This window comes from Arachis stenosperma, chromosome 5, assembly GCF_014773155.1.
Source record: "Arachis stenosperma cultivar V10309 chromosome 5, arast.V10309.gnm1.PFL2, whole genome shotgun sequence".
Lineage (NCBI taxonomy): Eukaryota > Viridiplantae > Streptophyta > Magnoliopsida > Fabales > Fabaceae > Arachis > Arachis stenosperma.
In genome coordinates this window covers 9,881,723-9,991,057 of record NC_080381.1, presented here as the reverse complement: position 1 = coordinate 9,991,057, position 109,335 = coordinate 9,881,723, and the positions used below count along the sequence as shown (strand labels likewise).

Genomic DNA, 109,335 nt, shown 5'->3' with positions numbered 1-109,335 from the left:
AGGTGTGGCCTATGATATAATAGCACATTGATATGAATATGGGATACAATAGAATACGAAATATACGAATATGTGAATTTAAAATTTTTATAAGACATAAAATACGGTATGTATATAAAATATAAAGTATCTTTTAGATACATTGTAATAGTATTTTAATATTTTACCGATATTAAAATATAAGTTAATTTTTTAATTACCGATATATTTTATAATTAAAATATAAAGTATCTTTTAGTATCTTTTTATAAAGTATCTTTTTAATATTTTTTTATAATATAAAGTATTTAAAATATTTTTTTATTTTAATATTTAATAATATATACTATTTTTAAACTTATTTTAAAAATATATGTTAAGAATACGACTTGATACGCTGAGATGTGATGGTATTTATGTGTGTCTAAGTATGTCTAAATAAAAATTTTTTATTTTTTATTAAGATACGGTTGAACACAAAAAATACACACGTATCAGACAAGTATCGAAAAGTATAGTGTTCGAAATATGTCCGATACACAGGTACGAAAAATAAAAAAAAAGTGTCCGTGCTTAGTATGGTGTGGCCAAATTCTGATGCACATACTAAAATGAAGGTTAAATGAATATATACTACTAGAATCAATTTTGTAAACTTGATTTTGATGAAAAGTAAGTTTGTATTGAAATGATTTATGTTTGGCCATTTTTATATCAAAATGAATTATAGTAAAATAAATATAGTTTGGATTACACTACTCAAAATCACTTTTAGATGAAAAATTACTAAACTAGACATCAACTTAAATAATTTTTTATATTATCCTATCATTTTAATTTAGATATTTGAATAATCTTATTAATTAATTTTATAATAAATTAATATATATTATTTTAAATAAAAATTACATATAAAAATTAGCAAAATAAAATTATATATATTAGAATATTTAATTAAATATGTTACATTTTTTTTAAATTTTTATTAACATAAAAATGTTAATTTAGTATTTTTTTACATCGTATTTTTGGTTTAATATTCTTAATAATTTTATTCTTAATATTATTTTAAAATCTATGTATGATTTTATTAATACCTATTATTAATTTTTATTTAATTTATTTTTTTTAATAAGATCATAATCTATATTATAAAAAAATTACAATAAAAAATTATATATACCAGAATTATAAGTATAAAAAAGAATATTAAAAATAATAAAATTAAATATTTATCTTGACAGTGATGGAAATAAATTTAAAAGTTCTTAATGATGTATTTTATATAGTATATTTTTAGTTCTTTTAGTACTCTTTTGTAATACTTTATAGTTTTTTACTACTACTACTACTACTACTATTATTATTATTATTATTATTATTATTATTATTATTATTATTATTATTATTATTTATGTTTAATTTTTTATTTAATTTACTTTATCTAATAAAATTAATAAATCATATTATAAAAAGATAATAATAAATATAATATACAAAAATCACAATTATAAGAATGTCTAATCTCAAATAAAAATTTAATAAAAAAATAAAAATAATAAATAATAGAAAAAGAGAGCTCATATAGAGAGAAATAATAAGAAAAGAAGGCCAATTCACCTAATAAAAATTCTATAAATAATACAATAACATGTCTATAGAATAAAATTGGTAAAGAAAAAATAGATGTTTAGGGTAAATGGCTAAAAATCCGTTAGTGAAATGCAGAAGCTAGAAATTGTTGCTTCTGATACACGTGATTTTAAATACAAAATTACTTCTGCGTTTGCCAAACTAAAAATTAGCCAAATAAAAAATTGAAGTTTTCAAGAAGTTTAAACGTGCTTTTTCTTCTCAAATGAGTTTGTCAAACACACCCTAAGTTGTACTACTCTAGTAAGTTGGGTTCACAATATATATGTTGAAAAAATATTTTACACAAATATATTTATGATATTTATATTTTAATAGAACATTTATTAAGTATTTTTATTCGCAATATTGAACACAATAAATTAAGCAAAAAAAAATATATATATATATATATATATAAAATAGTAATTAATAACAAAAATATTGTGATACAGTGATGACGGTCAACCATGACACCATGAGTTCCTATAAAATAGCATTGACCAGAGCACGAGGGGGATATGCAGCACCTCACCAGTCACCACTATTACCATGTTTGTTTGTGTTTGTTTGGTGTCACAACAAATTAAAATTGGAAACGCAATTCAAATTCAAATAATGATATATATGGGTAGGATTAGGAATATGCATGATCAAGTGGCCACGCAATAAAAAGGCACACAGTATTCGGGATTCGGCTATGGAGGCTGCATGCAAATTGCCAAAGTCAATTCAATTTCAGCACAATATAATTTTGATCTAAACCGACATAGCAACAGACGAAGAATTCTGCAGTTGAAGCTAATCTTAGTACTTTAGTATCTTGTATTTTATTTCAATTGGATGAAGTGGTGTGCATTTAAACTTTTTTATTATATATATAAATTTAATTTTTATACAATGACAATGTAACAAATTTTACACAATTATTTGTATATTAGTAAAATTAACTAATTTTCAATTTACTATTTAAAAGTCATATTTTTTTTTGGTGTCTATTTAAAAGTCATATAAATATATGAATTTGATCAAATAATTGAATGCATCAAAATTTAATTTAATATAGATGTATTTTTCAATATTTTTAATGTATTTATAAAAAGACTTATTTTTCTACTGATGATAATTATAAAGTATTCCTACGACACTCTTAAACAAAATTCTTTATTAATTAATGCATTAATACCATATAGTACTGATGCTTAGGCTAGCCTAATTAGGGAATGAGAGAATTAAGTTTCTCAATCTTTTATTGATTGGGAAATCAAAGCACTATTAATGTTCATTCATGTTTCTCCTATATTCGAGTTTAAAGAGATGGGTTAAGATTATAAAACAAAATTTTTTTATTAAAAATATAAAAAAATAAATTTTAATATATTTATTTTATATTTGTTAAATAAAAATATTTAAAATTTATTATTAGTGATAATTTTATGGTCGTATGTCCAATCCTAAAAATAAATGTTAACTAAACCCATCCAGAATTTTAGCCACCATGTGCAGCTCTTTACATGCGTTGGCTTTTTGTCTATTGGCTTTTGCTTTTTAAAAATAAAAAGGTTTGGTAACTAAAAAAAATTACTTAAAAATAAGGTTTAATTATTTTGTTAATTTTTATAATTTTGTGAAATTTTTAATTAAATTTTTTTATTTTTTTAATTAAGTCTTTATATTAAATTTTTTTAATTAAATTTTTATATTTTTTTATTTAGGTTTTTACATCAATTTTTTTTTTAGTTGGATCTTTATAAAATTAAGTTAATTATTACTAAAAGAGACTTAATTAAAAAAAATTTTGATATAGGAACGCAATTAAAAGAAAAAAAGTATAAGATCTAATTGAAAATTTTGTAAAATTATAGAGACCAAAATAGTAATTACACCTAAAAATAATCATAACTTATTTTATTTAATTTTTATTTTTTCTATATTTATATCAAATATATTATATATAAATAGATGGACAAGTTACTCGAATAAAATAATTAGAATCCAAAATTATCATATTGTAACTTTTTTAAATTGAAGATACAATTACAATTTTCTCATATCTACACCAATCGCTATTGGTAACAGCAAATTCAAAATTAACATAAACCGCTACTACCAACGCGCTTTACCTGAAGTTATGCAGTAGTAGTTTCTAAAGGAATAATAGAACAAAGCATAAACCGTTATAGACAGTAGTGGCTTTTGTGAAAGGAAAAGTATAAGTAGACAATGAGAATACTAAACAATGTGAGCAATGGATATGTCGGATATTCAATTCAATAGGTATGTAGATGATTATGTTCATTATTTTTAATTGGATGGTTATTTCTTTTTATTCGATTTACTCATGCACAATTAACAATGGGTGGATGTTCAATTCATTAGGTGTGCGGATAGTTATTCTAATATTAGAGTTTAGGGAATAATTTGGGAGTGGAGTGTTTTTTAATTTTATTGGGTTAATTCTAGAGCCATTGTTTACATTGTTCACAAAAGTCATTGTCTATCTAGCAAAATTCTTTTAAAATTTATTCTCTCAACTATCCTTCTTCACCTTCTTACTTTTATACATACACGGTTATTTTCATTTTATTTATCAACTATCTTTCTTCACCTTTCTCGTCTTTTCTGCATGCAAGATCATTTTCATTTTATTTTTCAACTTGTTTAATTTTTGCTAAACCAAACATACACTTACTACCAGACCTTGCTTTGTATAAGAAATCACATGAGAAGGCAGTTTCAGTAGCAACTCGATCTCTGATTGGCTTATTCAGAGAGGTGATTATCCTCTTTGTTCTTTTTTTTTTGGTCCATATCGATAAGTAATGTAAGACCAAAAGCATATGGAGAAATTAGTGCAGATATTTTCAGTGCTGAGTTGTTGCATATTGTACACAATAATTATGATCACAAGAGTGGTGATTCTCATTACTCAATTTTGACAATGACCAGAAAAATGATAAGATGAGTATCAATAATAATGATGAGATAAGTTTTCTAATACCAAGACTGGTAAAAGTGATGAGTGTGGCACATAAATTGCGACTGTCTATGGTAGTTTATGTTTTGTTCTATTATTTTTTCACAAACCGCGCATATAGCGATTTTTGCTTCAGCCTCTCTTCACATAAATCGCAGCTAATAGTAATAACATGTTGATTTTGAATCTGCTGTTATTAGTAGCGGTTTGTATAGATATGAAAAAGTTGTAATTGCGTCTTCAATTTAAAAAAGTTACAATCTAGTCATTTTGTGTTTTAATTATTTTATTTAAATGATTTTTCTTAAATAAAATATTAAATATATACTAAATTTTTTATATATTATATATTAATATATTAAATATATATATATATATATACTTATCTCTTATAATTTATATATACTTATGTTTTTTTTTATTTGTATTTCTCAAGAAGTTATTTTTTTATTAAATTCACAATAATTAATAAAAATTAAATAAAACAAATTTTATTTTTTTCTCTCTCTCCCTAACACACTCTTTTTGAAAATGCTTAGATTGGACAAATAAATGTATGCCTCTTTATCCTTTCGCATAAAATGAATGTCAATTTATATCATTCATTCTTATGAATTAGCATCTCCAATGATGATTAACAGATTAAGTCTATCATCATGTGACTAGTCAATTGCAATTTAGGCTCCTTGTCATCGTATCTACATTTTATTTCGGATGACGGTTGAATCATGACCATCCAATCGAAGCTTCTTCTCTAATGCCTACATTTCTACTATGCTAACATAAGTCTTTAGGTAGCGTTTGGTAAAAAAAATAGAGACTAAAAAACTGAAATTAAGAGATAAAAATTTAAAAGTAGAGATTAAAATAAATTTTAGTATTGTGTTTGGTATAAAATGAAAGACAAAAATTAAAATAAGAATGAAGCTCTAATTTAATTTATACAAAAGATAAAATTAGAATTAATTAATTAAAATGAATATATTTTAGGTATAAAATGTTATTAAAATTTTAGTCTCAATCTCTAAAAATTTTAGTCTCCTATATTCCTACTTTTTGAAAGTACTGAAATATTGAAATACTGAAATTTTGAAGATAAAAACAAAAATTTTAATTTCAATTTCTAAATCAACAAACACAATACTAAATTTCAATCTTCTAACCTCTATCCCAGTACCTTAAAACAAACGTTACCTTATATATATAGATAAATAATAGTTGATAATTGTTGATTTATCAATACTTGAGTGAAGATTGGACTTTAATTATAGAAAACTAATCAAACTTAACTCTAAACACTTGTTTTAACATTATATAACCACGCAACGCAATATGATGATGATCGCTAATTCGCCATTTACTAATGTATTATGGTAAGTTTCGTAATTTGGGCTCAGGTTTTGTTTACTATGGTCAATTGTTATTTTTCTTTTACAATATTTTTAATTAATTGATAAAAAAAATTACAAAACTAACTGCAGCCAACTTAAATAATTTTTTAAAAATTTAATTTTAAAATTAAAAAATTAGAATTAAGTTTAGAAATACGGGCTATAAAACATTCACCCCTAATTTGGCCTTCTACTCTGATTATTTTTCCCCAAAATTACGATTTGCATTGACAATTTTTGTCCCTCCATCGCATTTGGGTCACTTGCCACTGTATCCTCCGTCCTCCCTCACGTCTGCGAGTCGTCTTCACGGCCTCCCATCCAACACATGTGCCACTTGTCCATGCACAATAATAGATCTAAAAAATTTTGACAGTAAAGACAATTTATATAACATAATAATTTTTATAATAAAAATATTATGCATATATAAAAAATCAAGTAGTTATTAAGCATTATATATTTATATATAAACACATGCATTATTCAATTTATTTTTAATGTGTATTTTGTATTTTAATATATATTTTATACAGGTAATTATTTTTTATGTACATATAATATTATTGTTGTTATGATTATATTTTGTTATTGTAAAATACAATTAGCCTTTAAAATATATAATTTACAAATTAAAACACTCAAATAGTAATTTAAATAATAACAAATAATTTAAAATTCTATTTCTTTAAGTTTTATATTTTTAATATATATATATATATATATATATATATATATATATCACTAAATAATTATTTAGAAATTCATTTCCCAATATAATTAGAAGTCAAGTCTTATTGATATTCATAGTTAGGAATTTTTTTTTCAATTAATGTTGTTATTATAGAAAAACTAAAGCTAATTTTAAAAGAAGGCAAATAATACTCTTTTGAATCGATTTTTAAGAAAGAATACTAATCTCGTTTAAACTTGAGAATTGATCATTCTGACAAACATCTAATATGAAGTTCTTAAATTGATTGTTAAGTACCGAAAGTTGAGTAAAAATTATTATCGGGTCAAATTTAATAATTTAATAGAGACAAATAAATATTACTATTATGTACTACTAAAAAAAATTCTAAATTATAGTAGGAGCATTTGCCCCTACAACATTATACTTAGAACTGTCCCTGCTCCTGCGTCCTCTCTTTCCACGGCGTGTTTTAGGCGGCGCTGTTCCATCTTTATCCAACACTATCGCATGCGACAATCCTTGCAACAGGACTTGCAGTGCCGCCGACCATCACCGCAGTGTCCTCCCCCTCACGAATGTATCACCGCCGACCACCGCCACCCTCTATCCCTCGCGAATGCAGCACCGTCAAGCACGTCCATTGTCTTCCCCTCATGAACGCCCAGCCGTTATCCTTCCCTCGTGAACACAGCTTCCTCAATCACCGCCGCAGTCCTACCTTCTCAAACACATCAATTTTCATGGATTATTCTTTTTACTAGTTTTAGATATTTCTTTTTCTTAAGTTTTGACAGATATTTCGTTTTTTTATGTTTTTTATGCTTCTTTTTTTTGGATTTTGGACTTTTTAAATAGTTTTAGATGTTTTTTACTTAATTTTTGGATGTTATTTTTTCAATATTTTTAGATGTTTCGTTTTGTTAGGTTTTGACATTTTTAAAATAATTTTAATTATTTTTTGTTAAATTTTAGATTTTTTGATACAGTTTAGATGTCTTTTTTTTAAATTAAGAATTTTTATAATAATTTTAAAATTTTAAAATAATTTTAAATATTTTTTATTTTAGATATTTTTTATTTAAATTTTGAATTTCTTTCATAATAGTTTAAATTCATATTTTATTCAAAAATAAAAAATAAAAAATAAAAAATGGCTAATTGACTACACCTTAATTGATTACTTAGAGAAATTCGATAATAGATTAGATAGCTCCTAACTTTAGCTATTAACATCACAACACTCGCATCCAACATTAAAAATTTTTCATTCATTGCTAATTTTGACGAGTCTCAAATCCAAATGCACATATTGCAAGACAAAAACCATTAATACTATTTAGGGGTATTTATGGCCGAGTAAAATCGAGTTTGTCCTTACCCAGATTCGACTCTAAATATATATTGGCACATGTGATGGAGTTTGAAACAAAATTTTGGGGAGCAGATAAAAAATAATTGTCAAGATACTTTTGATATGGACCAAATTTAAGATAAGCTCGTCTAACCTCATCTCTTCGACTTATGTGATATTGCTAAATTTAAAGCCGTTTTTTAAGGTCTCGTTCCAAAGAATTAAGGTCAAATTCATTAAATGCAACTCTTTGAACTTTTGAAGGTTTTATCTCACTTTTTTTTTGTGATTCATTAAAGTAAAAAAACTATCTACAGGTATTGATATTGTAAAAGTTATATGTTCTCCTTTTTGAATATTAACATTCCTCTTAAAAATACATCAATTCTTTGATTTTTCATGATTATTTTATATAAAAATTTAAATATATATCCTGTAAAATATGTAAAAAAGAAGTTAGAAAGATAAATATTAAAATTTATAATATTTATTGAATTTTTTTATCAATTTATACAATTACAATAATATTAATACTTATTGAATATCCTAATATTTTTTATTATATAAAAATTAAATTAAATAAACAGTAAAATATAAAATAATATTAAATTACATAAATAAAAAATACCTAATTTTTTATATTTGAACTCAAAGATAGAGAGAGTGTTGTTTATTAAATAGAAAGCAAGAGATGAAGATTGAACTTTAGTATTTTAAGTCATAGTAAAATATTTGAGTCAATTGAACTATTTTTTATTTTCTGAAAAAGTACTACTAATTTTTTTTAACAAAAGTTTGGGGGCTATGGCCCCCTTGTCTTAACTAAGCTCCCCCCTGTATATTGGGTCTAGTTTTTAAACTCTAACTCTGTCATAGACCCGATAAAATCTAAACATTTTCGAGTCACAACTATATCGAGTCCAAACCGAATGAAAACAGGTCTTTAAAATTTTAACAATAATTTATAAAAAAAACTTATTTATGATACACTTATTTATAAAGAAGAAACTTGTTACCGAAAAGTTGATATTGTTATTTGAATTTGAATTTGTCCATAAATTTTAATTTGATATTTTTTTGAATTATTTTCTAATTCAACAAGTATGATTGAAAATAAAATAAGAAACTTATGATAAATATAACATAATATTGAAATTAATTTAAAACATATATATCTTTTTCAGTTTCCTTTGGATGCACATGGGTTGAGTGAAGTTGGGTCCGCCTTGATCCAAATCCGACCCGAAATAATGTCCGGATCTGTTTTTGAGACTCTTACTCGACCCTAGACCTTTGAAATCGGGCCATGAACACCCTACTACTATTACACGTCAAGGCCTTGTGTGCGTTGAATATCTTTTTTTTTTGGGTCTTGAATAGAGAGTGTCCATAGAAACTGCCAATAAGTCCATTGACCCAATAAAAGATTTCAGGCCCAATTCCTCACAAGGGTAACAATGACGGAAAAATTAAAACATGCTGAACAAGCTTAAACCCTAGCTCTTATTAATTCGATTCCACAGGGGAGAGAGAGAGAGAGAGAGAGGGAGAGAGAGAGAGATTCAAACTCGAAATTGCATCAATATTCAATAATGTTTGACAGAGAAGATAGTGATTCCGACGCCCCTGAGGAATTCACAGCTCTGCAGGTCTTTCCTTATTTCACCCTGTTTTTCTCTCCGTTCAATTCATCAAAATTAAAATCCTTTTTTGTTATTGGATAAGTAGTTTGTGCTTAATCGAAGCTTGCGCTTCACAGGGTATACAACAAGACGAGGAGATTCGCAAAATTCAAAAAGAAAGTAAAGCTAGGTATGAAACGCTTTACTGCTTTGTTATTTTCTATGCTTACCTAAATTTCAGTTTCAGTTGTTTCCCTCCCAAGTGAAACTAGAAATTATTTATTTATTTATTTATTTGGTTAAATCCACAAACTATGTTCGGTTGAAATATGCGAGGCTTCAAACGGTTTTATTCAAAAATAAATCTCTTTGTAAATTCTACATATCTGTTATGTTAAGTGTATGCATAAAGTGATAAAACTATGAAGGCATTCGGACTAACATTATTTTTATGATTAGAACTTACAAATTCATGAGATATGATTGTGTGTTATTCAGCTTTGTTCAAGTTACTTTCCAGGATTTATTATTGGATTCATGAAAAATTTGTCAACTTAAGCGGTTGTGAATGTTGTCTAACATGACTTTGCTCAATAGGGTTGCTCGCGAAGGGAAAGAGCGTAGGAGGAAATGGGCTGAGAAATTAACACCTCGACAATCCAAAGAAAGTAAGGACACTGCTCAAGGTGAAGAAGATGATGTATTAGGTTCTGAGCCTCAGCATAATTCAAATCCAGCTTCAGGGTTTCTTCCAGATGACATAGTGAAAATGCTGGCAGCTCGTGAGAAGTATGTGTCACCTCTCTTTCTCTCTTGTGCAATGTTAATGTGCATAATGGTTTAGATATGTATGTAAGAGTGCATAATTCATTTGCAGACAAGTTTTCTTGCCTGACTCTGATGAGGAGAAGGAGAAGGCTAAAACAAAGCTTGCCACTTCAAAGAAGAGGAAATCAAAGAACTCAGGGTGAGGGGGATTTCATCCTTTATTTATTTCTAAGAGCAATTAATGTATTAATCATGTTGCTTGTTCATTTCTAATATTATCTATTCTGATAATGGTTTGCAGTTTGGAACCTGTTATTTTGAGCGAACTAGGCCCTCCTCAATGTGTACAGGGTGCCTTAGAGTTCTTGAAAAAAAGAAAAATGTCAGTCCAGAGATCATCCTCTGCATTGAACAATTCCAACAGAGCATTTCGGCTCCTTTCTAAGTCTGGTGTGATATTACAGAAGTGAGCATTTTTTTCCTTCTTTTCTATTGCCAATAGGTGCAAGCGTTTCGGAATTATTTGCATCTTTGATATTATTGATTTTTGTCCTGGGATAATTGTACTAACATATAGGATATTCAAGATATATTTATAGTTATTTATCGAGAGTGTTTTTTGCTCTAAGGAAAAGGATTCCCAAACCTTGAGATACATTGAGATGAAGGAATAACTATGAAAGAATTTCCCGTTTAGAACACAGCCCAAAGACATTTGAATGCAAAATAATAAAATACAACTTCGGTTTTGCTAATGAAAATCTAGTGCTACAATCTTGGTACTCGACCGCAAATGCAACCTTAACGTTAGCAGCCACAATTAATCAATAATTCACTAGTCTTATGTCTCATATAGGGATGTATAATATACACTTGTTGGTTGGTAGCTTAAGGTCAAGGTGCAGAGAAAGAGTCTTCTTGCTGGAGCCACCTCTGCTCCGTGGCCGTGTTGCCTTCGGAGCTGCTGGTAAAACCTTCAACAGTGCTTTTGATTTTGTTAAGCAGCTTTCGCTGACGGATGCGCTGAAGAACAGCTTGTTTGCTCAGGCTTTGAGATGAGGCCTTGGATGACAAAGATGACTTCAACTGGAGCTCGGATGAGATTTTGTCCACTATTGCAGAGTCCTTGCCCTCTAGGTGTTCTTCAAGACTTGATTTCTCAGTCTCTGAGAAAGTAGATTCACCTCTGGAAATAATGAAAGCCATTTTCTCTCTGTTTTCTGCTCAAGAAGAGTTGAAATGACAGAGCAAGCTCAAATATTTATAGAAAGTAGATCTATGCCATAGATATAAATCCATTTGAGCTCCGCTGTTTTAATTTTACTACTATAGGTTAGCTAGTGGTTTTCGCTTAAGGGGATCGATTATTTATTTCTTCAAGGCCAAAGCCCGTTGTTTTTTCTCAAAAGGGGATGCAGTGCAAACGAAAGTGTGGTGGTAGGGACAAAAGAGTGCGTGGAAACTGGCGAATGCATCGTGATTCAATACATTATCATGAAACCACCAATGAATTCGGTTGGCTGTAGAGTGTGATGTCAAATGATAGAAATTAGAGGGAAAGGAAGGAAACTTTTTTAACTAACTTGAAGAATTTCAAATGTTTTTAGAATATCGATGTTAAAATTAGTTGAATTTCGTTATTATAGGATATTTGAAAAATTTCCTAACAATATACTGCAAACAAAAGAAGATAGTAAACAGGAAATAAAAGAGTGAGCGATGTCAAAAATGTCATTTTTTAAGATATTTTTTAATAATTAAAATTTAACACATATAATTGATTAAATTGTATTATTTTTATTAAAATTAGACTGGATAAATCAGTTTAGCCAAAAAACTAATAAATTAAATTTTAAATTGATCTAAATTAATATTTTTTTATAAAAAATAACTATAATATTCCTATTATAAAAAAGTAACTAAAATATTCCTATTTTATACATATATTAATTTTGAAAATTCTAGTTCTAATTTTATAACGGCAGAGAAGAAAAGAGTTAAAATTTAGGATTATCAAAATTAATATATATAATAGGAGTATTTTAGTTATTTTTTTATAATGGAGGTATTGTAATTATTTTTTATAAAAGATAATATTAATTTAGATTAATTTAAAATTTGATTTATTTTTTTCGATTAAATTAATTTGTATAGTTTAATTTTAATAAAAAAAATAATTTAATTGATTATATATTAAATTTTAATTATTGAAAAAACATATTAAAAAAAATATTTTAGGCGTTTTTATTTGAGTGCTTTTCTATAAAAGAATTTGCGCAATAAGTATAAATTACACTATTTTAAATGTTTAAAAAACTAACGAACAATTCGAAGCCACACAAAGATTGAGTATGCTCTACGAACCTAATCGAAAGACTACTTACTAGAAGAGACTTGCACGTGTTATATATCTTTTAGTAGGTAATTTAATTTTGAAGGGATAGTTGATTACTCTTTCTTTGCACGGAGATGATATAGCTAAATGGAAAAGAAAAAGGAAACAATGGACTATAAGAGTTGTTTCTATATTCCAAGTAAAACCACGAGACCCTCACATCTATATAGGTTGCTCTTTATACAGTATACTTCCTGATTTGAATGTTGCTATAAAGGGATTGATTATAATCTATGTATATTCGATGAGGTTTCCATCTATCAATTTCTCATCATGGCTAGTTCGTTAATATTTTTTTTTCTTTAAATACCTCTCACCTCTTATTCTCTATTTTATTATCTGATAAAAAAGAAGTTGTTACTCTTTTTTTCAAATAAAAATAATTATCTTCATGTAAAGTTAAATAATTAAAAATGATTATAAAATAATTTAATTAAATATATTAAATTATTTAACCATTATCAATTATTAACTTTATTTGTAGATAATGGTATGAGTCTCGATCCTTTAAAAAAACTAAATTAAAAATGGTTATGACTTTTCAATGAATTTGGTATACACAATGTTGTTGGATTTTTCCTTTTTTTCCCCTTCCTTATTCTACGGTCACATGTATTTCTTGTTGCTAAAGTAGTAATCATCAAACTCCTTCGTCACATTTCTAAATTTCTATACAGGCTTTGCCCGTCTTAGAAAAAACATAGTATTAAAACGCTGCAACCTTTCTTGTTGTAGAAAAAAAAGGGGCTAAATTTAGTGAATTGACCAAATCAAAAAAAACTTTTAGAGGGCGACAAGAAAAGTCAGACATCCTTTTTACTGGTCTAGTCTTTTATCTAATTATGGGATTCCACTTATCCATCCACAGAACAATGATGACATGTCATGACCCAATTAGTTATAGACTTACGGTTTACAGAAATGAGCTTAATTAAGGCAAAGAGAAAATGAAGATAGAAGCACTGTTTGGCGGGTAGTTGGCATCATTTACAGAAAGAAGCATAGAATGAGATACAATGTTTACATGTTTGGAATAATAACACATAAATGAGTGTGTCTGAAAGAAGACGAAGAGATGGACGGTTACAACTCCGACGGGAACACTAGGAAACCCCTTATCACCATTGACGCCCCACATTTATTAGAAACTGCTCAAATGGCCGTTGACAATGATTCCTTACTCTCTCCTCTTGCCAAGTCTCCATGGTCCTCTCACATGAACCACAACACCAACATTGGAGGAGATGGCTTCACCAACCCCAACGATGAAGCTCTCGTTGGCTCGCTCGTCCGCGAAGAAGGCCACATATACTCCCTCGCTGCCACCAGGGACCTTCTCTACACCGGCTCCGACAGCAAGAACATTAGGGTTTGGAAGAACCAGAAGGAGTTTGCAGGCTTCAAATCCAACAGTGGCTTGGTCAAATCCATCGTCATCGCCGGTGAAAAGATTATCACCGGCCACCAAGACGGCAGGATTAGGGTTTGGAAGGTGTCTTCGAGAAATGAACAAATACACAGACGCATTGCCACTCTTCCCACGCTCAGAAACTACATCAAGTGCTCCATGAGACCCAGCAACTACATCGAGGTTCGAAAGAACCGCAATGTGCTTTGGATCAAGCACTACGACGCCATCTCCTGCCTTAGTGTCACGGAGGACTATGCCTTCATATACTCAGCTTCTTGGGACAAGACCTTCAAGGTTTGGCGAGCCTCCAACTTCAAGTGCTTGGAGTCTGTGGTGGCGCATGACGACGCCGTTAACTCCTTGGTTGTGGCGCCGGAAGGCTTGGTGTTCTCGGGGTCCGCGGATGGCACTGTCAAAATCTGGCGGCGCGAGATGCAAGCGAAAGGAACGAAACACTTCTTCCAGCAGACATTGCTGAAGCAAGAGTGTGCGGTGACGGCGCTGGTGATAAACGCCGACGGGAATGTTCTGTACGGCGGTTCGTCGGACGGGTTGGTGAACTTCTGGGTGAGGGGGACAAAGTACGAACACATGGGGATACTTCGGGGGCATAAACTGGCGGTGCTGTGTTTGGCGACGGCGGGGAACTTGATATTGAGTGGGTCGGCGGATATGGGGATTTGCGTCTGGAAGAGGACGCTTAGCAACGAGCATGTTTGCCTGACGACGTTAACCGGTCACACTGGACCGGTGAAGTGTCTGGCGGTGGAGAAGGACCCGGAGGCCATGTTGAATGACAAGAAGTGGATTGTGTATAGCGGCAGCTTGGACAAATCCGTCAAGGTTTGGAGAGTTTGCGAGAACGCGCCGCCCTCCCAACACGGCCACCAGCAATCTCGTACTAGTTCTGAGTTCCCCAGGGTCTCTTCTTTGAGGAAAATGGGCTCCAGAAGATACTAATAAATTAGTTAGTTACATTTATGGGAACACATCATGCATGCATGCATGATTTCTCAAGCTCTTGTTTTTCTTTTTTGTAGGGGTATAGTATGTGAATTATTTATATGACTTTTATTTTCTCTAATTTCTCTTTTCCGCAATTTTTATTTATGTGAACTCTTTTAATATGATAATGCTAGGTTGGAAGGTTGATGAATATGGATTATGCATGATGTGTGTCCGCTTTTAGGGTTTATTGGATTGGATCAGTTATGTACGTGTATGATGTGCTTGCATGAATTCTATCTCAATGAGTAAGTTATCTTTGTGGGCTTTTGATCAATCAATGAGTTTCCCTTGGGTTAAACTTCACATACGAAGTAGAGATGAAGAGGGCATTCTCTTGGGTTTAAGGACAATACAAGCCCATTTTTCGGTGACGTTAGTAAATTTGATTTTCGACTCCTAGCCAAAAAAAACGTACATCTATATATGTAAAACAAGAAGCGATGGATTTACCAAACAAAAGAAAAACAAAACAAGAAAGCGATGGTGGAACACGTGCTGCGGTGAGTAAATAATGTCATAATCAACTACAATTCTTTTATCAGAAATTATATTTATTCGATGTTATATATTTTTTATTGTATAACTTTTTTATTTTTATTTTTTATCAATTATTTTAATTAAAATATGCATAAACATTGGGGCAAATAATATGGGTTTATTTTTTTGACCAACAAGAATTGGTAAGTAATCTGAGTTTCGGGATTTTTCAATAATGAGAAGAGGATATATACTTTCACAGGCTTGTTTGGTAAAATTTTTTGAAAAGGTACTTGTGCTTTTTAAAAGCTCAAATTTTTTATTTTGTGTTTGGTAAATAAAAAAGATCATGTGTTTGTATTTACAGTTTTTAAAAAATTGGAGTACTTTTAAAAGCATATAGGACAAAACTTTTTAGAGTTGGCTGGTATTTTTCAAAATTTAAAAGTTTAATATAATTATAACCTCATAATGTTAACTAATTTTTAAATTTAATGCTTGCATTTATGTTTATTATAGTATTTTTAAATTTTAAAAACTATTTTATCAAACACAATTGATGTTATTTATGTTTATTAAAAATTATTTTTGATTTGATTTATCAAACATAAATACTATAACTTTTAAAAAGTCATATTTTAAAAATTAACTTTTATAAGTTACTTTTAAAAAATAAAAACTTTACCAAATTGGTAATTAAAGTGCTCAAGAAAGAAAATAGTGGGAGAAAATATTGAGTGGATGAAACGAAAGAAAGAAAGAACCCAGAAAGGCAATTTCGTTTTGCTGAGGAGCTAGTGGTGATAAAAGACAAGTTATGCTATGCTTGGTGTTCCTGCGGGAACGTGGAATCTGATTCTGCAGCTGCTAAGATTAGTATATTCGCAGCAGCAGATCCTTTCATGATTGGTCATATCATATGACTATAACACAATAGCACGACCATCCTAGTGCTTATTTAATTAGATTACACTGTAACTAAAGCATAGCCAAAACAAAACGAGCTCCTCAACTTGGATTAGGTTAATTAACTAGATTACAGTATGCTATTATACCTTGGGTGACGTGACGTGTACATATATACCTCTCATAGTCTCATTATTGAATACAGTCTGGATCATGAATAGTCTCTCGATCGTATATTCATATTCAATAATACAGTGCTAAATGCTAAATAGAATGTGACCAGATCGATATCATAATCTCAATGTGTAACATTACATTTTTTTTTATTTTCTCTTAAGAGGATTGGATGCTAATAAAAATATGAAAGATATGCAAATTATTATTTAAAAATTTAATTTTTAAATAACAAATTAAATTTTATTTTAATTTGTCTCTAAATTAAAGTTCCTACATATCTTATATGCGAAAAGATGCAATTTTTTTTTATTTTGAAGTAAAAAATTATAGCTATAAGTAATAACAAGTGTAAAAAGATAAAATTACTAAACATACAACTTTATAAGTTTAGAAAAAATAAATTGATAAGATGATAGTTTGGATAAACTAACTTGTAAGTTTTGACTTCATTTAAATTGGATAGACTAATTTAGTTAAGATTTTTTATTTACTCCAAAAATAAGTTATTAGTTAATCATGTGTTGAAAATAAATTATATATAATGATAAAATTAAATTGATATTTATCAATTTAAATTTATGATAATTTAAATATGTAAAACCCGATTAATTAACGGTTTATTAACCCATAAATGAGAATTTATTCTAGAAAGCTAAAAATGTGATTTTTATGGCTTAATATGATAGAGGAGATTGAGACGAGAATTTCGGTACCAATTTTATAGAAATCGGACTAAGATTGGACCAAACGGATCAAACCGGGCCAACCAGACCCAAAGTGGGCCATTGGCCCAACTAAACTAAACCAAAACCCTAGTTTTCAGCACTCTCTCTCCTCAATTGACACACTCACACGCTGAAATTACAATAGAGGGGGAAATAACACTTTCTCAAGTTCTATCTCTCCCTTGATCTTCAAACCACCATAACTTTTGATCTAGAGCTCTGATTTCCGCACCGTTTGCAGCCATGCATTCACTGCGAAGAGCTCTACAAAACCCATACAACCAATCTTGAGGTAAGCCACGCTTTGCTCTTCAAATTTCTAGCTTTGATTTCGAGTTACATTAACAAAAATATTGAGATTTTGGGCTCTTTGATGTTATAGGACCCAACTCTCTTGAAGGAGAAGATTAATCTTGTCTCCTTGGACCTTGGATGTGGTAAGATTCTCAACCCTAGTGTAATTTGTTATTCTATGATGTTTGGATATTGAGATGTTGTGTATAGGTATGATGATTGTGGCTTAGGTTGTGTATATGTGTACATTGGAGTTTGATTGAGACTTTAAAAAGCTTGAAGAGGGTTTTGTATGTAAAAATATGTTCTTGGAGGTATTGAGACCTTGAGAGCTTGAGAAAAAGTGGTTTGGAAGTGCTCCGGTTGAGTTTGGGAAATCGGCTAAGGTATGGTCTCGGTTTCTTGTATTTAATATGTAATGCGGTGGGAAATACTTAGGCTAGAGGTCCTAAGATAGGCATTGAATTATTGATGTTGTTGAATGGTTGAGATATATGATATGGTCATATATATAATGATGATTATTGATGCCTTGATGGTATGATGTATGAGAAATATGCATGTTGTGATATATGCTCGATGATTGATTAAGGTTGAATTGTGGTTGAAACCATGTTGATGGTGAGTATGATATTGATTATGTACAATGATGGTTGGAAATGGTATTATTGAAAATTTGGGATGAGAAAGTATGTATGACATGTTTATGTGTTTGCCTCTTAGCTATTTGATTGAGAAGTGTTTAAATGGTGGGATGATGTTTTGTGAATTATGGTAAAGTGTTAATGTGTGAGTTGAGGAGACTTGATGTTGATTTTGGTATATTTTGATTGATTTCAAAGAAAAGGGATGAAATTGGCATGTTTTGGTTGATTTTGAAAAGAGTTGAAAATTGCTTGTTTTGAAAATGGCACTTTGTGGTTTTGTATGAAAATATGGTTTTTGGGCATACTTTGATGGGATATAACATGGACTCCGGATCCACGTTTTTGTGCCAAACCTGTTTAGAAGTGAAATTGGATCCGGGATGTCCATGCCGTTCGAAGAACGGGCGAAAAACGATTTAAAATGAGAAAGTTATGTCCATCGAAAGATTGGGGGTTGAATATGTAAATTCTGCAGCTTTTAACTTAGAAAATTTTTAGCAGAATGACCCCCTTCTTCAAGAAGGCACCATCCACGCGTGCGCGGTGTGCGCGGGCGCGTCGATGCGCTGCACCAAATGCCCAGCCATTTTTTCGAGAGTTATGCCAGAGTTGTGCCAGTTTTGTGCCTGGGGCGCAAATGTACCAGTGCGTAGGCGTGACTGATGCGTACGCGTCGTTTGGCTGTTTTTCAATCCACGCGTCGATGAGCGTTGTGGCCATCCTCGCGTGCGCGTGGAGTACGCGTACGCGTGACCCTGTTTTCATCTCAAAGTTGATTTTTAAGTTTTAAAAGTCAAATTTCACACTTCTAAGCCTTCGATCTCACCACTTGTGTCTTAAATCATTATGATATGCCTAGCAACGAGAAAAGGAGCTACGGGATGTGGTAACTTGCGAGTGAAGCAAGGGAAAAACGAATGATCAATGAGATTCAAAAATAATTATGTGAGATGCGGAGGATGGCGGGGGAAGTGCTTGTTATGCCATGGGCCGAAGGGCCCTAATTGTTAATGAATTGACTGTTTATGGATTTAACCGTGAGTTGGATGACTAGATTATTGCCGTGTTACGGCGGAGCCATGATTATGGCTAAGAATAAATACATATATGCTGTTGAATAAATCGTGAATGTTTGCACTTCAACTATCGGAGATAAGAGTTTTCCTGGGAGGAAGCAGTGGCTAGCCACCACGTGCTCCAGGTTAAGACTTGAAGCTCTTTTGACCCTATGTCGTCAGGGTGGCCGGGCATTGTGAAAGCCCCGGATGAGCTCACCCCCATAAATATTCACCAGTGAGGGTGATGGATATGGATCATGATTATGATCAAGTTTATATTGAGTATAACTCGAGTTGGGGAGACACGACAGAGGGACAGTCCAATGGTTAGCTACCAGGACTTATCGGGTTGGCTCTATAATCGACAGATGATATCATCAGCCATTAGGGACAGGCATTCATCATATGCATCTATGTGAACTGTTTGAGATTGCCTACTTGACTGCATATTACTTGCTATCTGTCTAAATGTCTTATTATCTGTTCCTACTTGTATATCTCTTATCTGAAATAACTTTGTTTGCCATATTGTACTCCTGCTGGTGGTTGGGAGGTCTGAAGGAATTGGAAAAAGAAGTATTAGTTAGACTGAAGGATCTTTAGTCAGTTGCCACTTATGGTTTAGCTTGTTTATAAGCTTTGATTTTATATGGAGGAAGTTTTAGGATTACCTTCGGCTTTCCTCTATTATTACATGTTATATATGTGGGAACTGTTACCATGCTGAGAACCTCTGATTCTTACCCATGTGAATTTTGTGGTTTTCAGATGCAGGACGCGAGGCTTCTCGTTGAGGCATACTGGAGACTTCTGGATTAGCGAAGATCCTTTGTTCTTGGGGCCCTGTTTTAGTCTTATATGTTTTGCTTAGATACTTTTATCTCCATTGAATAATACAAACTGTGATGACTCCTCTTATAGGAGATTTCGGAGAATAGGTTTTCTGTATTTATGTCCCTTTGGGTTTTCTTGGGGTTTCCTTATTTTATTATATGTATATATTGCTATGCTCGGACCGGTTATCTTCGCAACCGGATTTTGAGTTTTGATATTTCCATTTTTGACACTCTTTTGTATATATATAATCTCACATTGGTTTATCCTTATTCGTCACATTATCGATCGAAGTGTTGCGCTTTCGAGTTACGAATTTTGTTTTACCTTTTTTTCTTGGAAATGCTCCTAGTTATAATCATTTTCCACAATACCATTTGTACTAAATTTTTATTTTAGAGGTCGTAATACTTTGCCATTTCTAAATTATGACTTAAGCATAAAACTCTGTATAGTAGGGTGTTACAAAATAAGTAGTGATTTATTTATTTTTATATCACTACAATTAACAAATTATATATAAATGGTTAAAATATATTCTAATGGATGCCAAATTCTATATATATAGAATTAGTGACTAAAAATATGAGAGAAATTTAATAAGATTTATCTCGTATCTAATATTTTTTTGCATAAATTTTATAATATATAAGTAAATTTTAGGGTAAAAAACGTAAATAAGTTAAGGGAATTGAGAAATTACGTAAATTCGCCAAATTAGAAATTGCTTCACGAATGAGCCAAAGTACATTACTATATAATTCGAACCAGATTGGTTCGAACTACAAAAACACATAATTCGAACTAAGGTAGCTCGAATATTGATGGAACAAGTGATGCATGTAATTCGAACCTAGTTGGTTCGAACTAGGATTGAGAGTAATTCGAACTAGATGAGTTCGAATTACACGTTTGGACGTTTCAGCAAGTAATTCGAACCTAGTTGGTTCGAATTAGTCAAAGTTTGCCTCGAATAGTAATTCGAACGATGCTGTTAAAAAATTAATAATCTATTAAAAAAATTAATAATTTAAAAATTAAAAAATATATATTTTATTCCATACAAAATAATTAAAAAATATATTTTATTCTATACAAAATAATTTTAAAAAATAGCTTAAAAGATGTTATGAGTACTATAAAAGTTTGTAATATTCTATTGATTTAGGTAAATATATGATAAAAATATTTTTTCTTTAATTTCTAAATTATTAGTGACTATGTGGAGTATTTCTTTAATGTCCTAAGTCATTAGAACATTACAAATTTTATAGTACTTCTAACATTTTTAAGCTATTTTTTAAATTATTTTGCATAGAATAAAATATTTTTTGTGGTATAATTTAAATAAATTTATTAAAAAATATTCATGATAATTTTTTAATAAAATTATTTAAATTATATGGTGAGATATTACATGATTCGAATTACGCATGTGGAAGTTCGAATCACTCTTATTCAAATTATACGGTGAGCAATTCGAATTCTATACAATACTCTTCTGCCCATTCTTGATAGCTAATGAATATTTTTTAATAAATTTATTTAAATTATATCACAAAAAATATTTTATTCTATGCAAAATAATTTAAAAAATAGCTTAAAAAATTTTAGACGTACTATATTAGGACAATAAAGAAATACTCTAATTAGTCACTAATAATTTAGAAATTAAAGAAAAAATATTTTTATCATATATTTACCTAAATCACTAGAATATTACAAACTTTTATAGTACTCATAACATCTTTTAAGCCATTTTTTAAAATTATTTTGTATAGAATAAAATATATTTTTAATTATTTTGTATGGAATAAAATATTTTCTTTCATTTCTAAATTATTATTGACTTTGTAGAATATTTTATTTAAAATTTGAGTACATTCATGTATTTACCTAAGTTATTAGAACATTACAAATTTTTATAGTACTCCTAACATTTTCTAAGCTATTTTTTTAAATTATTTTGCATAGGATAAAATATTATTTGTAGTATAATTTGAAAAAATTATTAAAAAATATTCATGAGCTATTAAAAATGGACAAAAAAGTATTGTATGGAATTCGAATTGATAGCTCATTAATATTTTAAAAAAGTTTCGTAATTAAATATTTTGTTAGCTTTTTTTTAACGTATGAAATAAATTATATATTTTTTAATTTTTAAATTATAAATTTTTTAATAAATTTTTTTAATAAATTATTAATTTTTTAGCAGCATAATTCAAATTACTATTCGAGGCAAACTTTGACTAATTCGAACCAACTAGGTTCGAATTACTTGCTGAAGCGTCCAAACGTGTAGTTCGAACTCACCTAGTTCGAATTACTCTCAATCCTAGTTCGAACCAACTAGGTTCGAATTACATGCATCACTTGTTCCATCAATATTCGAGCTACCTTGGTTCGAATTATGTGTTTTTGTAGTTCGAACCAACCTGGTTCGAATTATATAGTAATGTGCTTTGGCTCATTCGTGAAGCAATTTTCAGTTTGGCAGATTTACGTAATTTCTCAGCTCCCTTGGCTTATTTACGTTTTTTACCCTAAATTTTATAGATTTCTTTCTATATTTTAAAAAACTATAATCTTTATCACTTAGTTATTTCTAAAATATTTCTATAAACCTAATACTAAGAAATCGGTTTGATGAATATTTTCTTAGATTCTAAAGAATATATTATAAAGAGAAAACTAATTTTTTAAAACTTATTCTAATGCTTAATAATTTAATTCTATGAGGTTATTTGTTATATATATATATTGTAACTATCATTCTACAATTAAAAAAATATATTATAACATTAACTACATATAGGTGTAAGAGCATTTTATGAAAGAAAATCACAAAAGGCACCAAGCATCATATGATAAGAGTAATTCATAAAAAGAGCCATCCACGTAAGAGAAGTTCATAATGTCATAACCTCACAATATATGCACTATTGTCGAAAAAACAAAAACACGTATAAACAATGGCGTAGTCTATGAAAATACGCCGCTTGTCACATTCTCTTCATTTTAAGTTCTATCCCAAATTGAGTTTAGTACAACACATATTTACAATATGAACAATATATATGAAAAAAAGAACAAAAAATACATGATCACAAAAGACAAACATTAAAGCACATAATACGAAAATTTTACCAAGCTGAAAATATTTACAAATTTTAATTTATAATCATATCATTATATCTTTCAAAGACTTATAATTGCTAGACCAATTAAATAGTCAATGATTTGAAGGTTTAATAATAACAATTTAAAATTTGCGAGACAAAAATTCAAAAAGAAAATTTACGCAAATTATTTACCACAAAAAACACTACTTGATATTTATAGATCAAAGTTTATAAAAGCAAAAGATGAAAACTCGTTCTCTATTAAAGAAAAATATTTTGAAAATCTTAATTAAACTTTTTGAAGGCAAACTATATTCATACTTAAACACATAAATGTTTGATATATTTTTTTAAATTTTTATAAAACATTTTAGAGAATATTATTATTTAAAAAAAAATAAAAATTTGTGGTAAAAATAAAAGAATAATTTTTGAACAATTATTTATTAAAAAAATTCATGAGTCAACGAATCTAAATTGAAAATTTTCATCATTCAATTATTCAAATAATTACTTTAGATCTAAAAAAATTCATTTAGATAGATTACACTTAAATAAAAAAAATTATCAAGCAATTGTTTTAAGAGAAATAATTTTTATATTTTAAAATCAACATTTTCATGATTGAGTTACTATTTCAGGCGCAATAAGTTTAATAATTATTGATTTTGACAATTTGAATTTATTTTGATGTGTTCATCGAAATTTCAAAAATTCGGATGCTCGAGTTTATAAGCTACAAGTTGAGGGTACCAACCACGGGAAGTCTATGAAACCGAATAAAAAATTTAAGAAAAATCATTTCAACATTTAAGAAATGAAAACATCGACTTTGGATCCTAGAATCACAATATGCAAACTTTAATTAAAAAATCTAACTCCAAAACTCATAAATTGAGGTGGTAACCTATGATTAATAGAAGTTATGGTCAGATTTTAGATTTTATAAGAAAAATAAATAAAATAAAAGACTCCACCTTAAAGGATGAGACACTTGGATTGAAATCGAAAATTTGAAAACTCCTTCTCAAAAGAAAGATATACCGAGTTCTAAGAAATTAGTTTGATGATTAAGTATTCTCTTAGACTCCAAACAATATATTATAAAGAGGATACTAACTCTTTATAACTCATTCTAATGTCTAATAACTCAATTTTATGAGGTTAATTATTACATTATAATCATCATTCAATTATTAAAGAAGAATATTATAACATTGACTAAATATAGGCCTAAGAGCATCATATGAAGAGAGATCACAATAAAAGAACAACCCACATAAAAGAAGTTTATAACATCATAACCTCGTAATATATATCCACTATTCCAAATACGTTTACTAAAGTATGATCTCTAACTTAGTTTCTCTTGTGACCTATGCTAACTTGAATGTTGGAGTCCTTGTAAAAACACCCACTACCACCAGGACATTAGAAATTTGGAATAGGAGGATTATGACAACATTGTGTCTCCAACCTACTTTCAACAATTTTGTTCAGATAACTCCTAAATTTGGAAGAGAAAAAATTACTTTATGAACAATGACGCCGTCTGTGGGGACACGTCGCCTGTCACACTTTCTTCTTTTTAAATTCTACCTCGAGACGAGTTTATCAGAGATATGTTCACAAAATGAACAATATAAAAAAAAAGAAAAAAAAATGTATGAAACATGATGAAAACTCATTCTCATGTTAAAAATCTTAATTAAGCTCTTTAAAGCCAAATCACATTTATATTTAGATACATAAAGATATGATTTATTTTATTTAAATTTTTATAAAATATTTTAGAGCATATTATTATTTAAAAATTAATAATATGAAAATTTGTGGTTGAAATAAAAGAATAGTCTTTGAATAATTGTTTATTGAAAAAATTCATGAGTTAACTAATCTAAATAAAAAAATTCATCATTTAATTGTCCAAACAATTACTTTAGATAGGAAAAAGTTTCATTTAAATAGGTTACATTTAAAATAAAAAATTCATTATACAATTATTTAAGAGAAATAATTTCTTTATTTTAAACTCAATATTTTTATGATTAAATTATTATTTCAAGCATAATAAATTTAATAAATATTGATTCTGATAACTTAAATTTATTTTGATATGTCTTTATCAAAATCTCGAAAACTCGGATGCTTGATCAACGTACAAGCTATGAGTTGGAGATATCTATCACGGGAAGTCCATGAAACCAAAAAATAAAAAAAAAATCAAGAAAAAATTATTTTGACATTTACATTGACTCTTAATCTTAGAACCACAATATGCAAACTTTGATTAAAAAATCTAACTCCCAAACTCAAAATTCAAGGTGGAATCTACAATTAATAAAAGTTATGGTTAGAGTTCGAACTTATAAGAAAAGTAAGCAAAATAAAAAGCTCTCGTTAACATATGAGATGGTTGGATTGAGATCTGAAATTCGTAAAATTTTTTTCGAAAAAAAGGCATATTGAGTTTGGAGATTTGTTATGGAATATTTCTATAAGCCTAATACTAAAAAATTGGTTTGATGATTAAATATTTTTTTGGATCTCAAAGAATATATTACAAAGAGGATACTAACTCCTCATAATTTATTCTAATGCCTAATAACTTATTTTTATGAGATTAATTATTATATTATAACTATTATTCTACTATTAAAAAAATATTACAACATTGATTATATATAAGTATAAAAATATTATATAAAAAGAAACCACAAAATACATCAAATATATCTTATAATAAGAATAACTTATGAACAGAATAACTCATATAAGAGAAGCTCATAATGTCATAACCTCACAATATATGTACTATTTCAAATAATGCACTCAAATATAATTTTTAATTTAATTCTTCTTATAACTTAGAGTTTTTTAATTTTGATATGGAGCCAGTGAAGGAGTATCGCAGCGATATGGGGTTTGGGGTGTTTTACCGAGATGTGACGGCGGTGTCGAAGAAATCAGTGGCACCGATTTGGGAACGAAAATCGGTGGGTCCGATTTCAGGACGCGGAAGGTGCACAAATCGGTGGGTCCGATTTGAGACCTCTTGTCCACGCGTCACGCATGCAGCTGGCTTCTTGGTTGGCCCGTGACTCCCTATCCCAAGACCAGTGTTTCACCCCCTCCCAACACTATCTCTTTCACTCTCACTCTCACTCTCGTATCCCTTTCTGCTTACTCCCAACCCCACCACTTTCCCCATCTCACCATTGTTGGACCACAACAATCTGCTGGAAAATTTAAACAAAAATGTCAAGAAAACCAAGAATTAAGAAAGTAAATCAACTAGAGCTTCATATTGTTAATTATCTTGGACATCCAAATTATGTAAGTTTTTATTTTTTAATAATCTGATTTAATAATAATAATAGTGATAATATTAGATTTTATTAGGAATATATATTATAATGGCACTAAGTAGAGATTAAGCATATATGTATGTATGATTTTATTATTAGGTGGTTAGAAATAGAAATTAAAATAGGAATTAACTATATATGTATGTATAAATGATATGGTTAGTAAGTAAATTCTACCGGTGAACTGAACTGGGTTTTTTTTTTATGCATATTAGTTAAAATAAAATGAAAAAAATGAATGAATGTCTCATGTAAAGAATGAATGAATGGAAGAAGAAGGAAAATGAGATATGTACATATTAGATTGGAGTAGGTAGATATTGATATTTTGTTGTTGTTATTATTAGTATTAGTAATTGAATTTAATTAATTATTATGATTACTAATAAAAATTTAATTAATTATTTTATTTATGATTATTAATAATTAAATTTTAATTTAGTAAAATTTAGACAATAAATTAGTAATAACTAAACTTAGATTAGAAAATTAGTATGGTGTGTTATGAATAATAATAATAATAATAATAATAATAATAATAATAATAATAATAAAATTAGTATGTATGCTGTTTTATGAATAATAATAATATAATATTATTATTATTATTATTATTATTATTATTATTATTATTATTATTATTATTATTATTATGGGAATTAGTTATAATGGACATGTTAAGAATAATTGTGTTTTTGATAATATAGTTATATTATACTTGTTCTTATAACAGAAATGTGATATTGTAGAGTTTAAGAATGTTGATGTGTGATCATTTAAAGCCGCCGAATCCATATAACTAAATTGTTGAGTCACAGTTACGCGAGACTGGATTTTATTATGTATCCTAAATTGGAGTTATCAAATGTCAGTCAGCAATAATTAATGCTCTGATTGAGAGATGGCGGCCCAAGACTCACACGTTTTATTTTTCGGTTGGTGAGTGTGCCGTGACCTTGGAAGATGTGACGGTTTAGGGCTTGATTATGAATTTCTATTAGTAGCTTCATGGTGAACTTGTATTTGTATTAGATATTCAATTGCCATTTGTGTAATAGCATCCAACATTTGTTGTGTTTTCATAGGTACGACCACAAGTGAAAAAGATAAAGGTTACAATCTTAGAGCTGATCCTCCACGTTGGAGTGCAAATCGGTATACACCATCCGCTTTTAACAAGATTGTAAAGAAGTGCAGAAAGTTATACAAAGATATGAAGTGGGCACCGAGGAAGTGAAGTTGTAACTATTTAATTATTGAGTATGTTAATTAGGTTGTTACTACTATTTAAGAAATAATTTGTACTATTTAATTATCGAATATGTACATTACGTTGTCATGACTATTTTTCTATCGAGTATGTTAATCAGGTTTGAAATGAATACAAGCACGAGTTGGTAAATTCAAATGTCAATGTCGTACATAAATGTAAATTCAAATAAAATGTAAAAAAAGGTAACTACTACTCTTCGGCTGGACATGCACTTGGTCCACCACTTTGACGACATCTACTGCGACTATGGCCCTCGGCACCCCATTGCTTGCATCGCCTAGGTCGACGCAACATACGAGTGTCCATTTCATTCAAGAAGCGGGTCATCTTCGGCCGACCTTTGGCAACCCGTCTGAGGAACGGGTTTCCAACGAATCGAGGTCCATGATAAGCAGGCCACGTTGCCGGATTTTTCAGTGGTCTAAACCTAGCCCTATATACTCTTCGAACTTGGTCCATCTTGTATACGTCATTAACGTACACTTGCCAATCCAAACCACTGATTTGCACAACAAACAAACACGTGTCGACACAAAATTCGACCAACCTGAAATTCACCACTAGGCATCTCGCGTACTTCAAAGACTTCATTTTCTCTATCAAAACAGCTAACTTGTATGTTACCCGATGCTCGTTGATTTGCATGCAGCTTGGTGGTCACCATCTCAGAGTACACAAGTCCAGCATTAATTCGGGCTTCAGTCTCGGCTCTTTTCCTAGCGAACAACTCATTCAGTCTGTAAAATGTAGCCTTAACAAGTGCAGTGACCGGGAGATTGCGTGCACCATTTAAGACGGAGTTGATGGACTCCATAAGATTGGTGGTCATATGACCCCATCGATATCCACCATCAAATGCCAAAGCATACTGCTCACGAGGGATCCGATCAAGCCAGTTGGTGTAAGCCTCACCCCGTTCTTTTAATCGTTCATAGCGCATTTGGTACTCCCTGATCATCCTCGAGTATCCTATGAAAAACATTCAGTCAACTATGAATACCATTTTATTCGATTGTACTTACAATAAATTCAAAGTTCATTTTATTCAAACTTACCAATGTTGACGATAAGCTTCTGTAAGTAAGGTGCCTTAAACTTCATCAAGAAGTTGGACTCAATATGCCGGATACAAAACATATGGAAAGCTCTAGGAGGAGACCAAGCCCCATTACTTCGTTCAATAGCTGACCTAATCGAATCGTGTCGATCAGAGATAAGTCCCACACCATCACGTGTCACCACATGTTGACGCAAGTTACTCAGAAAAAAGTACCATGCATCAGAAGTCTCTCCCTCCACTATGGCAAATGCAATAGGCACGATGTTGTTATTACCATCTTGTGAGACTGCAACCAATAAACAACCCTTCTATTTTTCATACAAATGAGTCCCGTCCACCTGCACCACTGGCTTGCAGTGTCTCAAGGCCCTTATACAAGGGTAATAACTCCAGAAGACTCTATGTAGTACACGTATATCAGGAACCAAATTATCCCCCTGGTAAGCAGGCATTGTTTCAAAGTGAACCACTGCTGATGACTCTTTGTGGCACATGGCCTCAAATCATATGGGCAAAGCTTCATACGATGCTTCCCAACCTCCGAAAATTGATTCGACCGCCTACTGCTTTTCTAACCAAGCCTTGCGATAACTGATGGTGTAGTTAAACTTTGACTGGACTTCAGCAATTACTGATTTCACCTTTATAGACGGGTCAACCTCTACCAACAACTTAATTGCTTCTGCAACTGTCTTAGAATCCAGTTTCGAATGGTCTTGAGAAATAGTAGACTTGGTACAAGTGTGACTTCCATTGTACCTCCTTATCTCCCAACAGTACTTCTTCTGCATTTTGGTAACCCTGATCAACCAGTCACAACCATTCCCATATTCTGTACATTTGGCATAGAATGTCGTCGGTTCCAACTCATATACCCGATAGTCCACACCTCTCCGGATGGTATAATCTTTCATTGCCTATATTACTACCTCCCTTGAACTGAATTCCATCCCCACTGTGAACTCACCATTCGCCACAACAGGAGGCGCAACATACATCAAAATTAATAAACACACTTTACCATGTAAGATCATTATAGTCTTATTTTTCGCTATTCCATCTACGCAAAGAACAACTAAATATAATTCATAACAAAGAACTATTAATTAATAAAAAAATCAAACGCTATGGTCACAAATGCCTAGTCACATATCACATACATTACTCATCCGACTTATTGATCTGTTACTTCAGAGTTTCACATAGCTACCTAGGTTTACGCACATGCATTCATATATTGCGGAAACTCCGGTGCGTGCATAGCCTTCAAATCCAACGACCATATGAAAGAAGGCTCCTGAAACGGATGCGGGTTTGCTAGTGCATTTGCAACTTCTGCCACATCTGTGTTCATGGTGCCGCTAGCTTCATCTTCGTCTTCACCTGGACCGACGATCTCATAGTTACTTTCAAATTCATCTTCGCTTTCACTATTATAATCTTTCAATTCAATGTTACGGTCCATTTCAGATTGCTCAAACTCAATATATAACTCAATGCACGATATTTGGTGGCGATTTTTCTTGTACATTGAAAACATTTCATGCATACTCGCTTCGTCCGTCACGTACTTGGTTTGAAATTGAACAAACCCACCAAACACAGATAAAGGATACCTGTACAACATACACGATACTCTCCTACATTTTTGAGAATCTATATTCTCACAAATCACACCTTTCAATTCCTCAAATGACAATGTGAACGGAATAACAACATCTAATGGATTTTCACACACAAATTGAACTCCCTCATATGTTTGCAATAAGATCTGCCCGTAATAATAAATCTTCAATACAACTCTATCATCCATAACACTACACGTACTTGACTATTCTCAACCTCACAGAAATTTATTTTACAAAAATGAAAGAGAAGAATCAGAGAAGAGAAGAGAAGAGGAAGAACATTAATTGAGACCAACGATAAAGAAATAGGGATTCTGTGAGCTCTTTTAGGTTTTTGTATGCACTAACGGGCAAATCGGACGGACCGATCGCGTGAACTCCCAAATCGGTGGGTCCGATTGGTTCACCCCGGATTAAAATAAATTTTTTTACCTCCAGTAATCTGTCCCACCGATTACTGCACTCTTCGGATAAAATATTTCACCATCCAGAAATTAGTGCCACCGATTTCATGCTGCTCAACGTCTCTCTCACACAAATCAGTGGGTCTGATTTGTGTTTCTTCCTCTCTACTTGAAATCGATGGGTCCGATTTCTTTTCCCCAAAATTTCAAAAAACAACGCCCATCATAACAGTGTAAATTACCCGCAATAATCATATCCCACTATAACTCACACTCCCAAATCATATAAAAAAAAATCAGCCTATAACTTATGCTAATTTGAGGATCAAAATTTTTACAGAAACAACCCACTACTAAAATGACGAATTTAAGACATTAAAAATTCGAAATAACAAAAAATAGAAATATTGCGTCTCAAATCTACTCTCCACAAAGCAACTCCTAAACTCGAAAAAACAAAAACACGGCATAATTCAGTTCGGTCTATTTTTTCTCTCAAAATTTTGGTTGCGTTACTCTGTTCTGCTAACTTTGCTAACCTAACATTATGTCCTTTTTATTCTTACCCTCTCCTAATCACCAGTGAAGTCACCAATGGCGTTACTGTCATGGCACCCCCGCCGTTGCTGGCCGTCGGTTCTTCTTTGTTCGCCTAATCCGTACGACCACACTTTTTGATTTTAGACATTGGTTGAATAATAAAATAATAAAGAAAAGGGAAAGTTGGTTGCTAGTGTAAAAAGACAAAGTGGTGGGCAACAGGGAGCCCTGCCCACAAAAGTAAAAGAGATTCCGCAATGGCTGTCATTTTCATATCTTCACCCTCCCACAGGCCACAGTAGTAGTCACAACACGCCATTTCTGCTGCATTCACCACCCACTCTTGTTTCTTTCACTCGCACGCACCAGCTACCCATTCTCGCCACCTCCAACCACCATAGCTATACGTGTTCCCTCATTCCCACTATCTCACACTCCTTCCGCTGTAAAATTAGGAATCTTTTTGTCCCTTCACTCTCACATTCCCCTATTCAATGGCCCACCCGTATTCCTATTTTTCTCTCTAACCAAACCTCAAATTTTCCTCTTTCATGGTTTTTCTCTTTAACTATTTCCCTTCCTTTTCCCCATTTTCCATACAGTACCATGTCGCCGGCGCCGCATCACGGAGACCAGTATTCCTTCGCCCTCGAGTACGACGGCCCCCCGCTCCCCTTCGATCTCCCCCGGGCGGTTCCCATCAGCGTCGACGACATTCCGGTAGCTTCCGTCGTCTCTCAAGTACCTCTCTCCGATACTCTCTCTTTACCCGTTGTGCAACCAATCGTGGCGCCCAAAAACCCCACCGTTAAATTCTCTAAGGAGCTCCGGACTCTCGGCTCCGAAGCTAGGGTTTCCAAGGAGGTCGAGTTAGGTTCGGAGAGAACGGTGTCTCCCACCTCTGTCATCGCCTTCGAGGACAGAGTTTCGCAGAGCAACAACGTCTGTGAGCTCTCGGGTGAGTTGAGTAGCTCCGGCGCGTTCGAGTTCTCCAACGTGAACTATGCCTCCGGCGAGTTTTCCGATGAGGGTGGGAGTTCCAGGATGCTGGAGGAATCGAGGGGAGCTGGAAGCTCCGGCACTGTGGAGTTTTGCGAGAGTTTTGATAAGTCAGGGAGAAGCTCGAGTGCGTTGAGGGTTTCGAACGAGTTGCATCAGCACGATTGGGCCTCCACTGAGTCTGTTCTGAGTTTGGAGTACCCTTCCACTCGGGTTTCTTCGCTGAAGGCTGAGGATTGTGGTGATGCTAGGCGCCCCCCTGTTGTTACCTTCGATGTGGATTCTGATGATGCTTTGGATGGGGATTTTGGTGATGAGGAGGAAGCTGTGACTAGACCTCTTAAAAGGGAGCCTCTCACAAAGGGGAAGAAAGGGTCTTGCTATAGATGCTTCAAGGGGAATAGATTCACAGAGAAGGAGGTTTGCCTTGTCTGTGATGCAAAGTATTGTAGTAATTGTGTGCTCCGAGCTATGGGGTCCATGCCGGAGGGTAGGAAATGTGTTGCCTGTATTGGATTCCCCATCGATGAGTCGAAACGAGGGAATTTAGGGAAATGCTCACGGATGCTCAAGCGGTTGCTTAATGAATTGGAGGTTCGGCAGATAATGAAGGCGGAGAAGTTTTGTGAAGTGAATCAGCTTCCACCTGAATATATTTTTGTTAATGGGAAGCCTCTTGCGTATGAGGAGCTGGTTACCTTGCAGAACTGTCCAAACCCTCCAAAGAAGCTGAAGCCTGGAAACTATTGGTATGACAAAGTGTCTGGTCTTTGGGGGAAGGTATTCTTTATTTTATTTTTTCCCCTTTTTTTCTTTGATTTGTATCTTACATGACTTCTAAATTTAGTGCTTTGCTATGGATGCTGATTGGCTTGTAATTTTGTAGGAAGGGCAAAAGCCTTCCAGGATTATCAGTCCCCATCTGAATGTTGGAGGCCCCATCCAGCCTGATGCTAGCAATGGAAACACTCAAGTTTTCATCAATGGTCGGGAAATAACAAAAGTAGAGCTTCGGATGTTGCAGGTTGAAATTTTTTAATATAAAGCAAAAATTCTTTTTAGAGGTCTTAATAACGATTTCTTGTTCGTCGAGGAAGAAAAATTGTTGAAAGAATCCTGTTTTGACAATGCAGTTGGCAGGAGTTCAATGTGCTGGTAACCCACATTTTTGGGTCAATGAGGATGGTTCATACCAAGAAGAGGGACAGAAGAATACACGAGGGTATATATGGGGAAAGGTGATCATTTTCCCATGGGATTTTATTTGTCTCTTATTTCATTCTGCTCTGTCAATTTTTGCTTCTTACTCTTTTATTTCATTTGTTAGGCTGGAACGAAGCTTGTATGTGCTTTCCTGTCCCTTCCAGTACCTTCTAAATCCTCAAATTCTCATGGAGAACAACACTCCAGCCTGTCTAGCAAAGCAGTTCCTGACTACCTTGACCACGCAATAATTCAGAAGCTTCTCTTAGTTGGTTGTAGTGGATCTGGAACAAGTACCATTTTCAAGCAGGTGATTTGTTATTTCATAATTTAATCTAGTCCTTCTTAATAATTAATTCAGTAGTGTCAAAGAATGCATAGCAAGAGTCAACAAATTCATAGAATTTTAAATAATTATGACAGGCCAAGATTCTGTACAACAGTGTCCCCTTCTCAGATGATGAGCGTGAAAATATAAAGTTAACCATCCAGAGCAATGTCTATGCCTATCTTGGCGTACTCCTGGAGGGTCGTGAGCGTTTTGAAGACGAATGTTTGGGGCATTTAAAGAAATGGCAGTCTTCTACTCCTGGTAGCACAGGTATGAGACCATTTTTCTCCTTTCTATACACTTCTCCTGTCACAGTTTGGCTCAGCACCAAAAAATACATGGCCAAGTGTTCAACTGTCCATCAACCGTGCACCTTGTACTTGTGGGTCTAAAATCTAAATGGTTAGCAGCATGCTTAGATGTTTGTTTAAGGTGTCACATGGTTGATAATTCCTTCCAATATTAACACAAAACCCCCCTTATTATTTGGATAGTGATTACTGTATAAGATGATAAGAGGTATGCAGATTTAACATTTAGCTTGCCATTTGTATTGAAAGATTTTGCTTATGGCTCACAACAGGGCCTGGACCAGAATCTGATGAGAAGACGATGTATTCCATTGGTACAAGGCTGAAAGTATTCTCTGATTGGTTGCTGAAAACTATGGTATCGGGCAAACTTGATGCCATCTTTCCAGCTGCTACACGCGAATATGCGCCATTGATTGAGGAGTTGTGGAATGATGCAGCCATTAAGGCCACATATGCAAGAAGAAGTGAACTAGAAATGTTGCCTAGTGTCGCGAATTATTTCTTAGAGCGGGTAAGATAAGTTTTATTTTTCATCAGTATTTTGTGTGCTCTTATAATTTAATTGTATATTGTATATTACTGTTTTACGAATTTAGTTCTCATTCTGCATATGTCTATAACATGGCAATTCTATGTCTAGGCTGTTAAGATATTGAGGACTGATTATGAACCCTCGGATTTGGATATCCTCTATGCTGAGGGAGTTACTTCATCCAATGGTCTGGCTTGTGTGGAGTTTTCATTTCCCCAATCATCTCCTGAGGAAACTGGTGAAACTGCTGATCTACATGATTCATTGATTAGGTACGTCAATATTTGTGCCTGTCTCCTGCCAAACAAATATTGTGGCTTTCTGTCAAAAATAAAAATTGTCCCCCTTTCCCTTTGGTTAATATAGTGTTTAGTTTTTTTTTTCCTCTCTAAATTTTGTGACCAGCATATGCAATATAATGGAGAATAAATATGGTACTTATTGATGTAGTAAGTAGCCTATGAAGCTGAAAAATATTTTTCCACTACACATTATTGGAATGCTTATATGAAAATTTCTTTGTCTGTCCCTGCTGTCATGATATTTGACGAATGCAGTAGGGTTTAGTGCATGCAGAAGAAACATAAGAACTTCATACGTCTATAGAGACAATTCTTTCCACTTAACAATATGACGAGTAGGATATTGATGGTTTATAATTAGTAAGGAGAGAGATGGTCCAGAACTCCAAGGACTCATGAATTTTGTGGGCAAAAACTTTTAGCTTTTTAGTTATATGATATGTAAATATTGCGGGATTTATTTGAAGTTGCTGAAATTTTCTTGTATGTAAGTTTGGCTCAAATAAGGAAATGTTAAATTGATTTGCTCCCCTCTTCAAATGCCTGTCTACATGTTACCCTCTTTCAGAAAGGAAAAAGGAATATTACATTAGGGGCGAAGTCATTATTACGATGTTTCTGATGCATCTTTTTGTTTTGGATGGCTAGCAGGTATCAACTTATTAGGGTGCATGCAAGGGGGCTAGGAGAAAATTGCAAGTGGTTGGAGATGTTTGAGGATGTTGGAATGGTCATTTTCTGTGTTTCCTTGAGTGACTATGATCAGTTTACCGTTGATGGAAATGGTTGTTCCACTAATAAGATGGTATTAAGTAGGAAGTTTTTCGAAGCCATTGTCACTCACCCAACTTTTGAGCATATGGACTTCTTATTGATATTAAACAAAGTTGATCAGTTTGAGGAGAAGATTGAACAAGTTCCGTTGACCAAGTGTGATTGGTTCTCTGATTTTCATCCAACAATTAGCCGACCTCGGCCCAATAGCAACAGTAACAGCATCAATCACAACCCCTCCCTTGGTCAGCTGGGTTCTCATTACATAGCGGTTAAGTTCAAGAGGCTTTATTCATCTCTTACAGGGAGAAAGTTATACGTGTCTGTGGTGAAGGGCTTGGAGCCTGGTAGTGTTGATGCAGCACTTAAATATGCAAAGGAAATTTTGAAGTGGAGCGAGGAGAGACCAAACTTTAGCTCCAGTGAGTACTCAATGTATAGCATGGAAGCGAGTTCCTTCTCTCATTGATTTCTAATTTAGACAAGATTTTTGGGTCATACCTGTTTGTGACTTGAATTCTGTCGATGTACATATATACCTAACTAGGAGTAACAAGGAGCATATTCCTTCCTCAAGCTTGCACTAGTCCTAGGATTCAGGCTTTAGGGTTTGTTTATGTCATGGCTTGAGCACATATCACACAGATCAAGGTGTAATTGTCAAATTCTTTCTTCTTCTTTTTCCCTCCCCCCACATGTTAAAGTAGAATCTGGATGTTTGGATTTGTATGTACATCATTGATAATCCTTTCATGATTGAGTTGGAATTGGAATCAAACTTTTGTCTTTTTAAGGAGAAATGGGATGGCAGGTAATGGTTATATGAGGAGCCCATGTGTTATATATATTTTATATTTAGTGAACAGGAGGTGAGAGTAAAGAATTTGATAAACTCATAAAAGTGAACCATTGGTACGGAATCATTTGCAAGAACAACAAAACGCAGCCGCTATCTTATTACAGTTCGGCACCATTAATCAAGTAATCTACAAAATGAAAGCTCTTTTGACTTATAACCTAGACCGTCCTCGTAAAGCATGGCGCCAACGACGTGGCTTCTTTCAAAATTAAACCCAACCCCAACAACGCACCTTCCTCAGACCAGAAAACAGGAACCTTCAAACCCCCCCCAAAGAGATTACCACCCCGCGCCATACGGTTAGGAGAAAAATAGTCATAGGAACAAGAGACCACAGATCTTCAAACTAAATTGGTGGGTTGCGCCAGGCCCTTGCAATAGTGCAACACAAAGGGCGACGCAGAAGAAGCCCAATAGCAAGCTATTGAGGTGGCTTCTCGCCCTCAATAAATTAATTTAATATCGTGTGAGCCATTGGCTCACATATCAGATATTAAACTGATAAGAACAGATACTACACTTGATCTTAGCCAAAAGGCCGAGAAAGGTATGCCTTGACATGTGTTGATATGTTTATTTTATATTGACACCTTAGTTCTCTCTTCTTTGCCTTACCCAATGTGAGACTTCTTTGTGAGTTGTTTTACTTTTACAACATGAGTGAAAGTACAACCATCCTCTACTCTAACAAACATTGTTTCTTGTCAGTTTCTTTTTGGTTGAATCCAACGCCGCTCCGTCAATTCTTTGCTGCAGAAGAAGCATGAACTTTGTAAATGCTTAGCAGCGTGCTTTTACATGTTTGCTTGTTTAAGGTGTCATTTATGTTTTCTTTCGCCAACTTCCACTAGCATCTCAATTTATTTCAACAACTTACAGATTACTTTATTGCAACAGCTTGTAGTTGCTACACCAGTAATGATTAAACAAGTAAAGCATTTAAAGATTGAAAACCTATCACATTCCAAAGGCTCTCAGAATTCATAATTCATAAAGCTTGGGGTGTAGACGTGGTGTTAGGAGAACTTGAAGTGGGGTGGCTTTCAAATTGGTGAGGCCAAAGCTCTCTGTCATGTCTACAGCTTCATCCGAAGGAGAATCGATTTCAAAAGACTGTAACAACCTAGCTAGCGTTAGATGCACGACGCGCAGAGCCAGGGAGGCACCAGGGCAAGCCCTCCTTCCAGAACTGAAAGGCACAAGCTCAAAGTTCTGACCTCTCACATCAACATGCTTGTGTGTTGTCAAGAACCTTTGTGGCTTGAAATCCTGTGGATCTTCCCATACATCACCATCCCTGTGGATCTTCCATGCATTCACCATTAGGTGTGTGCCTGCAGGGATGTGATATCCGCATGAGAAAGTGCAGTCTTCCATGGCTGCACGAAAGGTTATGATGGGACTTGGTGGATATAGTCTTAGAGTTTCTTTCACTACGGCTTGCAAGTACTCTAACTTGCTTATGTCTGATTCTTCTACCTTCCTTTCGTGTCCGATGTGAATGTTGATCTCTTCTTGCACCCTTTTCAGTTCTGTTTTGTTGTTGAGTAGCAGAGATAGCGCCCATGTTAGAGTAACCATGGTAGCATCACTTCCTGCTAGTATCAGATTCTGCAAACAATATTCATAGTTGGAGTATTTAAGTTAAATGCCAAACTGAAAAGATAACATTACCAAAAGGCTTATATTATTCCATTCCTTTACTAAACTAATCTTAGTGTTGAATCAGATTATATGGCATAAAAATAACACAATTCTCTATCTATAATAAACTGTGAGAAGATCAAAATAGACTAACCAAATTCCAAAGATGCATGTTTGATTAGAAAATGGAACAGTTCTTTTTATTACAAATCCTTTTAAACGTAAAATGGTTGATCAAATGAGACATGTTACAGAAGCAAACACAAAAAGCAGTTGGTTAGCTGAATGAATTACTTACTTACCAAACAAGTAGCCTTGATGATGGTATCAGCACTATAACCAAAAATATGAGCATTCTGCAGAGTATTAAGCATGACATCCATGAAATCCTGCTCTTCCTTATTGGAAGCTCTTTTCCTTTTGTGTTCATCAAGCCACCCTTTCACCAGGGTATCCATTTCACTAGCTGTTTTCTTCATAGCCTTCTCATGTCCATTGAAATCTAACCAACCAAGAGATGGAATTGCATCAGACAACACAAACACCCCAAACAAACGCACACACTCTCTCATAGCCTTCTTATACCTCCTTGCTTCTTCACTTTCTTCATAGCCATCACCACTTTCCCCATAGTATGGCCTCCCTCCCACCATTCTCAAAGAAACATTGTGTGTCAAATCGCCAAACCACTCCTTCATATCAACAAAAACCCCTCCTTCTATCTTGTAAAGCTTCCTTATTGCAGAATCCAACTCAGTTTCTCTTGTTTTCTTGAGGAGTTCAAGTCTATGGTTTGAAAGAAGCTGAAGAGTAGTTAGCTTCCTAATCTCACGCCAGTAAGGTCCATAAGGAGTGAAACCAAACATGGCACAGTCATATCCCATTAGCTTTGAGGCTGCAACACAAGGTCTTGTGGAGAATGCTTTGTCATGGATGGTGAAACATTCCTTCACCATCTCACAGCTACTCAACACAAGAACTTTGTATGAACCAAGTTTAATAGTGAAGATTGGTCCATGTTCTTCAGCCATAGCACCAAGTGTTCTGTGTGTGAGTTGATGGCTTCCAAAGAGGTGAAGATGGCCAATAATAGGCCATGCACCCCTTGCTTGAGGGGCACTGCATTGTTTCTTTTTGTTGGTAGTGTGTTTTTTCTTTAAGAAATACAAAATGGAAGCACTAATGAAGAGGAAAAGAATGGTTGAAACGAGAATTTTGATCTCTGAGGTATCCATGATCTTTGATTCTTAACCATGACCTAGTTATGTTCCAATGCTAAAGCACTTATATATACAACTTTGCTTACCTCAGCAATGTATCTAACCGACTTGAGAAAATGGGTGGCAGGTGTGGATAAGGAGATTTTCGGCATGGATAATGTCAGTGGCTCTCAATATAACAAATATATAAATTAAACTTTATATTTGTACAATTTTCATGGTTAAAATATCAACTCTATAATACTATAAATGTGTGTTTTGTAAAATTGACGAGTTACTTGATCAGTTAATTAGTGAATTGCTTGGTTAAAAACTACGTTACATTTGAATTTGACATTTAAATTTCTTTTCAAACGTATTTGGTTGGTACTATCTTTTTAGAAATTATAGTAAATAAAAGGTGGTCCTAAGATAGGAGAGGGTAGGCCAAATCATTAAACCAAGTTGGCATCTGCACCAAGATTTCGAATCTTCTCTATTGAATTTCCTACTTGTTAATATTAATAGTAATATTTCATCATACAGTTATAATGTCACATATTTTGTTTGAACCCCTTTAAAAATTGTATGATGAAAAACTATACTTATCAAAGGGAAAATTTGATTGGAGATGATTCATTCTCACTGAATTTATACAAATGACTCCCAAGGATAACGAAAAGTCATAAAAAAAAATTTTGGTATGTCTCTCTTATATGTCACACTAATTTATTGTAATCAAATCATCCAACAACGATTTGATCCAGAAAAGCTGAGCTTATTTTATTGCTTTATCTCCAAACAGGTACAGGAAATCAGATTTCTGTATGTTTTACTACTTTTCTTGATGACTCAAGATTCTGCCCTTGTTTACACTTTTGTCTTGTTGGTACAAACTTCACATGATTATGTGTCCTAAAGCATGGATTAATTACTTTTTTGTCTTCATTTGGCTTCCAAATGCAACTTGTAATTAGTTGCTTCTGAATATTATATTGGCTCTAATGTGCATTATTTACAGGTAAATAAAATCAGTAGCACTTCCATTTATTTGTTACAAGAAAATTAATACTCTATGCTCTCTTCCATAATAAAAAATGATTAGTTTGTCTACTGTACTCACTAATGAATTGTGCTATAGGTAGTATAAGATACAGTTATGATCTGATAATAAATCAACTTGTTTATCAGAATGGAACTGTCAATCCCTATTTTATTTTTTTGGTTTGCCAAGAATATCAAATCTAATTTCCAAAGCATATCTTCTTTCAGTTAAAGTGTTCTTAGCTCTGTATTTAGAAATCCTCTTGTTTGCTTTTCATGTGTAATCTAAAGGATTTTAGGCCATCTAATGTACCATAGTCCACACCATCACTTATTACTTGGATTTCGAGGATATCAATCTCGGATTAATTGAAAAAAAAATTAGTAAAGTATTTTACAATAACAAATGATGGATAGATTATGTCTTTCTGTCTATAAAAAATGTGAAATGAAACAAAGTTGCCCATATGTTCCATTTATGTGGCGTGTCTCATTACTGTCACATGAGTTCAGGGACGATGACATTTTGGACAATGAAACATTTAATTTGTTATCTTTTAAGTTTTCATATAACTGTCATCAATTACTCTCTATTTACTAGAAATCCTAACGAAAAGTGAAGTTTTGCTCCAAAAGTTATCTTCTTGACAATATTTCATAAATAAATGTCATTAGGGAAAGTATGAGGAGCCAATGAGATTTTTATACAATGTGTACAATGGAGGTTTATAGAGTATTAGAGATATAATTATTAGTGTTACAATTTCCTATCAGTTGAAGCTTTTGTGATGAGTGGTATCATGACATAGTATTAAATCGCTAGATCCCAAAGGTCAAGAGTTCGATTCTTGGTGAACCCAAAAATTAAACTAATTTTTCGAGAAGATGTTTATTATCCCTTGTACTCGGATGGTTATTCTAAATAGTATAGGGGATGTTCATTTCATAAGTCAATAGCCATTGTACACATTGTACAAATAGTCCATTGTCTCCCTAGCGGGATCCATGTCATTATAGTCAATGACACATAAAAGCATCGTCATTAAGTTAACATGGTGAATTGACAAAAGAATATAATATGTCCATAATTTGTTATTGTAGAGGATCTAATTGGTATCTTTTTTCTTTAAGGACTAATTTATTCGAAGTTGAAATTCTCATAGACCTAATTATCACTTTATTCTATTAAATGTGTAACACTCTACCACACAGAGCCTTACGCTTAAGTCGTAAAGCAGAGGTGACGAAATATTTCGACCTTTAAAAATAAAATATGTACATAAATATAGTTGAAAGAGTTCATATCTAGAAACCTGGAGAATAAGCTAAACAAAAGCGAAAACAAAAAATCGTATCACAATCGCATGCATAATCGTAAAACGGATAGGTAAGATCAAAAGAAGGCTAAAAACATAATATACAAATCATAGTTCCAAAACACAAATATCAAGTTTCAGACTTGACCTGCGAAGTTAAGGCCGACCAGAGTATGTAATTATATATATACAATAAAAAACATAACTCAAACTACAGAATAAACACATGTTTCTCCAAATCAACCTTTAAGAGGGACAAAATACAAAATATATATGCAGAGATTCTATATACATATATACATAACCAAAAACAAAATATAACAGCCCAAAAGACAATTCTTCGCTTGTAAAAAGGGTCTCCAGACGCTCAACGAGGTGCCTCTCGATTTGCATATGAAAAATAACAGAAATATGTATGGAATGAGAATCAGGGATTTTCAACATAGTAAAAGTACCCACATAGTAAATATAAAAGGTCTCAGAAAAGTCAAAGGCATTTCTAGAACTTCGACACTTAGATTAATCTTAAAATTTATTCTAAATCAATAATATCGGTAATCTAACTAAAGGATTCCAACCCCAATCTAACTCTACACCTTCTATCAACTCTAAACTTCCAAATCACCGGTGGAACAACCCTCCTTCACTCTTCCGCCAAGAGAGGGTCTCTCAGAAGCATACACATACCATTCAAGTAAGGAAAATATAGATAGAAGTGCAATTACAGCAAGTAGAACAAGTAGCAGATAAGCAGAGTTAAACAATTAAGCAAACCAAAACAATACACGCTCAAGCAAAATATACAAATGTATATGGTGTATGCCTGTCCTATGAACGATGAGTCTCATCTGTTAGTTATAAAGGCAAACCCGACATGTCCGGTAGCTAATTCGATTTGGATTCAAGCCAACCGGTTCAGTCCATTGGTCTGTTTTTGGGTCAAAATCTTTAAAATTAGTGTTAAAACTCATATTTTAATTATTTCAACTTCATTAAACTATAAAATTTAATTTTTTAATTTCTTTAAATAATAATTAATTTATTAGTTAATTATTCGGAATTTACAAAATGTGGATTTTTAGACATACTCAGAAAACATGTCTTAACTTTATGGATAGGCTATGTTCCCCAAATCACATCCTTGTCCCTCCAACTTTAGCATTGTGCACATGAACCTAACCTTGGTTTTACCTTTTACTTTTCTTAGCATTTGACCAATGTTGATTCAGTGTACCTATCCATATGGCAGAAGGATAAATTGGTATACATATTTGATACTTGCTATAGAGTTTTAATATCATTCATTATGCATCATTTGCCGGCCACATATGGAGTTAGAGGGCCCAATGTGCTTGTGGATCAACTTTGAAGAAAATGGAAGTAAAGGATTATGCAAGGTGCACCGCATATGGTGCTAGAATTTGATGAATTTGATGAATTCTGAGAAGTCCTTTTTCTTGATTCTTCTATATATGGTTCTTCAATGATGCTCTATTCATAGCTAAAATTATAAGTGAAGTGAGGTGTGATTAAATTGAATTGTATCATTTCTGCTTTTGACCTCAATAACAGCTGCATCTGTTGTTTTGAAAACTTGATAATTTGATTGTGATAATGAATCACTTAGGAAGCAATGAGTAGACTTGACATGACAAACCTAGCAAGAAGCACTAACAGCCTATAACTAATGCTAAAGAGAGATGTCTGTTAAACATGGCTTCGATTGTACATACCACTCATTTACTATAAGATAAATGGTATATCTACACATTAGTATGATACAACAACAACAACAACAACAACAAAAAAGTCTTATGATCTTATCCACTAGGTAGAGTCGGCTACATACATCAAACAACACCATTGAGTCCTATTATATATCATATCTATAGTAAGACCATTTACACTTAGATCTCCTTTAACCATCTCATACTGGTCTCTTGGGTCTTCTCCTAAATTTCGCCACCTGTCTATCTTTTTATCTGATCCATCCTCCTAATTAAATGTTCTGTCAATTATCTTCCCACACATCTTAGTACGATGATAATAACTATTTTCAAATAATACATCTAAGTACAAAAATAAAAGGCACAACACAAACAGCAGAAAAATAGAGCGCCCTTAGCCTTCCGCATCATAAAACACAGTTGAGGCGTGGAACAAGAAGAACCTCAAGTGGAGTTGCTTTCACATTTGTCAAACCAATGCTCTTTGTCATGTCTACAGGTTCATTGGATGGAGTAGTAATTTCAAAGCTATGCAGCAGTGCAGCCAGAATAAGATGCATAACATTGAGAGATAGTGAAATTCCGGGGCACGAACGCCTTCCAGAGCCAAATGGAAGAAGCTCATAGTGTTGGCCCCTCACATCTATGTCCTTGTGGCTGCTGCACAAGAATCTCTCAGGTTGAAAGCTATACGGATCAGGCCACAAGTTCTCATCATGCATTATTTTCCATATGTTTATCATCAACTTGGTGCTTGCTGGGATGTGATAGCCAGTTGAAAGCGTGCAGTCCTTCATTGCTGCACGAGGAAAAATGACAGCACTCGGAGAACTTAGCCGCAAAGATTCCTTCACAATGGCTTGAAGATACACCAAATCCTTGATGTCGGATTCCTCCACTTGTCTATTCCTCCCAATTTTGTTGTCCAACTCATCTTGAGCCTTCTTCAGTACTTGTGGATTATTAAGCATCAGAGACAAGATCCATGTTATAGCTACCATAATGGAGTCACTTCCTGCCAACAGATTCTGCAGAGACAAAAAATCTACTCAGAACTATTCCAATGCGGTATTAAAAAACAAGTTATGACTTACAAAATACAGACATGATTCCTATGAACTAACACAGTATATCTTGTAGCTAGAATCTTGAAATAACACCAACTTTATAAGTTGTCTCAAACTCGGAGTCAAATGAATAAAATACATTAAAGTTCAAAGCTGTCTCAAGAACTCACCAGGACAGTAGACTTGATAATGGTATCTGTGTCAAAAGAAGCAATAGGGTTTTCTTGTAGGACTCTCAGCATCACATCCATGAAATCTAGCTCTTCCTCTCCATCCTTACCTAATAGTCTTCTCTGCTTGTGTTCCTCTAACCACTCCCCAATTAGTTGGTCAAGTTTTTGAGCCGTCTCCTTCATCTTCTTCTTGTAACCATGTATGTCCCACCACCAAAGAGCTGGAATTGAATCAGAGATCACAGGCACCCCAAATAGGTTAATGAAGTCCCTTATTATGTTCTGGAAATATTGTGCCTTGCCATCTTCTGAGCTTACTCCAAAGTATCTCTTACATGATATCATTCTCAAGATAATGTTAAATGCTAAATCACCAAACCATTGCTTCATTTCAACCAATATTCCATTCTCTGGGCAGCCTTTGCTTGACCATAAGCCATACAGCTCTCTCATTGCCATCTCCACCTCTGAAGCTCGTATGTGCTTAAGCAGGTCAATCCTATGGTTTGATAGAAGATGGATTGTAACAATCTTGCGCATCTCACGCCAGTAAGGACCGTAAGGCGCAAAACCAAACATTGCACCATCATAGCCTAGTAATCTTGAAGCAGTAACTAGGGGTCTGTCTGAGAAAGCTTTATCATGTTCAGTGAAACACTCTTTGGCCATTTCCCAACTGCTCAAAACTAGGACCCTGTTTGAACCCATCTTTATGGTAAAGGCTGGTCCATATTTTTCTGCCATGGTACAAAGTGTTTCAAAGAGCAGTTTCTTTCCACCAAATAGGTGTAGATGGCCGATAATCGGCAACGCCCCGCCTGCTTGTGGTGCAGTACAGGTCTTGCTCTCACTTTTAGTAACTGATCTTCCAAGATAATAAATGAAGATGCAGATCAGCAAGGCAAGTATGTAAATAATCGAGGTTGAGGAAGATTGAAGCAGATCCTCCATCACAGCTGGTATGCCTGAAGCAACCAAGCAACTAAAATTAGTATATACTAAACATATAAGAGAACTGATGAATCCTAATTTTGCATTATCTTATAAAGAACTGGTGCAGGTTGTATGCATCTGTACTAGGTTTTCTTTAAACAAATAGACAAATTTGAACTTCATTGAAACATTATGAACGCCACCATATTTTATTTGTAGGAGGATCACTCCAATATTTTTATTGCTTTAGATATTCATATGGATCAGTATGATTGGAGTTCATTTTGTCTCTTTGGTTGACTTTCTTCAACTTTTAAGTTTAACTAAATGTAGGCGGCTCCTGCAGGAAGTGAGATTAGAGCATTCAGTCAATGCAACACTCAAGTGCGTTATATATAATATATATATTTCTTAGCTTTGTTTCCCCGGCATCTTGTTAAATAAATTCAAATCAAATCATCTAACTTAAGAGAAGAGTTTGGGAAAGGATTTGATAAATTCTGAGAATCACTCCTGTGTACTTAAGCATTGAAGGCGTATAACAATACTACCCTTTTAAAAATAAAATTGAGTCCATGACAAAAGGTTTTTCCATTTCAGCAATGTTCCAAGATTCCTGATTTTCGAAATATTGTTCCTTAGAAATCAGGCATACATATTACATTCCAAAAAAGAAAGAAAGGGAGGGGGGCATCAGGGTTTCTTGAGCCTGGACCTAAGTCTTCCAGCAATGCTGTCTGAGCAAGGCCTGGATGAAGAACCAAGTGGCTTCATGGTAGATGAACACTCAACTTTTTCAACCTGATCTTGTACATCAGAGAAAAGCAACGATCTCTTTGCTGAAACTTCAGCTACATGACTCTCAGTTTCAGCTACGGGCTTCAGTGATTCAACATGAGTCTCTTTGACCTCAAGAGACTCATTGAATGGTACATGATTCAGCAACGATCTTTTTGTCAAAACTTCATCTCCATCGCTCTCAGTATTAGCTAGAGGCTTCATTAATCCAACAGGAGTCTCTTTGACCTCAATAGACTCATTGACCTCTACACCAGAGAAAGGTAGTGACCTTTTTGCTGAAATCGAGTTGGAATCTGCACTTTTCTCCACATCTTTATCAGCGCGCCGGGTTTGGATGAGGTAATGTGCAACTGATTTGTAACCCAATGCTGATATCTAAAATATGGAGAAATTTGAGCTTAGCTCCAACTAAACCTTGGAAAAACAAATTAAAACCAAAATTTGCCTGAGAATTAGGAGCAACCTTTCTATATAGAGAGCCAGTGGGGGCCCATCCTTTTGCTTGACGACATAAGCTACAATTGCAAATTCCACGACAAGCTGGGCATTTCCAATTTGGATTCTGCAATGCTTCAAGTACATGCTCACCATATCTACAAAAAGTATAAGATAAAGCCAGCATCAGGTTAGATTAAAGGTACAGTCTCATATAGGGCATCATAAATTGCTGGGCAGGTCTCGTTCAAATCAAACCAAGCAACAAAACAGATCACGGGGAATGCTTTAACAATATTTAATGCAATAATAATACAGCAAATTTACAAGATATAGAAACTCTCTTGGCCTATATATAAGTAAATTCATATTGATTCCAAAGAATAATCTTAGGATTTGTCAGATAAAGTTCCATCATAATAAACCATGCACCATAAATCCTAAATAGGCAGTTTCATTGTTAATAAACAAGATGACCAACAAAAACAATGTTAGATCAACTAGAAAGCATACCTCATATACAAGCAATCTCCACAAAACTGCCCCTGGACCAAGTTGCATGTGTTACAGCGGGTACGATAACCAAGAGTTTTTTGCCTGCAGAACAGTAATTTCATGTAGCAAGCAAGTTCCATAAGAAAAAAATAGCAACAGAATAGAAATCAGACAAATAGATGGACCAGATAATGAAATTCATGGTAACAATGTTATCATGGACTCATAGCAAAACATGTCAACATGAACCCTGATAACGTATTCATCACTGGATATTCCAGATGAAGCAACAAGCATTACATACCAAAAAAAAAAAAAAAAACGCTAACAAGTGTGCACAACATAAAAGAAAAGGATAACACTATTGACACAATCAATAAACAGCAAAAGCAGCACATCATCATGGCAGAAAATGCACCTTTAAAACCACTGGAAAGTCATTAAACAAATTCATAGAAACAAATTACTCCATTTCAGTTGCATATGGAGAATGAAGTCATGAACTAACCTGCACTGATGGCATGTCTTCCCTTGTACGGAATCATAAATCCGTTTTCCATCTTTCCCAACACCATCCACGAACAGAGTCCAACTCTTATCAGTATTACCCAACAGCTTCTCGTGTTCTTCAGTGTACACCTCAGGCTTCGAACCCTCCTGGATCACAACCTTCGGACGATCCCGAAACTCAGATTTCTTCACAGGCGGCTCAGAGTAACTAACAGGAGTCACATTCTGCAACCTGTAAAACACAATAAGTTACATGCAGGAAAACAAAAAGGACGGATCATATATAAGAAAGATCAGATTTTGATGCCAAAAGGAGATGCAAAAGATCACAAAACTTGAAAGCCATGTTTCAATTCGGGGAAGGAGAACCTGGAGGAACGGCGAACAGGACCAGGTGGGGGTAGAGTAGGAGGGGTTTTGGGGGTGTAGGATCGAGTGCGCTTAGAAGGAAGGTTAGAGGATTTGAGCTTGAGGGAGAGATCCAAGATACCAAGCTTTCCCAATCTTTCTTGGTTTTCTCGGATTCTTTGCTCCCTGCTGAGCTCATACTCCAACATTTGGTGTTGGTGATCATGGCTCGCAGGACTATTGGTGACAGTGGAAGCACGAGACGAATCCCGTTCGCGGTTTCTCTTCCTGAGAGCGGGCATTGCCGAGAGTTGGAACTTGGAAGATGGAAGGGTGTTTCAGAATTTGAGTTTTTTCTAACGTTCGATTTTGGTGAGTTGGCTCTGTTCCTGTAAAACAGGGAAAAGTACCGAGGTTGGAGCCCTTCCTTTTTTTTTTCTAAAGGCTTTTTTTTTTGTGTCTATGAGTCTATCTTCTAGGGCTTTGCTATTGTCTTAGAGGAACTTTTTGAAAATGTTTTTTAGAAATTTTAAATATATAGAATGGCTTGACCAAAAATCAATATATATATATATATATATAGAATAATGGAATCAATGGATTGATAACATGTTAAACAAAAAGTTCATGTACATTTGGAAAATTAATTACCATGTATTTGTAATAAATATATACTATTTAATTTATTTTTAATATATTTTATATAAATAATTAATTTAATAACTAATTTTTCATATATACATATCATAACGTTTTTTATTTTAATAAATAAAATAATTATAATAATTACCGAAATAAATAATTTAAAAAATATTTATCAAAATAAATACTTTTTTCTTATCTCATTTACACTGTAAACAAAATAATTTTGCATGTATCTCGTTTACCATGTAAACGAGATAAGACATGTGAACGCGACACGTATGTAAATGAGATACATGTATTTTAAAAAAAATAGAAAATAATAAAAATATTAATAATATTAATAATCCAAACTTTTAGCATGCTATTAGTACATAAAAAGGTTGGTAGAAGAGATTAAAATGGAAAGATGGGAAGCGTGAAGTTGAGACACTAAAATACTGCCAATCTATTCTTAATATATAAAAGTAGGTACATAGGTTTACCCACATTACTTCTAAGTTATTTCTCTTTTTCTACTAACGCCATGTCAGCACCAATGCTTACTTGGCAAAATTTTAGAATCCACCACTCAAATCTTGCTAAATCAACTTTTATTTTTACATAAAAAATACAAAAAAAAACTAAAAAACACAATAAATACCAACAAATTAACTTTTTCCAAATCAATCATTATTTCTAAAATAACAAAAACACAAATTAACATTCACCCTAACAAAAAGCTCTCAAAACCAAAGAGCTTATTACCTTTCTCAAACCATCACCCTCTTAGCACCTCTCCGTACCAATATCCTATTTCCTCCATCCTCTTCCGGTCTCATCCTATTTCCTCCATCCTCTTCCGATCCCATGAGCCATTGTTTTTTCTTCAAAACAAATTGTACATCGCGATGTCCATCTACGCCGGAGCCGCATTGCATAAATTGCATAAACTAGGACAAACTCCATTCCTCCGGTTTTCTTGTCAGAGCTCGATTCTGGGTCTCAGACCAACATCACCATTCGGCGCCGCCAACGTAGGAAATTTGTCCTAGGTATCTTCCTAAAGATTTTCAACTTTACCGTTTTCTCTTCTCATTGTTCAATATCATTTTCAATAGCCCTATTTATTTGTTATAAATAATAACATTTTAATTGTGAACTCATTGCAAGTAGCACAAGTTTATGTATTCCTCTTTTGTAAACGGTTCTGTCTAACAGTCACAACCAAAATTAATGTGCGTTTAAAATTATTGCTCCCTATATACTATCGATTGCAATATTTCATCATCAAATTATAAATTGTTATTTTATATGTAGAATACTTCTTCCACAATTTACATTCACGTGTTCCTTTTTTTTTTTCAAATTGTTATTCCAGATGTGCAGTATTGCTTCCACAATTTATTTGTAATGGATTATCATTCTTTGACCATATTTTATTCTCTTTGTTGTAGAATGATTTGCAGTAGTAATGACAGACCGGAAGAGTTAATACCCAAAATTGCTAGATAAAAATCAACCAATCACTATTTAGTAAAAATGTTTTAAAAAAATTAAAATAAAAAACTCTTATCTATTATTATTCAATTGAAACATCAAGTACTAATTAAATACAATAAACATACATTAAAAGTGTCATAATAATAATAATTATAAAAAATTTTAGTTACAAATATTCAAATTCTACAACTTATACATATTAAACTCTTACTATTCTTCATTTCTTAACCTCTTATACTAATTGTCAAAAATTTCTTAAATTTAATATAACATTTTATATATTTTTCATTCTCATTCATTTATTTTTTTCATTATTTACAAACAAAAAAACCGCAAGAAAAAATAAAGTGTAGCCATTAATGCAAATCGAAAAAAAAAAAGAAAATACACTTTTGTATAACTCTAATATAAATAACCTAAGTCTTTTTAAAAAATAAATAAATTCAAAATCTATTTATAATATGTTCTCTAAAATATTTTTAATATAATATTTATTAAAATATACTATATAATATAAATAATCTACTTCTCCGCGCATTGCGCGGGTCTCACTCTAGTTGTTAAGAAAGGTTGATGGAGATAGTGGAAACTGGAAAGAGAACTAAAATGGTTATCTCTCACGTTATCGTGGGAGATAACCGTTTCAATTCTCTTTCCATTATTCCTAAACGGTTATCTCATCTTTTTTGTGTTTTATTTATCGTGCATCAACTTCACGCTTTCCATCTTTTAATTTTTAGAAGTGGGCATTCTCATCATGAAACTTTCTTTGAACACATACGAATTTTTTATTTTTCAAATTTAAATCAATCCAATTGGATCATAATTTAATCTAAAATTTTTTATGTATTTTTTTGAGTATTAATTGATCAAACATATCCATTTTAATCTCTTCTACCAATCTTTTTATGTACATGCTAAAAATTTGGATTATTGATATTGTTAATATTTTTATTATTTTCAATTTTTTTTTATAAAATTACATGTATCTCATTTACACTGTAAACAAGATATACACGTGTTGTTTACACCGTAAAAGAGAGAAATATTTATTTCGGTAAATATTTTTTAAATTATTTATTTCGATAATTATTACATTTATTTAATTTATAAAAATAAAAAAGCCCATATCATAGTCATAATCTAAAGAGTTAGAATTTGGTGTTTTTTTTTTTTATTTTAACTCTCTTAATCAATATTTTCAAAACATTCTTCAGTCATATTATTTTTAGATTAGCTAAATATATATAGTTGAAATAAAAAACAAGAGTTTAAAATCTCTAATAGTTTTTTAATATATTTATTAAAGAAAAAAATATAGTTTTTTTTATTACGAATAATCTTGATAAACACTTTTTTTTTGGTCATAATAAAAACATCAAAACTTTGTTTTGGTCATTTTTTGGACGGATATTTGGCCTTTTTTTTTTGTTTTTAAGACAGCATTAGCGGGCAAAGGCCCAAATTCATTGTTGTTATTCATATTTTATAATGTGTGGCTACCAAAAGCAAATTTTCAATGTGTTTTTTACCCAGACTGACAAATAAATGTTGTTGAGTTTTTTACCTATAAAAAAAATGTTCTTTCCAAAAATCTACGTCAAGTTTTACATACGGTTTGACATCATCTATCTAAATTCTAAACTCTTAAGGCAAGAACCACTCATAATAATCTAGTGAGTATAAGGGAAGAAATAAGGGAATATTTAATTATTTCCTCAGCTATTGAAGACAGAGGAATGTTAATTTTACGAGTTCTAGTTCAACAACGAAGTTACAATATAGTATAATATTGTTATATATAATTGGCAAATAGTCAAATAGGCACCCCTTTCTATTTATTTCTCCATGCAAAGGAATTTGGTTATAGTTAAGGTCACCAAACAATACCTAATTAACGGTCTCATCAGCCTCTAAAACATATACGATCCAAGGCTATAACATGCTGAAAAATATGAACTTATTCATATGCTGATGACCTACCACATGACAATCCGAAACTATTCAAATTTGTACTCCTTCACACCATATTTTAAAACTATTCATATACACACACGTAATTGATCAGAGGCCAATTCAAAGTAAAAATGTTTGCAGTTTCTTTTTAATTTAGTGAAGAAATTAGAGAAGAATCTTGATTGCCCTCTTGCAGTTGGTGCTATTTATATATATATATGGTGCTGCTTAATGCGAGTTCATGCAGCATGACGAAAACCATCATGGCTTTGAATTACTATAACACCTTGGCCACTTTATTATTCTTGCTTGTTAGTAGCTATGGAACTTTTGCTGCTCAGAAACAGAGCTTAGGAGCTTCTTTCATCTTTGGAGACTCATTAGTGGATGCTGGAAACAACAACTATCTTTCAACTCTTTCCAGGGCAAACATGACACCAAATGGTATTGATTTTAAGGCTTCCGGTGGAAACCCCACCGGCCGCTTCACCAACGGTAGAACCATCTCAGATATAGTAGGTATGTTTTCAACCATGTGCTGTGACTTTCTAAGTATGCTTAATGATAAATTTTAGAAACTAATTTTAACAAACTATTATGCCTTTTAGGAGAGGAATTGGGACAACCAAACTATGCTGTCCCTTTTCTCGCACCAAATGCTACCGGGAAAGCTATACTCTCTGGAGTGAATTATGCTTCGGGAGGAGGAGGTATTCTGAATGCAACAGGAAATATATTTGTGAGTATAATAATTTAATTTGTAAACTTTAATTTCCATGCATGTTTGTGTATGTCACTCGTTAGTTATTCATAATTAAAACTTTTTTAGGTGAACAGGCTGGGAATGGATATTCAAATAGATTACTTCAACATAACAAGAAAAGAGATAGACAAGTTATTAGGCAAATCGAATGGTAGGGAGTTAATAATGAAGAGATCCATTTTCTCCATCAGCGTTGGGTCCAATGACTTCCTCAACAACTACCTTCTCCCGCTTGTGTCAGTTGGAGCCAGAGTTAATCAAAGTCCAGACGCTTTTGTCGACGAAATGATCAACCACTTTAGGATCCAACTAACTGTACGCACATTAATATATTGATGTGTTATTTCGTACATTTTTAATGCTTTCATGATATGTGTCTAGTTTGTTAATTGGGCTTGGTTGTGTGGCAGAGACTATATGAAATGGATGCGAGAAAGTTTGTGGTGAGTAATGTTGGGCCAATAGGATGCATACCTTACCAAAGGGCCATAAATCAGCTTAATGAGGATGAGTGTTCGGATTTGGCTAACAAGCTTGCAGTCCAATACAATGGTCGATTGAAGGACTTGCTGGCTGAGCTAAACGACAACCTCCCCGGAGCCAAGTTCGTCCTTGCCAATGTTTATGATCTAGTCATGGAACTCATAACAAACTACGCCAAATATGGTAAATATAATAATGTTAATTAATTGAATTAAGTGATCAGTTAGAGAGTAATATAATATATACCAATGGATAATAGGCGATGTAACTAAATAAATGGTTATGGCAATAGGGTTGAGGACAGGAAGCAGTGCATGCTGTGGATTTGGGGGCCAGTCGCAGTTAGCAGGGATAATTCCATGTGGGCCTACATCTAGCTTGTGCTCAGATAGGTACAAGCACGTCTTCTGGGACGCATACCATCCAAGTGAAGCTGCCAACCTAATCCTCGCCAAACAGCTCCTTGATGGAGACAATAGATACGTATCCCCCTTCAATGTTAGACAACTCTCCGCTCTTTAATCTTTCCATTTTCCTTCTATTAATAATGTAACAATATTTCTACTTTGTTACTTCACGCAACCAATTTCTACCTCAAATTATAAACAGTATGTAGTGTGTAGTAGCTCTGGACAAGATGTATGCCTGTGATTTGTTATGTAATTTCAATATATTGATCATGTAACCGCCTTGTTTTAAGTAATTCAATTTGTGTTAGCTTTCTGTTCCATTTGACTCAGCTTTTCAGAGATAGTGATTACTGATTCGTTCCAACTTTCAAGTGGGTTACATATGGGAATGATTTCATTTTCTAGTAGGTTCATGCTCACGATTTTGTCATAAGCAGAAGCATCTTGTTCAACAACTTTTGTGACTTGCTACTTTTAAAAGTCTAACATACACTTATCACTTTGTCATTTCAATTCAATTTGAATATTTATGGATTTTTATTTTAATGGATTAACTACTTTAACACAATATATGTGAAGACTTTTTACATACATATATTTATAAAATAATGATACACTAACATTTCTTCCTTTTTGTGTGAGAATGCATGCATAATTAAATGATTTATAAAAAAAAGCATACTTATGTTAGGAGAAAGATCCATTCACCTATTTTTTATAATAATGATAATATGACAATTAGGATTATAAGCTGATCAAATCAAATCAACCCAGTTGTCACTGGTTCTAAGTTTAGGTTTATTATTTTTCATCCAATTAATTTCTAATCTTGTAAATTTGTATACTTAAGTTAATAGTAATACACTCGCCTTTAAAAAAAAAAAAAACTTCGTTGTTACTATTTGTTTAAGAATTCTTCTATTAACACCGTTAGTAAGTCTATCACAGACAAGTTTATACTATTATTGGTTGTTATGAGAATGAGACAAAAAAACTACTCAAAACATGCAATTTTTTTTAATAAAAAACTTAGTTCAATTAAATAAATTGAACAAACAACCGTATTATATTTATATGAAAAATGAATCATTAAATTAAATATGTTTGGTTTAGTAAGTAATAACTGAGTTTTAGAATGGTTTTATTATTATGAAAAGGTGGCTGGTTTTAAGAAGTAGTGGTGTGAAGATGATTAGATGGAAAAGAAAGACATGGGAGGTGGGAGGAGGGGATGAATGAATAATGATGTTTGTGCAGCTGAAAGAAAAGCGAGAGAGGTGTGAGTGTGAGCATGGAAGAAGGAGGGAATAGTACACCATGGAATTGGCCGGGAGGAAGGAGTGTCAGTGGTCAGTGATCATGGGTGACGGACCCATTTTCACCTAAACCCCACAAAACAACAACGACTGGGTCTTAAAGCACACACCCATTGGGCTCCGTCCGATGAGGATCCAAGGGTGAGGAAGTGATGCGTGTTCTGTTGGGAGCAAACAGTTTGTTTGGTAATGGGTACAGTGTAGCGGTAAATCCGGTGAGAGATTAGAGATGTAGATAGTAAGAGTAGTACGGAGGAGGAATCTGATGCGGACATGACGCGTCCGAAATCAGAGGGTAGACCCAATTATTGCTCCCCACGCTGCCCGACACTCATTATATTGTCTCTACTGTCCCCACCCACTCATTAGACCCGCCCTACCCACCTTCAAATTTTGGCTCTATCTCACCACCATTAACCCATGCACCCACTTTCCTTAGGCGCACGCTTTGGGAAAACAGTCCAAATCGGATCGGATCAATTCCCCCCCCCCCCCCTTCCACTCTCTCTTTTGTGTTTTCTCCACTAATCATTTAAATCAAAGTTAGGTTACTTTTTCATTCTTTAATTATGCAACCAGCTCGCGGTTAGTTACAGTATCCTACTAAATAATAATACTTTACTAGAAGGAATTATTTCATGTGTGCCCTTATACCTACAATGCAATAATCAAATCGTAGGCCTACCTAGCTAGTGGCTAAAGTGCAATTATTATCCTAAATTCTTGATGACAACAAAGGCCAAATTTCTATGCATGCATAAATAGTCCATCGCATTAGAAAACACGACTTAGTTAGGGGCTGTTTTTCAGGGAAGAGACGATTGGATAAGGAAAATGACAGGAGGAGGAGACATGACATTATTATAATATGCGTATAAATTAACCGTATTCATGATTAGCTTGACCATGGGGGGTTTGGTGGTAATTGGAATTGGCAGCACGTACAAGCTACTCTCGTTGGATTTGCTTTTTGTTTCAATTGGCCATAGATTTACATGCCATAATTGCTTCAAAGGGCAAATGCCAAGATGATGCTTCCACCAATTCACTTTACGCACCATGCATAATTGCTAATGATCCAAAACCAAAAAGCTCAACCCCTTTATAAGAAAAGGAATAAAGGGGAAGAAAACAAATTAAAGCCAAGCAAAATTAATGATTTCATTTTGAATAGTAGTAAGAATAAGAAAGAAAGAAACATCCGAGTAACGATATTTATACACACTCTTTTTTGTTTGTACAAGATTGAACGTATAACAACCAAATTCACAATAATAAAAAAAAAAAAAATTGAGGTGAGGAGATAGGTGTGTGCACAGTGCAGGGCTATTAGCCGACCCAAGGAAGCATAAGTCTCTATCTGTAGGCGACTGAAAATGCATGTCGTGCTTCACACAACAACACTGTTAAAGCTGCATTCCACTCTGCCTCATATAACCCTCAGAAATTTTGTCTCTCATTACATTCTTCCAAACCACCCTCATTTCTTTTCTCTCTCTTGTTCCCCATAAAAACCCCCCACCCTTCCCCATATGCCCAACCACACCACTCATTCCATTCTCTTCTACTGTTTCTGACTACATACTATTTCAATTTCAACTACATACTATTTCTACCTTCACCCCATTTCACAACGCCATGCCCTCCTCCGACTCCGGCGAAAGCCGTCGATCAGCCAAGCCTCACAACACTTCCCTAGCCCCACCGCCGGCCGAGCAAGAGCACCTGCCGTGCCCTCGCTGCGACTCTACTAATACCAAGTTCTGCTACTACAACAACTACAACTTCTCCCAGCCTCGCCACTTCTGCAAGTCCTGCCGCCGCTACTGGACCCACGGCGGCACTCTCCGTGACATCCCCGTCGGCGGTGGAAGCCGTAAAAACGCCAAGCGCTCTCGCACCGTTCCTTCAGCCTCCACCGCCACAACCTCCTCCTCCGCGGGTCCGGCCGTCACCTCGGTTTCTTCTGTGACCCCGCTCACCATGGTTCCCGTGGCCGGGAACAACCACCCCGGAGCACCCGTGCAGTTCGGTGGAGTAGTCGTGGATGGTGAAGCAAAGGGTAATAACGTGAGCTTGTGCGGTGGGAGCTTCACTTCGTTGCTGAGCAACACACAGCAGGGTCCTGGTGGGTTTCTGGCTCTGGGTGGGTTTGGGCTTGGTCTTGGGCCTGGCCTCGAAGATGTTGGATTTGGGATGGGGATGGGGAGAGGCGGTTGGGCTTTCCCGGGCGTGGTGGCGGACGGAGGCAGCATTGGCGGCGGTGTTGCGGGCTCCGGTGTTGGGCACACGTGGCAGTTTGAAGGCGGCGATCAAGGTGGCTTTGTTTCTGGAGACTGCTTCCCTTGGCCGGGACTAGCCATTTCCACACCCGGAAATGGTCTCAAATAAAGATAAACAAAAACCTCTTTTTTGGTTTATTTTGTTTTGGTTTGATTCCCTTCAGGTTTAATTCTAGGGTTACGTACTTAATGTTTAAGGGAATCATGGTATATCATCTACTTCCAATTAGAATCACGACTCTACTCTTTCCCCCATCCCCCCAAAAAATCATCTTTTGTATTTAACTCCTCTCCTGTTTCTCTTTATGTTAAACTTATTAGAGATAGTTAAAATGAGGTGTGTGATTGTATTGCTTTGCTTTTGGATGACCTGATCTGTGTGTGTGTATTCCCTTTGGCGTGTGTATTACGCTTTGCTAGTCTTTCTCTTCTCAGTTAATGTCTTTTGCTCTTTCATTTCAACCATTATTTAATTTTTAAGAGATATATGCCTATAATCACTTCTTCGGTTCTTCCTAACAAGTGTATTTTATATTATAAAATATGCGACAAAATGAATTTTCTCTTTTACTAGAGTAGTTAGAAAAAGTAGCTAACCAAAGGCAAATTTAAGTGCTTAATTAAATAGTTAAAGGACCGACCTATCATTTTGGTTGTTTTTACTGTAAAAACATTTTGCGATAATGGGCGATCTCCATGCATTAAAAAGCTTTAGCTAATCTAATTATTGGCAAGCTGCTTCTATAGTAAACTAGTATTCATAATCCATCTAGTCATTATAAAGAGATTATTGTTCATGAGCTTAATTGTTTGTACTAATTATGAAATAAATTTCTGGCACTAGGCAGAATGAGAATGTTGTAGGAAATAAATTTCAGGTGAGTCTCTACCCTCTTCAATATAATTTCAGAGCTGTGTTTTTGTTCCCTATTGGAAAGACACGAATAGTATGTTATGTGACTATGTGAGGAAAGTCGTGGTTCTCTATACATGTAGGGCAGTAGGAATATGTGTTACCATTGTACGTTGCAACCTGAATTTAATCTCTTTACTCTTGCTGTGCATCATATTTACTTTGGTTATATTGTATTCAATTTGGAGAATTCGAGACTTAGCTTTTCCATTTAGTTTAACTAAACATATCAAAGACTCAAGGTCCACTCTTTCTCTTTGGAGGGTATTATTGATCAACTAGTACAATTTTCAGAACACTCTGGAAGAATTGGAATAATTTACCCAAGGTGCTTTATTTTATTTATTTAAATCGAATTAGAGCAACTGTAGATACAAGTTAAAATCTTGCTTACATAAAAAATGGTTATATTGACATTGACAACCGGAATTTCCATGCAATTGTATAATACTGGTGTTGTTTACTGTACAGTGGATGGAGCTGTTTCCACTCGGCCGCCATTCTTCTTGTGTTTCTACATACTGTACTACATTTTTCTCAAAGATGGGATGTGATTGCTTCGATAATCGTTTCGCACATGAAAATGTTCATTTTGTGGGGCTCACCTGCCTTGTCAAATTTAGTCTTCACAATCAATCAATCACATTATCTACTGAATAAATTAGCATTTCTTTTTTTTTTTTCGGAAATAAAGCACACAAAGACGAGAAGAATAGGGAATAAAAAGAAATGAGTTTAAATGGGCTACTTGGGCCGAAAGAAGAAGGCCTGCTTTCTGAGAGAGAGTAAATGGGCTTGATATTTTGATGGGCCGCCGTTGCATTTAAATTTGAAAACCCGTGTGAGACTCCGGGCGTGGGGTGCTGGGCGCGGGACGCGACAACTGAGAAAGCAAAAGGGAAAGGACTGTTGAGCCCCAACTAAGGGTGCGTGCAAATGAGCAAATCCCAAATTGAAACTCAAAAGTTTGATAACACAAGAGAAGTAATTCAGAATCAATTAGAGTTTCCCTCCCCTCTCAAAATTCCGGAACCAAGGCTCTCTAACTTTGAAGGCCTCAACACTCAATCTAATTCCGCTTTCTAGGGTTTAAGCAGGGCTTCTCAGCAATTCGATAGCACCTACCACAATGTCATTTTCCTTGTTTTCAACGCCGCAGCAACAGCAATCGCCTTTCCAGCAGAGTAGCTTGTTTCAGCAGCCGCAACAGCAGCAGCTCCAACTTCAATTTCAGCAGCAGCAGCAGCAGCAGCAACAACAACAACAACAACAACTACAACTGCAGCAGCAGCAGCAGCAGCAACAGCAACAACAGTTGTTTCTGTTCACCAATGATAAAACTCCCGCTACTTACAGTACCAACTGGTCCGATCTACACCCTGATTCCCAGAAGTTTCTCCTTCAGATCGAGTATGTCCTACTTTCCCTACAAGTCTGGAGTCTTTTCCGGGTTGCTATGTGCTTCTTGTTTGAAACATTTTAGTAGTATTAACTGTAATTTGTTACTTAAGGGAGCGGATATTGGAGTATCGGGACGAAAGCCAGAGGCTTGATCAATGTAGTCGTCTTTATGATTCTTCTGTTTCCAATGATGGGTTTGAGCTTGATGCAAGCCACATTGTTCAGGTTCTCTTTTTTCTTTCTCGTTTATGTTCCTTCTTTATCCTATCCATTCCCCTATTGTTATTGTAATAATTACTTTTAGCTGTTCTAGAAAGGCAGTGCATTTCTTACGAAGAAGAGGGGAAAGGAGGAGTATTGAATATGGATTAATGTTAAGTGTTTTTAAGTTAAGGCATGCTTGGTTTGCTAGTATCTTGTATGTTACAGATGTTGCGGGTACATGGTGATGTTGCATTATATGAGACACAATATACAAGGGATACTTTCAAATATGGTAGAGTCTCGTGTTATCTGCTTTAAGCAAGTGTACAGAAAGCCTTGAGAGGCCACAGTAAGGAGAGTGTATTCGATGAAGAGCAGTCCAGTAGCTAGAAGTAGAGGAAGACCTAGAAAAACAAAGGTCAAACTGTTAAAACAAATAGATTTTGATGGTTTATGTGCAAAAATAAACAGGACACTATTTAGGTGTTCTGCTGGCAATTAACACAGACTCTACGGGAAATATAGATATCTCTGCTATGTTAGTTAGATTTAAAGTAGGAAAAATGTTGCAAAATTGGTTACCAATTGAGACTTGCCAATATGTGGTTTATTCTGTTCTTCTATAATAAAGGAAGCATTTTGTCTAGTTTGTGTAGGCAGGGCATATACTTGAATAACACAAGTGGTTTGTGAACTTTCAATGTATTTTCTTGATCTTAAAAGCAGCGTTAAGTCATTAGTGTTCATAATTCATCTTAGACTCAGCATATAATCTTATTCTTATTGAAGCTTTTCTGGAAATTCGCAAGCCTATTTTATCAGTGATGAATTAAGAATTCAGGATTTTTATGATATTAGAAGGTAACTTTGAGATCCAAACACCAAGTATCCTATTCTTGATTACTTTTGATGCTCATGCTTTAAAGTGATCTACTCTCGAAAAAATATAGGATAGGCAATGAGTATTAGAGGGAAAAAGAGAGAAGTTGGGGTGCTATCTATTGTAAGAAGATGGTGTAATCTTCCCTTAGCAGCTTAGAAATGTGTGGAAGACCTGAGGAGGACCCAACAAGGAGATTGGATCAAGTAGTAGATAGTCCAATATAAGAAATATGTGGAGATCTAGAAAAATCACAGATCAACTATTGAAAGATATTTAGATGATAATAGTTGAATATAAATATGTTTTATCATAAAACACTCTGGCATCATTTGATCCATATACTTGAACCCACTTAGCGGGACATGACTTAGTTGTTGTTGCTGCATTCTTGAAAGTTGAAACAATAGCTATTTACGTTGTCATTTGACAGGAACTTGGTGGAATCAGCACTGGTATGGAAAGACAGAAAACTGTGCTGCTGGAATTGATGTCTGTTGTCAAGGATATGTTACGCAACACTGAGGTAGCTGTTCGTTCCTTTATGATGCTACGTCCAAGGTTTCTTCATCCCAGTGGGGGAGCATCAAGTGCCACTGCCCCATCACAGACTGCTGGTGCAACTGCATCATCTGGTCCAAGTAGCCAACCAATTGCTACATCTATAGTGCCTGTTTTTGACTTCTATAGTGGTCTTCCAAAGAAACCGTCACCCTTTTTACAGCAAACAGTTTTAAGATTTGAGAAGTATCTTGGTGAATGTCATCAGTGGATTGAAGAATTGGAGCAGCTTATTCTTTTGGACTCTGAGAGAAATGGTTCCTCTAATGGATCCTCGTTGTTGCAATCTCTTCCCAAAGTCATGACAAATGTGCATGATTTTTTTGTTCATGTGGCTGCAAAGGTAAAGAGAAAAAAAATATAGCCCTTGTAGTTCTTACCTGATTTTACAACATACCATGTAGTTTTCATCATGTGGCATTGTGGCTAAGTTGCATAAACAAAACATTTCATCATCTGTTATTTTTGGAATAACTGTCCATTCTTCATATGGTGTCATGGTGATTCTACACTCAATCCCATCCTATGTTTTTCCCTTATTGTAATGAACAAAGGACAGTAACTGGTATACTAGAGAGTATTATTCATGTATGCCCCTTTGCTAAAAAATTTCTTACATAGAATACTGCTGTAACTGCTAGATGTTATTGTCCAGTTCTCTTCTACATTAGTAATAACAGGTTTTTAATTACTTAGGTCGAGAGCATTCATCAATATATTGAATCTATGAAATCAGCATACCTAGCTGATCAACGCCGACGGGGGGAGGTGAATGATCCATTTTTAGAGGCTGACCGGCGAGAAACTGCAAGACAAGAAGCCGCCTCGAAAAGAGTTCATCCGACGTTGCATTTACCTGCAAATTCACAGCCCTCAACTCAAGTTGCAGGGTTGTTTTCTAGTTCAGGAACTCAAGGAGCATTGGCTGCCCCACAGACATCCACAGCAACTACATCCTCATCAGGAAGTGGACTCTCTCTTTTTAGTACACCTTCTTCTGCTCCATCGTCTTCTATGTCATCGTCTTTGTTTGCAACCCCATCAACTCCTGCCCTAGGGTCTTCTTGGTTTGGATCATCTTCTGCTACACCTCAAACCTCACTTTTTGGTTCTACATCATCCTCCTTACCTGGTCCTGCTTCAACTCCATCTTTGTTTAGTAATACTGCTCCCTTGTTTAGTTCAACTCCAGCTGGAAATTCGCTCTTCTCAAGTTCATTTGTGTCAGGTACCTTCTTGAGTTATTGTGCTATTAAATTTATTTAACAATCACAATTGTTTTTTGAGGGCTGTTGCAAGATAACAAAAGACAGCTGAAATTTACATGTTTAACCAAAGTAACCCCAGTTGACTAAAACCTGTAAAAAAGAAATTATTCATCCTAGTAGTTCATCCAAACTAAATAAATAATAATTGCCATTTTTGGATCTGTAGTCTTTTGTATTTTGGATATTTTTTGTTTAGTTTATGTCATCAGTATTATCTTTCGGATTTCTTCGTATTTGGTTCAAGTTAGGTGGCCTATTATGGAGATAACTTGATAAAGCTTTTCAAGGACCTGTTTTTAGGCGGCCTACTACGGAGTTTAAGTGTCAAATCACTTGAATCAATGACAGTTTGGTACATTCAATGATTTCGTTGAAGCTGGCGAATTGTTTTGTGCCTGTTTTGAATACATTTCTCAAGTTTTCTTTTATGTAATGGAACAACTGTATGCTTATGGTTAAAAATTTTTCTATAATTGTGATAGCACCAGTTCTGGAGAAGCATTTCTTACTTGCAATTAGGTTTTTGAAATCACGAAATGGAGCATTATTGAATTTAAGCTTTTTCTTTTCCCATTTCATTGTTTCTTCTCTTATGCTTTGTGTTGGGGTGAAGTTTTATTCGGATTTCTCATTCCTGTGTTCACACAACATTAACCATTTATTCTTTCCTATTCAGGTGCTGCAACAGGATCCGGTGCGAGCTTTGGAGGATCTGTAAGTAAATTTTATCCTTCTACTCTTTCTAGATTACGTCTGATTATTAATCTAAAAAATTCCTAATATCGGATAATTTCTGTGTTGACAGAGTCAAGTATTGTAGTTTTCTTCCAAATTTGCGATTTATCTGTTTTGCAGTTTCTTGAATCTTCTAAGTCTTTTCTTTTTGTTTCCCTGTGATCTTGTAGAAAAATCCGCGGCCAAAATCCCGAACTGCTCGCCGCTAATAAAAGCGAGTTGAGATCATAAAGTTGATGATACCCTTTACTGCATCCAAGCATGCGATGTTCTGCATGAAGCATGGTTTTTCTTGTTAGGTCTGGTCCTAAAATGGTCATCTCTGAATCTGGTGATGTGGGAAAATGGATACTGCTGTGAGGGCGCTGGTAGATGTTGATGTATTCACTTCCGAATTCTTGGTCGTTTTGATTCATTGAGTTCTTCTATTAGGCTTTCAGCGAGTCACTGTTGGCTCCATTTCATTTAACGTTGTAGATTAATTGTAGGTTAGATGATTTTGATTGCCAAATTTTCATGAATTGTAGCAAGCCTGTCGATCATAAATGGTTCGCTGTTGTAAAAGATATCAATTGCCATTAACTAAGCAGTTTGTTTGGACACACAACGGGGAGTAATTGACCCTTTTCCTTTTTCCTTGAATACTTTTGGTTATTATTATTATTAATTTATTATTCATTATACTCAAATTTCCAAGTACCACAAGTCGGTGATGTATTAATGTAACAAAAAATGTGCAAGTTAAGAATAACTCCATTTCCATACGAGAGAACAATAATACTCTAGGTAGTTAATGATTGAAATATTACTCAACTAACATATGGGTCAGAATCTCAGATTTCACATAATACTTCGTGGACTGAGGAGCATGTAATAATTTTCCAGTGGGACACCATATAGGAAACATCTATATTCTAGACTCTAGAGTGCAAAGGGGAGATGGAAAATATCAAACTATCGTTCTATCTGTAGAAACTTGTCGTTCTGTTCCCCCTAACTATAAGTTCAGTTTCTCTATACACAATTAATATTTTATTTTACTTAAATTCCACATCCACAACATGCTTAGCCGCTGCAACTTATGTAGCATATGCATTTTGTGCCTCATGTTCATCAATTTCTGTTCCGACCATATTTATTTTCAGTCTGTACAGTTCAGCCTGCACCTCATCAGCCATGGGGTGTGATTGATCACCTGAAGAGAATGCATGAATGTTGTTCTTGGCCTCAATCCAACTTAACCCTGTACTTTTCTCAACCAGCAATCCCTTCATATTTCTTCTAGTCTCTGCAACTTTATCCCACTGCCCTGCTGAGGCATATAGATTCGAAAGCAAGACAAGTGTTGGACCATCATTTGCATCCAACCTCAAAACTTCCTCAGCTGCATGAACTCCTACTTTCAAATTTTTATTGATAACAGAGGCGCTTAGCAAAGTTCTCCATAGTTCAAGATTATCTTCAACATAAGGTGATTTAATGATAATTTCCTCTGCCTCTTCCAGTAATGCTGCCCGGCTCAACAGAGATACCATGCAAGAGTAGTGCTTAGGCCCTGGAACTAAAGCAATGCTGTTCATATAATTCCAGAGGAATCTTCCCTGCTCAACCAACCTACAGTGGCTGCATGCAGACAACAGAGACAAGAACGTTACTTGATCTGGGATGAGACCTTGTTCGAGAATCTCCTCAAATAATTTAAATGCTTCCTCCACCATTCCATGGAGACTATATCCTCCAAGCATTGAGTTCCAACACTTCAAATCTGGATCTGAAACATGAGAAAATACACAATATGCATCTTCAAGGCAACCATTCTTGGCATACATATCGATTAGACTCCCAGAAACAGACATTTCAACACCATAGCCCAGTTTAACAGCGTAGCAATGAATCATTTCACCTTGTCTTAAAACGGCAAGATCAGCGCAGGCGCTCAAAACTGCACTGAGAACATAATCATCGATGCCTTGGGCTTTGTGAAACATTTCAGAGAAGCATTTGATGGCGCTCATTCCATCCGTCTTAGAATAACCAATGATTATTTCAGTCCAGAGAACAACATCCTTCCTGGAGACCGAATTAAATACTCCTTGAGCAGCTTCGATTTCACAATTTTTAAAATACATAGACACTAAAGTACTTCCAACAAAAACACTTCTCTCTAATCCTGCTTTGATAACCTGAGCATGAAGAGGCTTTCCATAACTGGAACATGGAAATGCTCCGGTTGCAGATATGATGCCGGCATAGGTATAATCATCTGGTTTAGGAAAACAAAATTCCTGCAACCGGACAAACAAACTCATAGCCTTCTTCCCATCTTCATTCTCAGAATAACCAGCAATCATTGAATTCCAAGAAACTAAATCCGGGTTTTCCATTCCACAAAACATCTTATCTGCTGTTTGTGTATTGCCAGCATTGCAGTACATGTCAAGAAGAGCATTCTGCATATGCAAATCACATGAGACGTTCCTAACGATCAGATGGCCATGAATCAATATCCCATATTGATAACCCTTCAGACGACTACATGCGCTCAAAATCATAGAATATGTGAACTGGGTAGGGACAAAACCATCCCTCAGCATTGCAGAAAAAAGACGAAGACCTTCCTTGATCTTATTATTCTTCAGATAGCCAATAATCAAAGAATTCCATGCAACATCGTCTCTGTCACCCATGTTCCCAAAGACCATTTCAGCAGAACCCAAATCCCCGCAATTTGAGTACATATTAAGCAAAGAAGTTTGGACACAAATATTACTCAAAAAACCAAACTTTATACCCTGGGCATGAAGCAAAGACCCAAACCACCAATCTTCAAGCAACGAAGAAGCTTGCAGCAAGCTTGTGAAGGTCTTGCTGCTGGGCCTGACGGCCATAAAACCCATCTGGGTATAAAGTTTGAGGGCGGAAACGGCATGGCCTGGGGCCCGAGAATAAGCAGAAAGAAGCGCATTGTAAGAAACAAGCGTTTTGTGAGGCATTTTGTCGAACAATACGTGAGAGTCGGTGAGAGAACCGCATCGTGCATACATAGAGATGATGTTGTTGTAGAGAAAGGGAGATTTGGAGCTTAAGAGGGTGGTGGTGGTGGTGGTGACAACGAGGGCATGAAGTTGACGCGCCTCTCTGAGTGACGTGACGGTGCTGCATTTTTGGAGCGCAGAGAGTGCAAGAGCCTCTGTTGCACAACAACATGCCTTGTTCATTTACCTGTTCTAACAGTCGCCTAGATGAAATGCAAGCAAATAGAATCAAATTAAAAGTCAAAAATATTTTTGAATTATCTTAAAAACGACACAGTATATTACTATATTTTACTCTTAACAAAATTTTGTTGGTGGGGACATATACATCCAAACCCAATAATACAAAGTTACAAATATGTGTATCTACTATTTAGCAAGGTTGCGAAAACTGAACCAGTCAATAAATCGAGCGACTAACTGGTTTAATGGTTTAATGGTCTAATCGAGGTCAAATCGTAGTTAAACTAGTTTAATTAAATATAAAAGAAAATCAAAACCCAATAGGTATTAATCATATTGCAAAACAAAAAAACCATTACATGAAACCAACAAATATTATAAAGGCAATACCTTGACGAGACCTGGAGTGGCAACAATAATATCAACACCTCTCCTAAGCTTGCTCTCGAGTCTGATATGGAGTCCCATTATATATTATAAACAGCAAGAACTCAATCTCATTGCCCAACCACAAACTTCAAAATCAACATACACCTAATCCACAACAAAAGAAACAAACATAATAGTCATATACGAGGCCACAATCGAGAAGAAAGGTTTAAAAGACAATTCTCAACCAAATCGAATTGCATAGCATCGGAACTATTTCACCTCTCTTAATAGTCATATACGAGGCCACAATTGAGACTCCATTCACCAAAGAATTAATTACTTCAAATAACTCAGCCATGGTATTTCTTAGGCCGCGCTAATTCCCAATATGTTAATTAATTTCTGTATCCTATCATACCAGAACTGAATTGAAACTCAAACTCCAGAAATTCGGTAAATCAACATATTCGGTAACAAACATAAACACGTGCAAATGCAATTATGAAGAAGCATTACCAATCAGGCAAACCAAAATAGAATATTAATAACAGATCAGAGCATGTGAGCTGAGAAATAAGGGCATATACCTGACTGGTGCGAGCACAACCAACCAAATCAGAGCCATCATCCTCATGGCGGCGAGGGAGGAACGGCGGTGACAGAGTGAGCTCCAAGAGAGTGTGAGCTCGGAGGAACATGGCGGTAACAGAGAGCTTGAAGACAGTGACGCTGGGCGCAGAGTTCGCGACGACGAGGAGAATACGGCCGAGCAGGAACAGTTCGCGACGGCAAGAGAAGATCTCCGAGCAAAGGTTTCACGGCGAGAAGAGGGTGAGTGGCAGAGACGTTCGGCTGCGAGACGACACCCTATACTTGTCACAATGCCGGCGGCGACGGTACCCACGGCCGAGGAGAGGAGTTCGGCGATGGTGGGGGCTGCTGCCTTCGGCGATGGTGGGGGCTGGGTAATGAGTTTTGAACTTTTGTTGATGATGAGTCTGATATGACGACGAGGACAAAGACGGCGAGGCCAACAGCTCCGAGCACGAGCAGACCTTCGAGAGCGACGACGGCAACCGCTGGCTGTCACCGCCGGCGGTGATAGTGGTGGCTGCAACTCTCAGCCTCTGATAGGGTTTAGTTTAGGTTAGGGTTCTGTGAGACAGAGGAAGAAGGGGGTTTTTATGTTTTTTTTAATTAAAAACCGAAAATGTTAAAAAAAACCTGCTCGGTTCAAATAATTCACCAATTAATCAGTCGGTTTAACTGGTTTTTTCATCAATTTTTATTTGATGATTTTTTATTTCAACCGAATTAATTAGATTGATTTTTGGTTAACCAAAATGAATCGTCGATCTGATTCGGTTTTTAAAACTATGGATGGTATTTAAAGAGGATCAAATTCCTATAAACATTATACGGGTCTGCTATACATACAAGCCTTTTTGGCTTACAAGCTATACAAGTTGGCCCAACCCAGAAATAAACCACGCGCACTCAATCCTTAGAATGGAGCGTCAATCGCACGCGCCTCACACAACGGTACGGTTCCGCTTTCCAAAACATGCTCATTATGGCGCACTCTTCCTCTTCCCCCTCAAAGAAAACGCAAACCGTCAAGTTTCAAGGCACATTCCAAACAAAATACAATTCTGAAGAGACGTTCGAACTCGTCGCGAAGATTAGAAGAAATCAAGAACAAAAATAGAACTCTCCATAAAAAATCACCAGAAAAAACGAAGAAACATTATTCAAGGTAAGTTACTGTTTTACTGATCTTGTAGATTTTTCACATTTCTATTTTTGATTTCGAAATCGAAGAACTAGGTTTTACTGTTCTTCTAAGTTCTTCTAGGTTTCACAGTTCTTCTTGTTCTAGATCTCATATTACTATTTTTACTGTTCTTCTTGTTCTAGTTCTTCTCCTAACTGATTTGTTGGGTGTATATGGCGTAATTTGTTGGGTATATATGGCCAATTGTTGGGTGTATATCTCGGACTTGGCATGCAAATGTTGCTTCTAGTGGCCTTTTGAACATAAATATATTTCTGAACTCATATAATGTCATATAATCAACTGTTGCAAGTGTACTAATTGTGCTTGACCTTGTAGTATCATTTTATGCATGTTTGAGTTAATTGAATATCATTTTGAACTGATTTAATTAAATACTTATAGGACTAGGTTTGGGTGTATGTGACTGATCTATGGGTGTATCTGACTGATATATGGGTGTATTTTTTATATATTGACAGCATCTCTTTTTCATTGCAGTAAAAATGGCAAACAAAAATCAAGCTGGAAAAAATGTAAGCACAAATATATATCTTAGATCAAATCAGTTTTTCATAATAGAAATATATGACTCTAATTTTACTTTGTTTACAGCAAATCAAAGACTTGAAGTGTGCAACCCTTTTGTTGAGTGAGAAATTTGGAAATATGAGTGAGAAAAAAAAGCAATTGTTAGGAATTTGGGTTTTGGTGGACTGATGCACATCTCGCCGCTAAGGGTGCATCATAAATTATTAAAGGAGTTGGCTAACTCCTTTAAATTAGGGAAAAACACACTCAAAATCGGCTACGGCTCGTTTAGAGTAAAACCAAGCACAATAGGGGATGCGCTTGGCCTCAACGCGTCAGGTAACTCATTACAGACATAGGTGTATATGAGTCATATTGGGGTATATTTCAAGTGATGTTTGGATGTATTTCAAGTGATGTTTGAGTGTATTTCAAGTGATTTTCATACTATGTTGTTTTTTTTTTTTTTTGTAGGAGATCTATTTCCTCAGAAAGTCAGTTATAAGAAACTTTCTGAAGAGAACAAACAGATTTTTAGAAGATTCCAGGGTAAGACTCTAAAAAATCTGACAGATGAAATGATGACTATTGCTGTTGAAAATGAACAGGATCGCCTCATGTTCAAGAGGATTTTCATCCTCTATATACAGATGGCGTTCCTGTTACCAATCACAATAAACAAAATCTCTCCTGTGCACCTGGCACCAATTTTTAAGATGGACACAATAAAAGAAGGCAACTGGGGAGGACATGTTCTGAATTTCATCATCAATAGCATAACAGATTACAATCTGAAAAAGAAAAAGTCAATCGACAGCTGCCTATTTGCCCTGATGATAGTCTACTTCCATCTATCAAAAAATAAGGACAAGAAAGGGGAAGAAAGACCTCCACATTCCTGGAGTGCCAACTGGACTAGAGAGCAGTTGGTTGAAAGAATGAGAGCAGAAATGGATGAACATATGGTAAGTGAAAAGAATACCTTGGGTGTATTTTATTTAAGTGAATGCTGTTAACTAACATTTCTAATGTTTCAGGAAATTGTAAAGATGGCCGAAACAAAGGAGAAATTAAAGCAAATGAAGAAAAAAGAAAATAAAGAAAAAAACAAAAAAAAAAACAAAAAACAAAAAAAGGAAAGCAAGTTCATCATCATCATCTGAGATTGAAACATTCGAAGCTGAAGTCTATTCTTTCTCTGATTTTGAGACTGAAGAAGACTCAGAGGGACCAAAAAGAAAACAACCCACCCGAACAGTCAAAAAGTAAGTAACATATTTGGGTGTATTTTGTCAATTTTAGGGTGTATTTGTCACTTTTAGGGTGTATTTTGTCACTTTTAGTCTTTTTGTTAATAATTATTATTTGCCTTCCATAAGTGAATCCAAAAAAAGGAAGAAGAATCAGGAAGATTCTGATTCAGAAACTGAATCGAATGATGATTAATGTTCTAAAATTGTCATCGTTTTCTTTTCTGTTTATTCTCGAAATTTCTTGTATTAACATTGCGTTTCTTATTAACTTTCAGAAGCGAAGAATCATCACCAGTAGAAAAACAAAAAACAAAGAAAAAGAGCAAGCTCGTTGTTGAGGATTCATCTCCTGAACAAACTCAATCCTATCATGGGTAGGATACTTTGTAAAGCCATAGTACCATTTACTTCAAAATTATATTTGTTAACATGTTGTTTTTGCATATATTGTCAGATCTAAAATTGGAACTGAAGAATTAAAAGAATTGTTGAGGGAATCTAAAAAGAAGAAGAACAATGAAAAATCTGCTGCACAGGGGTTTGTTATGTTTGGGGTGTATATTACCGATTTTAAGGTGTTTTTGTTGCTAATAATTGTTTCTGGTTTCCTAGGGAGAAGGGAGCTGACCTGCGATCGACAAAAGGTCACTATGACTCATCTGAGACGTAAGAACCTTTATTTGATAAAATCTTGTTATCCTGATTTAACCGTATGGTATTTTTACTGAATGATATCTATTCTATGTTTAGAATACCGGACGTAAACTTAGGAAGTGATGATCCTTTGTCTTAAGGACATACGGATCAAAGCAGCATAAACAAACCGGCAGAGAGCATATAATTTATCTTTCTAATACCTGTTGTTTTTATCTTTTATTACCTTCTGCTTCTAATTCTGTATATATTTTTTTAGAAAAAAAAAGTCCTTCAATGTTTTATTCGAGAAAAAAAAAGGCAGGAACAAAAAGCAAAAACTGTAGCTACGTAAGTTATCAAAAAACAAAGCCTGTGTTTCTTTTGAATACTTCGGGTGTATTTTTGACTTTCTTTGGGTGTATTTCAGGTTGAGTCTATTTGAAGAGTCAGCCAATGAGCCAGCTGAAGAGAACATGATAGTTGTGCGGGTAGAGACACAGTCACAAACTGAAGCGCTTTCAATGTGAGTTTTTCAAGAAAATTTCAACCTTATAACCATTTTATTTTCGTGGGCTTTGTTAACCTTTTATTTTTTTTCTTGTTTAGAGTTCCGATTTAAGTTTATCTACCACTGTGCCAGAAATTGAACTAACCCCTATGCCAGAAATTGAACCGACCACTGCAAAGTCTCCAAGTGAAAAAATTAATGAAAAAACTATAAAATGGTAAGGATTAATCTTGTGGTGTATTTGTTTATTGTTTGGGTGTATATTGTCCTTGTTGGGGTTTATATCCTCACAATTATTCTATAACACTGCAGCACTCCAGAACCACTGCCAAAAACTGAAGAAAGCACACCCACGCTTCCACCAGCTCCATCTAAAGTGTAAGTTCAGCAGAGTAAGATTTGCTTTTTAATATCATTCATCTATTCTTATTCTTATAGTACGTTATATCTCATCATGCAGTAATCCAGCCCCAGAAGATGCTGCTGCACTGATGATGATGGCATGGACAGCATCATACATTCCTAAAGACAGTATGATGCCATCATTCAGCCTCAGCTTGACTGATTCAAGCCAAGAAGAAGCAGCAACGCAAGAGGGGGAGAGGGCGAAAACTCTTGAAATGCCAAAACTAATAGAACAGTTAGGGGAGTTGGTAGAAAAAATTACAGGTAATAGGGTGAAAATAGAAGGTAAAACTCCACAGATTTATAAGCAAAGTGGCGAAGAAAGTTTTGAAAAGTTTGAAACTCCTGCGAGGACAAATGAAATGACTGCTGAAATGAAAGAGAAATGCTACATTTGGGTCACACGTGCGAAAACATACGCAGATGGAAACACTAATGAGTATGACGCCGTGTGCACACTCAATGCCCAAGATCGATACATTTTGTCAAAAATCCACTTCGCATCTCTCAAAGCTGATACACATATAGAAGTTGAGCTAATATTAGAAAAATATTAATAATTTTATCATGAAAAGTAACTGCAATATTGATTTATGTAAAATTGATTTGGGCTTTTATTTCTAGATTGTCTCCACCATGTGCCTCATCCTTAACCAGCAAAACATTAAAAGGTTTCAAGAAGAAATATACTGTCTCCCCCTAATGTTGTGGTAAGTTGTACTTCAACGAATCTTGGGTGTATTTTCTATATTCATTTGGGTGTATTTTCTGTATTCATTTGGGTATTTTTTCTATATTCATTTGGGTGTATTTTCTGTATTCATATGGGGATATTTTCTGTCTTCATTTGGGTGTATTTTTTGTATTCATTTTGTGTTTCACAATTGTTGCAGAACATGGCCATTGGAAATCATCCAGAAGGGATATTCTTACAGCCTAAAACTAATAAGCCATTCAGGGTGGAAGACTACCCAATGTTTATACCCTTCTTGGACCTTAAAAAATTAGCATCACATCCTTATGTAAGTTTTCATTTCTAAAACTTCTTATTACCATTCTTTACTTATGTGCCAAATAAACTAAAACACTGTTCAATGTGGACATGCTTCAGATTTTTGCACTTGTTTGCTATTCAAACCATTGGTGGTTATGGGTGACTGATACCAGAAAGAAAAAATTTTTTATACTCGACCCATATCACAAGACTTGTCCATCCGATGAAAGAATGAACATAAATAAATTCGCTGTAAGTTGTTTCTGTGTTCTGTATTTTAATATTTGGGTGTATTTCTGTTCAGTATAAGGTGTAGGTTTGTGCTCCTTTGGATGTATTCTTTTATTAAATTTATTCATATATTACTGATTTATTTTGTATTTTAAGGGATGTGTAATTTCAAAAATGAGAGTATATGCTGGGGGGCACCTCTGAAGAGAAGGGATCACGAAATTCATCCACCATACATTAACATCTCAGGCCAAAAGACAAGGTATAAATCTTTCAATCTGAAAATTAAATTTTCCTATATGTAATTTGCTAATTTATTTCATGTTTTTCAGCTATAACTGTGCTATTTATGTAATGAAGTGGCTTGAGATAATTCAGTCCGAAAATGTTAAAAGGGGGAAGTATGAGTGGGACAACTGGAGCTAGGTAATTGTATTTAAAAACTATAAACTCTGTATTACCTTACTAAATTAACATGGTTGATTAAAAAAAATTCTTTTAAACTTCAGGACGAGGTGGATCATTATAGAGTAGAATATGCTTTTCGGATTCTATTCAATGAAATGAATCAAAACAAAACTGAAGCCATTAGGGGAAGTGATGCAATAAGACTGTCCAAGCCATCCTCATTGTTATTGAGTCCATATTGTCAGATAGATTCTAATGATATTGACACTGATTAATCTAACTGTTATAGTGTTGTAAGAAATTGAACACATGTTGTAAAAATTTGCCAATTATAATACAATTTATTGTAAAAAAAAAATTCCATAATTAAACTCTCTCTGGTATATTCAAAATGTCTGAATTACAAGTACTATAATATGAAGGAAAACATCAAACCAGATATACACAACCCATAACTTGACATTTTACACCCAAAGAAAGTTGAATATACACCCAAACTTCTACTCCTGATGCTTTATCCCTAAAACACTAAACCCTAAACTCTAAACCCTAAACCCTAAACCCTAAACCCTAAACCCTAAACCACCCAACCTACTATACACCTAAATCATCAAAATTTACACCCATAAAATCACATTTTACACCCAAGGAAAGTTAAATATACACCCAGACTTCTATCCCTGAAACCTAAACCCTAAATCCCTGAAACCTAAACCCTAAAACCTAAATCCTAAACCCTAAAATCCTAAACCCTACACCCTAAAACCCTAAACCCTAAATCATAGACCCTAAACCCTAAACCTTAAACCATAATAAATAAACAAACAATAATTTATAACATAAACAAGAGAATCTAATATATATATATATATATATATATATATATATATATATATATATATATGTGTAAAATGTCAAACACAAGAAAATTCAGAAATACACCCAAAAAACTATGCTTTACACCCATATTCTGTAACTAGACACCCAAAAAACTATCCCCTGCTGCTGGTTCCCTGAACTGATAATTCATAACACGTCTTTGATATTGGCTGGAATTCGGATGCACCACTGATGCAGCATCAAAGAGGTTTAACTGGAAATAATAAACTCACATATTAACAAAAATATTAACAAGAAAATTAAAATCAATCACCACCTTGTTTAGATCTTTTGTTTTCTTCTTCTTTGAGACATTTGCAATTTGTTTGTCCAACTTTGAACCTAGCCTATTTTTTGGACGTCCTCTTGTTCGAACCCCTGGAGGGCTTTGAAGCACATTAACGGATTCCAAGTTGGCATCTTCGTGAGATAACGAACATGTCCCCTTTCTTTTGGCTTTCAATTCTTCCATCTCAACCATGACCTTATCGTATGCATGGTGCAGAATGGCAGTCAGCTCCTCTGATTCTGATGTAAATTCGCAAATATTTTGCGAATGAAACACCAATTCATCAAACCTCTTGCTTCTTGGCTCTAACAGTGGCTTGTCGTGGCTGCTCTTGATGTGTGTGTGTCGCCTCTTTACCTTCTTACTCCATCGTTCTAATATATATCTCACTGACACTTGGGTTACTCGTTCAAAGCTTAACACGCTTAGTACTTGACGGCACAATATGCCTCTTGACTCGAATAATAAGCATTGGCATTTCACCTCGGCTGCTACTGAGTTGTAAGTAACCACAAACTTGTTGAATATTGAGCTGCAAAATTGTTCTCCAACTTCATATACTGAATAGCCTAGAGCGGAGTTCGTTAATCTTGTGATGCAATTTGCCTTTCCTCTTAATTATGCTTGGAATTTCCTAAACTTTTGGTGAGTGTACACATGTTAAAACTGAGCTTCAATTGAGGATTTTGTTGCACACGGTATGACTGTATGAAAATCTGCAGCATCCGATTCTCTCTCTGCTTGCTCCCTGCTTCCGAGGCAATTATCGTATTGTTTGATAAATTGAATAAGCGAGCTGTTCCGTGTAATGAACTTGTTAAAAAATAAATGCATGCTCTCGCTCCTTTGTGTGCTTCTCATCCCTGTCCAGAAGTAGTGATCCAGATAAATTAGAACCCATATATGACGGTCTTTGTAAAGATCTACATAGTACACCAAAATAAGGCTATAATACACCCAAAAAAAAATATGCAATTTACACCTCTGCTACAGATTTTAAATAACATTACCTGAAAGCCACTTGTTGTCCACAAGACCATACTTCAGTAGAAAATCATTCCAATTCCTATCAACTGAGTCTTTGGTATGAGAGTTCCAAACAACTTGGCTCATTTCTTGTTCAATTTATGCGTGTCCCTTATACCTATTTAATTTGCTTGGAATCTTCTTCGTGATGTGCAAAATACACCAACGGTGAATTGTTGTTGGCATACAAGCCTCTATAGCCCTTTTCATTGATGCGCATTGATCGGTGAGAATCCCTTTCAGAGCATTTCCTCCCATGCAACGAAGCCAATATTGAAATAACCATTTGAATGATTCAATTTCTTCGTTTTACATCAAAGAGCATTCAAGAAGTGTTGACTGATTGTGATGATTCACCCCGACAAAAGAATCGCAAACCAAATTATACCTGAAACAAATTACCATAGTGCAGAATGAGAAATCATTATGTACACCCAAAAACATCCAATATACACCTCTGCAGCAGATTCATAAAACAACATTAATTTAGCATCATAAACAAGAACAACATATTACCTATTGGTATTATAGGTGGTGTCAAATGAAATAACATCTCCGAAATACTCAAAGGCAGCTCTGCTTCTTGCATCGGCCCAAAAAACCAGCTTAATTGATTAATCGTCCTCGAGTTCGAGCTCGAAAATGAAATTCTAAATCTTCTCTTTCATTCTTAATAAATATTTTCCGAATTCCTTTGCATATTCTTGTTTTGAAACATTCCGCACTTCTCTCGTGATGTAATTCTTCACATCCTTTTCAATAAAATTTAACTCACGGTGACCCCCAGCTGCCGCAACAAATGATTGGTAAGTTTTGCTTGGTTTGATACCAGCCTCCTCGTTATTCTCTATTGTACGACGAACGGACATGCTTAGTTTCCTGTGCTATTTGAGCATCTCTACTTTACTTGGACAACAAAGGTGTGAATGATGCAGCACAACCTTTGAAATGATCCAAGCACCAATATCCTTCAACGTGTGTATATAAATTCTTGCAGGACAGTTTAAACTAGCTCTGGGATTTGTCTTCTCGGTCGGAGATATTTTAGATTTTTATTTTCCCTTTCTGCTACATGTAATCAATTGATTCTTAATCTCGTTTCCCTTTTTATTTGTGCTCCAAACTTTTGTAGAAAAATTTGCAGGCTTGGCATAGTCCTTGTAAAATTTTCCAGCATCTTCAAGGTAGTAAAAGTCATTCCAACCTTGGGAACAAACTGGTCATCAACAACACAGAGAGGCTGCAAAATACACCATATCGAAAACTAAAAATACACCCAATAACTTCTGATCTACACCCAAACGACAACAACTGAACTAAAATAACAAGAAAAGGCATAAACTGCAAATATACCCAAACTTCCCCTAAAATACACCCAAAAGGTTCTGATATACACTCCAACGTCTGGTATAAAATGCATAAGATTAATCAAAACTAGAACATTACATTCAATTCACAGTCAATATTCACGCATTAATTTCACAGTGAATGTTCACGCATTATTCAGCTAGACAATCACAAACGACTAACTGCATCAAATTCAGATTCAATAATTAACTGAAACTAAAAATCACACCTCAGGGATTTCATTCGATTCAAATTCAAAATCTACTTTGGAGTGGTTCATCTGACAATCTGAAGTTGAATCATCCATTATCTTCAAAACGATTTCAAAACATTAATTCAGATATCATGAAAATCGAAAAAAAAAACGAAGCTAGAGTACAGAGAGAGAAACGCACGTAAATGAGGAATAAGAAACCAGAGATAAATCACGAAAAAGGACGAATGAGAAGATACAAGAAACACAGGAAAAGGATCGAACAAAATTGGCAAGAGATTCGACGAAGGAGACGAAATCTTTTGAATTTTGGAAGTTATATATTTGCGCGTTAATTGATTTGGATTGATTTAATATTCTGTTAAATAGGCGCATGAAAGACAGATGCCACAAGAGGCGCATTTAGGGTAAAGGACTTGTATAGCTTGTAAGTCTTAATTGCTTGTATGCAGAGATTATTCGAACATTATATTATGCTACTTTTGTTTAAGTATTATATGTTGTTTCTAGTAAGACAATAAAATTTAATATTAACTTTTGGAATGGTAGAAAGACAATAAAATTTATTATTTTTATCTAATAATTAATTAATAATATTTAAAAATATAAATTAAAAATATATTGTTAAACTAAAAATATTAAATTGATTATAAAAAATGCTAGTCTTTCAACTTTTTTTCTTAACTCCAATTGGAATAAATTAAAATAAACCAAACAAAACACTTACTCTTCATCATCATTTTACTTAATTGTTATATACAAATGTTTACTAAAAATATAATATTAGATTGAAATAAAATATATATTAATGTGAAACATAATAATATTTGATCATTTTAGTATTTTATACTGCTATCATAATAGTACAAAACGTTATTGACGTTTTGTAAAAAAAATATTATTTTAATTATATAAAAACAAAATATTACTAACATTTTATAAAAAAATATTATTTTAATTATATAAAGACAAAACGTCAAACACTTATAACAATATATAACGCATAACTTAGATAATCTTTAAAGAATTCATCACTCATAATCTAATATATAAAAATAAAAGTTCCAAACATGTCTTGTTAAATTAAGAAATTATTAATCCAGGAGATAAAATCATCTATGTATTTAATATACGTGTGAAAGTAACAGATACCCACTCCAATTAAATATTTGCTATTTTTTTACTTGTATTATGTCACTTTTCATTTTTTTATATTAGGTTGATAATGATATTTTTTAAATTATAAATTGTTGGAGTGTTAATTTTAAATATAATATTATTTAATTTAAGATAAAAAAAATCGGACTATTTGATTTTCTGTTTTAAGAATACTAAAAATTTTGGAATACGAAAATTAAATTTGTTAATTTATGTATCTTTCACAATTTTTAAGATACAAAAAATTATAGTATTTGAGAAGATTACGTTTTTTTTTTCATTTTTATAGACAAAAAAAAAAAGAGCCGCATTAGTTGCTCGATAAAAGGTAGTGTTATTTAATATAGGAAGGCATTAGCGCTCTATCAAAAAGTTATTGGCAATATATGGTGGAGGAATAAAGGGTTAAATTTATTTTTAAAATTTCATCTGTTTCTTAAACTAATTTTTAAAAAAAATTAATTAAATTTATTTTTAAAAAATTTTAAATTAATCACATTAATTTTTTTATTATTTTTGTTATTAACTATATTAAAATTTATTAATGTGACACATTAAATGATATTATATTGATCATAATACATATTTGATCGTTTTAATTAATTATTAGTATAATAAAATTTTAAAATTATATCAAATGAATCTTAAATTGAAGAGAATCTTAAAATATTAAAATTTTTTAATCTAAGATTAATTTTATATAATTTTATAAACATATTATATTACAATTAATTAAAACTGCTAGATATGTATTGTGGTATCACTTAATATTTATATTAATAAATTTTGTTGTTGTCAACAACTAAAGTGATGAAAAAACTAATTTCACTAATTTAAAATATTTAAAAGACGAATTTAATTAAAAATAAATTTGATTATTTACTCTATAGCATAGCCATCAATAAATATAACTATTCCATTAAAAGATGATTTAGAGAATATTCTTCTTGAGTTGTGCTTTTTCCGCTATGACAAGGAGACATGAAGACAACTCTTGGGGCTTTGAAATCATAACCATATGATCAGCTCCGTTGATTTGTCGCACCTCAGAAACCCCAGAATTTTGGATCATCCATTGCTGAAATTCCACTGGAATTGCCAAATCATGGCTACACACAACATAAGCACACTCAACCGACCCAAATCCCTCCTTGGAGAAATTTTCTGCCTTTGACAATTCTTCAAAAAACAGTGACCCTCGCCTTATTAGGCTCTTTGCTAACTCCAAATCCTACAAGTATTATTTTCACATCATCATAAGTTATTTTAAGTAAGCTAAGAAAAATGAAAGTACCTCAGCAGAAGAGTGTTGATAGAACATGGTAGACAAGGTATTGGGGCCAAGCATCATCAATGTTTTGCCTCCATACCATGATATCTCAGTGTCTGATTCCCTATTTCCATATCTCTCAGTGTGCTATATATACACAATAATCCAAATCAAAACCAATTTTTCTTACAAGAAATTTTAAACAAGCAGAGATCATATTTAGTTCATACCTTCTGTAAGACATATGAAGGGTTGTGGATGGTATCGGGAATGAAAGCCGAAACGAAAACGGCAAATTGTACCTTGTGGGGAAACTTGTCCATTGCCATGGCTATGCTTATTCCTCCAAAGCTATGACCCACAAGAACAACCTTTTCCTCGGGAGCAAGCGAGGCCAGAAGCTCTAACAGCGGCTCTGAATACTCCGAAAAGGTTTCAACTTGCTCTATTTGCTTTGTGTTGATGCCGCATGCGGCTAGGTCTAGGGCTGTCACCTTGTGCCCCTTAGACTCCAACGCTGACTTCACCTTGTACCAACACCACGCTCCATGGCACACTCCGTGCACCACAACGAAATGCTTTTTTATACTCTCCATCTTTTCTTCACTGGTTGCACCCGCTTTAGGTTACGTCTTAATAATTTGCCATTTATCGTTGTTGCCTAATAATACTTTATATAAAAGGGAGCCACACCTAAAACATCTTCTTTTTTAGGTATTTTTTAATAATTAAAATTTACTTTGTTTTCACAATTGTAGCTAATGATGACATATCTAAGCTTTGAAAGTAAGAAGAATTTTTAGCTAACGTTCTAAATAAGTTGTTTCATATGAAATTAATTTTTAAAAATTATTATTTAATAATTTTTATCTATTAATTTTACGTAAAAATAATTAGGCCAATCCTATTGTGTAGATGGTCAAAAATTTTTATATGTATAAATTTAAAGTGTTAAAATAAAATTGGACTTTGACTATAATAATAAAATCTACATTGATGGATAAATTATTACTGATGGACTCACTATTTAAATTGTTGCAGAAAAAACACTGACACCAATAAAAAATTTTAAAGTTTGTGTCTCATTGTAAATATAAAAAAAAAAAGCTTGTGTCTCATTTAAATTAGTTAATCTAATTAATATTTAATGAAATTTTTTGCATTAGGCCAGTTACTGAAATTTTTGGATTGGACTTAGGTACTAACTTTTTACGTTAGTTCAATGTTTTGTTGTTGTGATAACAAATTTTAGGTTTAAAAATGATTATTAATTAATAAAATTAAAAAAATTATATTAATTTTTTAGAAATTTTTTTTATCAATTTGAATAATATAAATTTAATTTATCCTGTATAACAAAAAATACTATGACTTTAAAACTTTTTTTAGCCAAATTTTTTAATAAAATTATTCTTTTTTCTTTGTGCATAAATTTGATGTAATAATGAAAAAAAATTAAAAAACAATAGTAATAGTTTTTTTAATATAGAAATATATATTAGTACTTAATTAAGGAAAATTGTAATAAGTCATGTAAAAGAGGGAATAGACATTATTTTATGACTATTTCTATTATCTTTTAAATATTTTTCTTATTATCACATTAAATTTACGTAACAAAATATTTTAAAGACATAATATATTTGTATCATTATTTTAAAAAAAATAATGTAAAATGCTTCTCATTTTATTTTTTGTCACTCAAGATAAATTAAATTTATATTATTTGAAATTATAAAAAAATATCTTTAATAAATCAATCAAATTTTATTATATATATAATTAGAAATTTTTGTTCAAAACTTTTTTTAAAGTAATAGTATTTTGTAAATATTCATAATTACAATATAAAATAAGAATAGCAAAAATATTATATAATAAAATTTATTTAACAAAATCAATACAAATAATAATTTTTAAACAAAGAAAAAGTTTTATATTGACATAGAAAGTATGATATCAAATTTAAGTCCAAAATTTAACTAATGTTATGACTGAACACCCACAAAAATTATTAATACTAATTAAATCCAATTTATCTAATTTAAAGGATACAAAAGTAGTAAAAAAATTATTAATACTAATTAAATCTAATTTATCTATTTTTGCATCCTGTTTCTTGCGGCAACAATTCAAATGATGGGGCCATCAATAGTAATTTGTTTATTAATGTAGGTTCTATTATTAAAGACAAAATCCAATCTTATTTTAACACCTTAAATATATACATGTAGATATTTTTGACCATCTAGACAGTAACATTGGCCAAATAATTATATATGCATCTTCATCTTAACTAAAACTTGCTTAAGTCTTCTTGAAGTATGCAAAACTACGAGCAAGTTGTATAATTAAAACATGTTTCAAATTTCAACTTGGTTTACCTAATATTTTTAGTGTTTGTTATGATATTTAAAAATTAATGTCTAACTTATAAAAATAATTAAATAATTAATATTTAATTTTAAAATATAAAAATTAATAAATTAAATAAAAATAAAAATAAATACCATAATTAGCCTTATTTTGTATGGCCAATAACATATATAAATGGGGTGCTGATATTTTTTTTTTTTTAAAGGAAAAGTTCAACATTGAAATGGAGCAAAACAAGTCAGAAAATAAACAAAGAAATAACTCCTATATCATTTCCGGCATAACCATCAACAACACGAGTTATTGACCACACCATTTCGTAGCACATAAAAATGATTGAGCCACACAATCTCCAATTCCTATTGTTTTTCTCTGAAAAATAATCTCATTCAATCGTAGCCAAATATTCCACATAACTGAGAAGAACTCAACCATCCAACTCCTATGCACCTCTTTTTTCAGCGGCATCAATCTCCAACTCTCAAAGTGATCTTTCAAAGAATTCGGTGCAGTCTACTTCTGTCCAAACTCTGATATCCAAGCACACCACACCTGCCAAGAGAACTCACACGTAATAAATAAGTGTTGTAAATTGTCTACTTCTTTGTTACACAAGACGCACAAATTATCATTCTGCTGTAGAATTCCCAGCCTACTCTGATATGTTTATTTTGGCGTGGTAAGTTTTGGATAAACTAGTGAAGGCAGAATTAGAGAACATAGTTACGAAGTACGGATACTTCACTGAGTTGTCGTGTTTGTGTGTCGTATACATTTTGGATACGATATTTGCTGACATTCGTCTGACACGTGTGTCTGCTGTATCCAACCGTGTCTTAATAAAAAATAATAAAAAATTATTCTCTAGATACACTTAGACACACCTAAATACAATCACGTGTCAGCGTGCCCAAATTTATTTTTAATATATATTCTTGAAATAAATTTAAATATAGTATATATTATTATTTATTAAAATAAAAAATAATTTAAATACTTGATATAATTAAAATAAGACATTAAAAATAAATAAAAAATTAATTTATATTTTAATATCAATAAAATATCAAAATTAAATATCATTGAGATTTATCTAAAAAATACTTTATATTTTATATGTATGCATGTTTCCGTTTTCTTATAAAATTTTAAAATTCACGTGTTGGCGTGTCCGGTGTCGTGTCGTATCTCATGTGCATCATAGGAATAGAGAGAACAGTGTAGTAATGTTTTTAGATTTTTATTTAAATAAACAAAATAAATGTTTTATTTACCAAAATAAATATTTTTAGTATTTTGTCAGCTCTTAGTGCAGTCTTAGTCACTTGGGATTTATAAAAAATAATCAACAGGCCTTCTTGTGGGGTCACATGTCGTCTCAGGTTGGTAAAAAAGAAAGACTAGAACTTCATGGTCTCAGACTCAATAATAGCAAAGGCTATAGGAAGGATGTTGTTATTACCGTCTTGTGCCACTGTAATAAACAAAACACCACCATATTTTTCATACAGATGCGTATCATCGATGGAGAGAATGACTTGCAATGCTTAAAAACTTCCATACAAGCAGAAAAAGCCCAAAATGCCTTATCAAATATGCTGCAATCATGCACCATAAGGTGCCAATCGTAGTATGGTATAACGAACATTGATCTCACACATCATTTTGGGACAACAATTCTGTAGTACTTATAGCAACTTCGATATTTTATTGTATGATTCCTCCCAATCACCGTATATCTGGACAATTGCCTTTTGCTTCGCGATCTAGACCTTTCTGTACGAGGATTTGAAGTGATAGTTTTGCCTTACTGCACCTTGTAAGACAAAAATGCTAAAGAATGAGCTGGACTATATCAATGACAGAATGACACTGCAGATGAGACTGCTGTCCAACTATTAGTAGTCCTGAGACATAGTGGGTGAAAAAATATTTTGGTAATAAATAAAATTTGTTTTATTTATTTTTAAAAAAATCCACTTATAATCAAATATATATCCACTATTTCTCATATAGGATTCTCACACTCAAATATCATCCCAGTATTACTATTTCTTATATGACAATTAGGATACACATTTACAACCAAATATTTACTACTACTAGAGATTTCGGAAGAAAAAAAGTAGAGAAGAAGAAGAGAAATATTTGTGAAAAATATAAAGGGTTACACATCTTTTTATAACGGGTGAAAATTTGCCGTAATGTATCTCGTTTATACTGTAAACGTCATAATTCTTCACGTATCTCGTTTACAATATAAATGAAATAAAATTGCACATATCTTATTTATATTGTAAACTAAATATACACGTCTACCATTTTCGTTTACAGTGTAAACGAGATACGTGCAATCTTATTTCGTTTACACTGTAAACGAGATAAGAGATGCGACGTATTTTGCTACAAAATGTATATTTCGTTTACATTTATTTTAATAAATAAAATATTTATTTTATTTATTTAAAAAAATCCGATATTTTTTATATATGTAATTCTTCTATATAAATATAATTTTCATAATATATATATAAATAAGAGTAGTATATTTTTTATATATTTTAAATATTATATTTTTACTATTTAATTATATTATTTGATTAATGTCTAAATTATTAGTTTTGTTTCATCTGTTTTTTATTTATAAATTTTAGTTGAATTATTTTGTTATAATAATAACTTTAGTACCCATGCATGAAAACTACAATTCCAACTTGATTTGAGTTTGGCAATCACATTTAATAATAGGGTGGATAACAGCTTTTATTATATCCATAATATTTGAAAAATAATAAAAAAATTTAAATCACTTTAAATTAGTTTATTTTATATTTTTTAATTAATTTTATATTAAATTATTGTCTCCGTAATTAGTATATTGCCTTATTATATATAAAATAAATGGATTTGAGAGTTTTGAGAAAAGGTTCCAGATGTTAGTGCTGGACTTCGGGTTTTTTATTTTTATAAATTAAATAATTGTAATAATGATCGAAATAAATAATTCAAAAAATATTTATCGAAATAAATATTTTTTTATTTTATTTATACTGTAAATGAGATAATTTTGTATGAGTATAAACGAGATAAGACAGGTGGACACGATACGTGTATATCTCGTTTAGATGTATTTAAAAAAATATAGCAATAATAAAAAATTAAAAATAATAAAAATATTAATAATATCAATAATCTAAACTTTTAGCATGTAATTAGTACATAAAAAAATTGGTAGGATAGATTAAAATGGAAAGATGACAAATGATTATCTCATCTTTTTATGTTGTGCATCAACTTCACACTTTCCATCTTTCAATTTTTAGAAGTGGGCATACCGTATTTATTCTTATCATGGAACTTTCGTTGAATACCTACAATTTTTTATTTTTTAAATTTAAATCAATCCAATTGGATTATAATTTAATCTAAAATTTTTTATATACTCTTTTTTAGTACTAATTGATCAAATATATCTATTTTAATCTCTTTTACCAACTTTTTTATGTACTAATTGTATGCTAAAAATTTAAATTATTGATATTATTAATATTTTTTATTATTTTCATTTTTTTTAAATACATCTATCTTGTTTACAATACAAATGAGATATACATGTGCTGTGTTTATATGTAAACAAAATACATGTAAAATTATCTCATTTATAGTATAAACGAAATAAAAAAATTTTAATTATTTATTTTAATAATTATTATAATTAATTTATTTATTAAAATAAAAAATCCGCTGGACTGCTGGATACCTAAATATTATAATAACTCGTTCACAGTGACCAGCAATTACATAAAAGTTTTACAATTACTCATTTAATTATTTATTTTTTCTTATGTGTTTTGTGAAAACTTTGTAAAGTTAATAAAAAGGAGTGGTCACATGTTGAATGCACCTCACTTATCGTGGACCTCCTTAACTATGGTGCATGGTGTAGGAAGGAAAGAGAACACCTGTTACACTATTATGTTTTTATTCATATCTTATAAAGAACTAGTGAATTCCCCCGTGCCATGCACGGGTATGCCACCAAAAAATGAAATTAAGTTGCATATGATATAGAAATACAAACACAACGTTGTTAATTCGAGCTCAAAATACTTAGAATACATCACTGGTTAATAAATTTGGAAAATGCTAAAGAGAATATATATTGCATTGACATCATCATGTAATATTTTGGAATACTTCTCTATACACAACATTTATTGTCGAGTTTGTCGACGATGATCTAATATTCTAAATTAGCACTCGCAAGCCACTCTTTGACGTTACTCTTGATAATGCAACGTATAGTTGACCGTGCGTAAATACCGGTCTTGGTAAATACAATCCAACTGTGCTTAAGGTCTGTCCTTGAGATTTGTTAATGGTCATAGCGAATGAAACAATGATCGGGAACTGTCTTCGTTGGAATCTAAATGGCAAAGACTGGTTATTGGGAATCATATTCATGCGCGGTATCAGGACGACTTGGCCCATTTTGCCTCCTGTTAGCGTAATGCATTCAATTACATGGTTACCTAATCTCCTTACCTGTAATCTTGTTCCATTACATAATCCGTTTGACTGGTCAATGTTACGTAGTAGCATGACCGGAAGACCCACTTTCAGAGTCAACTCATGGGGCGGCAAACCAGAGCAATTAATTGCATTAAGGACATCTGGTGTAAGCGTATCCAATTCAGATTCCATGTTTCCTTCTTCGAGACACAAAGTATTTGAGCTTAAATAAGTTTTCGCATCGGCATCCACACGTTGCATTATAAATGAGTTTACATCGTTGACAACTTCTAGCGTTGGGGCCAAAATTGAACGATCTTTGAAGAATGATGTGTTGTTGATATTAACCAACAGGTCGGGATAAACAAAGTCAACCAATTGGTCAAAATCTTGAATTATAATTTCATCCGGAATTACCACAATAGACTCACCATCAGTGGAATCTCCAGCAATACCATCACCTATGTCTAGCAACCATGAAGCAAACTGAGAAACATCACTGAGTGACGTATAAGTTGCCCTAACAGTTAAACACATGTTAATTGTTAGCCTTAATACGTTACAGTGTTCCCATAGGTAAGATGAGTTTATGGTAGCTTGGACAATATCTTGGCGAGATCCCATTGGAATTACAGGTAGAATTTGCCTGAAGTCACCACCTAAAACCACAACCTTTCCTCCAAATGGTAGTTCTGAATTATAGTAAGGCTCAAACCTAACAATGTCCCTTAGGCATCTGTCGAGAGCTTCATAGCACAGTTTATTCAACATTGGTGTCTCATCCCATATAATAAGTTTTGCTCTGCAAACCAGCTTAGACAATGAGGTGCCTTGCTTAATGCAACAAATCGAGTCCTCGTTCAAGTCCAAGGGTATCTTAAACCTTGAATGTGCAGTGCGTCCATTTGGAAGCAACAAAGAAGCAATACCGCTAGATGCCACATTCAGAACAATTTCCCCTTTGCTCCTTATAGCTGCTGAGAGAGTGTTGTAGAGAAATGTCTTACCGGTTCCACCATACCCATAGACGAAAAAAAAGCCCCCTTGATTTTCATTTACTGCATTGATAATCACATCGAATGCTTTCCTTTGATCTACGTTCATGTTTGTTAAGTTCGTATCCAACTGATTGCGCAGAGCATCGACGTCAAAGTTTAATTCATCCATGATTAACCGATCATCTAACCCTTCAATAGTGCCAAAGCTTGGAAAAGGCATCCCATCAAACTCTCTGAGTGATCTGCCATTAGCCTGTAGTTTTTCCTCTATCTTTGAAAGTGTTAGATTCATTATCTGATCTTCGGATAGTTGCAGATCTATCAAGGATACACAACGACTCACATATTAATTAGACATAAATTACTTGAATTTAATATAAATTAGCACCACGAACAAAGATGTAACAATTCAACTTACCTACAGACTGTATGGATTTTCTCTGAAAATAAAGAATGTCTTCAGACAAAACATTGTAACATTGTTGCCACACATTTTCAGGCCTGCCCATATTGTTTGACAATAAGAGCACCACGAAAAGGTCACGGATGTAGTTTGCAGAAGCCCAATTACCTGCTTCTAAGATGGCATCAACAAATTCTTTGTCATCTTGCAGAAGGCCCAATGCGTAACATGCTTCCTTGAATGTGCTGTACACAACGCCTGCAACTGTACGTATGTCAACAAAACTTACACACCCCTTTTGAATGTTGAGCAAAAGTCTTAAGTAATAATCTTCACCACTTCCTCGTGGAACATGAGTAAGTCTGCCGATTGAGAATCCTTGTTTCCTTGGCATCCACAAAGAAATGTCTTCCTTCCAGACGAACTTATTTGGAAACTGGCTATATGTAAGAGTACGACCAAATGGAAACAACCTATTTGCAAGCATCCATGCTAGCATCTTTGTAGGCCTGCCATCAACCCTGTCAATGACGTCAACTATGTTTTCATAGTCTCTAAAAACCACCGGATGTTCGTCCGGCAAGTGAAAAGGTAATCTAATGACTGAAGGTTCTTTTTGTTGTATGTCGTATCCAAATATTCTCCAAACAGCTTCGCAGGCTGATATGTACCTACAATCGTAATAATTCCTGATCTCATCAATAACCTTTTCAAGTTGCCCTTCTTCGTTGCTCTGATAGAAAGAAGCAGTGACACGATCATTTCCTTTGTGAACATACTTAAAAAGATATTTTATTGCCGATGTTTGACATGTATGCTCAACGTTGATATGGCAACAGTACTTTAGCAACAACGATCGGTTGTACGGGACAATGTATGAGTTATCGAGAACTATGTTTTTCTTCATGATTGTTCTGCCATTGTCTCTTCTTCTATACTTGGGAAATCCTGCCTCATCAATTACAGTCCTTGATCTAAATTGTTTCGGAAAAAACTTAGAGCAACGACCGTTGGACATGCATGGGCTGGAATTGTTATGCCTGCCACATGGACCATGGACCATGAACTTCTCAACGGCTGCATATAGCTTAGGCCTGCTATGCTTGTCAGGGATCTCTGCTGATATATGCTTGTCTATATCGTCAGGTGTTTTTGGTTTAAATAGAGGATTCATGAACAACAGTATATGAGCGTGCGGTAAACCACGCTTCTGGAATTCAACTGTGCACACGTCTGCAAATAACGCGACTAATTAAAAAAAATGAGGCGACATGTAATCAAACATAACATTATCTATACTTACAGCCAGATATTTTGCCAAAGAACTTTCCTTGCTTGAAGTCTGCAATCAATTGACTCAGCTTGATATTAAAAATCCTTGAAACTATGTCAGGCCGATCTTCTGCTTTGAATTCGGTATCTTTCAAAAGACGCTTAATCTCATCCCACTCAGGGTTGCATGTTATGGTGATAAAGTAACTTGGGTAACCCGCATACTTGCAAATTGCAAAGGCATCTTTACAGTTATTAAACATGTATCTAGGTCCTCCAGTGAAGCTGCTAGGAAGGATTATCCTCTGCCTAGTTGACACAGCATTCGCCTCTCCCCGAACCAAAGACTCATGTAGTGCATTATACTTGTCAACCCTTAACTTTGGTTGATTGTGCCTAATAAAGCTAAGTCGTTCTGCCTCGATCATAGTATATGCATCAACTGAAAATTGCTGAAATAATCTCCTTGATTGTAAAAGTATTGGTGATTCATTGCATCGCATTTGTATTCGGTATGAAAAAAACTCCCTCATGCTGATAGTCTTCCGTTTCTTATTAGCATCAAGTCCATAACGAACGGATGTTTGGATGCCAACCCTAAAACCATCTTCTCCGTAAGGGAATAATAAAGGATATTGAAGAGCCAAGTACAACGGATGTAGAACATCAATCCTTTGCAACTTGTTTGACATGAATTGTACTATAATATCCCTCTCAAGAATTGAGTCGTCAATGTCCCCTACAACTAAAATTGCAACCTCAGACACAGTTGGTAAGTTATATACTCTTCCATCCTTATCCCGCTTTCTGATTAGCTTCAATTTGATTTTTGGGTTTGAACCCTCTGCAAATCTATCTCTGGCAAACCGAAAGGTCTTTGCAAGAGGATTGTGCACATCTAACATCTCTTTAAGATCAGTCACAATCTGATAGTCAACAATATTTGATGCTTCCATAGAGCTGAAATTAGAACAAAGATGTTGTACAATGTGTTAGACTCAAAGATGAACAATTACAGTGCATTTTAAGTTGTGTGGATAATAAATTATTTTAGATCTAGATTTACAACAATAAACAGGAATTACCTCACGACTGTTACCCGATTTTGCACTTCATTCTCAGTGTCATATATATACAGTTGAGCAAACCTTGGCCTATTATTGTCAGAAGGAATTAAGCTTCCAATGGAATGGTAGTTTTGACCACTCAAAGAAAAAGTTGGTGGTGCTGACCCGTTATTGATAGCATGATTGACTTTTCCAGCCATTGATGTAAATGAAAACATCGAGTTAAATTTTCTTATATTTTTTTGGAAGTACCTTGCTCTGTCGTTATTCATACTATGTAGGTCCTGCAGTGTTTGTGGTACCATTTTTAGTATTGGAAGTTCTACTTTACCATCCATGCAACATAGTCCAAATTTCGGTATAGTATTTCTCCTACTTTTTGATAGTTTCTCGTCTTCCCACATTGATGCATTGCAGTACAAACAACGGTGCACTGGATCACCTGCATCCCAAGCATCTGAAATTTGAAATGGCATGTCACATGATGATGAATTCCACATCTGAGTTTCATGTTTCAATATAAGTGAATTGTACGCTAATAATATCTGCATGAATAGTAACTATATCGTCAAACCTTCCTCGTGAAAAGCTGCCACATTGTGCACCAACTGTTGATGGTCTTGATCTGTTGAAAAAAATTTTCAATGGGACAAAAATATATGAAAATACATTTGGTTGAACATTGATATATTTATATTATAGGAACCAGAAAAAATATTTATAATTTGAAACTAAAATATCTATAATTATTTATTCATTTAGCTTAGTAAGGGTATCTTGTGGCCACCATGTTAACCTTTTGTTGACGGAATATAAAGGTAAAATACAATTTAAAGGACTTATCAGTTAGAGGTCCTACCTTGATCCTCCGTCATTAAATAATTAGTATTTTGGGTACAATCTATTATAGCTGAGGCCTCAGGGACTACATAAGGAAGGTGTGTCTTCTGTGATAGTGATACAGTTTGAACATTCCCTGCAAGTTTAATACTTAATTATTATGATCCATCCGCTGTTTGGTACATGATCCCTATGGTAGAAAATTCTAAAGGAAAGAGCACGTTGCGAAAAGGGTAACCGTGAATATGATGATGGAGTTTGGTGGAGCGCTTGTAGGTATGCTTTGCATTAGATTTTTCACATACATGCCTCCTTACATGGTTGGTTGCATTTTGACTTGCGCTGATGCAAATATAAAAACGGGAATGCCATAGAAATGTTTCATTAGTGCCATAACGAATTTCAAATAACCTATAAGTAATGCATATACCTCAGATAATAAAGAAAATTGAGTCATTGTGCCCACCATTGGATCCAGTTATTAGTCCCAATGTCAACTTCAATGGGTGGTCTATTGTTGGTATTATAGCTCTTGGGAAGATTTTCCATACAACCGTTTGAGCGATCGGGATATATTTCCTGAATAGTTCCAACGCTGGAATCATAAGCTTGGTGGCTACTTTGGTGAACTGCAAAGTAAATGGTCAGAATTTTATTCTCACAGAACACTTGATGGACCAAATTTGCTCGTTGAACCAATTAAACAGGCTACGAAAGTGCGTAATACCGTTAGACATGTCTGCAAGAGGAGTACGCCTCGGGTGGGAAAAGGTGGGGCAGTTTTTTTCTATGGATGCAGTAACGTCATTTCTAGTCCCATGCAGTTGAGAATGATCAACCAAATTTGTTAATGAGGATAGATCGATTGACGTGTCCGATTGCCGTGATGAAGACGATTCGCGCATAAGCACGGCTGAGTTTCTCTTAAGGGGAAGTATTGGTGTCCTGCTTGAACCTAAAACATTTAAATCACACGTTGGAAACAATAAAAATGAGAACCTTAATGAACATAGTTCAGGAATCAATTTAGCCTAACTATAGAGAAGCAAGATACAAACCCGTCGTTGAATCTTGTTCAAGTGAATGTTGTTGTCTTTGTCTTCTCTGGTCGTGCAATATTAAGCTCCTCCTTAACCTGGCTAATTTGGGACTCAGCATATTTTCATTATAATCCATCGTACACTAAAGCACGAAATATATGTAAATCTTTGAATAAAAGACTCAAGGTTGGAACAACGACAATGTTTAGTACATATAGTTTCAAACAAACCAAAATTAAATGTGTGGAAGAATAGCAAGGTCGATGTGAAGCCACATGCTTGGAATAAATAAAGAATGGCACAGATTAAGAAGGAGATAAATGAGTAAGAAATCTAGGTGGAAATCTAGAGTGCATCATGTAAAGTTGATACTGTTACTTAACAGAAGGTCAATTTGCATGGGTTGATCATCTTATCATCTTCTATATTTCTATTTCTATGCTATTTTGAAAATCCATGTACAATGCTACATGTTGAAGATATATATATATATGTGTGTGTGTGTGTATGATTATGTATAGCGTGACTCATATAGGCTTTTCTTTATATTTATATTCATATATGCAGACATATGTTGAGATATCTATGTTATCAATTTCCTTATATTTATCAAAAAATCTATAATTGTAGCATGGTTTTTAATCCCTTTTTATGGGTCACGGTCTTTGTTATTGGGCTTATGCCTGTGGCAGGCTCATATTAAAAATGAGTATGTTGACCTATCATGTGATTCTATAATATGATTACAATTCTTATTGCTTAAAAAAAAAGGAACGAAAATTTGATGAACACAAAATTACATTCTTGGGTTGAATTCTAACAAAGAAAGAAAAAAAAATTGTAGTATTTAGATTATAATAAACCTTAAATTGATAAGTACTTTATTAAAAAAATTGAAATGACATTTAAATGTTTTTAATTAATTCTATAGGTTATTTAAATTACAATCTTTCCAGTTTAATATGTCTATAGTTTAAATTTTCTATTTCACATACTTATTATCACTTAAAGCTGGAGCATTTTTTATTTTTTATTTTTTATTTATTGTAATTATTGTTATTATTCTTATTATTCTAATTATTATTATTATTCATAATAATTTAAAAAAAATTTAAAAAGCAATACTCGCGTGAATTATAAATGACAAATGGTAGGAACTTGTCATGAGTTAATGTGCACTTAACACATGTAATGTCATTTATTGAATTTATTACAATTCTTAATGCTACAATAAAAGTACAAAAATTTGTTAAAGACAAAATTACATTTTTGGATTGAATTCTATGGAAAAAAATGGTAACATCTGAATTCTAACAAATCATAAATTGATAATCAGATTATTCAAATTACATTTAAAAGGGTTTAATGAATTTTATAGCCTATTAAAATTAGAATCTTTACATTTACTTATTATTATTATTATTATTATTATTATTATTATTATTATTATTATTATTATTATTATTATTATTATTATTATTATTTAAAAATTTAAAAATCATGTAAAAACCAATGCTCGCTTGAATCGTAAATGATAAATGCTATGATCTTGTTATGAGTTAATGTGCACTTAGCACATGTAGTGTCATCTATTGAATTTATATTATATACATCATATGCAATGCATGTGCTTGTCTTTTTTGTATCATGATAAATGATGTAATGCATCATCAAGAGAAGTAAATACAAAGAACAAATATTAGAAACAGAAACGATTGATGCAATTAGCGTTTTCAAGCTAAAAATATTGCCTGTTCCTTTACATTGAAAGGCACATAAACTTGATACATAATAACTACATCACATGGAGCCAGAACATGATCATGAAAAGTAACTACATGAACCACTTCATAGTTCTCATTTCACCTAATTGTTGACTGTTGATAGTGTGCCGGTCCAACTATATGAGAACATCTATCAATAATGGTTCAAAGAGTGACTCAACCCAAAAGGAAATCATAGGTGATATAGGTATAAGACCAAAAGGGGTAATAACTAACCAAAACTAATGTGGTACCTACTGCATCAACATTTCCAGATTTCAACATACATGAAAGATTCATTCAAGGGACATGCAGTGAATCTCAGAACACTGCCAATCCTTAATAAGTTATTCCTTACGAAACCTCTCCACCCTGTAATAAGATCCACTTGGATGAACACAGGTGTCATCTTCCAGCGGAGTCCCATGTGGTGTTGAAACCCGCCGTGCTGGAGTAAACAAACATGATAAAATCTAGATGGAAAGGCATGCATTGCAAAATTAGTAGGAACATTCTAAACAAACAAAAAGCCAAATGTTAGCATAGCTATGTCAAATAATATAATCATCTAGAACTTGAGTGATTTTATATATTTAATCTGCGTAGAATGTAATTACCAGGTAGGAGCACTGTATGTCGTGATTGGTTAACTCGCGTACAAAAGAATAATAAGGTGCGTTGATGCTGAAGTTGTTTGGAAAGTATAAGCCGAATGGTCTAGTATTGAAGCCAGGAAAATCAAAAGGACATCCATGGCAATCCACTAACTGTCCAACTGGATCAGATGGCATGAATTCATGAAATTTAGCGGGCACGGTTGTGAGAGCTCTGCTCAGATCAGTGGGTTTGTCAATGTGGTGATCGAGATGGTTGTTATTTCCCATACTTGGTTCCTGCATATTGACGTCCTCTTCATCAACGGGTGGGACAACATTCAGATCAATATCTAAATGCTTTGCAATTAGCTTGTATTTTGGAATCTCTAAAGCAACATCATGAGCTTTAGTATTGCTTGTCCTTTTAAAGAAAGTTTTTTCCTTTAACAGGCACTGCATGCTCACCGTAACGGTCCTTGTTGTTCGTCTGCCTGTTGGTGACTTTTGCAGAGTTCTTCTTCTTCTTCTTGTTTACTTTGTACGATCCATAGTGGAATCGCTCAATCTCATCAAATAAAGGGTCAGTTTGAATAACCTGTTTGCCCTTATGTGAGAAATTGTCATATAAACGACCCTTCATATAGTGGTACAGAATTGGGAGGCTTGCCATCTTATCATCCCTAACCTTAATAACATAAAAGATGTCCCTGAAAAGGTAGCGGAGCTTGATGGTTCCCCCTTGTTTGAGGCCATAAAGTTGGACCAAGAAGTTTAAGCCTTCCATAATATAGGCAGTGTTGTATCCCTTAGCTATCCTGAGGGTAATTTCGTTCCGATTGGTGTCTACAACTCGCAGCTTGTCGTTCAAGAAATGGTTGTATTTTTTATAGAATAGGCTAGGGATAGAATGCATTTTCTACGGCAAATGAACATAGATGAAGATTGATTAATAAAAAATGGAAAAGAATGGCACGATGTATGGCATTAGTGTCAGCAGCTAAGTCTCAGGCAAGTTTTAAAAAATAATAGATGCATTGGAGACATAAAAAATTTCAACAATAATAGATGCATTTCATACCGCAAAAGGATCAACTGTGAGGTAAAAGACACGACATTCTTCATCAATGTCAGAGGCTTTGTGATCGTTGCTCATTGTAAGAACTAAAAAGAACTTTCTTCAGTAATGAATCGAACCTAGAGAAGTAAATGAGGTACTTTCATACATGTGTTTTGGGAGAGTTAAAGTAGTATATAGAAGGAGTAAAAAATACCTTGCTTCATACTGAATAGCATCTCTGTGAATTAATAGAGAGACCCCACCGTAATATAGAATGCAACAGGAATGAGAAAAAGGTGTATTGAGTGCAATGTATATTTAGTTATCCTTACGTATGTATGTAGTTATTATACTTTTTATAAGTGATTTACAGATGATGAGAGATATTTCAACTTAGGTAATCTGGAAAAGTTCTTTCTACTTATTTTATATGCTAATTAAGTAATTAAGTAATAAGTAATAAGGGAATTTAGGTTGTTTAAAAACTCATTATAGGGACATGTGGCCAAAATAGGGATAGATAGTTTTAGATATCATCATTAGTCTACTCTGTTGATAAGTTGTCACTACTCAAACTGTGAAGTATGGGCAACTCTATAAAAGTCAACTTGGAATTTGTGCCAGAATGACCATCCCTAAGGCCTTGGTAATGACTCAATCCTAATTTAGCGGTTCAGTGTTCAAGCTGCGTCTGAACATGATCTTATAAAGGATTGATTTTGTAAATGAAGTGTGTTACTGTGGTTACGAAACTGATGTTACAGCAGGTGATGGGTGTAGTCGAAGACAAATCGTGACAACTGGTTGACAACCTGCTAAGAGGTATCAAGCGGCGGGTTCTGAATTATAATAAAAATAATGGATTATGATAGAGTAAAGGCTTGCATACTCTCATTGGTTTCATGGTTTGAGTAAATACATTGTATCAGAATAACTATGATGGGAATGAATAGAGCCCCACGAAGCCACTTAATCAATCTTGTGTTACGATTAGGTTCATAGACTACAATGCCATTATTAATTAACATTTTGCCACACAATTATTTTAAGCAGATTATCTATTATGTACTATACTTTTGGGTTCAAATTTTTTCAATGGGTTTGATCTCATATAGTAATTGGGAGGACCCACACGGTGTATGTAGAGAAGTATATTTTAATATATATGAATCATTGGTTAACTACCCTGCATATGAATGGATTTCCTCTTGGGCTATAAGTTATTAACTTTTGGAATTATATATTGAAAAGTAACACTCCTTGCAAGGGCATGTGATAATTCCTTATGCAATTGTGACCACAGCATTTAATTAAAAGAACTTAAGCCGTTGATCCATTGTAATGATTCACTGTTATTATTATAAGGAGAATCAAACAAAGGATCCTGTTTTTATTTCTCATCCGCATGATAAGCATAACAACGTTAAGTTGCAGTCTTCGAATATGGAAGCAGATATAAAATTTAGACTGTTTATAGGGCGAAACACTGTCGACTCATTTGCATATTTGTTCCATAATAGGTGTGAATTGTCACAGATTGAGCCAGATTGGTATTTTTTGTATACAAAGTTGTTATTTATGCAGCAAAACATTCATTCCATAGATCAGCAACATTGAATTAGTTAGCCTTTAAGGAAAAGCCGACATTTATGTTGGAACAATGAAGTAAATAAAGTTCAACATGACTTAGATATTAGATTAGATGGAATTAAACACGGGTGCACAACCAAGAACATGAACCAAAAAAAACTTGCATTCTAATGAAACAAAGTACTGAAATCACAGGTTGGCTATAACATTGGCCCTGGAATTAAATATAAATGACAAATTTAAAGCTAACTGAAATAGATGACTACTCACTGGTTGAAACCCAAACTAATGTTACCATTTTTCACATCTTACCATTTTTCACATCTTAAGGATCTTTACATGCATCGTCGTCTCATCATTTGTAAAAACGGAAAACTGCAAAACAGTACCGGATTTCAACCCATTGTATTTAGCAAATAGCTTCCAACCACGCGTAAGATACAACCCAGCTTTCTTTTTTTTGCTCCACCTCAACCCCATGCGGTAGCAAGAGCCATTGTCTATAATCACCTTGACATGGTTGTGTCTGCTAGGAAATGCACTCTCAGCAAATCTAAGGGGAATGATCTTGCAATTGAGGACCACGGAAAATGAAAAAAAATAAACAACTTGTTAGAAATTGTTGGATGAGGTATAGCAATGCACGAAAGTAAAAAAGTTTAGGATGATTACCACGGAACTGTTGTTAACTTGGTTGGAAGTGAGAAGCTTGAGGAAACGATAGACATGAGGTCCTTGAATGTTTGAGTCGGGGCCAGCAGTGGTTAACGGTGTAGTGGATTGGTTCGGTTCGGCTTTTTTGGGGACGTGAGTTTGTACTTTAGTAATGGAACAAACATGATTGATGGTACCATTGCAGGATGGGGATGCCTGTGGGGAAACTTGGGCTGGATCCAGGCCAAATTTGTTGCATTTGTTAGGCATGGTATGTGACGCGCTCGCAGCGGAGCGGTCCAGGTCTTTCTGAAGAAAAGTCTTAGACAGCGGAGAAGCACTAAGGATACCATCCTGTCCCTGGAAGCCTGTGAGTTGAAGATCTTTCTTATAGGCAGTTCTCACCTCGGAGGTGTTCCCGTTAGAAGCAGGGGAAGGTATTGTGGCAATGGGATTATGTAGAGTTTGTTGTACAAAGCTATTTTGCAAATTAACTTCTAGAACTGGCATATCTGCATAGTTCGAGCGAACCAAATCTGAAGGAGTCAAAACTCGTGGCATTTGTTGGGCAGAAAGGGGATTCGCTGGTGGTTTGTTTTTGTGCAAAACATTAGAAGTTGGATATGAGAAATCTCTCTGCATCATGAAGCTGTCCTTCACCTTCATAACAACAAATATGTCCTCCCCAACGTACAGTAACTTCATCCAGCCACCATGGCTGAGTCCATAACATGTGACCAAATTATGAAATCCATGGAGTATGTAGCCTGTAGAAAACCCTCTGCTCAATGATAGCTCAATTTGATTGTCATTCATGTCTATTACAATCATCCTATCTCGAAGAAGTCCCCTATACTTCCTATAAAATAGGGAGGGTAACTCATGTGTAACCTGAAAATATAGATTAACATAATCATAAGTATCTTGTTTTTCAAAAAACGAAGAGAAAATATATATGAATATTTTGGAAACTATTTATGGCTCAAGGGGTGAATAAATAAGACTTACAGCTTGGGGATCAACATGAAGATAAAATATACGATCCTCATCAAAGTCCGCAGGAATGAGCCTACTCTCCTCCATGGTTTGTAATAGTGGAGGTAGAAATATGTATGGAAGTGTTGTGATAGCTTATGACTATTTTATTGGCGCTTACAAAGTAACCAGCAATGTCTGTCCAGGCTTAAAAAATGCAGGTCTGATGTTTGAATAGGATAGTTGTAAATATATATTAACTTTCCAAAAAAGAAGACAGGTACATGAAGCCAGTTTACATATTTTATCTTGGAATAGTGTGAACAGATGTACATAAAGTACCGCTTATAGGAATGAGAGATCATGCACAAAGGACAGCTGTGCTCTGATGGGGGAAGAAATATTCAATAGGGATATAGGGAAGTAATGATTTCAAAAAATCAAATAATCAAATAAATCAAATAAAGGAGGTGCCACACATCATGCCCTGAAGCCAGTAGCAAGAAAAGTAAATATGTGTAATCTTAGTAAACAATAAATGATAGCTTTTATATTGATTTAGAAATTAAAAATTTGAAAACGAAAAAATGTATATATGGGTATATAAGAGCTCATATCCTGTCCTTAGGTCTCCTGTCTAGAGTGCTAGTTCATTTGTTGACACGCATAAAGTTTGTCTCATATAGATGCTATATTAACTGTTACGCTAATTGGTATAAAGGGATAAACTATATAATTCTAAAGACAACCGCATAAGGAATGTATATTATAAAATGATAAAAAAGGTAACATCTTTATTAATGGATCTGAAAATGATTAGAAAATGCGTGGGCACATCTTCCAGGCAGTGAATCATTATCCAGATTATCTATCATAAGTATTAAGTTAGATACTAATTTCAATTTAGATAGTAGGATGCAATTATTAAACAAACACACTACGATTGGATTAAAGGAACCAAACATAAGAAGCAAGCACATATCATAGATATTGCTTTTGCTCGACATACATAATAAGCATTACATGCACACAATGACTCGCATGGTTTGGTAGCATTAGACCATGCGTTATTGGATGACATAGCTATAGGGAAAAAAAAAACCAACATCATCACTTCACTAAAGGACACAACACGAAACCATGATTATACGCAACATTGATACTGGGAAATATAGTATGGTACTTGAGCTTGATCATTCGTCCAACATATATTTTGCTTGAGAATCTATCCAGACTAATCTTGGTAGACTCTATCAACTCCGGGAATGCCATCTTCGAGCTTTCTACACTTCGATGATGATCCATTAGCAGAGTCTGGATAAAGATCAATGAGTCGCTTAGAGCATCCACCACTAATAATGTTTCTCTTGGGGGTTGAGAAAGCATCGTTAGAGTTGTCCACCAACGCCTCAACAGAAGGAGAACCCGTGCCCTGCATTTTTAACTAAATATCACTACTTAATGCTCAACTTAACGATTTTCACCGTTTGATAGTTACCTTTGGCGTGTCGGTGGAAGCAGTTTGCATGTTCAACAGTTCTGAGTGTTCCAGTGCAAGGTTTTGCTGCACCAAGTCAGACGTATAAATAGGAATATCACAAAGGTTTACCATAATCAAATAAGTCATCAAATAAGTCACCTGGTATATATCATGCTTTCCTAAAAATTTTGTTATAAGCGATATCTCATCAGTCATCTTCATCACAATGACCTTGCAAGGCTGGAAAGAATTTAGATCTTCCATCTTGACAGAAACCTTGAAAAGGAATTTCTTACCCCTAAAGGAATTGAGCTCTATTGGGTATTCCTCATTTACTCCACCCTGATTTTGGTTTATAGGTTAATCAAATAATTGTGTAACAATATTTGTAAAAGGAATAACATGTCTTTACATATACATAACTCTGTATGCATATTTTAAACATTACCCTAGTTAGTTGTGCAAGCCTGAGGTCAGAGGCAGAGATTCCAAGATATTTGGCCGCTTCCTTGTCATAAAGAAGAAATGAAGCCGTATCGGTATCATCAGCAACCTTTATATTAATGCTATACCTACAAAGGATAAGGCGTTACCAAAGATACATGGATACTGCATGAAGTTGCTGAATAAGAGCTTGAACAAAGGGTTGACTTGTATACCTGGGTGTGTGAGTCGTTGGATAGGTGGCACACTTGGCACAATAGTAGGAATCCTCAGCCTCCTTTAGTGAATGAAAGCAATGTTTACAACTTTTGTACCACCAACCGTTCTTGGGGTCAATTGCAATTACAGTTCCAATTGTCACGAAGCTACCATTCTTAAGAATAAACAACATTCAAACTCATCGCATAGTTGGATTCGCAAAATAAATAGCGTAGTAGTTTATCAGGAGAAATTTGTTACGTTATTGTGGTTTTGTTTTTCTTTCTCAGGCAAGTTTTTCAGTGAAACTTTTACTCTTATCACATAAACTTAAATCATGAAATTATACGATGCAGTTAGATATTATTTTGAGTCGAAACAGTAATGACAAAATAATTAATTAATGAAGTCTTAATTATGAAAGTTTGTGAATTAATATTTTATTTTAAATAAGTGAAGACCTCATCCATTTTAGATATACTTCCCGTTATAATAAATTTTAGTTTTACCAAATTGAAGGAGCAAATAGTAGATTATATTTTGAAGCAAAGAGATTACGTTGCTCAGTCAATAAAACTTGATCACAGACCTCAATGGATGCCTTGAGTTCAGAAATGGGTTTGTAAATGGAGACATTGATGAGATCATCCTCCATAGAGTACGCTGGCTCCACAGCAATTTGGGATAGTTGGTTAGCACGTGGAACCCCCGCCATGACGACGCTTAAATTTTTGACATTGTACATGAATTTTATTAATCTGTTCTACTGTATGAGTGTCAATTTGATACAGACGACACGGTTAGATTTATTACCTCTTGCGAAAATCCTTAACCTCTTGGAAGTCCGCATTGATGTAGAGAATTGAATTATGATTGGTATTTGATATGCCCATTGCACCTGTGTCAATCAAGGTATATAGAAATAACTACACAATGACGGAATCAAAGCATGCTCATTGTCTAGCTTCGAAAGCAATTACATGAAGTGCAAATGTGGTACACTAATAAGAGCCATATAATTGCAAACCTTTAAAGAGGTTGAACTTAGCGAACTGTACAATGATGATGTATTCTGATGTTGGCTGCTGTTCAATGTGCTTGACCAACATAGTTGCAAAATCCTCCCAAAGTGTACACCTAATCTTGCCTTTTCCCCTGTTATAAAAGTACGACGGGAAGAAACGTAAAACACACATGAATAAAACAACTCCCACGTGAGATGCACTTAGTGCGTGGGTAATGATGTGAGTAACAATTTTACTAAGAAAATATATAACACTAACTGCATGTCATCAAGCTCGAGAACAATGTAGCTGCACTTCTTGCCATTCTTAGTAAATTCAATTATGTCACCCTTGCCAGTAAGTAGACCAATAACATCTGCAACAAAATAATATATAACGGCTAATCACTAATTAATAGACAGTAATGAATATATGTTTTATGTTTGATTAAGCTAATTGGAAGGTTAGGAATGATTTTCGTCATACCTATAAGATGCGACTGAGCATTTGTGTGGTTCAGTATTAGATCGTTAGGAACAAAACGAAACACATTCTCCGGAAAGGATGGATCATAGACCATCTGAAGTTGAGTATCCCTCTTGAAGTATATCCTACATGCATGGTTAGTGGCCTTGTATTTCTGGTCATTCAAGGAAGTTGAGAAGTTACAAACGATATAGATTTTTCCCTCCGATAACTCATCTTCAAAGAGCCTCCTCTGAGCATTCCTAATAGTGCACTGGATTCGATCGCCCTGAAAACAAAGCTTGGTATTAAATTGGTATCAAACTCGTACATGAAAAAAAATGATATGCCTAACAAACTGATCAGTAAAGTTTGTTAAATCAAGTGCTAGGTTGTAGTTGTTAGCTCACCATGTGATCCATGACCACCAACTCTAAAGTTGGCTTCACGTATTTTTGCTCAGCAGGAGACAATGACCATATTTTCACGACTCTCACTTTAATCCTCAATATTAAGTGGTCTGAAGATGCCTCAATATCCTTGAGGTTGTTGTACGTGCTTGCCATTTGTAACCAATATATGTGGAGCTGTAAAGAGTTTTTACTTGAAGTCTCACTGGAGCGATGCTGGAGTATTCATATGGGTGATGAATTTATAGTAACACGTAGCCCATGGTGGTGGTGGGAGGTGCCTGATGTTGTACATGCTAGTGACATGGTCATTGGTCATGTACACGCAAAGTAGCAATCTTGTAGAAAGTAACTACATTCACCACAGTACATGAGGCCATGAACAACAGTACAATCTCCTCAATTACATTTTCAGAACACCATTCTGATAGCCCAAAACATATTGGAGACATGACATGGTTCAGAGTTGAGGTATTTATAAAAAGTGTTATTAACTATTAATTTAAAAAATTATGAACATAAAATCAATAGTTGCAGTAAGATATATACCTGATCATCATTTCTATAAACAAATAAACAAATATACTAAATACATAGCATGTATATTGTATATATTGTATATACAGTATATATAACTAATCTAATGTAAATCTAAATCTATATCTATATCTAATATCTAAAGCTACATAATTTCTGTTGTTGCAGTAAATTAACTCATTTGTAATTATAGACATAATTATTAGAATTTTAATTATTATTATAACTGTATTTTTTTTTGTAATATTGTACATTATATATAATTGAGCTAAGCTAATCTAAATCTATACAATATCCGTAGTTACAGTCAAGTATTTATATTGTAATTATACATATAGTAATATCGTATAATATAATATAGGTTTAATTATTCTATTGGTCTTTATAGTTTCGTAAAATTTTTATGTTAGCTTTCTGTACTTTTGTTTTCTTTTAATTGAGTCTTTGTACCAATTTTTTTTAATTGGGTGTCAACAATTTTTTTTATTTATGTCCCTCACCAATTTATTTTAAGTTGAATCACTATAAATTTAAGCCAATGACTACCAAGACAGACTTAGATGGGAAAAAAAATGGTGTAAAAACATAATTAAAAAAAAAAGTATAAAGACCTAATTAAAAATTTTACAAAATTATATAGACCAATAAAATAATTAAATCTATAATATGTAATATATAATATAATAATTAAAATATTAATTATTATTATCTTTAGTAGTTATCCGTTAATAATATAGTAATAGTAGCTACATACCTCTACATCTATGTACATTTACATGTACATGTATATAATAAATTAATAATTTAATAATTTAATCTACATAACATAATAGCAGTATTGGCGGTGATCGAACCGCATCACTACTTCCATAATAATAATAATAATAATAATAATAATAATAATAATAATAATAATAACAATAAATCAACAATGACAAAAATAGTACAGAAAATATAGCAGAGCATTCACAATCCAAATTTGCCTACCATCAATTAATAAATAATAACCAAAAGAAAATTCAATAAGAACACAAAACATGTGATACTCATTGAAGAATTTGTGAACAGAGTATAAAAAAACCAAGAAAAATTGAGCACCTGTGTAACGGAGAAATACGGGGAAAGCATAAAACTGAATGGGGTTAAACGCACATACGATGGGCACCAAAACGGCGGTGGTGGTCATGAAGGCTATCTAGGGCTTTGATTCCATTGGGAAGGGAAAAAGAGAAAGGGGCTAGGGGAACATGGGACTAACGAATGTGATTGCTTTTTGGTTTTTTCTTATACAAACATAAAACGATGGCGTTGCTTTCAAAGCGGCCCAGTCCAGTTCTCGATTATAATATATTAATATAATAATTGTTGTAGATCGGGCCGTGTCTCAATTGGCTTCAAACATAAACTAATGATAAGTCGAACCAGAAACATTCTAATTCATTTAAGTTACAGATAGATGGAACTTAGTACAACTAAAGACATTAATACCATATTACACATGGTTGAGACACTCCAATACTGCATTATACTCTAGAGGCATTGCTAAAATAAAAACCATTACCAAATAAACATCTTAGATACGTAATATAGAAACAATTATAGTAGTTTCATCATTAATAGGGACGCAGAAACGAACTACACTTCCACATTTTAGGCCATGGTCGACTGAAAATTTTCTCCAACCCCTGGTAAGAAAGGCTTCTGATGACCTGAGGCTCCTCCATCGAAGCTTCATGATGATCGGTGGCTTGTGTAACTTTCTAACGCGAACGAAATCAGGCCTCGAAGGAAACGCAAGCGAGGAGAAAGCAGACGGAAGTAGCTACCAAATGAAAGTGGCATAAAATGGTGGGCTATTAGATACTCAGATGCAAGGAAATTAACTTCATTCAATATGAAGAATGATAATATTTATGAATTGCAGAGACATACCATAGAATAGTGTTTTGACTGGTACTCAGATATCACCCTCACAACCGAATAAAAGTCTTGCATGATTGGAGAATGCGGTGGGGAAAGCCCAATGTTAGGACTCGGGGGTGGAGGGCTCTGACCATTTGGAAACCCTGCATTCTCAGTTGAAACAACCTCAGTACTAATGTTACAATTATCACCTGTTTCCTCGGCCACAACAGAGTTTTTTTTTTGTCTGTGGGACATCTAAAAAAGGAGACGCCCGGAATGGAGAAAGTGAAATTATTGTTTCTATTGGATCCAGCTGGTCGTGTTGATCCTCATTATTGACACTGGGTTCCAGCTGATTAAAGTAAGGTTCAAGACCATAAAATGTGGGAGGGTCAATGCAGGTCAACAGATTGAACACAGATTCTGGGAGATGTTGGAGTTGGTCAGTGGCATCATCCCAGTTGGAATTATTCACAGCTTCATCAGGTTGTTGATACACTATTTGTGAAACTTGGACAGGTTCAGTAGTTTCAAGCGGCGGAGTTGCATTAGACTCATCTTCAGATAGTTCTATGATTCCTGGAAGAGGTATTGATGGTTTGATGTCCACACCCAGCTTTAACGGTGGGTAGCACAGATCTTTGGTCCGCATGTTGTGGTCCTTGACTTCAACAATGAGAAATCTGTCTCGGCCAACGTAACAGACACTCAACCAACCTCCATCTTTGAGGCCATAAATCGCAGCAAGGTTATTGTAGCCGATAATAATTATAGCAGTTCGATGGCACTTCTCAATGACCACATCAACTTCATTGCCAACAGAATCATAAAATGTCATCAACTTTGGTAGTGCATCTTTAAATCTCCTATAGAATGTCGAAGGAATTTCACCCATCTCCTTCAAAGTAGAAGGTATCAAGCATTAAATGTATGATATAATATAACGCTAATCAAATTAAGGTTGATACAAAAAATGAATATTTTGTATATTCAGTGAGTTAGCTACATACTAAATCGGGGTTGACCTCCATATAAAAGTATCTTCCTTGATAGTAAGAGTTAAGGCTATCCATGTTGCCTGAAACTCAAAATATGGCATGGTCAACAAATTAAATTTGCATAATTGATTGGTTGTCACAACAATAAAAGAAGAGTTTATGAATTAAAAAAAACAATGAATATAAATTTACTCAAAAGAATATAAGAAATGTCCGAGAAAAAAAGTTATGTTATCATCAATGTTAATAATTACCTGAAGAAGGAAGACCGAAGAAGAAAACCTTATTGAAAGGCCCTTAATCCAGAAACAAAGCCCTCTCGAGTCATATTTTAGAAGTGATGTCTGATCTCTATTATGTTGTATATGTAGCTACTTATAGCTTCTTTTGAGATATGGTTCGATGCTATATATATCATGATGAATTGTACTGATGTTGATGCTACAATGAAAAGTTACATGGCCATGCTTTATATAAATGAATAGTAACTAATATTATTAATTAATGACGCCGTATCATAAAGCACTGATAACTTGTTTTTTTTATTATTCTTTTTACATAATTCTCATTGCACACACCGGCATAAAAGGAACTTTTAATTAGAAGCTTGAAAAGCCTAATTACCTACTAACTCTGCATGAAGCCTAATGTTTTTATTATTATTATATTATTATTATTATGACTATCATATCATACCATATAATCATATAATATATGTAACAAATTTCCTATTACCTATAATATTATATAATATAGTATCTAATCTAACTCTAATTCCACTTTATTATATCTATTATATAAAGTATACCGGATATTTAAAAAAGAAAAAAAATAAATATATAGATTTTATCATCATATAACATCATATATTATCATATCATATATCATATCATATCATATATCATATATCATATATTATAATATGATAATATGATAAACACTCACGTAATATATGATACAGACTCAGATTTTTGAACTTGAAATGACCACACGTAAATTATAATGGGTATGTCAGAACATTGTTTGTCTCGATGTATATATGTGATAGCAAGTCAGACAATATATACTGGTGTGTATAATATACAGCAAGTTAAAAATAATATGATAAGAGAATGAGATGCAGCAAGGATGTTCGTGTAATAAGGCACACAGCTAAAAGGGGAATGAGCCTAGTAGTTGACGCGTGGAAAGTTCAGTACTGAATGAACCTTCTTTTAAAGGATTGTTATAGGATTAGACATGCGTTTATTTACATTTTTATATATTAATAATTTAATAATTTTATAAGCTTTTTTTTAAAATAAATATTCAGTTTTTATTGGTAAAAGTAAATAAGAATCCGGTAGTGGAAGTGTGGAACAGGTAATCCGTAATCCCAATCCATGATTCACTTGTTCACTATGACATCTATGATGGGTGCATGATTGATGTGGTTATGAGTTCTGAATCTCTGATAAAAAGAATTTTTTTACTTGGAAGTCGACAACTTAATAGTTATCAATTAATTGAGTTGGTTGGGGAAATTCTCAGCACAGGAAAAAATTATAAAAAAAACTTTTTAAGTATACAGTATATTACTATTTTTATAAATTTTAATCGTTGATCTTAATTATATATATATATATATATATATATATATATTATATTTTTTATAATTAAAATTAAAGACAATTTATTATAATAAATAATATGAAAACTAATTTTATCAAAATACATAAAATAAAAAATGAATATCAAAATATATTTTTTTATAATATATGTAAACTGCGACAGGAGTTCCGCAGTTTATAAATACACGTAATTTGTTATAGGGGTGTCGTAGATTACGTGCTAGGGCAAATAAGCATAAATCGTGACAAAGGTGTCGCAATTTACATGTGGATGAATAATGTACAGAAATCGCGAGAGGGGTGTCGCGGTTTATGCGTTAGTGAGCAATTTGCATAAACACAAAATAAAGTGTGTCTATGGTTAACAAAAACATACATTACACACACATAATTCAATGAAAATAAACTAAGTACAAACACATATAATACAAAAGTATATGACAAATCCGACATACATAGGTTTATCAATGAAAACATAAAATAGTAAGCTACGGCTCCTGCCTATCCTCATCCTCCTCGTCAGAGTCATGTCCAAATGCGCCCAGGAGATGCCACCCTGTACCAAATTGAGCGGCCCGT

At 33.7% G+C, this 109,335-nt stretch overlaps 14 protein-coding genes and 1 non-coding gene across 15 annotated transcripts; 6 read left to right on the top strand and 9 right to left on the bottom strand.

Moving 5' to 3' along the window:
* The first annotated feature begins 9,482 nt into the window (after positions 1 to 9,482).
* LOC130979579 (uncharacterized) lies at positions 9,483 to 10,987 on the top strand. Its single transcript, XM_057903040.1, has 5 exons — positions 9,483 to 9,676; positions 9,787 to 9,839; positions 10,247 to 10,438; positions 10,527 to 10,616; positions 10,719 to 10,987. Exons 1-5 carry the CDS (start codon positions 9,620 to 9,622, stop codon positions 10,885 to 10,887), a joined length of 561 nt encoding a protein of 186 aa, XP_057759023.1. The 5' UTR covers positions 9,483 to 9,619; the 3' UTR covers positions 10,888 to 10,987.
* A 324-nt stretch (positions 10,988 to 11,311) lies between these two features.
* LOC130979580 (uncharacterized) lies at positions 11,312 to 11,623 on the bottom strand. The gene has a single exon (XM_057903041.1). The coding sequence runs from the start codon at positions 11,621 to 11,623 to the stop codon at positions 11,312 to 11,314; it is 312 nt and encodes a 103-aa protein (XP_057759024.1).
* Positions 11,624 to 12,899: 1,276 nt separating this feature from the next.
* LOC130980390 (protein JINGUBANG-like) lies at positions 12,900 to 15,183 on the top strand. The gene is made up of 2 exons (XM_057904076.1): positions 12,900 to 12,951; positions 13,877 to 15,183. The coding sequence occupies exons 1-2, from the start codon at positions 12,900 to 12,902 to the stop codon at positions 15,181 to 15,183; spliced, it is 1,359 nt and encodes a 452-aa protein (XP_057760059.1).
* A 16,913-nt stretch (positions 15,184 to 32,096) lies between these two features.
* Positions 32,097 to 37,002, top strand: LOC130979733 (extra-large guanine nucleotide-binding protein 1). The gene is made up of 8 exons (XM_057903260.1): positions 32,097 to 33,526; positions 33,633 to 33,770; positions 33,880 to 33,984; positions 34,074 to 34,259; positions 34,373 to 34,550; positions 34,864 to 35,105; positions 35,235 to 35,398; positions 36,080 to 37,002. The coding sequence occupies exons 1-8, from the start codon at positions 32,354 to 32,356 to the stop codon at positions 36,669 to 36,671; spliced, it is 2,778 nt and encodes a 925-aa protein (XP_057759243.1). The 5' UTR covers positions 32,097 to 32,353; the 3' UTR covers positions 36,672 to 37,002.
* A 413-nt stretch (positions 37,003 to 37,415) lies between these two features.
* Positions 37,416 to 37,612, bottom strand: LOC130932276 (U2 spliceosomal RNA). The gene has a single exon (XR_009067433.1). It is a non-coding gene; the product is annotated as a U2 spliceosomal RNA (small nuclear RNA).
* A 50-nt stretch (positions 37,613 to 37,662) lies between these two features.
* On the bottom strand, positions 37,663 to 39,949 carry LOC130979734 (cytochrome P450 CYP82D47-like). The gene is made up of 2 exons (XM_057903261.1): positions 39,008 to 39,949; positions 37,663 to 38,672 (listed from the first exon to the last, which is right to left on the bottom strand). The coding sequence occupies exons 1-2, from the start codon at positions 39,938 to 39,940 to the stop codon at positions 38,043 to 38,045; spliced, it is 1,563 nt and encodes a 520-aa protein (XP_057759244.1). The 5' UTR covers positions 39,941 to 39,949; the 3' UTR covers positions 37,663 to 38,042.
* Positions 39,950 to 43,987: 4,038 nt separating this feature from the next.
* On the bottom strand, positions 43,988 to 46,322 carry LOC130982203 (cytochrome P450 CYP82D47-like). Its single transcript, XM_057906096.1, has 2 exons — positions 45,229 to 46,322; positions 43,988 to 45,019 (listed from the first exon to the last, which is right to left on the bottom strand). Exons 1-2 carry the CDS (start codon positions 46,180 to 46,182, stop codon positions 44,399 to 44,401), a joined length of 1,575 nt encoding a protein of 524 aa, XP_057762079.1. The 5' UTR covers positions 46,183 to 46,322; the 3' UTR covers positions 43,988 to 44,398.
* A 361-nt stretch (positions 46,323 to 46,683) lies between these two features.
* On the bottom strand, positions 46,684 to 49,136 carry LOC130982524 (uncharacterized). The gene is made up of 5 exons (XM_057906561.1): positions 48,775 to 49,136; positions 48,404 to 48,637; positions 47,914 to 47,997; positions 47,429 to 47,558; positions 46,684 to 47,340 (listed from the first exon to the last, which is right to left on the bottom strand). Exons 1-5 carry the CDS (start codon positions 49,053 to 49,055, stop codon positions 46,858 to 46,860), a joined length of 1,212 nt encoding a protein of 403 aa, XP_057762544.1. The 5' UTR covers positions 49,056 to 49,136; the 3' UTR covers positions 46,684 to 46,857.
* A 3,879-nt stretch (positions 49,137 to 53,015) lies between these two features.
* On the top strand, positions 53,016 to 54,762 carry LOC130982928 (GDSL esterase/lipase At2g23540-like). The gene is made up of 5 exons (XM_057907075.1): positions 53,016 to 53,352; positions 53,442 to 53,572; positions 53,663 to 53,911; positions 54,007 to 54,262; positions 54,372 to 54,762. Exons 1-5 carry the CDS (start codon positions 53,052 to 53,054, stop codon positions 54,599 to 54,601), a joined length of 1,167 nt encoding a protein of 388 aa, XP_057763058.1. The 5' UTR covers positions 53,016 to 53,051; the 3' UTR covers positions 54,602 to 54,762.
* Positions 54,763 to 57,106: 2,344 nt separating this feature from the next.
* Positions 57,107 to 58,549, top strand: LOC130979852 (dof zinc finger protein DOF3.4). Its single transcript, XM_057903396.1, has one exon. The coding sequence runs from the start codon at positions 57,444 to 57,446 to the stop codon at positions 58,194 to 58,196; it is 753 nt and encodes a 250-aa protein (XP_057759379.1). The 5' UTR covers positions 57,107 to 57,443; the 3' UTR covers positions 58,197 to 58,549.
* Positions 58,550 to 59,880: 1,331 nt separating this feature from the next.
* Positions 59,881 to 64,703, top strand: LOC130979724 (nuclear pore complex protein NUP58). Its single transcript, XM_057903246.1, has 6 exons — positions 59,881 to 60,410; positions 60,512 to 60,626; positions 61,919 to 62,389; positions 62,743 to 63,274; positions 63,991 to 64,028; positions 64,220 to 64,703. Exons 1-6 carry the CDS (start codon positions 60,130 to 60,132, stop codon positions 64,256 to 64,258), a joined length of 1,476 nt encoding a protein of 491 aa, XP_057759229.1. The 5' UTR covers positions 59,881 to 60,129; the 3' UTR covers positions 64,259 to 64,703.
* A 44-nt stretch (positions 64,704 to 64,747) lies between these two features.
* Positions 64,748 to 68,780, bottom strand: LOC130979723 (pentatricopeptide repeat-containing protein At3g50420). The gene is made up of 3 exons (XM_057903245.1): positions 68,227 to 68,780; positions 67,658 to 67,801; positions 64,748 to 67,287 (listed from the first exon to the last, which is right to left on the bottom strand). Exon 3 carries the CDS (start codon positions 67,265 to 67,267, stop codon positions 65,129 to 65,131), a length of 2,139 nt encoding a protein of 712 aa, XP_057759228.1. The 5' UTR covers positions 67,268 to 67,287; positions 67,658 to 67,801; positions 68,227 to 68,780; the 3' UTR covers positions 64,748 to 65,128.
* Positions 68,781 to 80,131: 11,351 nt separating this feature from the next.
* On the bottom strand, positions 80,132 to 81,220 carry LOC130979725 (polyneuridine-aldehyde esterase-like). Its single transcript, XM_057903247.1, has 3 exons — positions 80,793 to 81,220; positions 80,587 to 80,709; positions 80,132 to 80,523 (listed from the first exon to the last, which is right to left on the bottom strand). The coding sequence occupies exons 1-3, from the start codon at positions 81,156 to 81,158 to the stop codon at positions 80,224 to 80,226; spliced, it is 789 nt and encodes a 262-aa protein (XP_057759230.1). The 5' UTR covers positions 81,159 to 81,220; the 3' UTR covers positions 80,132 to 80,223.
* Positions 81,221 to 87,186: 5,966 nt separating this feature from the next.
* On the bottom strand, positions 87,187 to 93,206 carry LOC130980389 (uncharacterized). Its single transcript, XM_057904075.1, has 10 exons — positions 93,089 to 93,206; positions 92,758 to 92,985; positions 92,497 to 92,659; positions 92,269 to 92,441; positions 92,089 to 92,166; positions 91,765 to 91,815; positions 91,209 to 91,647; positions 90,155 to 91,083; positions 88,867 to 90,099; positions 87,187 to 88,766 (listed from the first exon to the last, which is right to left on the bottom strand). The coding sequence occupies exons 1-10, from the start codon at positions 93,204 to 93,206 to the stop codon at positions 87,187 to 87,189; spliced, it is 4,992 nt and encodes a 1,663-aa protein (XP_057760058.1).
* Positions 93,207 to 100,939: 7,733 nt separating this feature from the next.
* Positions 100,940 to 103,862, bottom strand: LOC130980388 (uncharacterized). Its single transcript, XM_057904074.1, has 11 exons — positions 103,707 to 103,862; positions 103,318 to 103,585; positions 103,111 to 103,207; positions 102,855 to 102,982; positions 102,641 to 102,725; positions 102,417 to 102,549; positions 101,845 to 102,002; positions 101,634 to 101,757; positions 101,345 to 101,527; positions 101,204 to 101,269; positions 100,940 to 101,137 (listed from the first exon to the last, which is right to left on the bottom strand). The coding sequence occupies exons 1-11, from the start codon at positions 103,860 to 103,862 to the stop codon at positions 100,940 to 100,942; spliced, it is 1,596 nt and encodes a 531-aa protein (XP_057760057.1).
* Positions 103,863 to 109,335: the final 5,473 nt, after the last annotated feature.

Bases quoted from the DNA above. Each gene is read 5' to 3' on its own strand.
- LOC130979725 (XM_057903247.1), bottom strand. From the start codon at position 81,158: ATGGAGAGTATAAAAAAGCATTTCGTTGTGGTGCACGGAGTGTGCCAT. The intron at 80,710-80,792 runs GTATGAACTAAA...GTGTATATATAG, and splicing joins CTTCATATGTCTTACAGAAG to CACACTGAGAGATATGGAAA. The intron at 80,524-80,586 runs GTACTTTCATTT...TAATACTTGTAG, and splicing joins ATCAACACTCTTCTGCTGAG to GATTTGGAGTTAGCAAAGAG.
- LOC130979724 (XM_057903246.1), top strand. From the start codon at position 60,130: ATGTCATTTTCCTTGTTTTCAACGCCGCAGCAACAGCAATCGCCTTTC. The intron at 60,411-60,511 runs GTATGTCCTACT...TTGTTACTTAAG, and splicing joins AAGTTTCTCCTTCAGATCGA to GGAGCGGATATTGGAGTATC. The intron at 62,390-62,742 runs GTAAAGAGAAAA...TTAATTACTTAG, and splicing joins TTGTTCATGTGGCTGCAAAG to GTCGAGAGCATTCATCAATA.
- LOC130979723 (XM_057903245.1), bottom strand. From the start codon at position 67,267: ATGAACAAGGCATGTTGTTGTGCAACAGAGGCTCTTGCACTCTCTGCG.
- LOC130979579 (XM_057903040.1), top strand. From the start codon at position 9,620: ATGTTTGACAGAGAAGATAGTGATTCCGACGCCCCTGAGGAATTCACA. The intron at 9,840-10,246 runs GTATGAAACGCT...TTTGCTCAATAG, and splicing joins CAAAAAGAAAGTAAAGCTAG to GGTTGCTCGCGAAGGGAAAG. The intron at 10,617-10,718 runs GTGAGGGGGATT...AATGGTTTGCAG, and splicing joins AGGAAATCAAAGAACTCAGG to TTTGGAACCTGTTATTTTGA.
- LOC130980389 (XM_057904075.1), bottom strand. From the start codon at position 93,206: ATGGATTATAATGAAAATATGCTGAGTCCCAAATTAGCCAGGTTAAGG. The intron at 92,986-93,088 runs GTTTGTATCTTG...TAAATGTTTTAG, and splicing joins TGAACAAGATTCAACGACGG to GTTCAAGCAGGACACCAATA. The intron at 91,648-91,764 runs GTTTGACGATAT...TTCAAATTTCAG, and splicing joins GGCAGCTTTTCACGAGGAAG to ATGCTTGGGATGCAGGTGAT.
- LOC130979734 (XM_057903261.1), bottom strand. From the start codon at position 39,940: ATGGATACCTCAGAGATCAAAATTCTCGTTTCAACCATTCTTTTCCTC. The intron at 38,673-39,007 runs GTAAGTAAGTAA...TATTGTTTGCAG, and splicing joins TCATCAAGGCTACTTGTTTG to AATCTGATACTAGCAGGAAG.
- LOC130979733 (XM_057903260.1), top strand. From the start codon at position 32,354: ATGTCGCCGGCGCCGCATCACGGAGACCAGTATTCCTTCGCCCTCGAG. The intron at 33,771-33,879 runs GTTGAAATTTTT...TTGACAATGCAG, and splicing joins TAGAGCTTCGGATGTTGCAG to TTGGCAGGAGTTCAATGTGC. The intron at 34,551-34,863 runs GTATGAGACCAT...GGCTCACAACAG, and splicing joins TTCTACTCCTGGTAGCACAG to GGCCTGGACCAGAATCTGAT.
- LOC130980390 (XM_057904076.1), top strand. From the start codon at position 12,900: ATGGAAAAGAAAAAGGAAACAATGGACTATAAGAGTTGTTTCTATATT. The intron at 12,952-13,876 runs GTAAAACCACGA...TGTGTCTGAAAG, and splicing joins GAGTTGTTTCTATATTCCAA to AAGACGAAGAGATGGACGGT.
- LOC130980388 (XM_057904074.1), bottom strand. From the start codon at position 103,862: ATGGCAAGCACGTACAACAACCTCAAGGATATTGAGGCATCTTCAGAC. The intron at 103,208-103,317 runs GTATGACGAAAA...ATTTTGTTGCAG, and splicing joins TGCTCAGTCGCATCTTATAG to ATGTTATTGGTCTACTTACT. The intron at 101,528-101,633 runs GTAATGTTTAAA...AACCAAAATCAG, and splicing joins GGCTTGCACAACTAACTAGG to GGTGGAGTAAATGAGGAATA.
- LOC130979580 (XM_057903041.1), bottom strand. From the start codon at position 11,623: ATGGCTTTCATTATTTCCAGAGGTGAATCTACTTTCTCAGAGACTGAG.
- LOC130982524 (XM_057906561.1), bottom strand. From the start codon at position 49,055: ATGCCCGCTCTCAGGAAGAGAAACCGCGAACGGGATTCGTCTCGTGCT. The intron at 47,998-48,403 runs GTTAGTTCATGA...ACTGTTCTGCAG, and splicing joins AAGACATGCCATCAGTGCAG to GCAAAAAACTCTTGGTTATC. The intron at 47,341-47,428 runs GTTGCTCCTAAT...TCCATATTTTAG, and splicing joins CTGGCTCTCTATATAGAAAG to ATATCAGCATTGGGTTACAA.
- LOC130982928 (XM_057907075.1), top strand. From the start codon at position 53,052: ATGGTGCTGCTTAATGCGAGTTCATGCAGCATGACGAAAACCATCATG. The intron at 53,353-53,441 runs GTATGTTTTCAA...TATGCCTTTTAG, and splicing joins AACCATCTCAGATATAGTAG to GAGAGGAATTGGGACAACCA. The intron at 54,263-54,371 runs GTAAATATAATA...TTATGGCAATAG, and splicing joins AACAAACTACGCCAAATATG to GGTTGAGGACAGGAAGCAGT.
- LOC130982203 (XM_057906096.1), bottom strand. From the start codon at position 46,182: ATGGAGGATCTGCTTCAATCTTCCTCAACCTCGATTATTTACATACTT. The intron at 45,020-45,228 runs GTGAGTTCTTGA...TTGTCTCTGCAG, and splicing joins TTATCAAGTCTACTGTCCTG to AATCTGTTGGCAGGAAGTGA.
- LOC130979852 (XM_057903396.1), top strand. From the start codon at position 57,444: ATGCCCTCCTCCGACTCCGGCGAAAGCCGTCGATCAGCCAAGCCTCAC.